The sequence below is a fragment of the Argiope bruennichi genome, chromosome X2, assembly GCF_947563725.1.
Source record: "Argiope bruennichi chromosome X2, qqArgBrue1.1, whole genome shotgun sequence".
Taxonomy (NCBI): Eukaryota; Metazoa; Arthropoda; class Arachnida; order Araneae; family Araneidae; genus Argiope; species Argiope bruennichi.
The window spans coordinates 85,078,148-85,200,043 of NC_079163.1; the positions used below are offsets into that span (position 1 = coordinate 85,078,148).

Below are 121,896 nucleotides of genomic sequence, written 5' to 3' on the forward strand. Positions count from 1 at the left end.
TAACAATCCAGGATGAGACAACGGATCATCTTGTATTGCACACGAGGGAGAAAATTTTGAGGGTTATTTCCGTTCATGCTGTGGCAACGTCACGGAGAGCAATTAATTGCTGTCCCCTCTAGCTTTGCGTACAAAAAAAAAAAAAAAAAAAAAAAAAAAAGGAAAAGAAAATAAAAGAAAAAGCTGCTTGCGTTGGCGTATCAAAAAACAAATTTCTTTCACTGTTTCTAAGCGTAAAGATATTGTTGCATATCCTGAAGTGACCAACAGAAATTCAACGAAATCTTTGTGACAAAAATATATGTTTCAGCCAATCGTTACATGCATTGAAACAGGCTAGTTAAAAAAAAAAAAAATATATATATATATATATATATATGATACCTGGAATTTCATTTCAACGTAATGTTAAAATATCATTTATAATCCAAATATTGTTTGTTAAACATTCTGTACCTTATGTTCTGAGTGATCGTAGCTAAAGCGCCATTTGAGTCCCTTAATTCACACTGTTTTACAATGTATTCAATCTAAAAAGCAATGTATTCAGTCTAAAAATCGCATTTTTTTAATATTTTTAACTTATTAAATATGAATTGCGCTGTTTATTTTGGATCTTATTGTACAATCTTTAAAATCAAAATACTTAATAATGCTTTTTATTAAATTACTCATTAATTTATTAAAATTTTTAATTTTAATTATTATCATTCATATTATCGTTTTATTTATTTGAATGCTTACAGTATTATTTAATAATTATATATCATTTATGAAAACTGTTAAATATAATAATAAGCATTTATTTCATTACTGTTATCATTGTTTAAATATAATCGATTTCCCACCCAGTATTTATTCTTAAATACAATTTTCTTGGCTTGAATTTTTTGGGTAAATCGAATTTTTACTATGATTGCATTAGCTTCGAATTAACCAAGTACCATTATACTATAAAAGGAAGAGCAAACGGAATTCATTACATATAACGTAATTTAATTTGTTATATTTAATGAATATAACAAACAATATTAATACGCATGTTTAATTATGGGGTATAAATTTATTTTTGTGAGCAGTAAATAACTTATGAATTATAAATGCTGATATGAGCATTGAATCGATAGTATAAACGACGACACGAAAGAAAAAAAAATGTTTGTATTTATTCAAAATGATAATGATTTCGAAGGAACGTTGGTTGATACGATGAAAATTGCTGTAATTATAGGAATACCCTTCCAATTTGAAAGAAGACACCTCATCATAAAAAAAAGGAAGAAAAATTCATGTGGGAAAGAGAAGAAACTCCATTAGGAATTAAGCTATTGCAGAATGGATGTTATTTTCAAACAATTGTGTGCATTAAGCAGAAACTTTGGTGTTCTAAAAAATCGATGTCAGTTACAGAAAGAAAAAAAGAAGTAGTTTTCTGAAGAGCTGCTTAAAGAATTTACGCTATGATATTCTATCATACATATATGCAAACATAAACTAGAAAACGATAGTTTCAATATTATTATTCATCGCGTTGCACTTATTCTCCGCATTACCAATATTGGTAGGGAGTTATTCAAAATTGAAATTGATCAAAGGATATAATCGATTGCTTACACTCAAGTAAAATTGATTGGTCGGCTAATAATACAATTTGAACACGAAACTGAAGCTAATTTTGACGTCGATACATTAATCTATACATTCATTGAAGGAAAAGCAAAAAATTCAATAATTTGCCATCAAAAATTTGAGATTATATTTTGATTTATTTTCATTTGTCAATGCATTATTATGTATATTAATAATTTATTGTTATTTAAAATGTAAATTATCGATATTTTCTATTGTACAATAGGAATTATGTTTTGTTAACTGAAGAAATAAATTCTTATAGTATACTATGCAAGCAAATATGTTAGGATGTACTGATGAGAGGGACGAATTTTCCTTTTGCATCGATCATGTAAATTACAGATATTGAAAAGGGGCATTTACAATAGTAGGTAGGGGAAAACTTTCGTCATCTCAGAAATTAGCAATGCTGCAAAAATATTTATCAAGAGATTGCATTAAAAAAGTACTATTTAATCCTTTAGCCTACATTTTTTAAATTGCAAAGCCAGACATGAAATTTGATTTTTACTCAGCTTTGCTATATCTATTGCATTCCTTAAATGTTTTTCAGTATTTTGTGCTTCCCCCCCATAAAGATGACGCATATCATTCATACCATCAAGAATTCATGCATAATTTTCGCCATAAGGTAAACATTGGAAACAATATTATGCATTTTTCACGTTACAGCCGTATAAAAATAATGTTTAGAAAAATTGAATGTGGAATTTTCACTACTGCTTAGTTTTCCCGTTTTAAGACTTTTGAACAATGTTCAAATCCGGTATAGAGAGACTTGTATTTTTTATATTCAATTTTTTCGTTCAGTGAAAACTGCCAAATTATTATTATTATTTTTTTTTTTTTGAGATCTGCAACTTTTATTGTTTTTTTCATGTAATAATTAATAACAGCCATTCCCTTTTTATAAAAGTTTTCATCTGGATGACATTTTAGAAAATTATCTATATACCACTTTTTCGACAACCTTTTTTAAAAAATGAATATTCAATAATCCAAATATGTTTCCGTTGAGGCAAGATGAAACGAATGCGAAATTCATAAACAAGCAAAGAGAAAAAGCAAAAGGAAAAAAAAAACTGAACGAAGAAGAAGGATCAATTGCACGCACTTCATGGCGGGTATTGTAGAATTGCAGCTCTGATATTCCTTAATTCAAAGGGAGGAAACGTTGGTTTTAGTCAATCAACTACGTGTACAGTGGGTTTTCGTGGTCTGCGGACGATTAGCTCCAACCTGCGACAAATCCTGTCGATACTGCTACATTCAGTGGTGGCGGGGTGGTCGGCTGTACGCAAGAAGAAGCTCCAACCTGCGTTTCTCTAGCGTGATGACTTATGTACTGTCTTCTCTTCAAGCTTTTATATTTATTTATTTTTTCATTGATTATCGGATTCTCAGAGTGATAAAGTAAGCATAGAGCACCGATTTCTCACAGTGAAAAGTTAGTAAATTAGATTTTAAAAAATGCAACTTTAAAAAATGATTTCCCTAATGGATGAACCGCCACTGAGTAGGGAAAGGAACTTCGAAATCATTTTAATGAATTGTTATCAACATCTAAAAATAATAATAATCCGTTACGAGGATCGATTTCTCTTGGTACTCGTTAAACTCCTACCCATGCTGTTTAATTGTTTAACATTTAAAGTTTATAGACGGTTTAGCTGTAGCCAATCTTAACTACTGGTTAGTTCGTTCTAAAATAAAAATAATTGTTTTCTATGGAAAGCGCGGAGTTGAAATAAGAATTACCCATGAATGATATAATGTTTAGAAGACAAAATGAACTATTATATATTATTAAACGTATAACAAAATACTATTTCCGCAAGACTTACCTTTGAACTATATTGCGTTAATCGGAAGCGAAATTAGTCCTTAAATGTTAGATGCTTTCATGAAGGTGTGGCTCTATTTATGCACTTTCTCCATTTCTTTTCTAACGACCCTGGTTTCAACTGGAAAGTTGTCCTGACATTATTGCAGCGTGCACAGTTGTTTACATAATCCTAGTTAGCCGCAAATTCTTTTAAGTAAATTTCGGGTTGTTCAGGCTGAAATATGTTGGAGACCAACTCCCTTTCGACATGGCGCTTTCGAGGAATAAGTTCTCAGTCTATATCATGCTCATATTAGACATACGAAAGATCTTTGAATTGCATTGATAATAATCCTTTGTCTATTCCCCGTCTATTCACGAATTCGTCAAAAGAATGTGGCAGAATGCGTTTATGTCCATTATCTATCCAATAGTTCGTAAAACAAATACAGTCCAAACAGATAACATTTGTAAGTGCACTGGTGATCCAATCATCTCATATGGGTATTATGAACCTCAAATTTAACAGGTTTATGCGTTCACACTTACCATCAATGGAGCCATACTTTATCGCTAAAGCAACTGATATCTGAAATTCTTGAGTTATTTTTGTATAACTCTGTCGCCTTTGGAATCCTCCATACCATTGAACTAGGCAAGGCCCACTAACTGTTATAGCAAATTTGATGCATTGGGCAAATAAACTATACATAGATGTGTTAGCAAATTCATTGGACAATTGTGTAAGATCGCATTATTTAAACTACAAAAATAATGAGTAACTTTAATAATCTTACGAAAAGTACTATCTTCTTCTAAACTTTTTCTTCAATATTAATTTTTATACATTTTTTTTTCTTTTTTGCAATTTTAGGCATAAAAGACTGGATAAAGATTAATTTATTGGATAATTCGCTATGATATTTTATTGTTATTTATCTTCTTTACGTAATTATACTAGCATTAAGCAGATCTCCTAACCAGCTTGTAATGAATACTCGAACTATATATGCTAGATTCTAAACAACTCTAGCTTTCTCTCCCCCACAGCCAGTTTAAGTTTTTCTGCAAAAGAAATACATTTTAAAATGTCTTAAAGAATTTCTAAACCACAATTATTATCATTTATTCTTATTTTTAAGAGGGGAGTGAGTTAAGACTAATACTGTTTTAATTCCATAAGATAGAAATTCTCTTTAAAAAGATAGCAAAATAGACTAGTAATATATTTCATTTGTAATTTAAATAAAGCTAGTAATTTATGTTTCAACTTCCTGACTTTAGAAAATCTCAACAACTTGTCTGTTTTAATAAATAAATTTATGACATTACCATTCATTCACAATTACATAACAAAAGCATATTAAATAAAACATATTACATTAAATAAAATTACTTTCATGGGGGCTTGATCAGTGGTTACTGACTTTTTTTAAAACTGAACAGTAATTTCATTACTTCATCACATTTTGGACAATAAGCTAACTCCGGTGTCGTTTCACATCTCACAGCTCATGCTCTTAGCAGATGTCCTGTGCTTTGGTGCCTGTGAAATAGTCTCACAGATCTCCTTAAAAACAATAAACTCGTAGCTGTTTATTTCGCAAATGCTCAAAGACAAATTTGTTAAAATAGGGATTTAAAATTTTTTATTTAATTTTCAGCTACTAGAATAAAGTGTGTTTATTTATGCACTAATTTCCTTTCTTTTCATTTGTCATTTTAATTTCATAGTTATAACTAATGGTGTAATAACTTAAGCAGTACCGGACTGCTTTGACATGGGCAATATTTAATTTTGGGCGAATGAAGAATAGAATGGGTATGGCCTTTTGGAGGGGGGCGTAAACAGGGGATCAATTCATAATAAAATACTTTATATATTCAAAATATATATTTCTATAGAAATATTTAAATCGTGAAATAATTAAATGTCAACAATAAAATAATACATATTCTCCAATTAAAAATTTTGCTCAAACATTAGTATGATGATTAATGTAGTTAGAAATATGAATATAATGATAATATTAATGAATAATTTAAAAAATTATGTTAATTTCAAATTATACTAAAATTAAGTAATTTAGATTTAAAAGAACAACATGGATAAATGTAGAGTCACTTCGGCGAATTATTGGCTGGTATTATATTATCGGAAACATATGAGTGCATTTGCTTAAAGGGATAAAAGCATGAAACGGAGAGCGAATCGCAGATAAATAATAGGTAATAAATACGAGTACGATGCGAGTAAGTGAATATGATTTCGATGCATTCCCCTCCCCTACTTCTCTGCATAGTGCTGTTGGAGGAATTCTTACAGTAAAGAAGCGAAATACAATAAAATCTGCCCTTCTTTGATTCGCATGCGCTTTTTAATTTTTCAAAATAGAATTCACCTGATATCACACAGTTTCTATGTCACATTCGCCAACTTGTCAGAGACAGGATATAATATAGAGAATATCATGTTTTTTTGTTTTTTTTTAAGTGAAAACATAAATTTTTGTAACTTTAATGTTTTTAATTCCTTCTCTCTACTGCTTGTCAATATTGTACTGTTTTTATCAATTTGAAAAGTCAGTCATTAATTCGAAGATATAAATAAGATTAAGGTTTGACGGTTTTTCAAACCCGGTTTAAAAAAATCGTTTTTTTAAAAGTAAATTTGTCATATTTGAAAACAGGTTTTTAAATTAAGAAAACTGGTTTAAAGAATTCATATTATTATGTAAAAATAAATTTTAAACTTATATGATTTGCTATTCATTCTATGCAACAGGCAGCAAACACATTTTTTCAACGTTGCGAGTTGCATTGCCCAGTTCTTGTGCATTGTGCACCACGCAGCTGCGCTTGCGCACGTGGAAAAGATGTGCCTAACCGATTTATTTTATGTTAGTATATATACATATGTACAATCCGTCACGACAGGTTCGCTTAATATTGTAAAGTGAAAACTGGAAACAAAAATATAAAGTTGTTATATTTGATAAAAATAACGTAAGTATTAAGTATGCTTCTAATTTTTATGTTTGTATTTTCTATTTTACATTTTAAAACTTTAATTTTACTATATAAATTTTTTCTCTCAAGAATTAATGTAAAATAAAAAGTTCTGTCTAATGGGATTTTAAATAAAACACAGGGTATTAAAATAATCCATATTTTCTTTCGTAACGTTTCGACATAAATTATGTCTTTATCAAGCTTCGGAATTAGATTAAGAAGATGCGTGTTTTTTTTCAAAATTCGTAAAAAATATGTAGATTAGATTAATTTAAATTACATAAATATTAATAGTTAAAATAATAAAATTGTAAAATAAACTTCAAAAATATTTATTTAATAACTTTAATTTCATTTTTATATAAAAATTAATAAGTCGCAAGTTTGGGATAGTTTCAAAAAGTTAGGGATAGACAATTCAATCTACAATTATTGTAATAAAATGTTGAGTTACAAAGGATCATCTACGAGCAATCTAGACTCATGTTCATAAATTAAGGATAATGCAAGTTCGGAAAAGAAAGAGTCAGAAGCAAAACAATTGTGACTTATTTGTAAAACCTATTTATTAAACAAAAGGTAAAGAGCAAAAAAGATGCTATATGTTTGCTATCATTAATAAAAAATGCGATTTTTTGCTCCCTGGAACAAATTACAAAAAAAACCCTATTTACAAAAAACAATATTACATGGTTGGTATGGTGGCTAATACATAGTAAGTCTCCCAGACGATGCAATACAGTCCGTAAAACGCCTATGCATGCTGAGTATCAAATTATCGATCTGATCTTACATTATATCTGATCATATGATCATCATCATGTGATCTGATATTACACTACTCATCAAGCAATGCACTCCGAAGTTCCGGTAGACATGTAGCAGGTGGTTGACGAGCTGCAACTCGTCGGCCAAGCATGTTCCCCACATGCTCTACTGGATTCAAGTCCGGTGAGAATGCTGGCCAGTCCATGCGGGTGATATCCTCCGATCGAAGGCATTCGTTTACGATGTTTGCACGGTGAGGACGGACGTTGTCCTCCATAAACACGAATTCTGCTCCCATGGCGCCCCGAAACAAACGTACATGTTGTTCCAGAATGACGTCCCGACAGATTTGGCCTGCCAGGGTTCCATTTGAACATGCAGGTCAGTTCTGGAACCCAGAATAATTCCTCCCCAAATGAGCAATCCTGCACCACCGTAACGGTGTCGTTCAATGATGTTCTCTTGGTGGTAACGGGTACCTGGCGCTCTCCATATGAAAGTCTGGCGAGAATCAGACTGCAAGCTAAACCTGGACTCGTCGGAAAACATCACACAAGCCCACTGTTGCGGTGTCCATAATGCATGCTCTCTACTCCAGGCTAACTGCAGGCGACAGTGAGTTGCAGTAAATGGAACACATCTGACAGGCCTACGAGCATATAGACCAATCTGCCCTAAGCGTCTGTACACGGTCTGCCTTGAAACTGTCGTACCAGCGGCTGAAGAGAGCTCACGAGACAGGTCTGATGCTGTGCTCCGTCTGTTTCTTTTGGCAGTAACTGCCAAATACCCGTCCTCACTCGGCGTTGTAACTCGGGGGCGACCTGTGCTGTAACGTCTACTCACATTACCATCATCTTGGAATCGTTGCCAAAGCCTGGAGATGACACTCTGGGCGATTCCAAGTTCTTCGGATACTTCCAGCTGGGTACGCCCACATTCCAGACGGCCGATAATTCTACCACGTAAAAAATCATCCAAATGCGTCCTTTATGTCATAAATATGCGGTTATTGCACTGAAAGGCTTATAAAGCGTTTGTGAACGATTTTACTTCTTTGCCTGCATTCCTCATACATCACTCTCTTACACTCTCGTCATTGCGACATACTATCGGTGTCATCTGGTGGCTTCCTGCAATTTGCATATGATTTTTGAAGATGTGTGTAGTCATTTTACGGGTGATATATGTATTTTAGAGTTCGATTTCCACCGTGACTCTGAATTATCTTTAATTTATGGACATGAGTGTACATAATCATTTGAAAGTAGTTCATAAAATAATTATCGGAAAGAAATCAGAAACGATCGGAGAAGAAGAATCGCCTGGATATTGCTCTTCAAAAAAACAAACAAATATTTTGAATTTTATGAAAGTGAAAAGGTGCAGTTTAGAAGAAATCATATTAAAACTTGCAGCAATGGTTGGGTTTTCTATTAATAGCATTACAAATAGCTCATTCATACGAAGTCTCTTCAACAACAAGGATATTCATTACCAAGAAACAACTCTAGAGTAATGGATCTCATTCATGCGTTTTATGACTAATGCTAAACGTAAAACTACTATTGAATTAAATTCAATAAAAAAGAATAGGAAAAAATTCTCTATAACTTTTGATGAGTGGACTAGCAAAAGAAATCCTAGATATTTAAACCTTAATGTACACCACTTGGCAGAAGATTTCAGTTTGGGATTAGTGCCAATAGCTGGTTGCTATGATGCTCAGAGAACATTAGAATTGGTATCTGAAAGGCTACAAAATTTCAACTTGAATCCAGAAACTGACATAGTTGCAGCAACAAATGACAGTGCTACTGTTATAAAAAAATTGGCAAATTATCATCAATAATTAATCAACTATGGTATTCACACGCCATCCACTTAGCAGTTATTGAAGTGTTATATAAACATAGAGAAATGGCCGAAGCTGAAGCCGAAATAAATGTTTCAAGTGAGGAATCGGAAGATGAAGACGATTACGATTATGAAGGTTCTCTTTATTATGTTTGTAACAGAGAACATTCTATTCCTATTTTGTCTGACAATTACAAACAATCAATTTCACAAATTAGAACAATTTGTAAGTTCTTTAGAAAATCTCCAGTAAGAAACTATACAAATTTTTTTTTTTAAACTATACAAAAAAAAAAAAAAAAAAAGAATTAAATTTAATGCTTGACAGCAAAACAAGGTGGAATAGTATGGAGGACATGACTGGAAGATTTCTGGCAGTAAAAGAATGTGTTGTTTTAGCATTGAATGATATTGGTTCTTCTTATATTGGAAAGGAAGCTGAATATCCTAAACTTTTAGAACTTCATAAAGTCTTGGGACCGATTCGCCCAGCAGCTGAAGGCTTAGGGCGACGAGATGCCAATTTATTAAAAAGTGAAGATATATTTGAATTTCTCTTAAATGAACTAAAAAATTTAAATACTGAAATAAGTTTGAAATTATTATATGTTTTAGAAGAACGAATTCACGAAAGAAAACAAATATAATTAGCAACTATTTTTCTGCACTGGCAAAATCCACAAAACATTTCTAGTTCAGCGAAGAAATCTAGTGTATTTTCTTTAGCTTCAAAAACCGAAATTATCAAGTTATCTGGAAAGATATTGCCTAGAATATTTCCAAATTCTTATGTGAAAACCGATTCTGATGAAGAGCAAATTGAAGAAACTACTCATCAGAGTAATGCTTTTTCAAAAAAAGCCATGGAAAAATAAATTCATAAGTTTCTTGAAGACCCTGAAGAAAAGCTTACAAATCCAGAGACACTGAAAGCTGAATTTTCATTATTTGAGGCAACGAATTAAAGAACAATAAACTTAGATTTGTTATTTGATGCCATGTAAACTATAAAACCAAGCTCAGTAGCTAATGAACGAGTATTTTCAAATACCTGTAATATTGTGTCCAAAATAAGAACAAGACATAGCCACCGTTCAGTGGATATTTTATGTTTTTTTTAAATTCTATTTTCTCAGGAGGAATTAAAATTAGTGAAAATAATATAAATATTATTTGAAATTTTTGTTTGAGTTTTCGTTATTTTGTGTAAGTATATGTAGTCCTTATTTTTTTTATTTTTTTGTATTTTGACTTTGACATTGATTTCGTTTGTTGTTATTTTATATAGATTAAATAAAATATTTTCCCCTATTCTATTTTTTGACAAAAATTCAAAAACCGGCTAAAACAGGTTTTTTGGAAATATTGAATTCGGAAACCGGTATTTCAAAAAGTCGGTTTTTGCATAAACCCTAAATAAGATCATATTGTCTTAAGGTAATATCTTCAAATTTTTTATTATATATTTCTAAAACAAAAATAAAAAATTCCAAAAAGAAATAAGGAGTGTCGGAAAAGCAATTAAGTTAGACCATTACAGCATGGCAAAAAATAAAATTTACAATTTCTATCTAGCATAGTTAGAAAAGGATCCCAAATTATTTTTTGAGCTCATATATATGATTTTATTAGAATGGGATACCATCTTCTACCACCGAATTGACTTCAAAGAATACATATTTGCATATTTTAATTTTTTAAAAAAATATTTAAAACACCTTTAAAAAAACTACTTTCAAATATATGTCTGTAAAACAAATTGAATTTATATGAGACACATTTTGATATTATTATTATAAAACAAATTTATAAAATTGACATTTATAATATTAGTGGCATGAAAGTAATTGCTGTCAAATTTCGCATGGCATTTCATGAATTCTGTTTTATTATTATTATTATCAAGGCGTTTCTGTCAGATTTTGTACCACTGTAATGTAGCTGAAGCTTCTGTCACAGTCTTCACTAGTCTTTCAACTGCTTGCGTGGCACATGGTAAGTGTGATAGCAGTTCTCCTCCTATTTTTTGGTTGACAAATAGTTGAATTTCCTTGCCAGGTGTGAATTCCAATATTAGTGGATCATATATGTATATTTTCTTGCCAGTTAAGTCATTGTAAGATGATGCATCGAAATTTAAAGAAAGTAGTTGAAACAATTAGAATTTATTTTCCTGAATGCTGCGAGCTTTCAAAATGTGAGGGGTTGCTATTTCACGGATGTGTTGTTCAGCGTCTGTGACCACTGTTATCAATAAGTTTCAAGGAGCGAAAAATAACTGTTTCTTTGAATTAATGAATCTGCTTTGTCTTTCAGCTCTAGAAGAAAATATCTAATTGCAGCAATGAGTTTGAAAAGGAGAATTTTTACATTTTTACAAGAAGGGTGAATTTTGATATCAAACTAAACTTGGGACATAAAATTTCATCATATAAGTTACAAGAATAATTAATTTTTCAAAAGGAGATTCCAGTGAAACGTGGAATACGATCAGCAAAAATTGACTAATTGGCATGGTAAATTTTGACTGTTGATTTGTTTACTAAACCCTAAGGAACTATGCCTTTTGAAGCCGCTGAGTCTCTTCTGTACAGAGATATGTTTGATTTAAGCTAAGGCTTTGAAGAGAAAACTGGGATAACTCTGATGAAATATTTAGAAAAGGGAAAACGGACCTTTCTTTTTTGACACATTTCTGTACTTTTGCCGATATCCCCTAAAAATGTCTTAGGTCGAGATGTGATGCCATCAAACAAGTGTCGGAAGGTTAATTTGCTCATATGCAACAGACAAATAATCCACTGTAATTGCCTATTTAATTTATTTTCAGGTAAACACATCATATTTCCATACGTAACAATATTAATGCTTCACCAACACGGCCAACCACCAATAAGTACTCCGTATATATTTCTGATTCTAGAAAGAAATCTATGATTGCTTGTTCCATGCATTGAGATTTGCAAGAAGCGGATGCATTATAACCCAATTACTTCGATTCTGGCTTCATTATCAAGGTTATATGCACTTCCATAAAGTTCAGTCTATACTTTTTCTCGTCTTTCTTTCATTTTTTGATATAATTAAAGTTTTTTTTTTTCTTTCGGCCCGTCAAAGTACAACGCAATTATTAGTGGAACTTTCTCTTGTTCCAAGACTAATTTCACGCTGCCTTTCTATTATATTACAACGAAGCTGGTTTTATCATTAATTTCCGAAGTATAAGAATTGCAGAAACTATAGTTTTTACAGCCCTACGATACTTCATATCTATCATATGTTCTTGAAGGTAATCTGTTGTAATGTTTGCAGCGGTAGGCTTATCGACGAGAGTTGTTGACACTAATGGTTTAGACCTTTGCTGGTTGAATACATCGTTATTCTCCAAGTCCTCATCCGACTGACTAGATTCAAATAAAATTAACAACAACATTTCAAATTGTTTCTTTTTCATGAAGAAACTGTGATTTTTCCAGCCGCATTTTTCTTTTCAAAATGATCGTTATTTTATTTGTTGTAACAATATCCTAGAAACACGAAGATTCTTCTAGTGGTTCTTTGATCGATTAGGGAGCTTTTTTCTCTCGTAGGTACTTTTTGGTGTCTGAGATAATTGCGCTCATATATATTTTGACACTTGCAGGCTCTAATGTCATACAGTACTTTACTATTGCGGAACTCTTTTAACTTATTTCTTGATATTTTAGTATGAGATTTTAAAGTGTTTTACAATTAAGATGATACATCCTCAATATTGCTTTCAAGCATATGTGTTGAACAATAAGAATTGAAACTATCTATCTACAACTTTTCGTATGCCGATATCTTCTGATTCCTTAAACGTAACCTCTTCATTAATTCGGTTAACACGTTTGATGGCACGCCCCAACTCTTAAAATTTCATAGCATCCTCTTAGGTTGCCAACACACTTCACCAAATATTACTTAAATTACAAAAGAATGGGCATTTTCATGTTGAAGAAGTGCGGTAAATGGTTAAAATGGCCAAAACAATGTCGGCCGAAGTATTATAATTGGAAGTAGATTGAAAAGGAAGGCGATGTACACATACCGGCTAAAACGCGCATCTATCTCTTCTTCACTCTCGCTAGACAAGACATGCTCAATGGATATTGGCCGTTCTATTCTACGTTATCTACATTGATGTTGCATTCCTGTAATCATGAGGAATGTCCAGTTCCTGTGCGTTGATTAAGCAGAAAATTGCCTCGATTAAAAAAATTACCTTGGAATTCAATTCGGAGGCGGTAATAATTATAATATTCCATTATTATTATAATTAAGATCATTATTATAATAATTATGTTATTGAGACCATTTATGTTCTTTCCTGCCTGTGCTTTTTTTTAAAAAAATCTACCCTCTCTAACGGCCCTCCGCTACGCTACTGGCAGAAAATAATAAAACATTTAACTACTGGCAGAAATCACTAATTCTAATCAGTTTTTCAAACATATTATTAGCCAAATTTAGCTATTTTGAATCTCTTACTATCAACATTTCAGAAAATTCATACGCTTTGATATTTAATTTTCTATATATTTTTTGAAGACTGCAGAAAAAATTTTTTAATACTGATTTTTAATTTTTTATTGCATTTTCCAATTTTAATAAGACAAGTTTACTTATAGAGTTGAAGAATAATTTTTTCTAAAAGTCGTTTTATTTCAGTTTGTAATAGACTTTTAAGTACGTGAAAATAGTGATATTTATATAATTGCTACAGTTAAAAAGTAATTTGATATTCTTTTTTTTATCTAACAAGTAAACGATGTATTCAAATTTACTAATATAATTTCAAAAATGTTTCACATATGGCAGATAATATAAATATATCATATAACTCTTAACTTATAAGCTTCAAAAAATCAGCATATGAGTTCTAGACTTCAAGACTTAAATTTTCGAAGACTGTGTTTACAACAAAAAGACTTTCAAAGGTTTAAATCTCAAGCTCTTATCTATTAATGAGAAAGAAATATAATTTCCTTGACAATCTCATATCTTGATATATAATACTTGTAAATCAAGATATAAATAATTCCGTTGTGATAACCTTAAATTAACTTCTTCTTTTTTTCTCTATTTATTGTGGATGCTTACATTGCTTGTTAATTACGTATGGGACAGTGATCGGAATTTAGCTCGAATTTCATTTTATTATTATTATTGTTTTATTACTCTACCAGCTCCGAAATTTTCGTATTTGGAAGGATATAAAGCATTTATCATTCAGATACAAAAAAATTTAGTTAGTCTTTTTTTTTTTCTCATTAAACAAAACTGCAAATGGCGTTTTTGAATTTGGGATATACCTCTCATTAAAATATTTGAAAATATTTTGTAAGAGAATTTATAGATTAGCTTTCATTGAATAACTGGATAGTCCAAAATTCTTTACATTCCATGAAACTTTCTTTTTCTAAAAGTAATACTTCTTTTATATTCGTCACCTGTCACAGATAGATTTCAAAATAACATCATCTGAAGGGCTAAGTGAAAAGCCGTTGTTTACATCAAAATGTTCTGTAAATACTAAACTTTCAAATGTTAGTAAATAAACGCCGAAATTCTCAGTACTTAAACCTACCTAAAAAATAAATTAAACTACTTAGTAACTGCCTTTGAAACATAGAGAAATAAAAAAGAATAGTGACTTGGTCAAATTATATAATGAATCATAAATTAATTTTTTTACAATGTTTAAAAATCAAACTATTTGCTTTCTGAATTAATATTTTTGAAAGTCTATTAGCATAAATGTATATATGTGCATCACTTTAATTATTTAAAATTTTGCTTGCTTTTCATTACACGATAATTTTCAAGATTTTTGAAGTGGAACCCCTGGAATTGAAATTAAAAAAAATTCGAATTAAACTTCAAAACAGTAGACAATAGTTAAATTATTTTAAAAATTAAAAAGTACTGCTCTAAACAGAATCGTTCTTTGCAAGAAAAATGCTTACTGAAAGTATCCGCAACCGACAGACAATGGACACTTTCTTTCCAAAGAGAAATATCTGAATTCATCCTTACAAAACTCTACAAAAAGTTTGACTTCGAAGTTTCAGACCATAAAGTATATGATATAAGTTGAAGGAAGAAATTTCAACGGTGAGATTTATGTGAGAAGGACACAATATGGAATATCCAAAAAAAACAAGTTAAGATTACTGTTAAGAAAAAAAAAAAAAAAAAAAACTCGAGTGCAAACTGTTTGAATGCGTTTGTATTAAATTTAATTTAAATATTTAATACAGATTCTAATGTAATCACTTCAAAGTATTTATTTTTCATTAATTAAAGATATTGATGAATGAAATAATACACGTCGAATGTTATGTGAAAACCCTATGTAGCTGAATATAACTGGAGAAATATTCACGGGATGAAAGTTGATCGACTTCTTTTATCAAATGAATATTATGAAATTATTTCATTAAAAATCAATCATAATCAAAGCTTTCAGCAAAAATTTCTTATCTATTTTTAGATTTTAATACAGATACATTTCTACTATACAGCATTAGCAGAATACGAATAGGAAATCACTTAAATATAAAATGATATCACATTGTCTATCAGTCTTCATTGTCAATGCTGAATCGACTTGGAAGATAAGGAAGGCAAGCTTAGAAGTCTCCACGTTTCAAGGGCATCTCAGAATATTTAAGAAGTAATGCAGAAAAAAAAAAATTAGATAAATTTGCAGGGAAGGGATACAAGCCTAGGTCTATCTAGGTGCAGTTTTATTCTACTTATAATGTAAATAGATTTGGATAAAAGAGTGTCTGAAATCCCTGCATTGTGTTTCTAGAAACGACATAACTTTTCCACATGCTTCATGCTCATTCCAACAAGAGATAAAGTAAGTTATCTTATTGGAATAAACAATAGTACGACAAGTTATACAGCTGTATCTCTTCCAACTCCTTTGCTTGTCTTTAAACCATTTTTCGTCAAGAGTCATTCACATTTGATGACTGGACTTTGTCAATCACTTAGCAAGATAAACTTGAAGCAAAATGGAGCGTTTTACAGCGATAAGGCTGTCACAGAATATGGCGAAATCAGAAGAAGCTAACAATAACCAATATAAATCAAGCATTTTATCCAAGCTCTTATCATTCTGTATCAACAGAACGGCTTTGGATATCTCATTACAAATAAAGTGTTTACCAAACTTTCTAAGATAAGCAGGCCTGAAGAGCACACCCTAATGACACATTATGCGCTTCTTTTCTTATCGGCATCTTCTACAAGAGTGGTGAGCAAACATTCACCAGAAATATTTTTATCAAGCTTAGAGTAAAGCAAGAATTTGATAACTGCCTGTATTCTATTTAAAGTGCATACATATTTGTAAATAACTAAATATCAACCACCTTCACGTTCTTGACCTCCTCAGCTGACTAAAAGTTTGCCCATCAGACTAGAGGTAAAATAGGAATGATGTAAAATATATAAGATAATTTAAGATAATAATTCTTAATTTGAACTATGAAAGAATAAATTGACTAAATTAATTAAATATGAATATTATTAAATAATAGTAGCTAATAATATAGAGTAAGTATATCAATCACTGACTGTGGCAACAACTTAATTATAAATTAAAAAATAATAGAGTTTATTTTAAATAAAAAATTGCTTTTTATAAAATAAGGAATTTTATTTTTTAATTCAAAAAACATTTCTCAGTTTAATAGCAATGCCATGGTTATCAATGAAGATCCAGTGATGTAATAATATCAAGATTAATTATCTGCCCTTAATAAACTAATATTGAAAAGCTTGATTTTGAAAATTTCTCTTTTTGTGGTAGAGATTTCGTTTTAGCCTAGTTGTGGAATATAAACAAATGCCTCCGTTGAATAGCCAATCATTTTATAAATTATTCTGGTTTTAGTGTTACGCTCATGATATTAGCCTCTGGTAGATTACTGCCCTGATTTCAAAAGGAACTGACAAATATTCAATGATACATATGTAAAGGACAAACACTTTTTGGTTGAAATCACACATTATGGTTGAAATTATGAAGTTTGTCAGTAATAGCCTAGTGTAGATTCTAAGAGACACTGATATAATAAATCAATCATGTAGTCAAATAGTTCAATTTCTATGAATATTTTGTGCCAAGAAATTAGTTATGCCATGATGAATAAAATTATCTGAAGTAATATTACAGTTCTCCGCTACCTAAATATTAATTATGCAGAATATAAAAATTGTAGATATTATAAGGAAAGGGATCATGAGTTCTGAATTTCAGCAGCAAAGGAAATTGGGAGTATAGGTAAAATTCAAATTATATATATATATATATATATATAATAAAAAATTGAAAACAATGAAATAGTTAACTATTTAAAAAATTAAACATTTAAAAAATGAAACAGAATAAATAATATATTTTGCTACCACTTTTATAATTTTTTTTTTTTTGTCAAGCTGATTCTATCACCAAGGTCGTTTAAAAGTAACTATAATCTTGCATAGAAAAATTGGGATGAAGAAATCTTCAAAATCTAACTTTTAAGAAAATAAAATCTAATTATTTTTTAACGTTGGCTGTTTACTAATAAGTAAAAACGGGAATAGCAGGCAAAATATTCAGTCCTGAAGAAAGATTAAAAAATCGGGATTGACGCTGATAATCTGGGGCGTCTGATCACTTCTCAAGTATAGCAACGATTGGGAATTTAAATTAATTCTTTATTTTTACTAATTTTCTAAAAATTGAATCTAATTTATATTCTTAACAAGTTATTTACTTATAATTCAATTTCGGAGCAATTTGAAGCAATTAATTAAAATTTAGAACAAATAACCACAATTCGGCCCCTTTCATGACGCCTGCCTACTTTACTGTAATTTATATGGATGGATACATGTATCTAATTAAAAAAACATTCATTAAATAAGTGAATAGCATTATATATATGATCCCCTTTCCTCCCATCATTAAATTACAAATTGGAAAGAACTTTGTTAAAAGATGAGTGAAAAGTTGTTTTCAACACAAAGTTATATTATTTCGTTAATTTTAGATCAATGTTCATCTCAAGCAATATATCGAAACTCTTTATCTGTGTAATCGTATAGATTTCCTATCTATCTTTTCAGTGATTGCTTTTCCCACACTTTTTGTAGTACAAAGTCTTGTGGAAGTAAAAATGAAAGGAAGTGCGTTGACTTTTCTAGACTCTTTCATTGATAAGTCGAAAAAGTGAAAATTCAGCGTGATATAAATAAAACAGGAAGTGTTTAAGCTTTTCCTGTACAAAAACTATAGTCTAGATTACAACAAAATTTTATACACATACTTTCTAGAGTATACGGTTTCAATTCAGAAGGGGAAAACAAAGGAGTTGGGGGATGGAATGGTGCAGATTTGGATGATGGGGTTTAGATGGTGCTGATGTGCAAATGAGAAATTATTAAACTGCAAGTGCACTTCTGTTATCATGTGCATTTGTTATTACTTATTCGACATATACAGTCGCAGTTTGTTTCTGCATTCCGTTTGATTTGCGGCCCGCTCAAGTTTCGTTGCAAAGTTCCAAAATCTGAATAATTGGACGAAGATTTGTAATGCAAAGAGGACTTCAGTGCAAACCCTTAATCTGTAAAAAGCTTTTCGTGCAGTAGATATATGGTTAAATTTCTAGTAAAAAAGTTTAGCGATACGCTCGATCATCGTAATATAAAGAAAAAATTGTTTTCCGCACTCAGTATATAGGCAGAAGAATTTTAAATGTTTTAAATTCTATGCAAATTACTAGCTGGGCAGCACCATTTTATTTCTATCGACTAAATCTGAATTCCCCTCCCCATTCTGAAATCGAATCGCATACTTATGACAGTATATGCTCAAAATTTGATTAAGAATTTACGTAAGCGGTATTCTAAATTCATCTCGTTTAGTGTGGACCATTTTGTAGATTAAAAGAATAATAAAATAAAAACACTTGCTAATGAAAATCATTAATTGACAGCCCACATTAAAGAGAAACAATAAACAGGAATGTTTAAATAATCTGATACTTTACCAACTTAATTTATTTGTCTGTGCATTGTAATTTAATTTCAAGTCATTTTAATTATGCAAAGACTTGATATTCCTTTGAAAATAACAGGCAAGTGTTGAAGGCATAACATTTGTGTTAAGCAAAGTTTATGCGAATAACTTTGTAAATTATTTCTGCTACAAATGGCAGACAAATATTTAATGACAGAGAGTGTTTACAAATACATTTAAGTAATGCTTTTTCATAAGTTTTATTTCTCACTATAAAAAAGTTGGAGATTTTAAAATTACATTCGAAATTTCATTTTATTTCAGCGTTTTAGAAATTTGAACAAATACATTCTTGATTCCTTTCAGTAACTTATTTCAAAATTGCAGACTTTTTTTTGCCTGCAAAATATCTTATAATATTTCTTATTGTGTTGAACAGCATTAATGCAGCGGAACCGAAATGCCGTTCCGGCGTAACTTTTTTAAAAATAGAAATAAATAATAAAAATGTATAAGACACTTCTTTAAACGTGATTGACATTTCAGATTAATAAAAGAAATAAGCCAATGGTAAACTGTGGCGGAAAGAAGTTGAGAACTTTTAAATATAATCTATAATATAATTCTGAAAACTCATGATATTTCCATGTTAAGCCTGTCTCTAACAAATTGATGAATATGACGTAAAAATTACATAATAGAGAAGGAGTCTAAATTAGAAGATGGACGTTAACCAAAGTCGGCCAAATCTGGCTGCAATTCTTTCCTTCATAACACCTCATCCGCCAGCAACGCTTTATTATGCAGTAAGAAGGAAAAAATATGCCGAATTTAGTATAATAGTATTTTTTGCCGTCATATTATTTTGCCACGGCCACTCAATAAATATTTTATTCATTTCAATAAATGCGCTTATCAGTTTTAGGCAAGAAGTTGGGCGCCAATTCATCAGAGCCCCGATATACTCGCGCAAGTCTTGATTTTACTTTGAAATTAATTAATTTTAATATAATCTGAAATTAACATACATTTTTAAAGATTATTCTTTATTATTTCCATTGCACTCACATCTTGAACTTCAGTACTCATTATACTAATATGTGATCAAAATTAAAATATGAAATAATAACTGCAAAATATGTTTTGTTTCAATGCTGACATTTTATTCTTTTCAAGATTTCAATAACTAGATAACATAAATATACATTTTATAATGTTAATAAAATATTTATTGCGAAATAATCCTCTACTTAATCTCCCTATCACCAACTCCATTCTGTTTTTACCCACTACTCCCGAATAATACCACCCAGGTCAGAGCATTCGGCGTTGTTTAAGTTACAATAACATTATTGCTGAGCGCCTACATATGCGATGCTGCAAAAATAAAGCAAGGTAACTAGTATACAAGACATACGGACACTCCCTCTGTATTTTTTGAAACATGCATAATGTGAATTTTCAAGTTACATAACGGCCACACTGGATGTCTTCACTCCAAAACAGCAGTCTCGCTACGACAGTTAAAAAGAGGTTTTAAAAAACAGGGTTACTACTCAAATCTAGGGGGGAAAAAATCCCTGTGTTTTCCCTGTACTTATATGCAATATAAGAGGAAATGTGCCAAGAGCACTCATGTGCTAGTTATAATGGAATAACAATATTCCATAGTTTTAATGAGTGGGAAAAGCGAGGTTCTTAAATAAATGTGGATTTAAAAAAGATGCAGTTTTTTAAAAAAGTAAAATATTTGGATATCCATTCAAATATTTTTATAGTATTCTTACACAAACATAAAATACTCTGCTAAAAGACCTCCCCCCCCTCCCCAAGTTTTAGTAGCTCCAATAGAAATCAAGTAACTTGTAATCATTATTCCAATATCGATATTTTTTTCTCAGTCTTAGCTTTTTAGAATCATCACGCTCTGTCAAAAATAAAGTTTGCCTAATGTTTTTGCTTCTTCGATTATGCTTCTTTTAACAATGTTTTTTTTTTATTAACTGTTTAACAAAAATGAAAACATTTTCATATAAGAAAAGCACCATTGGTCCAGATGTCTGAAATTTTTAAAGAAATGGCTTATGAATATCAGCAATATTAGAGAAGCTAATTTTAATCAGAATCAATTTTCCTGACAAGCATTTATAATATTCTCACTCGTGACAGATCCAGGAAAAGTGTTTCTTTTTAATTGAAATCTATGTATTTCTTTATGTTGTCAAAAACATTTAGAGTACTATCGCAAACACTAATATTTTCAATCTAGTGGAAAGAACAAAACTTCAACGAAAATTCAGAAGAACCAATAACTTCCAGGAAATCGGCATGTCCGGCTGGACTGTCGTTAAATATTCTATACATTGCTGTTAGAATAACATCTATTTCCCATTCAATAGATCTATGTTCAAACTGAAACGCTCAATGAATTATGTGTAGTCCATAAGCACTTAGATCTAAAATTTTATAGTCATTTGTGCACGGAAATTCTTTTTTGACATCTTTTAAAAATTTTAAATTTACATTTGGTCCATCCATACTAATTTGTAAAAGTAACTGTATGCCCAACCTCATATAACTTCTTTAAAATTCTCAAACAATTCTACAGCACCTAGTGGTGGAAGCACTGGTATGCCTCCAAAATATTGAATTCCAATACATTGTAGAAACTCTATTGGTTAATTAATACCAATATCTTACAATAAGATCCATTGGTATTTTTGTGAGATGCGGTTCAAAACTTCGTCCAAGCATATTACAAATTCTGAATTGTTTAAAGATTTCTTAAGAGATTGTTCAAAAAACGGAGCTGATCCGTAACAAACAATGTACGACATTTTCATACAACCTTAAGTACATTTTTTGGCTATTTCACTATCGGTGAACATATGTCAAAATATTTTCGATATACCATTGAATGTATTAAAGGACGAATGTGACGCAACAAGTTTTAATGCTCATAAAAGTTCAGCTTTAAATGATTTTTTTTTAATTAGAAAGTTCGAAATCAGGTTATTTTCGGACATCAAATTTGACGTTTCGGACTCGGTATATCATATTCTCCTATATTCCATTTCGATACAAAGTCCAACATCAATTACGAGCTTTCTGAACTTGCAAGAAATTTTTTATGTTTTCCTTATTTGACATGACTAATATGTGCTTGTTTACCCATATTACTTAAGATTATTACCTTAGAAAGCGAACAGTACACAGCAAACAAATTTTCGGAACTTCTCTCACCCATTCAGTAAAGTCAGGATTCAATTTTTATTCGTCCAATCTGTATTAAATACGAAATTTGAGCAGCTCATTGTTTTAAAAAAATTATCTATATTCTGAAAACTCAAACTTTCTTAAATAATAAACAAACCATTCAACAAATTCACGTGTGAGGGATTAAACACCACCACGATGCTTCCACAGATTGAATGTTGTTATTCCCGCCAGAGAAATTTATTTGAGTCTCTCACGCAGTTATAGCAATCTCGCGCATCCTCATTAGCTGCAATCCCGGAATCTCATGAAAAGAGAACAACTGTTTCTGAAATCGAAGTTAGACTCATCTATACAGAAGAAAAGAGAAACGAATAGAAAAAAAGAGTGAGTTTCCGCGATGACAGAGTTATTTTATTTTTGGTGCTACGATTGCCACGATCTTTTACTCTTGCAATGTTCAGAGATTGGCATTTTTTAGATATAAGAAAAGAAACTTAAAATTCCCTGTATTTCCCCGTTTTTTTGGAAATTTTCAAATTTTCCTGCATTTTTTAGATGAATTTTAAATTTCCTGTATTTTTCCGGTTTACCCGGTGTCGTTGCAACCCTAATATTTTGAAACATATTGCTGTCTACAACTTGGAGTCACTACTCGATTCAAGCTATTCTGATAATTATTACAATGAAAATAACTAGGATGCTTTAAAGAATTAGCGTAGTAAATTGAATCTTTATTTAATTTTGTTCTAAAATTTTGCACAATATAATAATGTTTTTAATCGGTTTTCCACATGCCCATTTTGGGCAAGTTAATGGCAGCTAAGTACTAACGGTTGGGAACTAGGAACTGTACGCTCTACGATAAAACTCCACACAGTATATTAAAAGAGAGGATACCCTCAGACAGTTTTGCTAAAAGATTTGTAAAAAGTTTCAAACCCAAAATTCCATAACAGAAAGGGTATACTGTCACTTTTTAAGGGATATGAAAGCCATATATCACTTGACGTTATTAATAAGGCAATCGAAAATCAGTACACTTACTTAAGCTCGCTACTGATGCATCGGAAGTCCAACAGCAATTTACTTGATCAACTGTCTTTAATTTTATCACCCTTCTTTCTTTTAAAGTTATTTCTTGGTACCATTTGCTTCTTTAAAAACCAAATTATATTAAGAAACAAGACTATAAATACATTTGGGCAAAAATTTCTTTGAACGTGCTGAGGCCGTAAGTTCCTAAAGGTAATGCAAGCTTCGAGACCTACACCTTTCCTTACATCCAAAAATAGATATTTTATATTAATTTATAATATAAAATAGCAATTTTTAAGTAATAAAAAATATTATGACAAACTGAAATAAAATATTTCATTCAAGTCATTTAATTGGCTTCAATATATCGTGCATAAAAATAATCTAAATTTGAAATTTATTTTAAATAAAACTGTAAAAAAATTACAAAAACTATTTAGCATAAAATAAATATTCTAATATAAAGTTTACTTAACTTACGAATCAATCCGCCAACACCAAAAAATATTAAACTATACTGATCTAGGAAGGGAGCTGAGGTCACGAAAAATAAAAGGATCCGAAGAATAATGCCTCCAAATTTAAACGATACTTGAGATTTTAATCTGAATATGCTTGAGTGCATGACTTTTGTAAAATAAGTGAATGCCAAAAACTTAAATTACTTGAAAAATAACATGAAAAAATAATCACGGTCCCAAGACAAGTGACTGCTTTGCCTACTGGAAATCCGATCCACTCTCCACCTCTCTTAAAAGTCATGATATGATTTATCAATTGGATTTAAATGCAAACTGAATAAAACTGTTTGCACCTGCAGTCTTGAACAAAGTTTTTTTTTCTTCTCCCAAGTAATGTAAAGTGGAACTACATTAAAAAGATTATCGCCTGAGATTCTGTATCACTCATTTGAAAACAATGCAGTTCCTATGGATACTTATATTGATGATCGTTTAGCATGAGTGAGAGAAGACAATAGATGACGTTACCATTGTCTTCAGAAAGAAGAGACTGTGATGGAAACACACAATCGTAGCTTTCCCAAGTAAAAGAGATATGTATCAGCCACCCACAACAATTAATAGATGCTACCACAGTGTTAGTTTCAGTAGTATTTTTAACTTCATGAGCAAGTCGGAGTTTTGTCTTTGATTGTCTCCTTGAGGGGGCGTTCGATCATCGTTTATCATCACTTCTCTCTGGGACTGCATGGTTAACTAATGCTCTTCACTCACACACAGTGCAGAATTTTCAGATTAGAGATTAAGACAATTGCTGCATTTACTATTGTGCGGGAGGAAACGTTTCGTTTAACCTTCGCAATTCTCAGTGCACTTGCATTCATTGAGATGTTCAATAGCATAAGAAGGCGAAATTACCTTCCTTTCCTTTCAGAAATTAGTAATCAGTAAACCAATCTTATGATTGATAAAATAGATTCTCATCTCGCTTCGAGTAAGTCTTGTTATATCAGATAACACGATAATAATTTCGATTATCTTTACACCCAAGTAATGTAAAATAGTTACAAAGTATTTCGTAAATAATTTTTTATAAAAATGTTTAAAAGTTACGTGAATTCAAAATTGTCAGTTTGATATATAAAAATAATGATAGTTTTGTTAATTTTTTTTTAAAGAAAATGAAGAATTGTATTATCAAAAAACTATTCAAATAACAATGAATTTACAAAACCAAGTTTCTCAATTTCTCAGGCAGGACTATGAAATTTTAATTACTATTATATCATTCTCACGCAGTTTAAAAATTAGACGCAATTCATTGACGACCTTAAAGTTTTTGATAAGAAATTAATAAAATGTACTAAAATATTTTACATACACAGTAAAACAAAACAAAAAATTATTTTCTAGAGGTTTTAGTTCTAAACAATATTTTCCATATTTAATATCACTGAAATCACATTGATTATTATAAATCTAGAATTTCACAATTTTTCAATAACAATTTTCAAAAATCAGTGTAATATTAATGTATCAGGATCTCAATACCAAATATGGCGATCATAAATAATTTATTTAAAAAAACTATCACTATATGCTTATACAGCAGAGAAAAAATTCAGGATGTTATTCTAAGAATATGATGAGCATGGGGTTATTTTAAAAAGGTTGATAACACCATAAAATTTCACTCTGAGAAAATGTTAAAAATGTGTTAAAACTTTTTATACAGCAATCTAAAATATCAATAAAAAAAAGCGTATACTGAATGGACAAATAAAGATACCTAAAACAAACTACTGTTCCATAATATTGATGTCAATTTTTTTTAAACAAAAAGTTACAGTAAAATTAATTTAATTAAAAAATAATTTTCAAAAACATTCCTTTATTAAGTGCATTATATATCAGTTTCGACTTTAATTATTTTCTACATTTTAACCTTAATATGTACAAGGTGGTTAATATTAAACTGACGTACTCAGGGACTCGTAAACGCGATCTTTGAAAAAAACACACAGCCAGAAGTCGCAAGAGCTCAAATCTGTGACCGTTCTCGCCAAGCAAGTGCGAGATGACACTGTCACCAGGAAAAGGACACTTGAATTACGTTCTTTGCCCATCTTGTTGTATGAGCAGTTGCAATGTCTTGCATTAACACTGTGGTGGCCAAATAGCCTTAACTCCAAGGCAACATAATACCCCAGAACTCTGCTGTATCTCTCACTACTGGCGAAGGAAGCCGCGGAATCAAACATGGAACAATGTCCCACTAAGTTACCAAAATCCCATCTAAAATCGTTCTTTAAGCAGAAAATGATGAACGAGTGGCAAAAGGATTGGGAAGAAGGAGATACCGGGAGATCTACATTCAATATTCTCTCCAAAGTCTCTCTTCAACCAAGTAACTGGAAATGGGAAGATATTCTTTTCTTTACATTCCATGGGTCATTCCCCTCATATCTTCGGCGTTTTAATCTGATCCTTAATGCATTCCGCCCTTGCCACGCCGCTCCACTACGCAACAAAATGTAGGCTGACTTCTTCCTTCCATATGACCAAGCACACATCTGAACTAGAACGAATTTGGTTCCGTAGTGTTGCCTCTTCAAAAGGATCCAGGACCAAGTTTCAGATAATGATTCGTCATCTCGAAGAAAATCAAGATCTGTTTAGATTTCAAGAAAGCTATTCCCAAGAATAGCACTATACATTAATTTTCTGTTATTTTTGTGTTTGTATATAGCATTTATTTGTATGTGTATATTTTTTGTGCTGTTCTTTTATTTTATTTTTATTTCTATCCTCATTTAAAAAATTTTGTTAATATTTATTTTTATTATTATTTTTCTGAATTTTGTAATCACAAACAAACTGTAAGTCTGTTTATGTAAATTAGCATAAGTTTTCAGTTTATCTCTGATGATTTGCTTTATAAGCCAAAGCTACTTCTCATTTTTATTTCAAGCAACTCATTGCTTTCGGCTTTCTTTTATCCAATATTAAAATCCTCTAATCAAATTTCAATCAATAAATGTCAGACATCGAACAATAGTCACAGGGATGGATAGAACAGAGCGTCTTTCCATGTCTCTCCCACTTCATGTTCATTACACTGTTTAAATAACCAGAGGGTTATAGTTGCAGGGGCATGAAGCAGTGTTGTGTGTATCTCTCACTGGTGACCGTACTCGTAGCAAACTCGCTCACTGTGACTTCTTCGAAGTAGATGCGACTGTTGTTCTATATCAGGAGGATTGGTGGAACCTCATATGAGGCAGTTGTGTGTGTTCCCAGCATCATCTATGTGAAAATGAGCCTCGTCTATCCATACGTTATGTGATGGCCAATATTCGCCCACTCGCATCCTCGCTAGCAAAACGCAAGGCAAAATCATGAAGCACGCAGTAATCTTGCGGTTTTAATTATTGCACGAAATGCATCTTGTAAGGGTACAACTTCAGAATTTTGAATAAAATAACGCTTACGATTTCCTACGGAATGTTCAGTGCTCATGCTATTGAGCAGCCACTTACAGTAGCATTTGAAGAACTTGAAAATGCTACTTAGCAAAAGCAACTTCTTTCACAATTGCTGGCTCCATTGCACTTCATCCTCTTCCCGGTGCAATATTCACAGAACCGGTTTCCTCGAACTAATCTGTGTAATTTCTGTAGGCGCTTCAAGGACACTCGTTTTCCCTACTCTTCACTCTTTCTCCTTCTCCGTTGTCATGGTTTCGACAAAACTTGTTTTTTTCCCACGCCAGTATGTTTCATTACGCAGTTTATAAAGCAGAAAGCTATCGGAATACCTTAACTGCTGTGTAAAAAAAAAAAAAAGAAAAGAAAAAAGAGTGACGCTGTTGTTTGCCTCGCCAGACAACTGGTAACGAGGTAGAAAATGTGACCTTGAACCGCCTACAGAAAATCCACAGACTGTAACACAACATGCCTTTAATTACATTACATTTATGGGCATGGATCCTTTCCTTAAGTTTTTCACTGCCTTTAAGCACGGAGTGCTGCTGAAGCATTGCGATAAAAGTTTTACGATCAATGAACGGCTCGTTCTTGATCAGCGATAAAGGATTTTTCTTTGAACCATGAATTTTATAGTGAAATTAAATGAGCTATTCATTAGCGTATAGTTTTAAGCAATACAGCGCCCTCAACTGGCAAAGTTTCAAACTGTTTTGTTCCAAAGGAAATCTTGACCCTATGGTCTATTTGAAATTCGAAATTCGTTCGAATCAGTTCAATAGAAATGTAGCTATGAATTTCTGAGTATCGCCAGTTTAATTTTAACCACCCTATAGTTTTTCAAACTTAATGTCAAAGTAGTGTCACTGGAACGGAATCAAAATTTAATTCATGCTTAACTAACAATGAAGTTCTAACACACAATTATGCAACTGAGTCAAATTTCTTTAAAATTATGAAACAAGTTAAATAAAAGTGTTTAAAATTTACAATTTTGATAGATTTTCACATTTTCAGTGTTCATTGTACTTTAACAAAATTTAAAACATACCAATCATATCACTACTTATTTAACTGAATTACATTTTTCTTCGTTCACTTTTCATACAAAATCAAATCCAATGATAAAATTCACTACATTGATAAAAACTAAACATTTTTTTAATGGAAAAAGCACAGGAAAAAAAGGTTTCGATGTAAATAAAAATGTGCTAATTTGTGTTATGTAAATGTATTAATAAATGTATTAAAAGCTAGGGTAACTAGTAACGAATTTTGCAGATTTGCCCTTTTCTTGGATTTGAAGTGATCGTTTAGGATGGAAAAAAGACCTATAATTTAGTTCTAGGTTCTTAGTTAGTTAGACCTATAATTTAGCTCATTAAACATAGCCGCCCTTCTTTGAAATTAATTAATCCGTCTGGGCTACAACGACGTTCATAATTACCCCGATAAGTTACAAAATGCCCCAGAGAACACAGGAACGCGTGTTTTGGCTTCTGATCACAATAACGAATGGATTGCAAGAGAATATACATGAAATGAGAAATTGTTTTATTATTTCAAAACTTATTTTACTGCCCGTTTTCAAGTATCCCAAAATACTGTTTTTCTTTTATCAATGAAAATATATTCTATTTTATGAAATATTGTATATAAACTATCATAACTATTTAATGCCTTCTCAGCTTGAAGTAATTTATAGTTATTCTATCTCGAATTTTGTTAGGGGAAAGACAGGAAATGACCATTATAAAATTAGAAATGTCTGAATTTTATGAGACACGCGAAACGCACTTTAAAATGACTAAGGATTACTAATACATTTTAATAATAACAAGTGCAGCTCTCATTTAATGTAGAACGTTCAATCTCTTATTCATATTTCTCTGACATTTAAGATAATTAAAAAAGTCTACTTAAACGATCTGGTGGAATAGTTTTTATGACTTGGAAATCACATTATCATAAAACAATAAGAAAAGTTTTTATTTAGTCAAATTGGGCTCTTCAAATTTGTCACGTTCAGCTGACCACCATCAGTCTCTCAAATTTAATGAATAACGGCTCTTCATTTTGATACCTTCTATATATTCGATAAAATTATACATACAGTGCCCGAAAAAATTATAAGGACACACGAAAAATCGCCAAATCTAGAAGCCTTGTTTACAGAATCGTATGCAAATTTTTGCAGCAAAAATAGAAGTAAAACTAAAATATTTTATGTGTAAAGTACTTAAAATTTTCAATTTTAAATCTGCTAAATTTTAAATTTTGATTTTTAAACCTAAATGAAAACGGAAAAAAGTATAAGGACATTGCTTTTTCTCCAGTAATTATTTAAAAATTTGCATATTTGAAAGCATAAAATGACAATTCCGAGTTAAAAGATTCATTTGCGAAAAGAATTTCCCACTCGGCGACTTTTAGTGTGAATTTTTAAACGATGCCCAAAGGAACTCAACTTTCTGACTCTGAAAAAGGAAAAATTGTTGCTTTTCGAGAATGTGGATTAAGTGGATGGGAAATTTCAAAAAGAATCAAGAGATCTAAAACGGTGGTTTATAATTTTCTAAAAAATCCTGGGATGTATGGTATGAAAAAGCAAACTGGGAGACCAGAAATTCTCACTCGTCGACAAAAAAGAATGATTGTAAGGAGAGCTTGCGAGAAAAGAGAAACCGCAAATGAAGTTAGACAAAATTTGAGTTTACCATGCTCAACAAGGACTGTTCAAAATGTTTTGAGTAAACACCCTCAAGTTTCTTATGGGAAATTAGTGTCACGCCTCCCTCTTACAAATCATCATAAGAAAAGAAGAGTTTACTTTGCCAAAAAATACATTTCTCTTGGTCAAAAGTGGGCTGATGTAATTTTTTCGGACGAAAAAAAGTTCAATCTTGATGGACCTGATTGTTTTCGTTATTTTTGGTATGATCTGCGAAAGACCAAGGAAGTGTTTTCCAGGCGTCAATATGGTGGTGGTTCGGTTATGGTATGGGGCGCTTTTGCGGCAAATGGAACCACTCCAATTGTATTTATCAACCGTAAAATGAATTCGGACAGGTATGTTGATATGTTAGAAGAAAGTTTGTTACCTGAAGCGCCACTAATTACTTCAGGGGACTATATTTTTCAGCAGGATAATGCTTCGATACACGTTTCTACGAGTGCAAAACTCTGGTTTGAATATAATTCTGTAAATTTACTTGATTGGCCGGCGAGAAGTCCCGATCTTAATCCAATCGAAAACTTATGGGGACTTCTAGCCCGAGAAGTTTATAAAAACGGCACACAGTATCAATGAACACAAGATCTTGTTGTCGCTATCAAAGACGCTTGGGAAAAAATATCTGTGGACATTTTAAAAGATCTTTCAGGATCTATGACCTCTCGGCTTATTCAAGTAATTGAAAAAAAAGGTAGTTTTCTTGATTATTGAAACGTTTTCTAAGTATTTTACAACATGTCCTTATAATTTTTTCCGTATTTCCTTTAATGTTAAATTTTGTAAAATCAATATTTTGAAGCTAAATTACGTTTTTTATGTGGTATAAGTGTTATCCCATAATTATGCAGCAGAAGTAAGAAATATAAAAGGTTCATTTAGGTGAAATGGAAATAATGCATATTTTCATGCAATTACATGTTGTCCTTATACTTTTTTCGCGCACTGTATTGCTGCATTGAAAAGAAGCAGTCGACTCTCCATGGCCATAGCACTGGTCTCTTAATCAAGAGACCGAAAGTTCGAATCCCGCTAGAGACAATGCGATTCACAGTCTGTGTAAATATTTAATTCCTTGATTTTATGTTTTCCTTTATTTCATGTTCCAGATGATTCTGGACATTTCTTTAGTTTACCAGACAAGTGTTCTGGACTTTTCTTACTGTCTCCAGAATGGAACTTTCCCTGTTAGAATAAAAGCAGAAGATCTGTGAGTCACTGTGTTCTCAGTTTAGAGTTGAGTTAATAAATTGGTTTAGCTCTACTTCTTGTGTGTGTCATTGAGTTCCACACTAAAGAATCTACGTGACATTCTTTGGTGGAGGCGCCAGGTATGATTCCAGTCAGCGTGGAAACGGATTTACGAAGAAGCTATCGCCTTAAATGCCTTGAACCAGAATTTGGACTTTATAATCCACCACCCAGAAAGGCAAGGAAAATGCTTGTGGAACAGGAAACTTAAGCGGTAATCCTGATACCAGCACAGCCCCAATACATTAATCCATCTGTATTTAAAGGAGACGTGGGACAGGACCCAAACAAATGGCTTAAAGAATATGACAGAGTGTCAAAAATCAACAGATGGGATGACATGACTTGTCTCGCAAATGTGTTCTTCTTCCTGGACGGCACAGCGAAACAATTGTTCGAAAATAATGAAGATAAATTGACTTCTTGGGATGTTTTCAAATCAATGTTAAAAGAGGTACTTGGAGAAACACAGCACTATGTAAAGAAGGCAGAATATGAGCTAAAGAATAGAACTAAAAAATCTGTCGAAAGCACGCAGTGGTCCATCCATAGCGTGTTGGGGTTATGCCATCAAGTCAAATCAGATATGTCAGAAGAAGAGAAAGTGTCTCATCTGATGAAAGGAGTCGCCGAAGATGTTTACCAGGCACTACAGACGAAAGAAATAACCACTACAGAGGACTTTATTAAATGTTGTAGAAAGATCGAAGAGATGCAGCAAAAGAGGATCCGGGGTAGGAAATTTGAAAGGCTCCCAAATGTCGTAGCAATGGCTGCAATTGACCAATAACTGGATCTGGTATCCCTAGTACGTCAAATAGTGCCTCATATCTCCTGTAGTCGATCCCGAACTCCAAGACAAAGGCATTGAAGCCATTGTTCGAAAGGAAGCGGAAAATGCTTTGGCTCCTTTCTCAGAGACAACACCAGAGTGGACAAAGGTCAAACCAAGACGCCAACCTTCCTATGCTGATGTTGCCAGACGAACTACGCCCGTAGCACAGCAACCACAGAGGAAGACAGATGTCTCGCGCACCCCTGATAGAAGACCCGTCTGTTTTCATTGTAGCCGCCCTGGCCATGTAGTTCGATACTGTCGAGATCGCAAAGCTATTCTTGAGGCAAATCGAGCTAATAGGAGAGATTTCGGCCGTCCGTCGTCGAATGAGGGAAGCTATGCCGACGAATACAGCCGACCAGCAGCCCGAAGTTAGTCGCCCAGCCCATTACGAGGATGATCGCCGACACGCCACTATAGATCCCTGTCAGTCAATCTCCTAGCAGGAGAAATGAGGAAAACTAAGCGGTACGACCTTCCTAAGGGGGTGAGGCCGTTAGTGACAAAAATCCTCCGATAGCCGCAAAGATGTCCGGAAACAACATTTAAGTAATCGTCGACAATGAGCCAGTGCCTGCCCTTGTGAACTCTGGAGCTACATTTTCTGTTATCTCGGAGAAGTATCGTCGCCTACTGAAGAAAGTTATGTTTCCAACAACTAACAATGTTCTTTTAAAAGTCGCCGATGGAAATTACTTGAGATCAGTGGGAAAATGTACGCTTCGTCTCGAAATCAATGGCCGACCTCAAGCTTTTGAATTTATTGCTTTGCCGCAATGCAGTCACGATATCATCCTTGGTTGGGACTTTTTGGGAGCTTCTCAAGCTCGCAAGAACCGTCGAGCTATCGACGTAATAGTAGAGGGAAATAGGATGCTCCTCTTATACAAGGAAGTTGCCATTCCGTCTACTATAGTTACACTCCTTAATGATAAAGCCGAACTATTGTTGCCAACGGCCAAGGAGAACCTCAGATCATCCCTAAAGGCATGTGAATCGGGTATGCCGAACTCTTACGCGAAGACTGCGTAAATGTCATAAACGAAGGATCGTTTTATTCCACGACCACTTCAAAGACAAAAATGGGTGTCATCGACTGTACCACGATGATAGCTCCGGATTTGAGGATCGACCAAAAAGAAAGAATGTTGTATCTACTCCAGAGGTTTTCAGAAATTTTCGATCAAGAAAGGAAGTCAACTCAATGTTAAACACCGAATAAACACAGGCGACCACTTATCTATCAGTCAGAGAGCTTACAGAGTGTCCCCATCTGAACGCCGCATTATCAGTGAGGAGGTAACCAAAATGTTAGAAAAAGACATCATTCAACCATCAAAAAGTCCATGGTCATCTCCAGTCGTCTTGGTCAGGAAAACAGATGGAAGCTGGCGTTTTTGTGTTGATTATCGCCGACTCAACAAAATTGCCAAGAAAGACTTGTATCCATTGCCGCGTATTGACAACACCTTGGATTGCCTGAAGGGGGCAAAATATTTTTCGTCTATGGATCTCTACTCCGGTTACTGGCAAATAGAAATTGATGAAGCCGATCGTGAGAAAACAGCTTTTATAACACATGAGGGATTATACGAATTTAAAGTGATGCCATTTGGCTAATGCAACTCTCCTGCAACTTTTGAAAGGATGATGGATAATCTTCTGCGACATTTAAAATAGACAATGTGCCTTTGCTATTTAGATGACATTGTGGTGTTATCAGAAACATTCGATGAACATCTTCAGAGGTTGAATACCGTCCTTCAGTGTATGCATACTGTAGGCCTTATCCTTAATCCAAAAAATGTCGCTTTAGAGCACAAGAGATAAAGATCTTGGGACACCTAGAATCCAGTGATGGCGTACGACCGAACCCAGAAAAGGTAAAGGCCGTGAGTGACTTTACCGTGCCTAGGAATATCCATGACATCAGAAGCTTTCTGTGACTTTGCTCTTACTATCGCCGATTTATAAAGAACTTTTGCTATAAAGCCGAACCTCTACAGTTGTTACTGAAGGGGGACACAAAATTCTGTTGGGGACCTGAACAAGTGGAAGCTTTTAATAACTTAAAGAAAGATCTTACCTCCGATCCTGTATTGGGCCTTTATGACGAAAATGCACCAACGGAACTTCACATTGACGCGAGATGATACGGAATCGGCGCAGTATTAGTCCAAATCCAAGATGGGGAGGAAAAAGTAATAGTTTATGCCTCGCGTATTCTGACGAGGGCTGAGATAAACTATTCCACAACTGAAAGAGAATGCCTTACGGCCATATAGGCTATAACTAAGCTCCGGCCATAACTCCTTTGAAAGGCTTTCAATTCAAGATCGTCACTGACCATCATTCCCTGTGTTGGCTGACAGGACTGAAGGATCCCTCTGGAAGACTCGCTAGATGGGCGCTGCGACTCCTAGAATACGACGTATCAGTGGTGTACAAAAGTGGAAGGAAACACAAAGATGCTGATAGTCTGTCCAGAAACCCATTAAAAGTCGATGCTTTATGGTCTGGGGATTCCATAGCTGCCACTTTATTCACTAATCTTTCAGAAGAACAGATGAAAGAACCGGAATTGGCAAAAATAATAAGAGACCAACAAAGTACCGAAGCAAGCAGGCTGGGAAACTTTGAATTAGTCGAGGGAGTCCTCTGCAAGAAGAATTTTGATCCGTCCGGAAGGAAATTTCTACCAGTGATCCCGAAGCATTTACGGCTCAGTATTCTAGAATCTCTCCATGACGACCCTACCGCTGGACATCTAGGATTCACCAGGACTTATGACAGAATAAGAAAGCGATTTTATTGGCCAGGCTTGCACAGAAATGTTCGAAGATATGTGATGCACTGCCGAGAATGTCAAAGGAGAAAATCTATTCCTCAGAAGCCACCAGGTCGTTTCGTGCCTATTACACCAGCTGCCGCTCCTTTCCATCGCATCGGAATCGACCTGCTAGGACGATTTCCAAAATATGACGACGGCAACAAATGGATTGTAGTATGCACCGATTATTTGACACGGTACGCAGTCACCAGAGCTTTACCGACGGCGGAAGCTACACAAATAGCCAAATTCCTACTAGAGGACATAATCCTGAAGCATGGAGCTCCACGAGTTATCATTACAGACCGTGGTCAAGTATTCCAGTCCAAGCTGGTGTCCGATATTAATCGATTGTGCACTATCACTCATCGAATGACTACAGCCTATCATCCGCAAACAAATGGCCTCACAGAGCAATTCAACGAAACGCTAGCAGATATGCTTTCTATGTATGTTGATGTCGAACAGAAGAACTGCGAACAGATATTGCCATTCGTTACATTCGCCTACAACACCGCCAATCACGACACGACAGGTTTTACGCCCTTCTACCTACTACATGGGCGAGAAGCTGAAACGCCGTTGGATACGATGTCTTCCCTTTGCCCCAAAGAGTTCAGCCAAGAAGACGATTACGTTAGTCACCTGATCAATAAAGCAGAAGAATCGTGGCAATTAGCTCGTGCACGAACTCTCCAGGCTCAGCAGAAAGATCGCCGGCGTTATGACTCCAAACATCGGATGGTGGCATATGAACCAGGGGATTTGGTGTGGATTTTTATACCAGTTTGTAAAATAGTACTTTCCGAGAAGCTCGTCAAGAGGTACTTCGGCCCTTATTAAGATTTGAGGCGGTTGTCCGACGTCACCTACGAAGTAGCCGATTTCGATCCTAATTCTAGAAGGCGGAAATCGAAGAACGTTGTCCACGTTTTACTGATGAAGCTATACCCTGACCCAGAAGAACAAGACCAACATTCTTATGAAAGCATGGAGGTTCCGGAAAGAGACATTTCTCAAAGGATTACTCCCCGTGAAGCGCAACAACTTATACTGGCCCTGTGACACGATCCAAAACTAGAGCCACAAAATTAAATGTCATAACATCGAGACGCTGTTCTTCTAAGGAAGGAGCAATGCCGCATTGAAAAGAGGCAGTCGACTCTCCATGGCCGAATGGTCATAGCACTGATCCCATAATCAAGAGATTGTAAGTTCGAATCCCGCTAGAGACAATACTATTCACAGTCTGTGTAAATATTTAATTCCTTGATTTTATGTTTTCCTTTATTTCATGTTCCAGAAAATTCTGGACATTTCTTTAGTTTACCAGACAAGTGTTCTGGACTTTTCTTACTGTCTCCAGAAAAGTATTCTGAAACTTTCCCTGCTAGTATAAAACCAGATCTGTCAGTCACTGTGTTCTCAGTTCAGAGTTGAGTTAATAAATTGGTTAAGCTCTACTTCTTGTGTGTGTCATTGAGTTCCACACTAAAGAACCTACGTGACAATATTAGTTTGAAATTCAACAATGGAGAATTCGAGATAAGATTCTTCCTCCATCTCAATTACCTGCCTTTCTTATAGACTAACCAAAAATCATTAGCATAAAATTCCTCCCTCAGAAATACATTTTTTTTTTCGTTCTCCGACGTCTGCTTTCTACCGTATTAGACGTCAAACATCATCAAATTATTATTAATAACCAACGTGTATCCGTGAAGGTAATATTGAATAAATCACACAATAGATAATTTGATATAAATTAATGAACATTATTGGCGAAACAAGTCGTTACCGCGTTTTTAGATTTAATATTACCTCTTATCATGTAATATATTATTAAAAATGCATGAAAAATACAGGTTTTTTTTACTATTTACTATTATTATTGTTCTTAACTACCTCTCGATGAAAATTGTTAGAGTTAACTGAGAACAGTATCATGTTCTTCAGAAAAAAGTCCAAAAGTGAAAATTGAATCTTTTTTCTAAACACAATATCCAATAGATTTAATAAATGTATAAGTTACCTTACAAATAATTCATGTAATTAATGAATAATGGCACTTATGAAACTTTTGGTTTTACTTTTTCTGAACATTGTTGCAAAAAACAAATTATATTAAAAAATTATACATTTTCTGCTTTATTAAATAAAATATAATATTTCTTTTTAAAAACAAATTATATATTTTCTGCTTTACTCAGTGTTACAAAAGGCACTGAAACAAGCAAAAAAGGATTGTTTATCATCCTTTAGAGATAGAAGGAATGTGCATCCCAGCTCACTAAGGCTTCACTGGTGTGTATTGTAATCACTATTCACAATTACTCCTAGTTTCCCATTTCTCTTCCTGACTCTATAATTAATCCTTACTGGAACTTTACTTTCTACCAAAGGCAAGATTTTTCAAATATTCGATACAATTTATCTCATTTCAGACACCTATAACATTTCATTTTGAAAATGTAATCAATTTCTACAATTTAATAATAATAAAACAGTGTGTACATATAAATTTTTTCTAAGCAATTTCTTTATTTTGTTCCCACAAAAATAATATACTATTTGTCAAATTTTCCTTACAGAATACATGCTCTTGAGTAGAGTAATTTGGAGTCCATCAAAACTGAACAATTATCCTGCGTAATAAAATAAATGATCAGCACAAAAAAAAGTTGCCTGTTATCTGATTAACCCCAAATAGTAGTGATCAGACTGAATGGATATTTTTATGTAAGTTGAATATGTCGATTCGCGACTAGATATTTTTGATGATAGCATTAACTGTGTGTTCCATTAAGCGGCGTCCACTGTATTTAAATGATACAAAAATAAGCATTTTAATTTATGATTTGAAAAAAAAAAAAAAAAAGGATTAATCAACTAAACAAATTTTATATATTAAGGAAATATAACAGAAATCAATATAACAGTATGCCCCTCAAAGGCAACTTAAGAGTGGAAGAGCCAATAATTTAAGCTTATAATACAATATGAGCGTTCTCAAAGGTAAGTTGAATACTATTTTTCAGATTATATCTAAATGCAAAGTTTAATAAAACAAATGAATGTTAGTACAAACGTCAAGAATTTCCATAGAACATTCTAAAACCAACTACATTTAAATAATTTTGTAAGAGGTTACCCGCCCCCCTACGTTTTCAGAAATCACAAAAATTAAACAACAAAGCTATTAAGTTTAGTTGGTATTATTATCTTTAAATATATAGGGTACATGGTGGCCATGAAATAACCTGAGGTGTGTTAAGTTAGTAAAATAATTTGTTCAGTCAAATGTAACCAAATCTAATTCACACATTATTTTAACCATAAAAATTTTGATTTATAGAAAAATAAAAAGGTACTTTCCCCACTGATTGTAACATGTAGTATATATAGGTAGTCAAATCAGTTAGCACAATTTTTTTTAAAAAATTACGTAGTTTGCAGCAAATTTTATTTTGCCATTAGAATACTGAATTTGAAAAGCAGAAATCTTTATAAATATATAAAAGGAATTAAATACTTCTAGTTGTAATTAAATTACTTTATTCTAAAATTTTCTTTTATTTCCTGATCCAAATTTCACTTTTTTATTTAATTACTACCAGCATGAGCTCAAAAAAAGTACTGACTGTTTCGATCGCCACAAGAGAAGGGATAAAAATTCCTACCATTCTTTCAAAGATATATACAATTATAAGATGATTTAAGATTAAAAAAATGAGAAATTAATGACGAGAATCATACATAGAAATCATCAATACATAGGAATTTAATGATTTGAATAGATTTCAAAGTTGGTCACATTTCGCAGAACAACATTTTTTTTTTACAACAGGGTTTCTCACGCTATTTTAAGGTTACTCCACATTTACTGTAGTTTTTAAGTAATTTTATAGTTTCATAGATAATCTTATAATCGATGTAAAAAATGCAAAACAAAGTAATCTATTTATAAAATCATCTATAATTAATAAAATAAATAACAAAAATTTTTATAACCAACATTTATAATGTATATACTATGTATAATAAGGTATCTACCACAAACTAAGCCTGAGAGCTTTATGCTCTAACACCAATCACACTATAAATAATATTAATGTGTTTAAAATAATCACAATACATAATGGAAATCGTAATACAGTAAATTCTATTCTTGAATTTGGCACTCTATAGTGTGATTAAAGTACTACATCTGATACTCTACTATGATATTATCATCATGCAGTTACTTTATCAATAATAATATATGTAAGCAATATAATTCTTCCTCAGATTATCGCTTTGTGAATATTTTTTAAACTCATATACAGGTTTAAATTTTTTTTTTTTTTTTTTTAACTGAGGGTGCTGAGAGACTTCTGTAGTTCGAACTATAAGCCGCAAAGCCACCAAATTTTCTACGGGGACTAATGACGACATGGGAAAAAGAAATACATGAAAGAAAAAAATAGCTAGAAAAGTTGCCGATAGGGAGAATGTGGCGCTTTTGATCTAAAATTTAGGTTTAACTGCACGATAAAATTTTAGATAGCTACAAAAAACAGATAAATGAATAACAAAGAATTAATTTTTCCACAAATGTGCTTTATTCGAAAAAATAACTTCTGTAAATGGTTACAAATCAAAAAGGAGATTCTTTCAACTTACTTTTTATTCTTTTGTTTGTATTCAGTAGAATAGCTTTCCCCGGGAAGACATCGGCTATTTTCAATATGACCTCCATTTTCTTGGACTAAGCATTGCATTCTGTGTACCATACTCTTTACAGCTGAATACAACATTTCAGGACGCATGTTCATAACAGTCCGTATTATGTTTACCTTTAAATCTGATAAGTTCGAGATTCCACCACGTCAAACCTTCGATTTCAAATAACCCCACAGAAAATAGTCATATGGAGTTAGATCCGGGGAGCGAGGTGGCCACGCAACACTAAAACAGCGACTAATTACTCTTTCCTCTGTTGCTGTACGGATGTATCAATATGTGGTGGTGCACCATCCTGCATAAAGGCAATTTTATCTAAGCACTGCCTTTGCTGAAGTTGTGAGATAACAAAACTACTCAGCATATCATGATATCTTTGAGCGTTTACGGAACAGGTCTGCGGTCTTGCTTGGGTAATAGCCTCAAAAAAGTATGATTCGATGATAAAATCTGCTGTAAAACCGCACCAAACAGTTACTTTTTGAGAATGGTGTGGGATTTCTTGAAATGCATGGGGTCGTTCAGATGTCCAAATTCTAAAATTCTGATTGTTAACAGTCCCATTTAAATAAAAATGGGCCTCATCACTCCAGAGAATTGTCCAAGGCCAAGCCTCGTCGGCCTCCATCCTGACAAGAAATGTCAAAGCAAAGGTTAATCGAAGATCATAATCTGCAGGTTTTAATTCATGCAAAAGGCTAATTTTATATGGATAAAATTGAAGAATTTTTCTTAAAACTTTCCATACTGTTGAAGCACTAACATCCAGTTGTCGGGCAACTCCAAGTGTTCTGATATTACCAGCAGTGCTCGTCTGATTTCTTTCAACGATTGCAGTCGCAACATCTATGATCGTATCCTCCGATACCGGTTTCCGTCCTCTACCAGGTCGAGTTGCGAGTGAACCTGTTTTTTTTTCAAACTTTTTAATCATTGCTTTCACTGCATTAATCGATAGAGGTCCTATACGTAAATTGTTTCGACTTCTAAATTCGCGGAGCTGCCGCTGCATTGGATTGATTAAGATAAAAGAGCTTCACAAGTAATACATGCTGTGCTAAAGTGAGACGCATTTTACAAATTAGCAGATACTTGAAATGATTTTCAATGCTTCTTTTTTATAACTCAAAATACTGGCGCTGGTGTCGACTTCGTAATCAAGATTTTGCAATTTTTTCTCGTGTTTTATGCAAAATTTTAGCTGTCTTAAAGTGTAAAGCATCGGCAACTTTTGGAACTAAATTTTTTTTGCGGATTCCTTTTCCCATGTTGTCAATAGTCCCCGTACAAAATTTGATGGTTTTGCGACTGATAGTTCAAGCTACAGAGGTCTCTGAGTACCATCCGTTAAGAAAAAACACCCTGAATATGCTTATATAACATTATAAAATCGGTGGCTATTTCGTCACAAGCTCTAATCACATTTTCATTAATAACATATTAAATAACTATAATAACGAAATAAATTTTTGATCCAAAATTAAAATCAAAGTATGGTAAATTTTAAGGCGCTCTTGGTACAATGACGGACTAGGGCTTTAATCCAGTTAATCCATTGGATAAAACGGTCAGGTAATTTTAGAGTGTGGTATGTTTTTAAAAAAAATAGAATTCGTTTCTAAAATAACTGAAGAAATATATTGATAATAAACAAGAACAAACTTCAGTACGTATCATGCCATAATTTTTACAGCCAATACTAATGCATCTGGGTATTTTGAAATCTGTAAAAAAAGTGGCGCATATTTGAGAAACACGGATATATCCTTAACTGGTATATCTGCGATCTGAAAAGATTTTCGGAAATGGTTGAAAATGAACAAGAAAAAGTGTAATTGTTTCACAAATCACAACAATTTTATCGTAAGAAAATTGAAAGTGACAGGAACTTAACTTAAATAAACTCAAAGTAACATAACGTAAGAAGTATTACCTCCATTTTAAATGCCAAATGCAGAATATCCCTGCCGTTATAAATTTTAATTAATATTTTAAAACATTTGTAATTATTCCTTTAGTGTTACCAAATATCTTAATCATCATTAAAGAAATAGAAAGCAGTAAGAAAAATTCATGCAAAATGAAATCATCGAAAAAAAAAGTCTGTAAAAAACTTAAATATTCATTAAATTTCTAAAATGCTTCTGGAATGTTTGATCTATAAACATAGAAAATAACATTTTCTGTTAGAAATCATTGTTTTCAGATGAGAAGTTTATGAATTAAACATTGTAAAAGATATTTCTTCATTGTCTGCATATAATTCATTTTTTCTAAGCGGATAGAACACAGGCTTGGAACAAAAAAGACTGGAAAAAAATAATGAATTTTACAAAGTGTAAACACTGTGAAGTGAAATAAGTATGATTAATTGCACGAAAAAATGAATAAATTTATACAGAAAGTATTTGAGATATTAAAAATATTTCAGAATTACTATATATATATATATATATATATATATATATATATATATATATATATATATATATATATATATATATATATATATATATATATATAACTAATCTCGAAAATGATAAAATTCGATCCTGAAAACGCTAAAATCTGCGAAAATGTGTCATGTCCGTTTAAAACCTTCAGCAAACGTTTTTAAGGGATTTAGAAATGATACAATTTTAATTTATCGAACTGAAATGTATATACAAAGATTCATGGTTTTCTTTTTAAATTTCTATTTTATTCTTAAAACTACAGAAGTGAATTTAATACAATGGTATATAAGTACACATGCTTAATTACAGAGAAACAGTAAAAGTACCAGGTGACACATTTTAATCCTGAATGTGACATAATGCATGATATATATGATGATACACATTCTTATTTTTTCGTTACTTTCGTTATAAAAGTGAAATACACACTTTATACAAAAAATTATAAACAAACGAAAATACAAAATGATATAAATACCACAACATAGAAAAGGTTAAAATTTCACAGAAATATCTGTCGATGGTTCTTTAGCAAAACAGTGCCTTTCTGAAAGAAAAGTAAAAAAGTATTAGTATCATACATTTTAAAATGCTTTATAGAATTAGAAACACTTAATCATTAGTTAAAGAAAGAGGAGTCATGTGCTATAATAAGTAAGTAACTGTGGTTAAATTTAATTTAAAACAATATGAAAAAAACTCCAAATAATTCTGTAATTAATTTAAAAATCACTGATTTTAAACCATATTTCAACAGTTAAACAAAATCTTGATAATATTAATTATTTAAAAGTATTAAAAAAAGCTTTAATATAATGGATAAAATATAGCTCTTAAAAATAATAACAAAAATTATAATTGTATACGTGGAATATTAGGGAAATCCGATTTACAGTTTTCTGTTGAGTGCTTTTATAGGCTTAAAAACTAATTATAAAGATAATTATGTGAAACTTGATTAGGTTTTTTTTTTTTTTTTTTTTTTTTTTAAATGAGAAAAGCATACTTAATCTGTAAAAGAAAGTTGTTTGACATCTGTAATCACTAAGGATTCTTCACCAAGAGTAGCTTCAATTTTTTCTATGTTTAAGCAACTTTCTTTACTACAACCACATTGATCATTACACTTAACATGATGCTTCCGACAGACACAGCGCATTGATTTGCAATCAGTTCGGCAACGACAGATGCTACTTTTCTGCATATAAAAATAAAAACAAAGTTAGCAACACAAGTATAAAAAATAAATTCAATATAAAAGATTAATAAATGCACTATGGAAATTTTAAATGAGTCCTAGATACTACTTGCAGGAGGCAGATCATTACTAAATGATTTTTCTACTTTAAAGAAAAACAAGTTTTGAGCGCATTCGGAGGGGGAGGAATATACATTTTGGAAACTGTTAGATTCTTTTTACTATATAATAGTATTTCTTATCGATATTTAAACAATGTCTCTGATGATAAAAAAAAAAAAAAAAAAAAAAACCAGCAACGAATTCTTCTCTGTGCTAAAATTTAGTGACATGAGGTTTGTAAATGTTGAACACAAAATCATGAAAGATATGCAGCATTTAACAAAAACTAAGTACGAGTAAATGAATCTAAATGTTATTTGAAAGTGGAAGTTCTCTTTCTCTCTTTAAATACTTTCGTCTTTGGAAACTGGGGTTCAAACATTCAACGGAGAAAAAAAAGTTATGCAGATCTTGAAATTTTTTTAAATTGCTTAAATTTCTAAAAAAATAAAAAGCAACCATATTATATTTTAAAATTTCATTTAAAAAAACCAATGAGCTTGTAAATGATTATAGCAATCTTTTAAACAAAATGAATGAGAGAAAAATGGATTGATATTTATAAGAAATTTCATTTATGATAGATAGCTGGTCAACTTGAAGCATATTACATTACCATGCAAACAAAGTTTAGTTGGTCATCTAAAAGTACTATTTCTTTAACTTTAATTCAGTCTTTTGAAAATAAATTAACAAACAAAAGGCATTTCCGATTTTGAGAGCGAGTGTAGACAGAGAAAAAACAATTCCAAATTTTTCAGCAAACTGTAAAAAACTTATATGTTGGTTTAATGATTTCATTTAATAAAACAAAATTTGATACATACATATCTATAGACAAGAGATTTATATTTTTAAATATTCATACAAAGAATGACATTTAACTTAATATACTACACTACCATGAAGAGATTGGAGATAATACTCGTTTTATATATTCTAAATTCTTCACACACGATGAATCCATCAAAAACAGTTGAAAATTCAAAACTATAATCCTTCAGTTAAGAAGTCAAGTTACGAAACTTCCAAACATTCCCAAAGAAATTTATTTTAATTTTCTATACTATTTAAAATAATTGTTGTACTTTTCACATTTTTCTGATATCTTGTAAGAAATAATTTTCAGCAATTATTAAATTTCCCTTGCATTACTGGAATCAATCCTCATATCGAGATGTAAGATATCTTATTAAAACCAGATACAGCATTTTCTATCATTTAAGAAGAAATATTGAAGGTAACAATTCTGAATTGTTGAAAAGCAAGAAGTATACATATAGGAATTCGTACCTTTTTAGGAGAAGAAGTATCTGAAGTATCACCAGATTGGGATGGCTGAAATATAAAAATATAAAACTATGTAGTCAAAAACATATAAATATACATATCATGTTTATAAAAATCTTACTCATATAAAAACCTTACAGTTTGCACCCTACAATGAATGTAAAGGAAAAAAGATATGTGCTTGAGAGTAAGGAAAATGCCAAAACTCAAACCCTCAAGTTTACAGTAACAGATAAAACTTCAACACATTCAAATACCAAAATTCATTTTCATGCCCTGCTAAGCGATGAGCACAACAAAAACTATGAATATAATGGTACAGAGCCACAGAATACTAAAAACTCTGGTGGTATAAAACAAAGAAAATTGTGGGCAATCCAATAAGATTACATACTGCATATACAAGTGCAGTAAAACCATATATATTATAAACAATTTTTTTCTTTCAGAATTATTCGAATTAACTTTATTTGTCAACAAGAAACACGATTCATTGAAAATCCAAAGGCAAGTAGTTATCACCAACAAATCAGATAAAGAATTCATTTATAAATTTAGGATTTAACACTACCCACTTGGAAATCTGAATTTAATAGAAATAATTTTGAAACAAGAGTACAAAAAGCAGAATCTTAAGGACTGAAATTTTCGATAAATCCAGAATGCATAAAATGCCTCATGCACTACTGTAATAGGTTTGATAGATTGAGATAGATGACATGTATAGCATATTTCTTCTAATTTGCAAATCAAGTTACGTCATACAGAACCGACACCTGTCTGACATCATGACATTTTCACCATGCAGGTTATAATGCTTTACCATTTCACTATATTGTTTCACTTTAAGTTGTGTAAGTCTTTTAAATCAAAGTGAGAGTAACTCACGAATGGAACATATTTCTTGCAGTCCTGATTTCTAGGATTAGCAGCACAGTAATATACCTTGGTAAACACTTTATGGTAGTGTGTCATTGATACTTCTTTTCTGTGGGATGGTGTGGCTATTAGATGTATTTTACAGGTGAGAATTAAGCATATTATTTCCTAATCTGTTTTTAATGATAGCTTACATAATTCTTTGCCTGTGGTCTAACATAGATGTTTCTCATGTTATTGCTACCATTTCAATGCCATTCATAGCTTTTTCGCTGTGCCAGTATCAAACAGCATTGCATAAAATCCATGCTGCAGATTAATCATTGAAATTGTAATAACTAAGATACAAATAATTCACAAAATTGTTTAAAACTGATTAAAACGCAAAATTAGGGCAAATAAATGTTTGGATTGCCAGTTATACATTTCCTGCATAAAAGTCATATACTGAAGTGCCAGAAAAACTGGTACACCAATCTAATATCGTGTAGTGCTCCCATGAGACCGCAGAAGTGCCACAACCCGGAGAGGCATGGATTCAACTAATTTTTGAAGATATTCTGTACAGTTCATGCCATTTTTCCTGCAGGGCAGTCCACAAAGCCATGGAAGTACGAGATGGTGAAGATCTCTTAAGGACAGCACATTGCAAAACATCACAGATATGCTCGATAATGCTTATGTCAGGGGAATTAGGTGGCAGAGAGAGGGAACGAAATTCAGAAGAGTGCTCCTCAAGCCACTCGGTAGCTACTGTAGGCCTGTAGGGTGAAGCATTATCCTGTTGGAATTGTCCATGTAAGTCGGAATGCACACAGGGTATATTGGATACAGGTGGTCAGAAAGGATATTAACATACCACTAACCTGTCGTGGTCGAATTTAGACATATCAACGGTTCCATTTCATTCCAACTGCACACGCCCCATACCACCACAGAGCCTCCACCAGCTTGAATAATTCCTTGTAGGCATGAGAGATCCATGGATTCTTGGGATTTTCTCCACACTCGTACACGGCCATCCACCCGATACAGTTGGAAATGCGACTCGTCATGCCAACAACGTTTTTCCAATCATTAATAGTGTAATGACGGTATTGGCGAGTCCAGACACGGCTCATAGCTTTGTGCCGCTAAGTCAACAACGGTCTGGTCTGCGGCCGCGAAAGCCCATATCAATTAGGGTATGTTGCACAATGAATACGCTCATACTTGTTGATAAGCCTGCATTCAAATCCACAGCAATTTGAGGAAGTGTTGAATGTCTATATCGTGTAACTATTCTTTTCAGCGGTCGATGATCCCGTTCTGTCAAGAGTCCCCCCCCCCCCTGCCGCACCGCTGTCGGCGATTTGAAGTTTCACCGAAAACCTGATATTTGCGGTACACCCTTGAAATGGTCATGTGCGCAAATCCAAATTTCATCACTACTTCGGATATGCTGCGCCCTATCTCTCGTGCGCCGACGATTAGTCTCCGTTGAAAATCATTTAAATCTTGATAATCAGCGATTGTAACAACAAGAATCAATGTAATATCCTCCTCAGACACCTGTTGTCTTATATACGCATTATCGGCAGTATCGCGTTACGCTGATTGATTGAACAACTCCATTATTTGCATACTACCTGCTACAGCAGTTTTTCCGGCTCTTTAGTGTAATTTAACATTGCCCATTAAATATATTTTCTTAATATAGTAGATTATTACAATTCGAATTATTTTATTTTTGTTCCAATGAAAAGATATAAACTGGACAAGCAGTTCTACCAGATAATAATCATTGTCTCAAATTGTAAATTCTTGTGTTGTCTTACAAAAATTAACTATCATGCTATAATCGAAACAATATAATTTAAGTAAAATGTTTACAAAAGAACCAAATCAAAATTAAAAATAAAAATTTAAAAAAAATAGTCAGATTAATTCCTCTATAACAATCAGCTATCTAATTCTTACAAAATTTTAACAACTGGAATTAAAACACAGTTTCTTTAGTATTTCACCAGTTATTTAATTTTCAAATTATTTAGTATCCTAATATCATTCAATTATTACTTATTAAACAATTCGAAGATGTACATATAATTCACTTAGTACATATTTAAAGAATAAAATAAACAACACTTTAATTATTATTATAATCTTTTTTTGCTTACTGGATCGAAATGAAACGTTTTGCAAGCATTACCATAAAAGACTATATACCTGTTTACAAACCATGTACCAGCTTCAATACTTCATTTGGCTTAAATACAAGCACTGGAATTTACTACTGGGATTTAGAAATGAAACAGGTTATTTTTTAAAGAAAGATTAATTGTTTTCCACACTATATTGTACATTTATACAAATTGAAAAATACTACTGAATGTCCAAATACCTCTTCAGGATGACGCCTCTTTCTTGCCTCTTTTCTAGCTCTTAATTCTTTCTGTCTCTTATATGCAGGTGTTAATCGCCAGTCAGGGTCGTTTTCATCATTTCCAAAAGATTCATCAGCTGAGTCACTCAAGAATTCTTCTAACATACTCGGGGGCTTATCCTACAACAATTCAATAGTTATTCATTATTTTACAGTAAAGAATTCCTTTTAAACTATCTTCAAAGAAATTAAATTTTTTCATCACAGTAATATTTTCATCAAACTATTGATATAATATTTAAATTCTTACCATTGTTTCTCATCCTTTCTTAATTTTTAGATTCATGCATTTTTTAAATACTACAAAATGTTAATGATAAACTCTTTGTGTCACACAAGATTTTCCAACACCATCGCCATTTGAAATATAGCTCAAAAGAAAAAACACTGATTTAGATCTGATCTGTTTAACCCTTTGTTCCTCAGTTCCCTCATTTTTTACCTGAAAAAACGTTTGCGGCACTATTTTTCAATGACTCTCTCTCTCTCTTTTGTAATATACATACCTCAGGAAAATAAAATTTACAAATAAGAGCCTTACTGATATATACACTGACGGAAAAAAAAATCCCAACACCAAGAAAAAATTATTGTAGAGTAATGAAATTTGGACAATGCATTTGTCTAGTTAACATATTTAATTGATTAAATTTTCAAAATCATAGGGCAATTTAAGCTCAAGAAAATGCATTTCAAATGTGAAATGCTGTTACATTAATAGCCGGTGGAACCTCCAGAATTTTGAATGCCAGCCTGTAAACGTGCATGCATTGTGTCATACAGGTGCGAATGTCACTTTGTGGTATGGAGTTCCATGCTTGTGGTACTTGCTCTGTCAATACTGGGACGGTCAGCGCTGTCTGTGGATGATTCTGTAGTTGTCGTCTAATGATATCCCATACGTTCTCAATTGGAGACAGATCTGATGATCTCACAGGCCAAGGTAACATGTCGACACTCTGTAGAGCATGCTGCGTTAAAGTAGCGGTTTGAGGGCGAGCGTTATCCTGTTGGAAAACTCCCCCTTGGATGCTGTTCATGAATGGCAGCACTACAGGTTGAATTACCAGACTGATGTACAGATTTCCAGTCAATGTGTTTGGAATAACCACGAGAATGTTCCTGCTGTCATAGGAAATTGCTCCCCAGATCATGACTCCAGGTGTAGATCCAGTGTGTCTAGGTCGCAGACAGTTTGGTTGCAGGCGTCCCCCTGGCCTCCTTCTGACCAACACACGGTCATCACTGGCACTAAGGCAGAACCTGCTTTCATCAGAAGACCCAACAGATCTCCACTCCGTCCTCCAATGAGCTCTGGCTTGACACCAGACAGTTTGGTTGCAGGCGTTCCCCTGGCCTCCTTCTGACCAACACACGGCCATAACTGGCACTAAGTCAAAACCTGCTTTCATCAAAAAACCCAACAGATCTCCACACCGTCCTCCAATGAGCTCTAGCTTGACACCACTGGCGTCGCAAACGTCAATGACTTAAAGTCAGTGGAATGCACGCTACAGGGCGCCTGGTTCAGAACTGTCCTTGAAGTAACCGATTTCTAACAGTTCGTTGTGTTACTGTACCAACTGTAGCTCGAATGTCTGCCGCAGAGGCATTATGATGCGTCACAGCCGTACGCCGAATACGGAGGTCTTCCCTCTCAGTAATACCACGTGGCCGCCCAGAAACCAGATTTCTTCAGGCAGTACCATCCCTTGACCACTGCTCCCAACAATCATGCACAGTGGATACATTCTGGCCAAATCTTCCTGTAACATCTCGGAAAGAAAATCCACCTTCTCGTAATCCTATCACACGACCTCGTTCAAACTCGTTTAGCTGTTGATAACGGCTTCTTCGTCTTCTTAAAGGCATTTTTGGCTAACATCTACTCAATACGTCAAATTTCAAAGATAAAATAACGCTCACGAACTTTACAGCACGCATTTAAAGCAAACCTGATTTGATGGTTGGGCTGACGGGGCGCCTAGCCCAGGCAGGGGCTTATCCCCGGTAAGGAGAGACTTCACAGAGCTTTGCTGTCTATACTTTGCCGTGGCCGTCTTTGACGAGATTTGGAGATGGCGAGTGTCAGGACTCATTGTGAATGTCTGATATTAGGGTGAGGGTGGGGGGGGGGGTACGCTGCCGTTAGGCTTAGTAAGTTTTAACTGCTTGTGAGCTAGAATTGGCTAATGAGATACTGTTTAATTTGGGTTTGAAAAAATAAAAGTTAGGAAGAAAAACTAAAGGACTGAGATAAAGTAGTATATTACGGGGTCTTCTCGAGTTTGTAGATGGTTTATATTTAGGGATTTTAGCTATTGCTTCATTTTCATTCTTATCCATCTTTTTAAAGAAGTTAGTGACTAGATTTTTAATGAATTTTTTAAGAGGGGGATAATCTAGGCATAAGTACATATTTGTATTGGGCATGTAGTATTTCATATTGCAGAAATTTCTAATTAAGTTATTTTGCTGGCGTTCAATAAGTCTAAGATTAGTCTTGGCAGCATATTCCCACACGGGGCAGGCATAAGTTAATACTAGACGCAAGTAGGCAGAGTAAATAAGCATTTTATTTTGTCTACTCATTTTGGAGTTTCGAGAAATTAAGGGATAAAATTTACGAGTAAGGCTTCGAAACTTTTTAGCTGTGTAAATAAAGTGGGGTTTCCAAGTTAATTTACTGTCTAGAATAACGCCTAAATATTTGCATTCCTTAGACCACGGGATAATTTGATTTTTAATTTTAACTGGGGAGAAATTCTTTTTACAGTTATTTTTATTAAAAACTATAGCTTCAGTTTTACTAGCATTTATTTCAATTTTCCATTCGACGAACCAGTCCTCAAGAGATTTAATATGTCGGTTTAAAGCTATGGTAATGAAATTTTGATTTTTGTTTCTAGCTAGTATTGCAGTGTCATCAGCGTACATGCACAACATAGTGTTAAATTGCTTGGGGATATCATTAATAAACAAGGAAAATAAAATTGGCCCTAGTTTAGATCCTTGAGGTACACCTGCAAGAATAGGTTTTACTTCAGAAAATTCATTGTTTATTTTGATTTTGAATGATCTGTAACTAAGGTAAGAAATTATAATTTTGATAAGGCGTGGGGGTATGTTGTAATTAATTAGCTTGAAAATAAGACCATCTTGCCACACTCTGTCAAAAGCTTTCTGAATGTCAAGGAAAACCGCTGCAATTTTTTGTTTATTTTCAAAACCTTCCTCAATGAATTCTACTGCTCTAATTAATTGGTGGGTTGTAGATAGGTTACGACGAAATCCAAATTGTTCATGTGTTAGTATATTATGTTCTTCTAGGTAATTATTTAATCTATTGAGAATTATCTGTTTAGCAATTTTGCTGACAGTGGAGAGTAGGGATATGGGTCTATAACTGCAGGGATTAGTTGGGTCTTTTCCTGGTTTTAATATGGGGATAACTGCAGCTGTTTTCCATAACATGGGAAAATGTCCTAATTTGAGAATGCTATGAATTATATTAATTAAAAATTTTAGGCAATTGTCCGGAAGTGTTTTTAACATTTTGTTGTTAATACTGTCAAGGCCAGGGGCTTTTTTGATATTAAGTTTTTTAATATGATCCTTTAATTCATCAGTTGAGGGAGGGGAAATATCGATAAATTTTTGTGGCAGTGAGTCGAGAAAGCTTTTGACTGTATTATTTACATTATGTTCTGTGGTGAAATTGCTCAATTCATTAAGTTGAAATTGTTTCTCAAGGCTAGCCGCCAGTCAGTTTGCTTTTTCTTTATCACTTATTGCAATACTAGCAGGGCCTTTAAGGGCCGGATTTTTTTGTTTTTTACTTTTAAAAGTTTTGACAAGTTTCCAGATTGATCCGTCTTCTGTGTTAACACTAATTAATTTGTGTATAAATTCATTGTTTTGGATTTTATTGTTAGGTTTTTCAATTTCCTTATTAATTTGGTTCATTAGTCTCTTGAAGACTGGGTCTCTAGTTTTTTGAAAATTTTTCCTGGCAAAGTTCTTGTCCCAGATTAGGTCTCTAATTTTAGGGTCAATAAAATTTTGACTATTTATAATGGGAGTGGAGGTTAGATTTTTTGCATTAATAATTTGCGATTCGAAGATGTTTACAAAATGGTCAAGTTTATCTGAGTTTGTAAATTCATCAATGTTCGGGGTTTCTGATTGACTGAGGAGCAAACCTGATTTGCAAGTTCTGAGTGCACTTATGCACGAAGCGCGAAATTTGAATCGATATCATTTTTCAAATGTATAAACCCGTCTACCAAATTTTGTTTTTCTAAAACAAGTCTTTCTTGGTGTTGGGATTTTTTCTTCCATCAGTGTATATATATATATATATATATTAAGATAACACAATTTTGGAAATTTTAACCGAAAGAGTTATTTTTGTTTCTATTGTCAAATTCTTAAGAATTTAGGGAGTCATTGCTGCTAATTTGCAATTCGGCTAAGCAACCTAATCCGTGATTTCAATTCATAGTTTAAGAAAATATGGTGCAAGAGGAATATAGCTGTCTCCTGGCAATTGTTTATGACACAAATCACTAAAAATCAATGACAAAAAACGCCGCAAAAATCCTCTTGAACAATTTTTATTCACTGCAGGGGAGGGGGGGGAGCAACAAGTACAATTATAACTCAAGACAAGGTATATTTCAGCACTTGCAACTTTTCTGGTCTACTTTAATGCAAAAAAGAAGACCAATTTTTTTAATGCGTGTTTAAATGTTACCGCTAAAATGCAGAAATCAACTAATCTGCAGATTAGCTAGATAATCTGCACATTTAACTAGGGTAATCCGTTGAACTGCCAAAAATTGTTTCATTTCTCCTATTACCTAGATAATCTGCACATTTAACTAGGGTAATCCGTTGAAGTGCCAAAAATTGTTTCATTTCTCCTATTACCTAGATAATCTGCACATTAACTATCAGACACTCGTTAATCTGCACCTTACCTACTAAGCACTCGTTATGTTTTTATAAAGTGTATTTAATTGCTTGATCATCCTGTTTCTTCCACCTGGTCAATCGACAAATGAGTGGAATACAATATGCCAAACCATTCTTCGGCATGGACAAACCTTTTCACATTTTCTCGTGCATCTGATAATAGGTCAATGAGGTTTTCACAGTCTTGGAACAAACACATCATACCTTTGATTATTTGATAATCGCGTGATTCCTTTCTTCTTGGAAACTTTCATATTCGCTTTCAAGCTTCAATTACGGAAATCATACTTTCCTTTTGTCATTAAAATACCTTCTTTTTTTTTAAATCTTTGTTAAAGAGGTTTGCGAGGAAGCTTTTCTTTATTTTACTCTCCAATACGGTGCCTGCTTGTATACTTGGAGCTAAATTCTCTGGTTTAAAAAAAATCACAATGGTAATTCACGTGATAACAGGCAGAAACGAATTTGAAAACAGAATTAGCTATGTGCTATGCACTGGCAATTGACGCAAATTATGAGAAATAAAAGCAATCGGAGGTAGGGAAAGGAAATAAGAGAAACAAACTTTTGAACTTTAACGATACGAGAGCCGCTAATGTGCACATTACTTAGTCAAAACGCGGAACACTCTCTATTCCGCACTTTAACAGAGTAAATCTACAGATTAGCTAGGTTATTATCTGCAGATTAGCAGCACATTAACGGCTTTAGATAACAGGTAATATATATATAAATGTAAAGCACTTTTTTTTTACATTTGTGATTGAAGTTTCTTAACAGTTTGAGGCTAACAAACACAGATAATCGAGAGTTTAGTGTAGTTGTAAGATACGGAAATTATCTTACTTAATAAGAATTTACTCCACTGATAGAATTCAAGAATAAAAAATAAAATAAAAAAATATTTAAAATTTGTAAGTGCAAGATATACATAATAAAAAACAGAATAACTCGAATTTGCTTGAAAGTCAAATTATTCATTCGAAAAATTTAAAAATGTAAGGCAAAACTTACTTCAGGAGATGTAGATGCTGATGAATGAATAACAGACTGAGTTATATTTCCTAACCATGTAGCTTTCTTCCCCTTTTTTGCTTGAAATAATTGCTATGATAAAAGAAAAAAACACACACACAAGGTTTATAGATAGCATTTATTCTTATATTTTTTTTACACATAAATTTTACTACAAATTTTAAGACAAAGCTATTGAATAATGATTTATTTAAATAATATTTTGCATTACACAAACTTAAATTTGAAAGTAAATAGAATACCTTTTCATTTTTCACAATACATTTTTAGCTGTCATAAAATATTTTACTCAAGAAAGATGAGAAATTTATTCATATTAGAAGATTTTTTTTTTAATTGGAAGAGATTTAAGGAATTTGTAGGAATACTGACTAGGGAAAATAAGCACTGTAAACCTATATGGAAAAAAATTTACTTACTACACTAAAATTATCAGTTTATCAGCATTAAAAATACTTGCAATGATGAGCAGCATAATTGATGATTTTAATGGCTATAGTTAGAGCTGTAAAACTGTTATGCAATAGTATAGAATGTTATGGTGTAAATATAAAAGTTAAGTATACATACTTGTTGAAGCATTGCAACTTCTTTACACTTATGATCGTAATCTTGATGGATATACTGAAGCCTCTGTATTTCCCTTTCCTTCAATAGAAGAAAAATATATATATATGCAATGATATTTTAAACTCTAATTTCAATTTAATTAATTTCCAAGGTTTTATCTTAATTTAGCCCATAGTAACTTCATTCTAAAATATCTTATTTCCTGATCTAATTCCAATTTCTGTACTTAATTAATTCAAGAGAAGCTTTGTAAAATTGATGAATCGGTTAAAAACATAACTTTCCCACACTCCGCGAGAAGGGCTAGAAAAATGTCCAATAAGCACATTCTTTTTTAAAAGATTCCCCTGCCTCTTCGACGCGTGTAGCGAAAATCCCTATCGAAATCTCATTGTATAGAAGCACTATTGAGAAATATTTTCCCTATCAAGATCTCAGTTTATATAAGACCAGGGATAAAATGTTCAAGAGCTTTTACCTCATTCCTTTCTGTGTCGTTCTGTGTACTCATCGCTTGTACATAATGCATGCTTCTCTAAAATGAAATGAACGACGTCACGAAATCGAAAGTCTTTTCACTGTCTTCAAAACTGCATTCTGCTTAACATAAAAAAATGCTTACATATATATACTGAACATGTCTTTGAATTTAAATAAAAAATATTTGGTTGAAGATGGCTGTAGCAAGTTATTAAAATTAAATAATATAAGAATTTTTCAAATATTTTTGTCTCGTTTTTGGATAAAGAAGTTGGCTCGATCACTACTTTTCTTTCATAGAAAAAAACTTAATAACAGGTGGTACATTTCAAAGGAGGCATTGATCCGTCTTCATATACAGCACAAATCTCACAAGTGACTTAGGATGTCTTAACAGTTTCAAATAAATGCAAAAAAGAAAACGACAAAAAGAAAATGCTTAGTTTTGTTCACTTAACATTTTATTTTATTGACCTCAAAATATATGTAATTAAAAGTTTACATTTGAAAAGCATTAAATTCTCTTTTAGATAATATAAAACATATTATTTTTGCATGCATTTGTAATTAATAAAACTTCCAAGAACTATTATTCAATCCAATACTTTGGAATCTAATTGTGTCTCCAGATATTTTCACAGCTTCAAAATTCGTTCATGAAATTTACATATTAAGAATCAACGAAATAATTTTTATAACTCGTTTAATTAGGATGAAACGACCTTATTTTAAATTACTTTGTCTTAAGGTCAAAAACGTCATCTTACAAAAAAGTTTCAAAGCAAACAATGACATTCAACATTGGAAAACTAAGATATTGGCTGCAAGGCTTAATGATACAAGGGCCGAATAATGAAGTTAACATATTTTTAAACACTGCAGTTTTTCTGTACTACCTACAATAACTTTTAGACAGACTTGTTTCAGATTCGATCTGAAAAAGTAAACATGCTCAGAGTGAATGCGTAGACAAATTTTATCTTAAAAAATAAGCACCTTTAAAGAAAAAATAAAAACCAGCCACAAAGTAATTTTTTTTTTTTTTTTTGAATTATGGAAACACGAGTTCGATGAAATGAATTAAGTTCGGTATTAACTCATTAAGTGTTAAATTTTATACAAATATAAATGTAGAATACTACCAGGAATAATCAAATATATTTCACCAACATTGAAACTAAATTATTAATTTTTTAAAAACTAAGTTTCGTTTGACAAATAGTATTAAAAGATTTTCAACGCATACCTTAAATTATTTACTTACACTATAGTTAGTAAAATTTAAAAAAATTATATATATTATACTTCTACTTTATTAACATTCCAATTTCTTGACAAAGATAATTAAATGAAAATTAAGAATTTAAGCAAACAAATGTCGACAGCGTTGTCATTCAAACCTGGAAAAAAAATCCCTGTATTCAAGATACGAGGAAATGCAAAAATAGCCCTCATGAGCTAGTTCTAATGGAATATGATTTTAAGGAGTGAAAAAAAGCAAGGAAAGGAAGCAACAATTTAACATTATTCGAAATAATAGCATATTAAAAGAATTTTAACATTTGCATAAGAGTTTTAATATTAGCAAAGACAAAGTTAATATATTAAGGGAGGTAGACATATGAATGACTCTCCGAGCCGCCCGAAGGCACACGGATAAAGAAAACTGAATGACCGCCACAACAGCAACACTGGCGGGAACTGTGGTTGAGTCCTAAAGGCCATCACCAGCCACGGTACAACCCTTTCCGAAGGAAGTACGTCCCGTCATCGATGGGAGGAGACAGATCCCCCACCTTTTTGAGTGCCCTATAGGGTGGAGAGATCTAACCACCATACCGGAAGCATCTCATTTTCTTTTCGGGTTCCCACTCCCGGGTGTCATAGGGGATATAATACCTCTCATGCTCTTTAATTGTAACTCGCATAAAATTAAGGTCTCGGGTGAAATAAAACAAAAAATTCGTTATCATGATACAAATCATTTAATGAATACTTAAACAACCACAACAACAACAAGAAAAAACATTACTTTTTTTATTTATTCAATTTTGCCGACTCATGTATTAGGGCAATTTCTGTAGATTTTTCAGGTATCAGTTTCATGGAACTTATCAGGTATCAGTTTCATGGAATCCTTAACAAATAAAGTACATTTTTGTACGACCTAAAGAACTTTTTTTGGCTATTTCACTATCGGTGAACATATGTGAAAATATTTCCAATATATCAATGGATGCATTAAAGGACGAATGTGACGTAACAAATTTTCATGCCCATAAAAATTCAGTTTTAAAGAAAACTAAACATCAACTTGTTCTTGAACTAAAAAGTTTGAAATTAGTTTATTTTTGGACATGACGTATCACCTTCTCCTTCATTCCTTTTAGATACAAAGTCTAATATAAATGTTAAGTGTCTGTTTTCCCATATTACTTCGGCTTATTATTTTTTTACAAAGCGAGCAGTACGCAACAAATGGATTTTGCGGGACTTCTCGAAACTATTCAGCAAAATCAGGATTTGTTTTTTATCCGTCCAATTCGTATTAAATACGAATTTTGAGCAGCCCATTGTTTTTAAAAATTCTCTAATCTACTCTGAATAAGTTCACAGTTTCTCAAATGATAAACAAACCATTCAATAAACTCACGTATGAATGACTAAACCAACGCGCTGCTTCCGCAGATTGAATGTTGCTATTCCCGTAGAGAAATGTATTCTAATCTTTCACACAGTTATAAAAGCCGCGCTCATGCTCATTAGCTGCAATTCGGGAATCTCACGGGAAAAGAACAACTGCACAAATCGAAATTGGACTGATCTATATAAAAAGGGAGTGGAAAAGGTGCGAGTTTCCGTATTAAACAATCGCAAATGGTATTTTTCGTTTTTGGAAGCGATGACTTACGATCTTTTATTCTTGCAATCTTTAAAGATCGGCACTTTTTAGATGGGGAAAAAATAATAACAAACTAACTTAAAATTCCGTGTATTTTTCCATTTTTTATGAAAATTTTCTACTTTCCCTGCATTTCGCCCCTTTTTTAATTTCCCGAGTTTTCCCAGTGGCGTGGCAACCCTATTCGAATATAAAAATGATACTAATTTTATTAAATATGTAAATTAAAGGTTGTGTCCTTTTAGAGATTTTCCTAAATTCTTTAAATTTTCTAACATTTATCCCAACTCTTTGATTTTGTTAGTAATGAAAGGTTTCTGGTTTGGAAGAACAAGTGCATTAGTTTAATATTCACTATCATAAATTTCCTTTCCTAAAAAAATCTTTTTCCCTAAAGAGATCAAGAAATCAGATTCCAACTTTATGACATTGACAATTATTTCTTTTGCCATATATTTCCACAAATATAGGCGATATTTTGAATGGGCTGAGGTTTAAAAAATTCTCAATTTTTTTTCAGTAATATTTACGGAGTAATTCAATTCTACCAGACTGTTTTATGTGGTCATAGACTATTAAATATCATGAAACATGATATTTTTCATTCAAATTTCCACTTTAATATTTTTACTAATGCTGAATCCTCTTCCAGCAGATGCTTATTCAAGAGAAAGAAAGAAAATGATCTTCAAAACTCTCCAGTGTATTTTTTTTAATTTTTTATTTATAGGGTTTCAAATAAAGGATAAAAAAAAACTACATTCGCCTTTTCCCGATATTAAAATTATCGAAATTGAGTAAAACTGATTTAACTAAGAAATCTATAAATTCCATGACAATAGCATCTTTCTATCTTTCCAGAAGAAAGTACAACACAAAATATGTTTTTTCCCCCCACACTTACTTGTTTTCTGCCAAAACAACTTGTTACTGAAGGAAAATTTATTGGAGATTTATTCACTATGCATTCGAACGTAGTTTTTTTTTTTTTAAAGTAATTGACAATCACGCTTGAAAAATATATTTTTTATCAGATATTTCTTTTGTGAAATGCGCGACGTGCAATAATTTGTTCTCTCCTACACTTGCACTTTCTTATCAATTGTGCACTATTAAAAAAAATTTTAACTGGCATTAGCAATTTACTGAAAAAATAATTTCAAGTGAGAAATTTTCTTTCAAAGCTTAAAAGGGAGAATACAGTCATAGTTTTACAAATTTCAGAATATCAGATGCATAAAAGACCAAAAGTAGATCTGCTATATTGGAAAAAACGGTTTAACACACTCTGCAATACAGGTGAAACCAATTCTTCATTGCATACTTCCTAATAAATGTATTATCACTCTTCCCTTGGCATAAAAAAGTAGGGAACTTGTGCGAGATCGTGAAAGCCACCAACATAGAAATTTTTATTTTCAGGATCTCAATATAGTGAAAAACATGAGTATGCTTGGAAACCGTTTCGACGAGCAGTTGAATACAAAATTTGTGATAGAGCTACAATTTTAAAAAGAAGAAAAGTTACAAAACTTAATTTGTTTATTTTTTTTCTTTTGTAACAACATTTACTTGCCCGCGAACATTAAGACTGACAGATGGTCAATTCGTTAACGGACTTCGTCAAAATTTTGAAATGAATCGATGGATGCTAAAAATATAAGCCAATTTGACTGATGCAGCCGTTTGCGTTTTGAAGTTATTATGTTCACTTGTACACATAATTCCGAAACATGTTATTCGGAAATTTGAAGCATGGAGATTGTACATGGAGAAACATGGGAGATCTTAAGTTCGAAATTTTTGGCGGTTACAATTCTTTCTCTTTAAATAGTCGTGTACAAAAAGAATTTTATTGGTTGTTGAATTGTTGGTATTTTTTGGCAAAAGTAACAAATAACTTGCAGTAACTTTTTTAGCATCTAAAGCATTTTGCTTAGTTTTTATTTTATGAAGCCTTGACTCATTTAGTGTATTCACTTTTGAAAGTTCATAATGAATGAAATACACATTTTCCGGTATATAGTTAATAAGTTCTATACTTTCGAGCAAAAATTAATTGCAGTAAAAATATTTTGATAATTCACTAATGGCGAATCACTAACCCGTGTTGAAATATACAGTACACTCCCTAATGTGACGGAAGGGTAGGCCGGATAACAAAAAAGCCGGTTAGGCCGGAGTGCTATGAATTCATTTCGTTGCCCACCAATACCAGAAGACAAAGATTTTACACCAAAATTCACTTTTATAATATGCATTTTCTCACTTCTTATTGAGTACATTAGCCCTCCATTTATCTCAAGCCACATAGAATGTGAACACGGCCACTTTCGGTTAATCATAGAAGCCACTGCCGGTAACGTTTCGAGTTAAAATAGAAGGTTCTGTACTCATAGTTTATATACGTTTATACAGAGGGTCTCAAAAACCTTGCCCGCGGCTTTTATTCCTTAAATATTGATCATAGATAGGGCACATTTTACTCATTGTGGAATTTTTTTGTACGGGGTCCATATAAAAATTTAAATTTTGTATTTTTTAAAGTTTAATTCCCTGAAAATTTTAATCGATTTCATAACATTTTGCACCTTTTTTTTACGCAACTTTGTAATTTACAATATAAGTCTGGGATCAACATTTAAGTAATAAAAGCCGCGGTCAAGGTTTTTGAGGCACCCTGTATACTGCACTGCACGTTTCAAGAATTTTTAGGATTAAAAAAAAGTCAGTTAAAGGGTATAAACTGTTCGCATTTTAACATAAATTCTGTAATGCCAAACTTAAATGCAGGACACATAAACAAAACATTAACGTAAATCGTAGGCCTAGTTCTTACGAAAATTGACTCAAACTGATTTTATTTTTCATTGGTAAAGGATACACAGATATGAAAAAATAACCCTAAGATAAGAGTCAAAACTTACAATTTTTAGTTTTTGGGAAACTAGGCCGGATAGTACGAAAACCGGATAGTCGCAAACCGGATACTTGGGATATACTGTAATTAACAAATGCTCTACAAACTAGTAATTGGATGCAGAAAACATTGACTCGCTGTTAAAAACCAACCTTAGTGGTTTTATTTGAATACATAAAATTATCCATAAAAAGTAAGGATTTCCCTCCTGTCTAAACAAGCAAAAGGAGGTAAAAGAAGAGTCAAGTAAATATATTTTCCCCCTATTCTATCAGTATTCTCCTAAATTGAGAGCCCTTTTCCACTGGCTTCCAGATTCATTAAAATCTGTTAAACATTGAACGATCCGACAAAGAAAATATAGCATATAATCGGACATATCCCTCGTGGTGAAATGGGATTTTTTTTTTCCCTCCATTAGAAGCAAAATATAAGCACCTGGATTTAAAAAACACTTTCAAGCTCTTATAAAAGGACCATAAAAAACAAGCAGTTTTTAAGGACTATTCACCTTGATGCTGATATATAACTGTTATAACTTTTTTTCCAAATACATTTGAATTAAATTAGAAAGCTTGGATATCACATCTAATTAAAACAAAAATCTTCAGTAAAACCGACAAGAAATTGTATAAAATGAAATCAGAAAATTAATTCATAATAATCATATTCATGCAGTTTCCAACTGCAAGCTGATTATGAGCAACAGATATATGCCACTAGCTTAAAATATAATTGTTCCGCAAATTCGCAATTATAAATGTAAAACTGAAGAGACTAAGAAATATTTTGAATTATTGTTTAGAGTTTATATGGATTTTTGAAAGACATTACAACAATCTTTTAGTATATTTTTGGTTCCTTAAAAAAACACTTCAAGTCTTTCTAATACATTCTGAATCTAGATAATCAAAAGAGCATTATTAATAATATACCACCAGATTTAAAAAAGTGGACTGATTGGAATCGATAAAAACTGATAAATTAAAGGTATAGTACAGTAAAGTCTTGATGATAATGAAATCACTAAATTTCTGGACACTAAATGATTATGTAGATTAATATATTGCTTTGAAGCAGTTGAGGAGTAGTGAAGAATATATTTAATAATTCTGCATGAAGATCAGATGATGTGAATTGTACATGCATTTCTGCTAGTTTTCATGCCAGATTTAATATTCACAAGGCTTTTATAAACCGCATACATTTGGTAGAAAATGACCTCAAATATGTGATCCTCCCACATCAAAGTTCTTAGTTTTTAGATAGGCATTTTTCTGGATGTTATGCACATTTTGAACGGGATATTTTTCCCAAATATGTAGACAACAATAAAACATACAATACAATACTTTAACAACATACATACAACAATTAATTACATTTTTTTTCCATATAAAGCAACACTTTTATTGATATGCTGCTTAAAGATGCATTTTATCTCAAAGTAATTTATTATTTGTATTATTAATCCAATAGTTATGAAAAGTTTAATCCTATTCAGTTTTTCTTCCTTCAATAAACAAAATTATTCTTCATGCTGTGTGGTTTTAAAAACCATATAACAGCTGAACAAAACCAAATTTTTTTTCGTTATTTTATTCTTAAAAATAATCAAATCAATTTTTCTTTTGGTGATACTTACCTCGCCAACTTAACATGGTTATTTACTATCAAACTACACTTCATAGCCCAGCATATTGAGTTCTCACTACATGCAAGCATAGAAATATATACAGGAATATATTTTTTAACAGTTAGGGAAAAACATCAATTACCTGAGCTTCAACCCGTTCCATTAAAGCTGGATCAGCTTCAGAGCCTACAGCAGATTTTATAGCTACTTGAAATTCTGCGAGCAAGTGCATTATCTAAGAAAAGGTTTGAAAATTAATTAAAATACATAAAAAAATGGCTATTTAAAAATAAAACAATGACTGTATTCTATAGACTTGCACATTATTATCAGTCATGGCAGCTGTAATGTTTTATTTGTAAAAATGGATTTGTCACTGCAAGTTAAAACATGCATATGTAATTTTGATTAAACCTACAATTTTGTGTAAAAACTTAAATCATCATAAAAAATAATTTTATTTTAATATCGTTTTCAAAAAATATTTAAAAACATTTTTTATGGATAATTAATCTTTAAAATTTTTTTGAATAGTTCGAGAAATATGTATACAATATTTGTCTTCATTTTACAAGATTTTCAAACTTATGGAAAAATTCTGCATTTATTAAATAATAAATAGAATGGCAGTATGCGAATAGTAGCTATGTGATTAAATCACATACCAGTAAAGGATCCAACAGAATATTTTTTCATACATGATACCTTAACAAATATGAAGCTATTCATAATTATGCCCTATTTATTAAAATTTTGTTATTTTTAAAAAGTAATATATAAAATACATAAAAGAATATATCTGTAAAGGATTTACTGAAATTTAGCTCCCTCCTTTTAGACTACCCCTACTTTCTTCAATGTTTAAATCTTGCAGTCAATTAATGTTTGTTGTCATTTGATTTCTGGAGAATATGCTGGCTGGAGAAAACAATATCGGTAAATTACTTTTGACAAAAAAAAAAAAAAAAAAAAAGAAAGTGATATATATATATATATACATATACAAATTATAATTTAATTTGATTTAAAGCCATACAAAAAGTTATGAACTCTTTTCTCCTGGAAATAAAAAATTATGTTAATTAAGCCCTGGTGTTTTAAAAACACTGAAAAAATATATATTAGATAATAAATTAACTAACCTTAATATCATATTCATACTTTAGTGCTGCTTTTTCCTGTTCCTGTTCAAGCTTGTTTGAGTCAATTTTTTTATTTAACTTTTCAATATCATGTTCCAAGGAACTGATTTTTTCTGCATGAAGGGCCTCATTGGACTGTTCTTTCTTTAATTGTTCTTGATAGTTTACTTGCAGAATTTCCGTTTCCACTGCTTCAGATACACACTATAAATAAAAATACATCATAATAATTGAACATGAATATAAACTAACATAAAAGAAATAACATCAAGATTTTTGAAGATAGGAAAATAAATGACATAATGCAATTTCTAAATACAACACAGATTTTATAAAATGTTTTTATATATTTCATGGAAAAGTAAATTCTTTCTCTCTTACCCACATTTTTCTGAGCCAGAACTTTTAAAAAGTCTTTCTCAAAGGGAAAGTACAATTTTAAATTCTTTAATTATTACAGAGTTGCCACTCAAACCTCAAAAAAAATAAAAATATTATCTGTGTTTTTCTTCTATGTATATGCAATAGAAGATTCCATCTTATTTATAATGGGATAGCAATACTCCATAGTGCCGATAAGTTTAAAAAACAAGGTTTTTCAAAAAATATCGATTTAAACAAGATGCAGTTTTTTAAAAAGTAAAATTTTTGGATAGGCATTCAATTATTTTTATAGCATTCTTCACAAAACTAAAACATTCAACTAAAATGCCTCTTTTTTTCAGTTTCAGTACCTCCACTAGCAATCAAGTAACGTGCAGTCATTATTTCAACATCAGTATATTCCCCAACCCCTCAGTCTTTTAAAATCATCATGCTCCATCAAAAATAAATTTCTAATGTTTCCTTCTTTGATTATGTTTTTTTTTTTTGACAATGTTTCTCATTAATTGTTTAAGTCATATCACTGACTCTTCGACCCGCCCGAAGGAACACTGATTAAATAACTGAATGACCGGACCGTTGAAACAGCAACAATGGCGGGAACTGTGGTTGAGTCTTAAGGGCCATCACCGGCCACGGTACAACCCTTCCCCCTAAGTACGCTCCATCATCGATGGAAGGATCCTGACTCCCACCTTTTTGTGTACCCTCCAGGGTGGCGAGAACCAACCACAATGTCGGAGGATTCTCCGGTGCGCTCCCAGGGGGTCATTAATAGTTTGACAAAAATGAAAAGATTCTCATTTAAGAAAGGAACTATTGGTTCAGATATCTGAATTTTTTAAAGAAAAAGCTGATAAACATTAGCAATACAAGACAAGCTAACTTTAGTCACAATCAATTTATTCTAACAAGCATTTATAATTTATCATTCGTGGCAGATCCAGGAAAAGTTTTTTTTTTTTTTTTTTTTTTTTAATTGAAATCTATGTATTTCTTTATGTTGTCGAAAACTTTTAGAATACTTTCGCAAACACTGATATTTTCTACCCAAAGGAAAGAACAAAACGTCAATGACAATTCAGTAGACCCAGCAACTTCCAGGAAATCGGCGGGTCTAGCTGGACTATCTTTATATATTCTATACATATATTCTATATATTTATATATTAGATTAACATACGCTTTTCATTCAGTAGATTTATATTCATACTGAAACGCTTAAGAGATTCTGTGTAGTCCACAAGAACTAAAATTTTACAGTCATTTTCGCACGCAAGTTCTTCTTGGATAAGTTAAAAAATTTCTAATTTACATTTGATCTATCCACGTTAATTTCAAAAGTGTAAATCCAAACTTGGTATAACTTCTTTAAAATTCTCAAACAATTCTATAGCACCTATAGGTGGACGCACTGGTATGCGTCAAAAGTATGGAATTTCGATATCACGTGAAGACTATTGATTGATTCATACCAATATCTTACAATAAGATCCATTGCTACTTTTGTGAGATGCGATTCAAAATTTCGTCAAAGCCTATTGCAATTTCTTTATTGTTTAAATATTTCTAAAATGATTGTTGAAAAAACGGAGCTAATCCATAACAAACACTGTACGAAATTTTCATACAATCTATAGTACATTTTTTTGGCTATTTCACTATCAGTGAACATATGTGGAAATATTTCCGATATACCATTGAAAGTATTAAAGGACGAATGTGACGCAACAAGTTTTAATGCTCATAAAAGTTCAGCGTAAAATGATTTTTTTTAAAATTATAAAGTTAGGAGTCTGGTTATTTTCAGACATCAAATTTGACGTTTTCGGACTCGGCATATCATATTCTCCTATATTCCATTTCGATACAAAGTCCAACATCAGTTACGAGCTTTCTAAACTTGCAAGAAATTTTTTATGTTTTCCTTATTTGACATGACTAATATGTGCTTGTTTACCCATATTACTTAAGATTATTATCTTACAAAGCGAACAGTACACAGCAAACAGATTTTTGGAACTTGTCAAACCCTTTCAGCAAAATTATGATTGATTTTTTTTTTTATTCGTCCAACTTGTATTAAATACGGATTTTTAGTAGATCATTGTTTTTAAAAAAAATTCTCTAATCTAATCTGAACTAGCTCATATTTTCTCAAATGATAAACAAACCATTCCATAAACTCACGTATGAGTGACTAAATACCATCGCGATGTTTCCGCAAATCGAATGTTGCTATTCCCGCCAGAGAAATTTATTCTATTCTCTTATGCAGTTATGGCTGTCTTGCATATCCTCATTAGCTGCAATCCAGGAATCTCATGGGAAAACGACTGTCTCTGAAATCAAAATTAAACCTCATTTATATAGAAAAAAGGGGGACTGAGTAGAAAGGAGATGAATTTCCGCCATCGAACGTTGTTTCTTTTCTGGTACAGTGACTACGATCTTTTATTCTCGCAATGTTCAGTACCGGCATTTTTTAGACGGAAAATAAAGGGAACTTGAAATTCCCTGTATTTTCGCCGATTGTATGGAAATTTTTGAATATACCTGCATTTTTCCTGTTTTTTAGATAATTTTTTAAATGCCCTGTATTTTTTTGGTTCTTCCGGTGCCGTGGCAACCCTGTACTATCATTATTAATCTGAATATTATCCTGGCAATATTCACAGAAATTTGTCTTTGAATTCAATTTGAAAAGTACATTACTTATTAGACAGAAATAAAACCTCATATTCCATTTCTTCCTAAAAAAGAAGGATTCATTTTATTGAATTCTTCGATAAATGCAAAATATTAAATACATATTTAAATAGTATTAATAAATGAAAATAGATTTCTTTTCCTAAGCGAACAATTTTATTTTATAGTAAATAATGGAAACGGGTTTAGAAAGCGAAGCAGGAGAAATTTCTAGACATATTTTGCTTACTTTTATAGAAATGAGACAAGCCAACATCTTATACCTGTTTATGGTGCAGAGTCTGGTGCAATGTTCAAGGAAAAGGCACAATTAATTATTTTTAAATACAATTAGCAGATTATCGAAATAAAAGACAGAAATTCAACATACTTTTTAGTGTATTTTCTTAAAGCCAGCGCCAAACCATGCATCGAAAATCTTCTAACGGTGCACGCTTAGTAATTTGTAGCATCATGTAGTGGAAATGAATTCGATTTCTGAGTTTCCAATGAGTAGAATAATTGCAATAGAAAACATTCCGTTGTTCAAAAGAAGACTTGAACACTCGAAGCAAGTAATTAGTTTATATTCGCACTCGAGTAATTTCGACGTCATTAAAAAGTCATTTTTTAAATTTTACCTTTTTTTTTTACATTCTTTTACTACACTTATAGTCTTAATTACTTTATTTCGTTAAGGAGGTCTTTTATCAATTGAATATTATTTGCGAGGTCATCATCAGCTGATAAGAAAAATAAGCAGCAAAGTTCGGATTTCAGTTTCTAATATTCCTATTTTAATACTAATCAATATTGGTAAATTAATATTTGCAGTTTTAATTCACTATTTCCATTAAAATTCATCACTAATCATTTTGTTCTATCCATATATATCGTTTAAAAAGGAGTAATAAAATGATTTTTGAAATTATCAAGCTATAAAAAAATATCCAATTCTTTAGATTTTATAATACCTACATCCCTACAACAGAAATATCTTAAAGGAAGTGTGGAAGAATATTTCACAGGAAATATTCAGTGGGGGTACTAAAAAAGAAGAAAGAAAAATTCACGGCCACTTCAGAAGTTTATGACACTGCTGTGGCATCAACAACAGCAGTTTTTCCCACCATCAAAAGTATTACATAAATAGCCAAATGTTCAATCAAATATTTGCCACGAAGAGTAAACAAAACGTTCGTCTCTGCATCTAAGAAATCACTTGAATTAAATGTTTGTCACAGGGTTTGAAGTTTTGCGCGGGTTGGACTCAAAAGGAAGTCCGTTCTTGATGAACAACAATAATTTATTTTGTCTGCTTTAGTCTTTATAAATGTTTAGTCTTAAACTATCAAATGAATAACAAGATCATGCATGTGGATAAATTAATAATTTTAATGACTACTAAATAGCAGAAAAATGACAAAACTGCATTTACTGGCATTGAATGGCTTTCAAAAAATTATTTCTGTTGCCTTTTCTGAGTTAATATAAATCTATTTTACAAATATGCATGTGCATGATTGCTTAAAAAGAATTTTTTTAATGCAACTGCAAAATCAAATTGATTTATGCAAAAATAATAATGCAAATAATTTATGCAAAAAGGCTTTTGTAATAAAACATATAACAAAATAGTAGATATACCCTGTAGCAACAAGAACAATGTCCAGAAGAAAAGAATCTTGAAGCTTAAATGCTCCATTAATCCATCAAACATCAGCAACAATTTAGGTGGAGTATTGTGTTAGATAATTGTTAAAATCAATGCTTACTTAAAAATTTTTGTATTACGGAAAAATTTCGTTCAAATAAGTCGTGCATGCAAATATAATAATTATTTTTCTTTTTCTGATAAGCTTTCTATCAATCAAATTATTTATAAGGCACACTGAATTGAATCTGAAAATATAATATGCATTTTCAGTATATAAAATAATAGAACAGTTTATAAAAAAATATAAGTCATACTATTACTCAAATATATTAGAGAATGGATACTCATAAATAACAAGAAAATGGTTTTGCATTAATTTTCTTTCACTCCTTTTCGGTCAATATTTGTAGCTTTAAATATGGATATACAAATTTTGAGCTTACTTTTTTAAATAAAGTTTCTATAGCAGCTTTGGCTTGGCCCATAGAATTTAATGACCCCAAAATAGGGCAAGTCTTGCCATCTGAAAATAATTAAAACATAATAAACGAATGTAAATGTAAGATTAAATGTAAATATTTATAAAATACTATGACTAAGGCATGGTAAATATTGCATACTTTCAGCTTTAACAGATTCCTTGATTTCGGCAATTCGTTTATCTATTATTTCAACTAAAGCTTTCTGTGAATTGATATCTGGCCCATTAGTGCTAGTAGCCTACAAGCATGAAACAAAAATTAATACAACTTATAATTTAAAACTAGTAATAAATACATATATAATATTTTTAAAAACTTTGAATATATATATATATATATATATTTAGAAAAATTATTTTATACGAAACAAATACAATTGTTTTCGATAAGTAGTAATCTTTAAAAGCTTCCTGCAACATTTCAAATGCTTTTCCAGCAAAACTTTCATTGAAAAAACAAAATTAAATGCATGTTCATTACTTCATAATATTCGTCATTTCGGAAAATCAACAGAAGGAAATTTTTTTATCCGAGTTAAAAAAAGCCAAATTATTTCCAAATGATGAAATTAAATAAATTTCTGACTTGCTAAATGTTGAGAAAAGTTTGTGGACGATGTATAATATATGTGTACTTTAAATGAAGCATTCTAGATTTTTTTTTATAGTAGTACAAGGTAATATGTGTTATAAATACTCAGAGTTTACTCTTTTATTTTCGCAATCATTGGCCGTAGACATATACTTCCAATCATAAAAACTTTTCAAATGAGGTGAACATTCATTTTATAGTATTTTTGAAAGAAAAATATATATAAAAAATACAAAATCCAACCAACCAACTTTTTATACTATCCTTCGTTGCCTACAATTACATTTAGTAAAAGTTTACACGCGTCCTAATGAATATAATACAAAAAGTGCGATTTCTATGGGCCAAAAAATTGACAGAGACATTTTATCTTAAAATTTGAGTTGTTTTGGTTTATAAGAATTTCGATGTTAGTTTGACATATTCTACCTATATAACTCAATCTAAATGGAATCGACACAATGAAAATGAAAAATGTTCAGGAAAGATAGGATAAATGGCATCGGAATACAAACAATCATTGAGGTTATAATGTGGAACTGCAGGATTATGTAAATAGTACTGCTGGCACAGTTAAACCAAGTCAGTTCCAATTTTGAACTGAAATATCCTTGTCAATTTTTATTTAACAAAAGTCAAACTTTTGTGTTATATATTTTGTAATTTTTACTACTAAAAATACCACAAAATAAATGTTTACCTCATTTGAAAAGTATCTGTAGATGGAAATATATGTTTATGACTGATGATTGTGGAAACAAAAGCTGGATAAAGATAGCATTTTCATTCTAACTATTTATTTCACAGGTACACAATTTTCAATCTTAAATTATCTACTAGTAGCTAAATTTAATATATATATATATTTATCTGCAAAACCAAATTTCTTCAGGGTGATAAATTACCAAAATTTTATGACCTATGAAAGAGATGCATAGCGTATTCCATTTGGACAATCTTCAATATTTGGTATATGGTTAAGATTCTTAAGACTTGAACAATGCAACCTTGGCATATTTTTCAAGAAAAAATGGCTTTTTATTGGTAAAATTTGTAACTAATAATTTTTCAGACACCATCGTTTTGTAAATCTCATTTCATAGATGTCATGATAACACAATAATTATATATTTGATATAAATAATAACTGAATGAAGAAATGAACATCAACAAATAATGATCTCTAAATAAAAAAATTATATGAATATATATATAGGCATGTATCAATCGTTTTGTAAATCTCATTTCACAGATATCATGATAACACAATAATTATCCCTTTGCGGTCGTTTTAAATTTGGACGTAGGTGTCGTACTGGTCGGAATTAATTTCCGCTGAACGAGCAATGTTACATAGTATGCAAGATTGTGAAGGAAAAACACAATTTATTCATTCTTTTGTTGTAAATCAATCATTCTTTTGTTCAATATTGTAAATATATGTTTTAATGCAATGTTTTATTGCAAAAATTATAGTTTATAATTCCCCATCGTGTGTTATCTTTCAAAACAGTCTCCAATGTGAAGTCCTAGTTTTCGATGACAAGTGTCGCAAAAATAATTCGTTTGGCGACTTCCGCCTTGATTTTTCTGTTGGAACAGACAGCACAATCTGTACTCGTGACGTCTTGACAGTGCCGCAATATATGCAATCTGCCATTAAATCTTACTTCTCTATCTAAGGACAATGGTCTTTCTGATTCGACGATGCTCCACGTTATCACTTGCAAAATCAGAGTCCGTGTTCAAATTGTCAAAATAGGATTTGTCATCGATAGTTTCAGTTTCACACTACACTTCTTTCAGTATTTTTTTTGTTGCCATTTTGGAATATTATTTTTGAAATATCTTAAAAGGCGAGAATGCCAAATTACACTAAAAAGAATTTGTAGCATACTACTTCGAATTTCAGGAAGCATCTCCAAAGACTGTTGATTTCTTTACGTTCGAGATGCAACTGACTCGCTACGGCGTCTTGCATGACGAGTCAGAGGCGGCTCTATTAACATTAGGATTCGTTATCACGAAGTGGTAGATGCACTGCATTGGTTCGTGAATAAGTTCCTTAGCCCTTTCTGTTCTTTCATAGAAAGTGTAAATTGATATATCCTAAAGAAGATTAAGATACGACGAATACAATATAAGTTTAGCATGTTTCTTTGCTGTGGTGGCTGAGAGCAGACATACGACCGCAAAGGGTTAAATATTTGACATAAATAATAATTCCATGAAGAAATGAACATCAACAAATAATGCTCTCTTAATAATAAAAGATCACATGAATGTATATAGGAACAACAGCAAGTCAAAGACTTTCGAATCTGCCAGATTAAAAAATTATTCATTGAGAAGAGCCAAAATGCATTTCACAACTTTTTGCCGACAAATATTTTTAAACTTTTCAGTGACATCTGCACATGCTTGTACCCTTTTTGAGAAATTCTTAAATGATTTCCTTAAGAACTAAAATACATACAAACACATACGTATATATTTTAAATTAGTGTATGCTACTTTATTTTAAAATAATTTTATCTTATTTCTTGATCTAAATCCCTGTTTTTTATTTAATTATTACCAACAGGCGTTCTAAAATCACTTCTTTCTGTTTCCACGAGCGAAGGGATAAAAAATCCCTGACGCCTATACAGGCGTGTCAAAGATACCCAAGATTCCCTTCTATAAATCGACATGTATCAAAGAAATCCCTATCACAATTCCGTCATAAAACCACCAAAAGGAAAAATTCTGCCATTTTCGCACTTGTCTTTTAGAGCGAACGTACGCATCGCTCATTTGTTCCTGTATAAAAATTATGCCTCCTGGGGTAAAAGAAATTGAAAGTCATTCAAAAAGTATCTTGCTTTCAAATACGAATCTGCCAAAATTATATTATAGATATGCCTCAGATTCCCCCTGAGCATTAAAAAAAAAATGTAATTTTTGAAAGGTACTGGGATTTAATTATCTATTTCCTCCCATCCTTTATTTTATAAGAATATTATAGCTACTTTATTTTGTAAGAAAAATATAGCGATTCAATGCCGTTAAAATAATTTTTTCTAAAATTCTCATATATTCAATCAATACCTTTTAAGATTAAAATATGTGAGCAGTAATTTCAAATCAAGTTTTTACAATTACAATAAGTAATTAAATAATGCATATGAATAGAAAAAAAAATATGAGAAAATGCAATTTTAATTCAATGTCAATTATTCAACACTTTAGATTTATAAGCAAATTAACTGTTTATATAATTCACAAATTAGCCTTTAATGTCTTAGGTAATATTATCCAACTCTGCTGATACACTCGAATAGTCGTTATAGTCAATATTTAGTATGTAAGGAAAAAAGTCTATGCTAAAACAATTTGACAAGAATCCTTAAAAAAAAAAAATAATCATCTTATATTGCAACAAGCTTTTTTAATGGCTAATTTCAATAAATTGAATTGAACTTATATTGCATGACATAAAAATAAAATTCAGTACTAATTTGGAATACCAAAAAACACTAATATTCTTTTTATAATTATAAAAAAAGAATTTCAATGAAAAATGTTCATAAACAAGTATAAAGAGAGCAATCTCAGGTTATTTCCATTTATATCAAAGGTTCTTCATAACCTTCTAATGAAGTCAATAGATCCAATGTTAGGCACACCTTTCACATTTTATTATAGTAATTTCAAAAGCTGCACCTGAATTAAGAATAAGAAGATGCTAGAAAAGATGTCAGTGAAATACAAATGAATAATAACTGAGATTTGTTTACAGCGAGATTCAACATCAGATTAATATTTTTAATCTGCCTTTTTTAAGATAAGAAAGATTCTGTTGAAATGCACTACAGTGAAGTGCATAAATTAATACACATAGTACACAATTCAACACACAGAATAAAATTTTCAAAGTAAACATAAAATAAAATACAAATTTTCACAAACCTCTTAAAAAAAGCAAGTTTTATTTTATTTCCAGAGTTGTATATGAAGCGGGGTATAAATAAGAACAAATATTAATCAATACTGATAAATATTAATCAATATTTCTAAAATAAAACACATATATAATAAAAGTTGTATTGATATTTACAGAAAAAATAATAAACAATCGCTATTCAATTTTTAACTTTTACTGTTATAAAAAATGAAATATGATGCTAACATATTTTAATGCATTTATTACTACTAACTAATGGGTAAATTCTATAACTTTACTACATACCTCTGCATCAGACTCTGAAAGTTCCTCCATACTTTTAATCTGCTGCTTCAGAGATTCCGATTCTTTTTCTAAAGTTTCACACTGACGTTTAGCCAATTCTTCATTAATTTTATTTTTTAATTCTTCAATAATCCATTCCTAAAACAAGCATGACACTGTATTGCATATAAAAGCAAATTACTTTTGTTCACACTTTTCAATAGAAATAATGTTTTTAATATCTTTTAGCACACATAAAATAAAAAATAATACCAGTAGTTGCAAGTAAATAGAATTCAGAAGAAGCTCTTAAAGACACAAAATTAAGAGAGCACAGAAGGGCTTGAACAACATTTAATCATATTTGTTAATTTTGTTATGCAACAGTAGAATAAAAACATGAATATTGTGCTTCTATTTCACAGTATTACCCTAACTAATCTATTTTTTAAAGAGTTTGAATATCAAACACTATGAAAAATCTACAATCAATTATTTCTAAAATTAAATGGCTTTTCTTGTTGCTAAAATTAAATATAGAATTTCCATCTAGACTAAATGTTTGTAGAATTTGTATTTGTCATGATGCATATAAAACTTATTAACGAAACGGAACGAAAATTTAGAATTAAGGGAAGGGAAAAAAATTATACTGTCTATGAACTGATTAAAACATTTGTAATAAAATAATTAACGATAATGCAGATATATCTATAAGAATGGACTCTTGCAAAGCTTTACAGACCCCTTACGTTCCAATGCACTCGCATAATAACAGAAGATATCATTTCTATACTAAAGAATGAAAACAAAATATAAAAGATTAAGCAGCAGGTGTTTTGACAAATAATGTTTATATGTATATTATTTTGGTACAGTGATGGCAGATCATAGCAGGCATGCATACTGCTAAGACTAAAAAGAAAATTGCCAACTTTTTGGCTTTTCAAAAAGGCAAACAGATGCAAATAAATTACTCTCCATGTTTCAAACACTTATGACATATTGAGATTGCCGTTTAATAATTACTCAATTTATAACTTTTCCTTTTATCATTGTCCTCTAAAAATTGAAACAAACAATTCTGATAAAATATTTCTAAAAATCTATCTACAGTTGTCATTACATAAATGATGTTTTAAATGTATGCTTTCTACATACATATATGCATTAAGTGATGCATTTGTGAAAGAGCTACTCACTTCAAAATAAAGGCGATTTCTCCTACTCTTGTATACTAACAAACTGCTAACAGCATGTACTATATGTCAGCATATAACTAAAATACTAAGAATAACTGAAACACTTTTAAGAGTATGGATTTGATTGGAGGAATATAAATATAGCGCAACTAACAAAACTAAATTTTACAAAAAAAAAAAAAAAAAAAATCTTAGAAGGATATTGATTTTTTTCTTTACATATATTCTGTCAAAAAATGTATACATATTTGTTTAATAAATATAAAATATTTACTTAATGAAACTCACATATTTTGTAACCTTCAAAGTAAACTATGTGTATTATAATACACAGAAGCTCCGATTAATCTAATAACTGCAATGTGTTTTATATGCATATTCTGCTATAACTTTCAGATTCATCAAAAAATTTTATTTAATGGTTTCAATTGATTTAAAACATCTTCCACGACATATTAATTTGAATTTGAATGGGGAGGGGGTCACTTGGCATATAAGTAAGGAATATGATGCTTAATAAATTACATCTATTGAATCTTTTCATAAAAATTGGTGCTGATCTTTCTGTCTTTACCACAAAAAATTCATTTATATTTGGAAAATATTTTAAAACTTCTGGAATTTTTTAAATATAGAATTTATGAATTCATAAAAAGGTTTAAATCCTTTAAAATACAATTTTTCAAACGGTTAATAAAATGCTCTTTAAAATTGCCATTGCAGTTGGTATTGATTATTAAAAAGTGGGATGTTTCAAATATCAACAATGAAAATTTAAATAAACGTACCTCTATATTTTCTTGGGGAATAGATGTTCTTGATTTAATGACTCCATTTTTGGCATTTTTTTTCATCTCCCTGTTTTTAGCAGAAGTAACTCGATCAATTTTCTGTTTTAAAACATTCACTTCTCTTTCAAACTTATTTTTCATTTTCACAAGCTCATGTTCTTTACGTCTTCCTTCTCGCACTAATTTTGCAACTTCCCTTTCTTTTTCTCGCTGTTTTTGTAAATATTTATTGCAGTCTTGTTTCATCTGTTTCACCAACTGTACCTTGGCTCTTTTCAAGTCCTATAGTATGTAATTTATTAGAAGAAATGAATAAATATTCTACAATACTGACAAAAGATACTTCCATATAGGTGCTTTGTGTAGAAAAGTATGAACAAATAACAGTAAACTCAAAGTAAAATATACACAAAAAATTAAAAGGAATATAACGATTAAATATTTTTAACCCATTCAAGACAGATTGCACACTATGTGTGCAATTTATCTTGAATGGGTTCAAGGAGAATTAATTGTATTTTTATTTCTGCATTAATATTTGAGTAAAAGGAAAAAAACAGAAATAATACCTTAAAACCATGCATATGATCTTTTAAAATAACTAAAAGTAATTTTAAAATTCAAAAAGATAAATGGTGACAAAATATATAAAATTGAATTTAGAGATCATAAACCATAAATAACTCTCTTTAAAAATGGACAAATATGGCTATTTATTTATGTATCGTGCATGAGTTCATCAATATACAACTTATTTATGTAAATGATAACATAATTGAAAAGTATGGAAACTGCAAATTACAGTAGGTTATGCACCTATCATGAAAGAAAAGACTGCATGCCAGGTGATTCCTGATCATCATAAAATACACACAAAATTTAATAAGATAGAGTGCACATAAATCAACAAATATTCAGTACGGAAAAGACGAAGAATAATATATTCACATTATAAATACACAACACTAAAGCCAACTTTTAGTAGAACGCATCTTATATCTACACAGAAATAAATATGAAAAATGGTTGTTCAAATTAGTTCTGCCTTTGAAGTTCCACTAAAAGACAGAATTCGGCATTAGAACTATCAAGTACATTTGCTATTTTGTCCTAAGATTATGAAATATCGTTTTATTTTCTATGCCCCGACGTCGGCAAGACAGCTGTCATCTTCAAAATCTCAGATATGTATCTGCTCATGTGCTCATTCTTTGAATACAAATATCCAAAGACGAAAGTGTAACATCACTAAGTTGCTAAACAGAATAACTAGATTACACTAACAAAGACTCCTTTTTCAGACACATCCTCAAGTTTTAGAAATGGAAAATTTCAATTAAAATAAAAACCATTGTAACTATACCAACTCTCTTTAAGATCTCTATTTAAATCTTACAAGGCGTAGAGCTTTCTTTCTATAGTTTATGATGAATCAAAAGTCCTTTCTGGAGACTCCAAAGTTTACAATTAAATGAATCACTTCTTTATTAAAAATCTACATATCTTATTTTTCAATCAATGACTCAAAGATTATTATTCAGTTTGAGAACAGCTAATTAGTATACATTAAAATTGCCATTATTTTGTGATTTACTTGTTTCTTCAGTAAGCATATGATGTTGCAAAAAGTTATGTGGTTCAGAGCTTCCAGTTTTGTTAATTGCAATTCCCAAGTAAATTATCAATTAAAATAAAAAAATGTATAGCAATTTCTTTACAACACTAACATCAAATTTAAAAAAGACCGAGAAAGTTAATTCACAGTAAATTGCTTTATCAGCTTGTCAATCAACGCAATGCATTATTCAAAATTGTTGATTCAGACTTCCGAGTGCAAAAAAGTTACATCTATTAATATTAAGAAAATCTTCTCTGAAGATTGTGATATTCATTTATGATCTGCAATAAGTTTCATAATAGCAATTTAAAATAGAATTATGCTTTGCTGAAAAACATAAGTTTCATTGAATCTCAAGCCTTTTATTCACTGTGTTGAATACTTCTTTTTAAACACTTATAAGTAATGGGCTTAAATCATCAATTCCTCTAAATGTGTAACAATCTGCAAGATTTATTCTTTATTCTGTTTATATAATTCAAACCTCATTCAAATAATAATAATTTACTATGCAGTGGTTATTATAGAGTGTTTTCCTATTCATTTCTAGGTCTATTGTAGAATTTAGTATTTTCATCATAAAAAATGGTAAAGTTTTAAAATTGCATTAAATTAGATTGACACATTTAAATACAATTTTGTATGACTGCCACAGACTCATATAAATTGTAAAACATACCAGCTGCTAGCTAAATGTGGCTAATTATTTATTAATGAACACAAAAAAAGGGGGGGTAAATAAAAAAAGAAAACAGAAGTTTTGCTACTATTTCAATAGGAAAATGAAAATCATGAGAAGTATTTGAAAACAAAATAAAACATATTACATTTATTTCTTTTAAGAGCTGATTGATTTTAGCCTGATTCTCTTCTTTAGCTTGAAGCACAACTTTCTTTCTCCGTAACTCCATCTGTAAAGTAGAAATCTGTTTCTCATAATTTTCAATTTTTTGCTGGCTTTCAGTCCGAACTCTAAAAGAGAGAGAGAGAGAAAATCGCATTATTGAAAATTAATATTGACAGTTTTTTTAAAACTTCTATGGTTGAGTACAGGAAAAAGTATATATGAATAAAGACAAAAGTTCATGCAAGTTATAGTTTTACTTTCAAGGCTAATTTCGTCTTTTAAAAAATTAATATGTATAAATAATTTATGCCAAGATTATTATAATGCCACATTTAGGCATTTATCAATTCACACGAATAGATGTTAGTGACTTTATTTTTTCGTCAGATTTGGTTTTTAAAACCAATTAATTTTGAAAATGTCAAAGAATTTAAATTTAATAAATTGTTATTAAAAGCATTAAAAAATTTACATAAAAAAATTGCTTAATTTATAAATACTGCACATCAGATCTTAAGCAAATTGTCTAAGATTTTTCCAATACTTCTCGAGATTCCCAAGTACAATGCATACTTGAAATACTCCTATAATGTTACTTTTTGAAGTAAAATAGTTTTAAGAATAACAAATTTAAACTTACACATATTATTTGTTTAATAGATAATATAAATGATTTGAAAAGTATAGCAAAGTATATTTTATTCACGACCTTTATGAAATGATACAGACATCTAGCTTATTAATTACATGGCTTTTTACGAAATAAACTGGGCCTTCCAATTTAAAAATCTTATGTTTACATCATATTTAATAGGGTTATAAAATGTTTGCAATAATACCGCTACATTAATTTATTCTAATGAAAAAGAGTAACTTAACATATTTATAGCTATTAAGTTATTTCTGAAAATGCTATATTTTCTAAATATCAATATTTATGGAATTCTTATGGCTTTATGGCAATTATGGCTTTATTACAAAATAAAATGTTCATGAAACAACATTTTTCACATTTGACTCATAAATCAATTATATAAAAAACAGGGTGTGAAGTGAGAAACTGCTGCAAAAATTAAGTAATTTAAGTACTTCTTAAGCACTTAAGCCAAAAAAAATGACTTTTTTTTGTGTTATAATAATGCATAGTTTTTATTTAAAAGATTTAATTAATTTTAAATGCTTTTTGTTTAAATTTTAATATTTATTTCTGTATTTACACAATGTCTTCTATTATAAAATTATGCCTTTCTGGATTTGACAAAAACATAGAAATGATCATAAAAATGAAAAACATATCAATACCAAAAGATTAGGTTAATTTTTATAAGATTAATAATAAAGATCTGTGATATTTCTTAAATTTAATAAGTTACCAATTCATTTAAATAGATACATCATATCTGATAATGTTGATAGTGATGTAGAAGCACAACATGACCAAAAATTTTGTATTTGATTTTTATATTAGCAACAACAACTAAGATTCAAAATGGCTGAGATGGAAAGAGTAAATTTCTTCCTGCACTAACTCATTCTATTTAGCAATTTTATTTGTAATCTTATAAAGCTAAAAATTAAAGTATTCCTATAGCTATCATCATATGACTGGCAAAACTGTCATGAAATTGATGATAGAACAATGCTATGCCCCAAATGAGTTTTTTTTAGATAATTTTTAATAGAAAATAATAGCAGCGTTCACAACTGATCAGACTAAAAAGAAATCATCTTATCGCTTCAAACTTCTTTAGTAAAGTCCTTTTTTGAACGTTTAACGTTCTAAAAATTCTATAAAACCCCGCTTTTTAATCAAAAAAACAAAAAATTTTACTTTAAAAAAATTAATTTTAGGAAAAAATGAAAATGCTTTAGCAAGTCCTAGTTTTCATAAATATTAAAAGCAATTCATAAAGTGAAAAAAATCAGTTCCATAATTCGAAGCAAAATGAAAATAAATTAGTGGAGATGTCTCTCCACAACTTTCTCGCATACTGCCAGAAAATGCCTAGCATGGTATTGGCGTACAATAGTTACGAAATATTAACCTTAGGCGTGAATAAAACATTTTTACTATCGTGTGATCCTTAGCAAGTGTTGAAAGTAACCCAAAAGTGAATTTTGGTTTTAGACGCATTCTTTCCAATATATTAAAACAAAATTTTGACTCAAAAACTACACCTGGAGTCAAAAAATTACCTATCACATTTGATAAATTTAAATCACCGCATTTTTGAGTCATGACGTTTAAATGTTTCATGAAGTAATGACAGACAGATGGTCAATTCTTTGTTGAATTTCGTTTAAAATTTGGTAGATGTCTATATTACAAATGTTAAATCTGTGAAAACGTTGAATATATGCTTATCATGCATAACTTAAATAAATTCTTCAACATCTAAAACATTAAAAATTGAAGTTTGAACGTTTTTCGATTCGCAATAAGCATGGCACAGTACATAATTCATACTGCCCACTTCGGATAAATGGCAATGCTCATTTTTAAAGAAAAAGGTAGCAAAAAGAAAAGAAAAAAAAAAAAGAAGAAGAAGCAGAAAGAAAGGAATTGTTAAGCGTTATCTAAATATGTGCTATAATTCCTGGATCTCTTCTTCGAATTTTTCCCTTTTGTTCCTTTTCTCTTTTTGTACGTTCGGTAAACAAGCTTTCACAAGCATGAATTTCGAATTATAATATTCAACTTATGGGGAAACAAAACAAAACGAAAAGCTTTCTTCACTCTTCAAGAGAAAACTAAGCACTTTTTAAGGACAATTTAATGTGCTTAAAAGTGGTTTTTAAATTTAAGCCCTTTTCATGACGCTATGAACCCTGAAAAGAAAAACAGCTACAATATCAAAGCAAACAGTTTTATCCATTGAAAACAAAGGAAATGCCAAAATTTTTAAAGTAAAAACAGCAAAATTTTAATAAATTTACAGTATAAGTCAAAGACTGTAATACAAGATATTATACTTTTTATTAAAAATAAATCATTAAATGCTTTCAAAAAGATTTAGTTTTGGAACAAAAATATATATCAGTTTTTCTTCAAATCTCATGTTTTAATCAATAAAAAAGAAAAAAAAAAAAAAAAAGTTGACATTCAACCACAAAAAAGCCTCAGAATTCCGGAATATGTTACAATGATTAATCAGTAAAAATCTTAAACGTTAGTATTTTAAGTATAAAATTCTTTTATGTACTTGATAGTTACAAAAATTTCCTTAAGTAGCAAAAATATTTTTTACATATTAAGTTACAAATACAGTAGACTCCCGATTATCCGCGGGCGGGCTATCCGCGCCTGCCACACAGTTTTTTTTTTTTTTTTTTTTTTTTGTTGTTGTTGTTGTTTTGACTGATTTTTTCAAAAAGGTGTAGTTTTACAGTTATGCTTTTGTAATTACATAATACATTACAGTATTAAAACAGTACATATGTATTAATTTTTCTGTGCATCCTTGACGCCTCTCGTAAGTACAAAGCACTTTTCTGTTTTCATTAACAAAATGCATTTTAGGTTAGTTTTGAGTGATATACTAAAATATTAAGCGTTAGTTAAACATTTCCTGCTGTTTATTTTACGTTTTATTGTACATAAAACGATTTATCAAAGTTGGAATGACTGTTTTCTCTTTTGCTATACCCGTTTTTAGCTTTTTCAGATTATCCGCGATTTTTGTTATCCGCGGCGGCCGCGCCACCCAATTCCGCGGATAATCGGGAGTGTACTGTACACCGAAAACAAAATTTCAGAGTGATAAACCTAAAAATAAGATTTCAAAGTAAATATAATTTCATATTTTTCAAAAATTATTTTGTTTCATATATTTTTATGTTTGAAAAGCTTAAAAATATTTCAACTATAAATTACAATGCAAAATTAATAGATATAAAATTTAAAAACATACCTTTCTTCCGCGACTTTCATATGTTCTTGCAGCTTATTTTTCTCTTGAACTAACTCTTGGATTTGGTTGATCAAAGTATTTATGTAATCCTAAATTTAAAAAAAACAAAAACAAAATACTTGCATCTCTATAATAATATACTAATAATAGATGAATTAAATCAAACATACTTATTAAATTTATTCCTAATACAGAAGAGTCTAGTTACATTCCATTACCAACATTCCATTCTAACCAAAAGTTCTGAATTTTAAAAACCATTAAAAAAATTCCTCTCGGCACGCTGGAAATCAAAGTTAGATTCCTTTTCATCTAAGTTACGATTTCCAAATTCCTTTCAATTCTTAGACAAAACCTCAAGGGAAATTGTCTTCTGAAAACATTCTCACACACCCTCCGATTAACTTCTTCACCTCTCCCCACATACAATTGTGGAACTTGGATAAGGCCACGAATGCCTTTAATGGTATTTACTGCCATGTAAAGCAGTTATTAATTGCAGATTTAGTGATAGTTACAAAAGTACAAATCTTTGATATGCATTTAACATTATTATTGAATCTATTACTAGAATACAAATTTTGAACACCTTTTTGCAGATCGAAGCACACCACAATTTGACACGGAACTATAATTGCAGTTATAACGAATAACAATGATTTAAGTCAATGTATTTATGAATTATCGTGTTTATGTGCAAGAGAAAATACAGGTCGACAGATATTCAACCACTTGACAGATTTGGTTCAAATTTTAATATGAATCTCAATTTCAAATGCAAACCCGTGTACCAAATTTTATTTATATTACTCTTTGCGTTTTGTAATTATTAAGTCTATTTTTATTCAAACAACTGGAAAGGCAGACTTTCTCTGAACAGAATTTGCTCAATATTTCATAGAAAAATACAAATTTGTTGAAAAGAGCATTATGAAATATCATTTGTCTACCTTAAAACTTTTTTTAATTATCTTTGTCACAGACAACAATGAAGCCAAAAAATATGTTTTTCAGACTCAGGGATGTCCGAAACGAAAAGTTTCATCAAAATCTCTAGTTGATGATGATTACAATTTGAATTTTTTGATAATTACAATATCTTCTCTATACTTCGTTTACGATGAAGTAAAAATAAAATATACTTATAGAAGCAACCAAAGGTAATGCTTACAAGTACAAATGTTATAAAAATAATATACAAATCTAGGCTTGTTATAAAGTTATTTTTGAAAAGCTTTGAAGTTTTTAACAAGTGCCAAACGTTTGTATTAGTCAGCAGGAACTGAAAGTTGATCTCTGCATTTTAAACTTATTCGAAGAAATTAAATATTGTTCTTTCAATTAAATGCAAACAATAACGTTTTATGGCAGAAAGTGCGAATTTATCGTTTGATCTTTCATTTATATTGGAGGGAACAAAATCTGCATTTCTTAATTAATATTGGAATTCAGATCTTATTGTTGCGCAATTAAATATTTCAATTAGAACTATTGATTAGTGAAAAAGGAAATTTATCATCAGGTTTTTAAAAAATATACTCCTTGACCACTATTATATTTATTATTAACTGGATGCCATTCACGAACTTTAAGCGTAACCCCATGTCATTGGCGAACATATTCAATACACTTACGTCACATCTTTGCCGATTTTTTTTTTTTTTTGGCAATTTATTGCTATTAGTCGGTTAATAAAAGTACCCATACTGTTCAGCAACGGATTGTAAAACCCTCCGCGCTTTTGCGCGTGCGTTAGGGTGGGTTTAATCCGTCAAAATAGGGGTGAAAGAAAAGATGAAAGGAGGAGATGTTTACATTTACTAGTATCTAATAGGGGAAATCCAAGGTCAAAGGGAATACCGGAAATGCACTCATCGTTCAGCGTCTCACCCCTTAATGAGATGGAGTCGTCGAAATGTGGTCGTCTCAGAATCCGTTGATGAAAAGTACTTAGGTTAAAGCCATAATGATCGTCTTTTATTTTTACAGTGTTTTTTAATACAATATACTCTCAGTAATGCGGCAGACGTTAAAGCAAAGGACCGTCAAATTAACAGAAGATAACAAGATTAATTAATATATATAAGAACTAAAAAACACAGCTTTTGGAAATTTTTCTTTATTTTAAATTAATTAGATTTATTCAAGCTTTTAATCTTTGCTCCATGTGCATTTAAACAATTTCTAATAAAGGAAATGAAATAAAAGTTTTATTTCATTTTTATACAAAACTGGCAAAATAAATTGTTGATGTGAGAAACAATCAAAATTACGGGTTGAAAATCATTTTTTAGCCCCTAACTTCCAAGATGTTGCAATTATCAAAAAAGTTTAAATACAAAAGTTGTTCGTCTTAATGAGGCGCTAATTAGATTTATTTCTTTATTTTCAGTATTAAGGAAGTTATAGTGAAATGAAAATATCACCCCTTCACCATTTCCAACCCCTTTGAGTTTGATGGCCCATTTACGAACTCATTCGAGGTTTTTACATTTCTTACAACATATTCAAAATTCGTTAAAATCCAAGCAAAATTACTAAAGTTATCATGTTTTCTAAAGTTTTGGACAAAGTGCTGTTTTGGATTCTAGGAACCATGATCTGTGAAGTAGAAATTTTCCCGGAGTCTTGTCATGAGAAGCACTGCAATAGGTAGTCCTCCCCTGTAGGAATCTACCTAAAAAGTACACAGCAGTTTTCACTTATGTTATATGAATTGATTGTTTTCTTCATTTGTAAAAAGACAAAGATCGAAAAGACGTGTTCCCAGTCAGTTGTAGAGTTAGTGATACTGGAGATTCTAATTTGATTGGACCAGTAGTTATCTTTTTGAATATTGGTTGTTGCATCTGAATTCAGTCAAATTTCTGTTTCTGTTTTTCTAGACACTCATTTTATTATGGAAGTTACAGGGCAAAAGAATTGTTTTTCAAACAGATGAACCAAAGATTAGTGATGTAAAAACTATTCGAAAGTATAAATTGAATGCTGTAGAAGCAAACTAGATATACATGAGAAAAATAAGAGAGCGCTTGGGTATAAGCTATTTTTTATTATTGTTAGATATGTTTTTTTTTTTCCACTTGTAAGGAAGCATAACAATAGACACAGTAAAGAGATATATGAGACAGAAAAAAAATATTAATCAGTAATAGAGTAACCTGCTATCACAAACTTAAAACCAATTCTGTTTAAAAATTCATTTTTATTTTTATTTCTTTTTATTCAGATGGGAGTAGTTACATAGTTCATTAATTATATGACTTCTTGAAATGCTGTATATTAAGTTAAATACATGGTGCATATTGTTTCACATAAAAAATGTACCCAATTTTCTATTTTTGATATTTGGCATTTTCACTTATCTGACATTCATTTATGTTGGATAATTCAGACTATTGTAATTTCATAAATGCAAAATAAAAAGACGCAAATATACAAAAATAAATGTTGCATTTATTTATAAATAAACTATAAATTTATAAATAACTATTTCAGAAATAATTTTCAGTGAGAGTAAAACATGAAAAATCAAGTGCTAATTCTACACAACTACCTGAAATTTTTTTTATACCTTTACTCTCTTTTGAATTAGAGACTTGTGCACTGGTAATCCATTTTTAAATGAGTAAATGCTTCAGTGGGAATAATTTACAACTTATAGTGAATTACTAATAAATGACCAAATTTCTCCTACTATGTCAAACTTTTTACCAGAAGAATGCTAAGCTCTGCCAATCAGAAATATACTTAATGAATTGAAAATCAAGTAATAATTTTTTTCAACCTCTTTAATAAATGACTTTGGTAGATGTAACACAAGCAAAAATTCTATTGCTTGTAGAGGGGATGGAGTGGGAGGAGGAAAACATAATTATAAATATTTTGAATAAAAATTTAATCATTTTATTCAGTTTTCAATTAGTAAACATTTAACTATTTCATTCTATGTAAATGAATTGAAGTAAAATAGAATGTTTTATGTGTTCAGAACAAAATGAAAATCTTCTTCAGTGAAACAAAAATATTCAAATAAATAATCAATCCAATCATTCAACAAGAAATAAACATCTCTTACAATAGTGGCAATCAGTAAAAATCTTTCTAAACTGAAGGAATAATTCATATTTATAGATAACGGATTCAACCAGCCATGATTGAGAACAATTTATATAAGAAAAATTAAAAACCGCAATTCCCAAAAGCTTAAAAAAAAGCTACTAAAGAAAGAACTTAAAACTATTTTCTGGCATAAAAAACTTACACTTCTAGTTTTCTCAGATCTATAATGGTTTTTAAAATCATATGACAATATTTCAAATATCCTTTTCTTGCATACTTTGAAAATAAATTCCATTTTATTGATTAATGAACTTTTGAATGCAAACATTTTTAGCAAAATGGCTGCGAGAATGACAATTTACCATAATTAAGAGAATCTGAGTGAATAAGATTTTATAGCATGTTTTAGGAACAGAATGTATCAAATGTAAAAAGGGTCAGATAAAATATTCATTTTAGCTAATGAACAGCATATTGCATATATTAGATATTTGGGCTACTATTTAACAATCTGAAGTATTACTAAAGAGTATGTCATTTGAATCCAATGAAGCAACTGTAAAAGACCACTTGTGTTTAAGTCTCTGGGAATTTAATTTCCCAAACTGTTGAATCTCTCTCCTTCCCTGTGAAAAAAATATCCCAAAATATGCTTCCAAAGATACTACTACCCCAGAATGCAGTTATAAATCATGGAACAGATTTCTGAACATTTGAAACAGGAACCATTCAGAAATCAAAAGAAATTTTTATCAACTTGTCAAATTTTTTATTAGTATTAGTTGAGAGTTTTGTGGCATTTATAAGATGCAATTCATAGAATACTCCACAAATTGTGGCACAATAACTAAAGGACAAACATGTACTATTTCACAATTATTGCATAAATAAATTTTCTGGCAATTGCTGAAGTATGTCTTCATCAGCTCCATTTTCATCTGATATAGTATTGTGTGCATTTTCTTCAAGGCTAAAACTTTCACTTCAAACTACTGAAGCAACAAAATGTTGGAATTCATTGAGTTTACGGATACATATTGATCAACTTCCAAATCTTATTGACTGAATTTTATAATTATTGCTGATTTCATTAAAATAAAATTAGTAGAATTTCCATTTTAAAATTAGATGTTATAAAGTAACAAAACATAGTTCTTTAATAGTTTAAATAAATGCACATTGAAGCTATATAACACAAACATTGAAAATCAGATTTTTTAAAAATATAGTTCTTGCTAAAAACTCTAATAATACATAGAGATTAACAACAACAACAACAACAACAAAAATTACTTACTTCATTTACAGTGGTTTCATAATTTTGGAAGAAAGCGGCCATGTTTTTAACTTGGTCATATTTCATATTCAAAGTTCGATTAATACTTTCCAAATTTTCACTGCGAGCTTTTTGTTTATCATTCATTTCTTCAAGAGTTTTTAATTCAAGCTCAGATGCTGGATTCAGATTTTCTGATTCCTCACTTTCTTCTAAGCTACTACTCTGTGCTTCTGCAGATTGCACACTTTCATCATATTCGAAATTTGTTACATTTGCTGAAATCTAACAAGAAATACATATAGATATAGCCAAAATATCCCATTTTTGAAAATAATGTCAATTAAATTTTGTAATTTATTTCTTTTCCTACCATCAATTGAAAGCAATGAGACTGAATTTCTTCTAATTTTACAAGATGGTCTTTTAAAGTTGGATCTGCTGCTGCAGTCATCTCAGTAACAAGCAATCTGTAAAAGGGATCCACATTCAGACAGAAAATATATACAACAGATATTTTGCAATAATGAAATAAAACTAATCAAAATATACAATTGTGAAAAGATATACGTATTTTATACATAAGTAATATTAAACGTTTTAAACAGAAAAAGAAATATAAAAATATCCATAGCGACACTACAGAAACCGAAAGAGTAAACAGAAAAGAATGCTTAGAAAATACAAAATTAAAGTTTACTTGCAAGAGTAGGAAAATTGTAGCAAAAATCAGAATTACAGATTTAATCATTAATAACTTACTTTATCTTTTCATACAAAGATTGTATATTGTCAAGAATGACACCACCTTTATCTTCAAGCTAATAAAGAATAAAAGTTAATTATCAAGAATATAATTGTCTAACTGAAATAATAACACAGATACAGATATTTTACTTTACCTTAGTAATTCTATCAACCAGATTAGAGATTCTGGAAAAAGCATCATGTAATTCTACTTGCAGCTCTTCTGCTTTTGATGCTTTTCCATCACCAGGTAAACTAGGCATGTAGGTGGCAGAACCATTTCTACTTTGAAATTCATATAAAGCAGTCTGTAAGGCTTCAACCTTTAAATGAAATGTAATAAAATGTAAATCTGTTATTTAGTAAAATATCAGAATTCTAGAAAAGTAGATTACACTAGAGTACATTACAAAGTATAGAATATAAATGACTGTATTTAAAAAATAAAGTAAAATTAAAGATAATAGGGCTTCAACAAATAGCAATGGTGTTGATTTTTTTTAATCATAAATATCAAATATTCTAAATTCTTTTAAAATAATACAATTATGTAAGTATATAATAACAGCAAAAAAAAAAAAAAAAAGTCATAAAACACCATTTATATATTTCATTTGCTTTAATTAGAAGTAGAAAAACCAATACAACATATGAGATTAAATATATATATATATATTAAAACTTCCTTAAAAAGTTAATGGGACTATTGAATTATCAAGCATTTACTTGATAAACCTTTCATATGAATAAAGTTCAGCAAAAGATTTTCACAGCATCGGAGTAATTTTCTTAAAATTTGAAGAGTTTGCAAAGTTTTGTGACCAGCTGATAGTTTTTCCTCTGGCTCATCTTCATTGTCACTATCCCCATGCTCTCTTCTATCACCCCTTCAATTTATCCATGCATGAAAAATTGTATTTGGTATTAATACAACTTTATAATAAAGCTTCTTATTTTAGCATTTTCTTTAGATTCCATTTTACACATTCAATAATTCAAACTGTTACAACTAAATTTTAATATTTCATTACTCAACTTTCTTCCCTGCAAACAAGAAGCAGAAAACTTTTCTCATCTTAAATTATCTAATGAAGAACAGGGATGTTATTGTTTTGGTTAAGGGTAAACAAATTTCTTTTTGTAAGAGGCAACAAAAAATTAAAGGATAATCCATATACCACCATATATATAAGCATACTAAAAAAAAAAAAAAAAAAAAAAACAGATGTATAAGTTTACCTGTTTTTTTAATTTTTCAATCTGCACAGCAGGTGGATCAACATTAACAACAGGACGATTTTTAATACGACGAGTATTGCTTGCATATCTCAAAGTACTTAATGTCTCCTCAGTACTTGTGGCTGATGGATTAACACATGCAATCATTACAGTGTGACTGTTTCCTCCAAGAGAATCTATAAAATGAATATAATGTGAAGCTGTAGATCAGTATAATGAATAATAATTATAAAATTAATTTTTTCCCCCTTACCTTGCAGCAACCTTGTTAGTTTTGAGTCACGGTATGGTATATGTTGTTTCTCTTCAATCAAGTGAGTGATAACTTTTCCAAGAGATAATAAGCCCAAGTTTATATTGATTCCTACCATAATAAAAGGAACAACATTTGATAAAAATTCTCTGAGATAACTAAAAACAGATCAAGAAACGAAATTCACATAGAAGTAAATTTATTTCGAAGTGCAAATATAAATACAGACTTTGGATTTTATATGGAAGTACATAAAAATCTAAGTCAAGAAACCTCAAAGACATTATAAAAAGAAATAAGATACAGCAGCTTCTTCAAAGATTTGTCAGCAGATAAGCATTTTTGAAAATAGCTGACAGAATGCAAACCTTGTATTGTCACTGAAAGAAAGTCTTGATCACTTATACTGCACATAAGCATGTATTATAAGCATAACAATTTCGCCAATATTACATTATAAGGTCATAATTTGGAAGTATAATGTTATCTATTGCATTAGAAATTGGTTATACTGGTATTGTTGTGTTCTTGTAATCCTGCATGTGTGCACTTTATCTAGTATTTTGCTCTTTTTGTTATTGTCCTATCATAGTGAACCCATTAGTTCATGATATTTTTTTTAAATATGTAAATAAAAAGTTGCTTCTTTTTAGAGATCTTTCCAAACACTTTCAATTTCTTCAATTTTCTCACTAATAGCTTTTCTGAATAAATATTTATTAATAATGAAATGTTTCTGGCATTTTCCCCTAAAGATATTAAAAAAATCAGATTCCAACTTCATGCCATTGACAACTATATCTTTTGCCATATGTTCCCACAAAAATAGGCGATATTTTGGATGAGCTCAGGTTTCTAAAGTTCTCAATTTTTTTTAGTAATATTTACTGACTAGATTCTGCTAGACTGCTTTATGTGGCCACAGACTACATGTTACGAAACATGATATATTTCTTTCAAATTTCCCCCTTCAATATTTTTATTAATGATGAATCCTCTTTCAAAAGATGCTTGTTCATGAGAAAAAAATAAAAACAACTATCAAAACTATCCACAGTTTTTAAAAATTTATGGTCTTTAAATAAAGGATTAAAAAAAAAGCAATCCCACCTCATTTTCCTGATATAAAAATTATCAAAATCGAGTAATGATGATTTGACCAAGAAATCTATAAACTCCATGAGAATAGCATCTTTTTATCTTTTCTGAAGAAAATACAACATAAAACATGTTTTTTTTTTTGTTTTTTTTTTTCACACTTACTTGCTTTCTGCCAAAACAATTTCTTACTGTAGGAAAATTTATTGGAGATTTATTCAAAATATATTCGAACGTTATTATTTTTTTTTAAAGCAATCTACAATCACGCTTGAAAAGCATATATTTTTATCAGATATTTCTTTTGTGAAATGTGCGACTTACAATAATTTGTTCTCTCTTACACCTGCACTTCCTTATCGATTGTGTACTATTAAAAAAATTACACTGACATAGGCAATTTACTGAAAAAATAATTTCAAGTAAGAATATTCTTTCAAAACTTAAAAGTTTTAAAACAGGGTTGCCACTTAAATATGGGGGGAAAAATACCTGTTTTCCCTGTATGTATATTCAGATAAGTGGAAATGTAAAAATAGCACTCATAGAGTAATCATAATGCAATACAATTTTAAGGAGAGGAAAGGAAGCAACGGTTTAAATTTGAAATAGGAGCATATTAAAAAAATTGATATTTCCATACAAAAAAACACAATTTCTCTTTATTTATTTTCTAAAATTTAGCAAGACGAAATTCATATATTAAGGGGGAGATATATTACCTCAGATGCTCTTTAATCGTAATCACATACAAAACATTTTTGCTACCATGATACAAATTATTTAATGATTACTTAACAAAATTAAAACATTACAAAGCAAAATTACTTTTTTATTTATTCATTTTTGCCAAATCATGTATTTGGGCATCAATTTCTGAAGATTTTTCAGCTATCAGTTTCATGGAGCTAATCTTCAACAAATAAGGTACGTACATTTTTAGCTATTTCACTTTCAGTGAACATATGTGAAAATATTTTCGATATATCATTGAATGCATTAAAAACGATGCAACAAGTTTTAATGTTCATAAAAATTCAGCTTTAAATTATTGTTCTTGTACTAAAGAGTTCGAAATCGGTTTATCTACGGGCGTTAAATTTGATGTTTTCGGACCTGACATATCACCTTCTCCTTCATTCCCTCAGATACAAAATCTAATATTAATTATGACTTTTTTGAATTAACACACAATTTTGTCCCCCCCCCTTTTTGGCATGACTAATTAGCATCAGTTTTCCCTTATTACTTAGACTTATTATTTTGTTACAAAGTGAGCAGAAAGCAACAAATGGATTTTGCAGGACTTCTTGAACACTTTCAGCAAAATCAAGATTGATTTTTTTTAACGGTCCAATTCGTATTAAATATGGATTTTGAGCAGCCTATTGTTTAAAAAAATTTTCCAATCTACACTGCATAAGTTCACAATTTCTCAAATGATAAGCAAACCATTCCATAAACTCACGTGTGAGTGATTAAATACTACCGCGATGCGTCTGCAGATTAAATGTTGCTGTTTCTGCCAGAGAAATGTATTCTAATCTTTCACACATTTATATAAGTCTCGCGCATGCTCATTAGCTGCAATTCGGAAATATTATGGAAAAAGAACAACTGTCTCAAAATCGAAACTGAACTGATTTATACAGAAAATGAGGTAAAGAGTAGAAAAGATGCGAGTTTCTGCATTACACAATCGCGAATGGTATTGTTCCGTTTATGAAGCGATGCCACGATCTTTCATTCTTGCAATCTTTAGAAAGCGGTATCGGTATGTTTACGAGGTTTTCCCGGTAGTGCGGTAATTCTGTACAAATTTCTTGATTATCAGATGCATATAAGGCGAAAAGTAGATCATTCTGCTACATTGGAAAAAATGGCTTAACGCTTTGCAACACAGGTGAAACAAATTCTTCATTGCATACTCCCTAATAAATGTATTTTCACCCCCCTTCTTTGCATAAAAAGTAGGGAACTTGTGCAAGATCGTGAAAGCCACGAGCATACATATTTTTATTTTCAAAATCCTAGTATAGTGAAAAACACGAGTATGCTTGAAAACCTTTTTACGAGCAGTTGAATACAAAATTTGTGACAGAGCTACAATTTTAAAAAGAAGATAAGTCACTAAATTAAATTTATCTAAATTGCATTTTCCCCTCCTTTTGTTACAGTATTTACGTGCCTGCGAACATAAAGTCCGACAGATGGTCAATTCGTTAACGGACTTATGACCGACGTAGCCGTTTGCGTTTTAAAGTTATCATATTCAATTGTACTCAGACAAACAAAAACTTCATGGAAATAGTTTTTATTCGAAATTTGATAAAAATCTGGAAATTTGTTGCCAAGAAAATCCAGCTCAAGTCTTTTTTGCTATCTTGTTCACATATAGACATAATTCCGAAACATGTTATTCGAAGGTTTAAATCATGGAGATTGTGCAAAATTTTAAATTCTAAATTTATGGCGGTTGCAATTCTTTCTTTTTAAATAGTTCGTATACGAAAAAGTACAAAAGGAATTTTATTGGCATTAATTTATTTTTGGTATCTTTTGCAAAAGTAACAAATAACTTTCAACTTTTTTAGCATCAAAAGCATTTAGCTTTATTTTTATTTTAAGAACGCCTTCAATCATTCAGTGTATTCATTTTTGGAAGTTTATAATGAATGGAAAACACATTTTCTGGTATACAGTTACAAAGTTAAAAAATATTTTGCAAAGATTCATTGAAGTAAAATATTTAAATAATTCATTAATGGCGAGTCGCTAAATGACGCTGAAATATAACTAACGAATGCTCTACAAACAAGTAATTGCATGAAGAAAAACACCAACTGATATATATATATATATATATATATATATATATATATATATATATATATATATATATATATATATATATATATATATATATATATATATAAACCATTTTTTTTTGAATATATAAAAGTATATATAAAAAGAAAGGATTTTCCCTCTGCAAAACACGGAAAAGAAAATGAAAGAAGAGTCACCAAAATGAAAAGGATATATTTCTCCTATCTAGTTTTTCTTAAACCTTTTAGAATCTTTTTCACTGGCCTCTGGTTATATTAAAATCTGTTAAACACTAAATGACCCGACACTGCAAAGAAAATGGGGTGAAATGGGATTTCTTTCATCATCAGAAGGAAAATATAAACACTTGGATGGGGGGAAAAACCCACTTTTAAGCATTTATATACGGAACATCAAAAATAAGCAGTTTTTTAGCACTTTTAATGATGCTATACACCCTGTTAATAGCTATGTTCAAGAACTCTTGTTCAATCAAAGCAAACTTTTGACAATTTTTAACAATTTTATATTTCCTCCAATATGCATAAGTTTATCAGTAACCTTCGCAAGTTAAAAATATCAATATTAACACCAAGTAAATGGATTTTGAAGCATGCAAGTAGCTAATAAAATCTAATATTACAAACATAACTATACTTGTAATTGCATATTTTAAAAATTCATTCTAATGCATTTCAGCAACCTCATGTTTTTCTTCAGAAATTTAAAAAAGTATTAAATACAATTCTTTTCAAATGTGGCATAATATATACACAATATGAATTTGTTTTTAGAAAAACATATTAATGGTAATAAAGATATTTTTTCAGATGCAAATGTAAACATGTAAATATATAATACATGTCAATCACCAGATTGCTTCATTAAAAAAAAGCAGCAACAATGATTTTTTCTTGCATTACCTTCCTTGACTTGTAGACCAGCAGTTTTACTGGAACTCATACGTTCAGATCCAGCCAGATCAACCAGTTGGAATTTAGAACGTTTAAAGTTGAAGGTTCTTTTATCTGTTTGCTCAATATATACTGAAAAAATAGCATGTGAACGAGATGACTTTAAATTTTTGGCTGTTGCACTGGTATGCCTCAAATTAGAGCCCTTTTCCAATGTAACAAATGCTTCTTCGACAGATTCAACAGGTACTTCAGTCAAATTAACTACCTGAAAGGAGAAAATACAATTATGCTTTCAAATATATAAAATGATATAAAAGATTTCAAATGAAAGAACACAAATCATCACTATTTTCCTTTAAAATATAAACACTGATAACACTAAGAAGGAACAATAAAGTAGTCTTGGTACTAAAGTGACAACCATTCATATACAGATTTTATGAAAAAAATATGCGATTCACTTTCTTCGAGACTAGTTCTCTAAAAAGTTCAAATAATTTATAACTATCTTATTCTCTATAAGAAGCCTCTTCATTAATTAGTAATTAATTTTGTTTCAGTTCTCAGTTTGGAGCTATCTCTTAATGTTTAATCAATAAAAATTTTAAGTTTTAATTACCATAAAGGTGTCAATTTAAAAAACTTCCTTATTATGCTGAAACTAAATATATATTTTGTATTAGCTTCTTAATTAACAAAAACAAATTATTAGCATCTTCATGAGAAGTGGAAAGTGCAATCTCATCTTTCTCCATAAAAAAATTGATAAAAAAAAATTTAAAAAAACGCATTTGGAATTTAAATTTTTGAGACAGATTTTGTAAAACCAAAAAAAAATTCCATGTTACAGACATTATTACAACCCCCCCCCCCCAAGAAAAAATTAACCAATAATTGCAGAAAATTAAATCAAATAAATAATTTAATTATAACAGTAACAAATATGGTGACAGCAGCTTGTATATTGTTTATCATTATGAGTGTCTTACTGTACAATAAATTTTAATTCAACATGTTTATTTCATAACATTTTTTGAACAATTTATCTAAATTGGTTTTTCTTTCAATGACTTATATTCTATGCAATTTCCAAAGTAGAATACATGGATTCTTTTATTTTACTTCTGAAAGTCTTATTTTTCATTATGCATTATAATTTTTTGTTTATAATTTAATATTGAGAAAGTCTCAGCATAAAGAGAGTAAAAACATTAATATGAAATCCCCCCCTTTATTAAATATCCATTTCCTCCCCATCATTAAAAGGTCCAAAAATACAAAGCAGGTAACTTACTCGTATACCTTCAGCATCCTCTCGTAAGCTGCATGCAGTTTTTGTCTTCTGAAGTAGATCAAATATTTCTTCTCTGTATAGCTAGAAATGAATTAATAAATATAAAAAGGTACAAAGAATGAATTCATTCTTTAAAAAGCTATCAAAATTTCACTTAAATTCAAACATTCTTATTTAAAAAAAAAAAAGAATATCCAAATTAAATATTTTATGCTTCTGGATCAAACAGTCAAAGAAGTAAGAAAAAAATTAATGTCATATCTTACAAATAATAACTGAAGGAAATATTAAAAGCAAATTTGGCTTAAGTATAATTATTCATTAAAATTCATCATTTGGAAAAAATTATGAATTGTACAGGATAAAAAAAAACTAATTTATAAAATATTTCTTATACTCAAATAAAAGTTAATTTTTTGCTCTCAACAAAATATGAATGTATTTAATCCCTTTTCTGCACTTTAAAAAAAATTATTATAACTTTCACAAACATAGCTATTCTTAAAGAACTTCATAAGCCTTTTCAAAATACCAAATCAATTATTACTTTTTAATTTCATTCACAATTACAGGTATTTTCTATTTTGAAAACATAAAAAGACCAGTGATTAATATGGCATCCTCTTTAGAGTTAGACATTTGCTGATAATGCAAGAAACATTTCAAAATAGTAATGGACTAGAATTATTGAAATCTTTCTTTAAGAAATTTATTTCCATGCCTATTTCATCCAAGATATGTGAAAACTCAATAAAAGATATCAAATCCTAAAAAATAAACTATTGTAATTTTTTTAGTGCTATCTACACTATTAATGCAGGTGATGAAGCATGGGTTTCAACTGCCCAGAGGATACAGATCAAAATCGCCACCCTTAAATATAAAAGGCCCCCAAATTTATAGAAATTCTTATGATTATTCTGGAAAGAATAATTTTATAATTGTGCATTGCAGAGAGTACAAATAACAAACTCATGTATGCATATTTTGTAATATAATAAACATATTTGTTAAAAAAGTTCTTACATGTACATTACTTATTGAAATATACGCAACCTTTATGATATGAGTCAATGAATTAAATTATTATTACATAAATTTAAGAATACATAAATAACAGAACAAAATGTAAAACACAAATCAACTTCTAATTAGAACTAATAGAATATGATTATGATATATATATTGAAAAATTAATGGAATTAAAAATAAAAATTCTGTCTTTAACTAAAACTTTATTCTAAGAGCAAAGTTTTTAATTGCATTATTTATGTCTGTAGCATCATAGAAAATAACATGATAGGCAAATTAAAGTATTTTTTAATTATCTTAAATAAGTTCTGAACAACTGCAATTTTGAAAAGCTTCCCTCACAGCTGGCACTGCTCAAGGCAATTGTGAGAAATATTCAGAGTAATATTATAATAATGGGCAGAGAATTTTCCAGCTTGGATTTCTGAAGAAATTAAATCCAAGTGAGTCCACACTAATTAATTTATTTTTGTTGCCTGTGACAGCTATGAAAGCCTATACCCTCCAACAATTACGGAATTTCCATAGTTGCTGCAGAAATTAGGCGAAAACAGGATTGAAAAACTACAGATAACTATATAAAAGGCTGAAAATGCCTCTTTTCTAAAACTTTGCTCACTAATTCTGGCAGTAAAAGAATTTTTTCAGCATGGTTAGGAAATTTATATATATATATATATAAAAGGGAATCTTATTTTAGAATGAATACAAAAACACTAAAGTCCCTCCTCATTACAAAAATGTATATGGGTGATTATTATGATGTTAAACTGAGCAATGATAACTTTAAAAAAGTACTTGCTATTTAACGAAAAAAAAAATGTAAATGTCTAACAAGTAATTTGTTTGATCAACAAAATCATGTTATGCTTTTTTTTTATTTCATTTATATATTTAGTCAATAATAAAAGTCTTAAATAATTTTAAATAATGTTATTATTTGTTTTAATTAATTAAAATTCTTTGGAAATATCTATTCTTCAATAATTTGTTGATATTACATTAAATGTAATATATATCTGAAAGAAATGCTATTGATGATTAGGTAACCAATTTTTGAGGGTATGAAAGCCCCTAGTCGAATTCGTTCGAGCTTGAAGTCATGTTTGCCGATTTTAGAAGATATGTGGATTACTTTCAGTGTCATCTGAATCTAGTAGTAAGTATAGTTGGAATTAGACATTCATATTTTCCCCTCCAAATCACATAACTGCTAAAACTTCTTGCAAATTTCTACAATTATTCTATTCAATGAAGAAGACACCTTCCATTTCAACTCATTTTCATGGGAAAATTTGGCATCTCTACTCCTCTTGTCAAAAATATGCCTTCGTGTTTTGCACCTCTGAGATTCTTCTATCACAGATTAAGTAATAAAAAGTTCCACACTCATTTTAATTGGTCCAAATTGTAGATGTGGCAAAAATATGAAAGGAAATAGTTCAAAATTTTAGTTCAGATTACAGGATATTATTTATGGTAAAACTTTGTTGCTTCTACACTGTTGTGGATTTTAATTTTAAAAAAAACAGTAAGAAAATGAATTTGTGGTAAATATATAACATATATATTGGGAAATAAATATACTTTTAGCATTTTACCAAGCAACCTCCCAATCCTCCTTTCATTGAGAAAAGCACTTATATTCAGTTTTTACACTTGAAGATGTTTCGATATAAACAGTATAAAAACTAGCACCTTCCTTTTTTAAGTACATTACCATGATTTATCAAAAAAGGAAATTATTTGCAAATATAGCAAGTAAAATTTGAGATTAATACAAAAACTTTAAAAATCAATTTAAACAGAAGACTAGCTTACATATTTTAGAAGCAACAATAACAACAAAAAAATCAACATGAAGAGAGAATTTTCAGGAATAGAGAGTATAAATGTTATAATCAAGAAAAAAGAAAGTTGTTTAAGGCAAATAATCTTAGAGAGTATTATTAATATATTGATAATGGCAATTCCAGAATATTTTATTTCAGTTTCAAACAGTTATTTATTCATATTTTTAAGTATAGAAAACTTGACATATTTTTTATAAGAAAAAAAAAAAAAACTTAGCTTTAAAAAATAATAATTTGTGCTAAGCAAAAACAATGAGAAGTAAAATAAGTGATTAAACAATAAAATAAATAAATTTATACAAAAAGTGTGTAATATTAAAAATATTGCAGAATTATTAAATAAAAGAAAATCAATTAACCTCAAGAATGATAAAATTCAATTCCAAAAAGGCTGAAATCTGCAGAGATATGTCATGTCTGTAGATATAATATACTAGATATAAAAATGTGAATAACTTAGAACACGTAGATGTTCAAAATCTACTTTCATTTCCCCCTTATTATAAAGTAATATTTTAAAATGCAAATTGCAAATATACAAACATCCTAAATTAGAATCAGCAAGAAAAAATCAAACAATGTTTTTATTTAACTGAACAATGATCTGAATTTTTAAATAATTGCAAACAATTTTAAAATTTTGATATTTTTTACAGTTAAATATAGTACTTTTATATGAGCGTTAGGACTTGTTTACCATAAATGAAATCTTTACTTACCTCAAGGAAGGAAACTTTTACTGAAAAGTCTATTGAATCTTTCTGAGATTCTATTACTCGAAATATTTCTGAAATACCTCGAGGAATAATACCTATATCTGGATTTGAAGTTGTTTTAGGATTATAATCTGTACCCATAGTATAAGTTTTTCCTGATCCAGTAGGTCCATAAGCTAAAATTGTCACATTGTAACCTTAAATAAAAAAAGAATAATAATTGTAAAATAAGGAATAAATATTGAAAAATAATACAATGTAGATTAAATACTTCACAGATATTTTAAAAATTGTGCATTTAAACAAAACATTGTTAATAAGATATTTTATGAAAATGTTAAACTACTATTTTAAGGAAATACAGTTATAGAAATTGACAATAATTACACTTATAAAATGCGATTTTTTTTTTCTTCCATTAGCCAAAGAGAAGAGCAGAATGGAAATTATAACTTAATAGCAAGATAAATAGAAAGATATTGTTGTATCACACTGAATAATCTGACACTGAGACCCACTTAACAGAATAATGTTTATTCATCACATGTGCATGGAAAAACTGTCTCCTAATTTCATACAATAACACCAATATATGGCCCTTTTAAAAAAAAAAAAAAAAAAAAAAAAAAACCAAGGAAAATTTGAAACAGTTAATAGAACAATAATGGTAATTGAACAAGTTATATTATATATATTATTATGGTATCAAGTTACATAACAATTAAGTGGTCAAACTACTTGACCTTTGATACGGACATTTGACAATTATTTCAGATGTAGACTCTAGAAGAATAACTCCAATAAAATTCTTAAAATCTGTCAGATTCTTCACAGGCACCAAATCAGAATTAAAGTCTAAAATGAATACGATTTTTCTAGAGCATATATCTCCACTTTGTGCTTGAGTGTGTTACGTTTGAACTCTCTTTTGTCATAAAAGTTTGCTGGTTCTCACTGAAGAATTTTAATTTGCACAAACACAGGACTTCCAAGTTGTAATTCAGACAAAGTCACTTGATATGATTTAAACGTGGCAAGCTTATATCTCTGCTTTTTTCTGAAAGTAGCAATAATTCTCATTTTCTACTACTTTCTCAATTGATCAACTTGGTAAAACAAATGAAAGTTTGCAATTCATTAAGAAATCAACAGGAGAGTAATTAGATCCTAGACACATTTTTCAAGTCTGCCAAAATTTTTCAGAAAATTTGCTTAATAGACTGTGTGGACCTTTCTATTTGACCACTGCATTTAGAATACTTAGCACTAACCTTTATATGCTTAAATTTCTAAAGTTTTTCAAAATATTCAAAGACTTGGGAACTGAATGATGGTCTTCCATCACTTATTAACTCAGGTAAAATATATTGACTTGCAAAAATGTAGGATTTAACTGCAGGTACCACTAAGCAAGCTAACTAATCGCACTTCAATGAATTCTGACTACTACTTATGCATAATTATTTCCATTAAAGTAGAAGAAATCTACAGCCACTTTGATCCAAGGGGAAGTAGGAAACTCATATGGCATATCAGGCTCAGGTGCATTACCAATTTGTAATTTAATACTACTGAATATTTCTCTCTTATCTCCCTGATATCTTTAGATATCCCATCCCAGAGCACAATGTTTAAGCCTTATTTAAAAAGTTTTAACTTTATCAAAATGCCCTTCATGTTATCTATTCAAAATTTCTTTCTGTATATATATTTTTTTTAGTATAACAATTAAATCTAGCTTTAACAACAAAACTTCAACAAAAAGCAGATCATCTTAATATTGCAAATGATTTTTAGTTACAAAACTCGCACACCTACTACTATCTTACACATACACATACACCCAATCAAATTCCAATAATCAAATTGTGATCTTAATTCTTGCAATAAATGGTCATTTTTATCAGCATCACTTATCTCTTGCAACTTAATATCAGATATCAATAGTATAACTAAAATAGCCAAAACTAGTTTTTCTCTGGGCTTGAGAAGTAATTTTTAACCAAAGGTGCTATTGAAAGTAGCAGACAGATACTTTCTCAAGAGCACTTTTCACCAAACTAGGTGTGTGTGTGTGTATATAATTACATAATCATTACACGTTAACTACAAATAAAATCTTTGTATCATCAACTTTATGGCTGATAATTTTTTTTTTAGACATAGCAAACAAAGTCTTGTTATCAGAATAAATCTTAAATTTGGTACCATAGATATACTAATGAAATTTTTTGTATCCATATACTACCATTAGAAGCTCTTTCTTAAAATGGGCATAATTACGCTGAATTCGAATTAAAGTTGATGGAACGGAAGCAACTGGCTTATCCTTTTGCTTCAAAACTGCCCCTAACCAAAATGAACCAATGCCCCTAGCCAAATGAGATAAAAGAATACACAAATACAAATTCTCTTCATTTTACGATATTTGCTCAAATGCCTGCAATGGTATTTAAAACACTAAAATATTTAGTTCCTGTCTATTTACAAGTTATATCTTCAAATGTAAATAAATTATGCTGAGGATGCTTAATTGCTCTATTGGGCTTTTGGGATGCAAACAAATTCTTAAAGTTCAATTTTTTTTCTTAACTCTTACTAATGAACTAACACAATCTGTTGATTCAACCACTTCCATGATTACTCTAGCTTTAAACATTCTATCAAGTTCAGCTTTTCAGGACTCCAAAAGAAAAAATATAAAATTTTTAGTTACAGAAACAGAATTTTTAGACAAAGCAATAGAGTATTTACCAGGTAATTTACACAATCCTTAAAATACTTGATTATATTTATATATCAGGTTAAAATTATTTTTAAAAATAACTTACACTATTACATTGTCACATTTTTTTAATGAATCTTACTTATCTGCAGATGCATTTAATCCTAAAATTGGTTGATATGGATATTTGGTTAACTAGAAAATGTAAATAAGTGCCTGGAGAGTTTAAATCCTTTTCTTTTTAATAGGTAACCTACAGCTTTCTAACAAGTCGATGAATTGATTAGCATATGTAGTCAACTTAACTGAAGTTTGTTATACAATAAATTCAGAGCCAAAAATGTCAGCCAATAATTCTTTAATTACATTTGCCTGAGCTACTGTATCGATTTCAAAACCAACTGGCTTATAATTAATAAATGAAAGAAACTGCCAAGATAGTAAGTAAGTACTATAATAAAGTCATCCACAGTTTGTCCTTCATGCTGCATAAGTAGAAATAAACAGGTAGCATTACATTGAGGAATGAAGCAAGCTTCAAGCTTGATAAGAATTTGATCCATCATAGAATCTGGTATCCACAGCAAATGTATTATATTCTCCAATTATGTGAAGTAAAACTGCAGCCTTCCAAACCTCAGGTTTCGTATTTAGAAATACTGCTATCATATAAAGTTGGAATCGTTTTCAAACCCTCCAGGAATCTAATTTCAAAGATGGAGGAGGTGCTAAACTTTCTTTGGCAACAGTCAATACCAAAGTTTCAGTTTTCTTCTGACCTTGTATCATGCTGAATAATCTGACACTGAGACCCACATAATAAAACAATGTTAAGTGATTATTGTACAGGGTATCCCACAAGATATGCAATGTCTAAATTTTACAGATTCGGATTGAACACGTTAAGATAAATATTTTGATGTATAACATGTGGGGTCCCCGAATATAGCGTCATAATCTAATTAAGGTGAGAAGCTTGCATTATGAAAACTTCAAGAAATGAAAACAAAACCAAGTGAAAATCAATGTTTATCGATAACTTTCAATACAATAGATTTTCGACAAATCATTGACAATCGGTCATTCGGACAAATAAAATGGCGAAGTTTGGAATCGAAGTTCTCAATTGTTTTCTGCAAAATATCTTCCAATTTCCTTGACCTTGGTTTCAGTTGCTGCTCTCAAGTCGTCCAATGTTGTGGGCTGTGTGAGATACACTGTCTTTTAAACATCCCCATAAAAGAAATCGCACAGGTTAAGATCAGGGTAGGAAGGTGGCCATACTCTACCATTATTTGTTTCCTAATGGAATCGAGCTCGATCAGTCTATAGTGAAAATGTTAAGCTAAGAGATCGAAATTTAGAGAGTGCAATGAGGTCTAGCATCATCTTGTATAAACCAATAATCGCTTATCTTGTCTATGCTAAGCAGGAATGGGATGACACTGTCATTCAAAAAGTCAAAATAAGCTTCACCGGTGACTTATTTTATAAAAAAAAAAAATTGGCCCAATGATGCCCTCGACAGATAACGCACACCAGACTGTGAGCCTAAGTGGGTGCATTGGCCGAACTATTGTATAATGAGGATTTTCAATGGCCCAGAACCTCCAGTTCTGTTTGTTAACATATCCTTGGAGGTAGAAGAGCGCCTCGTCACTGAACCATATCCAATTAAAATAAATTTCACCACATTCAACTTTATTAATCATCGTGTTTGCAAAATCAAACCTCCTTAAACCATCCAAATCGGTCAATGGTTGATTGATTTGAATTTTTTTCCTCTTTTTTTTTAGTTTAGTTTAATTATATTAACGTCCCGTTTAAAGCAACACTAGGGCTATTTTGGGACGGACCTCGTAATTTTGAACCTCAGTCAGATGACGAGGACGACACCGGAGCTGCCCCCCCCCCTCTCTCCATACCAGCGGGAGGACAGGAACAGAGCCGCACCCCTCCTCATTAACCGATGCACCGTGCTTTTGGACTTGTCGAATTGTTCATGCCACCTGCCGTACCGAAGTTAATGGACTTGCTTTTCACTTTCTGAAAATTAGATTCTGTTCTTGCACAAATCTCTTTTTTTCCTTCACATTTTCACTAATACAGCGGCGGTTTCCTTCACTCTTGTGTATGTTCTTTTGATCGTCGTGCCGTTTATGTTGTGGTGATTGCTGAATTTTTTCATCACACTGTGATACGAGTGCAATTCATGATAAGTCAGCACCATGAAAACACGTTCAATCGAATATTTGCTCATTTACGAATACTTGCTATTATGAATACGCACATTACACAGAAATTTTTTAGCGCATAACGCGGGACTCATTCTCATTTTCTAGCCTTATATGCCGCTGCAGGAATTTGCATATTCACTTGCAGACGGGCCTTTCCTCTCATTGGTTGCCACGAGTTTGCATAGTCACCTAGGGAAGCTTCCATGTTGGGCAATCGTCGTATGCATCGTAATTTGGAATAGAAACTGTCGGATTCATAATTAACGTTTTTCATGAAATTAAACTATGACGCTATATTCGGTGACCCCACATGTTGTATATTAAAATACTCGTCTTAACGTGTTCTATCGGAATCGGTAAAAAATAGACTCCGCATACCTTGCGGGACACCCTGTGCATGATAATAAATAAAAAGTACCCTTAATATAAAAATGTATCATTTTTAAATATGTGATAGTAGAAACTCATTTTCAATTACAATAAAATTATTTAAAATATTCTCTATTTAATATTAAAAAAATAAATATCTAGTGTAGTGCATTCACTTTCATCAAAAGTACTTAAATAAATACTAGATTATTGATGCAAGCCTTGATAGAAAAATTCCTATAGCCTTCCATCCCAAATAAGAAGAGGGATTATGAATAATCGCTTTCAAATAAGCAAATGCTTCTCTTTATACTGGATAGCATGTGTATATTTGTAAAAACAAATTAATTTACAGACACTTGCGCAAACCTAATCTGACTTTGGAGAGAAAAATTCTAATATACGGGGCCAATCCTTTCAAAGAAACGTGTATTGATAACACCATCGGACAGAAAACATTTAGGTCCAAAAGTCCAGTACATGTGTGCATCATTTGTCGTTCAGATAAAGCTCCATCATAATGACAGGATGCAACGTTTGATCCTGGCAGGAATCTTGATGGATGAAATTAAAGAATTTAAAATTATATTTATTTTTAATTAAAATAAAAGATATTAAAACAGCTTCAACTAAAAGACATAAGCAAGCTCGCTAAAGAATGAATGAACACTAACTAATCACAGAAATACAAGATACAAGGTTTAAATTCATTCACAACTTACCAAAAGCGTAGTGTATAAATCATGACATAGGATTATGGACTGCACAAAAGGAGAATAAATTGTTTGCAATCTTAATTTCAACAAGCAGCCACCTCATGCAAATTATTTCCTCACAAAAGTACAATTTCATTACAACTTATGAAAAGATCAGAATGCAATAACTTATAAAAGGTCAAAATTTACAAGTTCACATTAAAACTAACCCCTTAAAAAAAATTAGTTACTGCATCTTTAGTTGAAGGTTTAATAAATATATGTCTTGTTATTTTTATTATTGACATATTTAATTTCTAGAGAACCCTTTTAAACTAAGTTTCCTAAAAGGTGAAACCCGACCACAATATACTTTGTTTTGTGATTTTCTACAGATAATGTGAAACATTTCTAGCAGCTTGGTTCATCACAATTAATCAAAGGTTGTTCTGAAAATTCAACATTAAAATATTTATACTCATTTATTATATTTTGAATCCAAATAGTTTCCTTTGAAGCTTCAGCTAAAGATATATTATTTGCCTTAATAACCAACAGATTAAAGAATTGAAATTCAAAAGTATGCCAAGAAATTGGGACTTTATCAATTATTATTAGCATGCCCCCCCCCATAGAGACTTTACCCTTTCTATTAACCACAAATTCAGAATCTGAAAAACAAATCAATTTTTAATTTCTTGTATCACTTACATATCTTAATAACTTTAATAAAATATTTCAAAAATTTAATTCCAGGTGATTTTTGAAATTGTTATAAAATATTCGGTGTAGTTTTAATCGGGTCTAATTCTGGCCGCAATAAAGGATAAATATCCTTAAGACTTCTAAATGGGTATTTAATTAGTTTCATATCCTTACAATTTGATGGGTTATTTAATTTTGACAAAATAATAAATGCCCTTTGCAATAGGAAGTGATGAGTCAGAATACTTACAATTTGTAAAATATTTCTTAAATTTATCTATATATTGTTTCTGATAAATGAAATAATGACTATAAATATTCTAAAATTCAAAGTAGGGATTGCAATACCGGTATTTTGAGGCATTTGTACAATTTTGTAGTACCGGTATTCACAAGTTTAAATACCGTTTTTTCGGTATTTGCTAGAAATTTTTAAAATTGTCTCCACTATATGTTCAGGAATGGCCAACATAGCAAAATAGTTTATGTGTTTGTTTTTATGTCTCCCTAATGGGCGAAATTAATTCGCTTAAATCTAAATTAGCGAAAAATGGATTATCCTGAAAGAAGATATTGTATCCTTAACGTCTGATGGAGCAACAGTTATGAAAAAAGTTGGAAAGTTGATTAGTGCAAATCAGCAATTGTGCTATGCTCATGGAATTCAATTAGGAGTAATAGATGTATTATACCAAAAAAATAAAGAACAGAAGAATCCAAATATTGCGGATATAGAAACTTCGGATTCCAACTTTGAAGAGAGTAAGAGTGTGAGTGATACTGACAATGAAGAAAATGACAATGTAATTGTTGGAGAAGGTATTGCTAATGAGGATGAAATATTAACCCATCAAGAATTGCTTCCTATAATTTCTAAAGTTCGAAAAATTGTTAAGATATTTAAACGTTCCCATATAAAAAAAATGACATATTACTAAAATATATATTAACTGAAAATAAAACAAAATATATGTTAATATTAGATTCTAAAACACGTTGAAACAGTTTACTCCTAATGGTGGAACGATTTTTGAAACTGAAAAATCGAATCCAAGGTATTTACATAATTATAATGATTTTAAAAATAAAAATGAAAAAGAAAAGAAATGAACCAATTCCAATCTGATTAAGTTTATAGTAAATTTCCTTAAATTTTTTTACCCACAAACCTATCCACATTCAGAAGAATTCAGTTCAGTTATCGAAGATTGTGATGATACTAATGTCGATAGTGAAAAGGAATTGTCTCTTGAACAAAAATTAGAATTAGCGATAAATAAAAAAATTTCAACGAACCAAAATACAATACAGAGATCAACTATATCCAAAACCATCCGACGAAAAATCGATTAATTTGAAGATGAGAGATTTAGAGGTAAATACTTGGAAAAAGTATATCGCGCATTGCCAACAGTACCACCAACTAGCGTAGATGCCGAAAGAGCGTTTTCGACAGCTGGTAATTTTTGCACAAAATTACTTTTCAGGCTTAATGACAGTACAAATGATGCATTATGTTTTTTAAGATCACTTTTCAAAAATTTGTAATAGCCCCACAGATTGAATAGAGTATTTACACTTTTTTGTGATTTAAATAAGATGTTCCTTTACTTTTTTGTGATTCTTTATAAACTATTATAATTTATAGGTTACAAATTATTTTTTTGTGATATGTACACTCTCTAAAAAAACTGGCAAATAAAACAAAGAAACACCTGTGTTTTCTTTCTTTTTCTAAAATTTCTAATACCGGTATTAAAATTTAAAAAATACCGAATACCGGTATTGAAATTTTGGTCCGATATTGCAATCCCTAATTCAAAGTCTAATAATTTCTAAATTTCACTTGAAATTTTAATATCAAACTTATTTTGCTATAAAGAAACAACATCAACATCTTATGTTTCATTAAACATAACAATATCATCATATATTAATAAAAGTACATTTTTCTCATAAATAAAAATATAAGAATTCAATTTGACAAAATTTTAATTTTCATATACATTGTTAAATTCGTAAAACAACTCATGATCACTTTGATACAGTCCATATCTGGCCTTTCTTAAGTAACTAGTATGCTCATTCTTAGCATGATCTTAAAAACTTATAGTTGCATCATATAAATGCACTCCTTAAGTTTAGGAAGTAAATGTGAACATCTTCTGCCCAGTTGATAATTAGACCATTTTAACATACTAATAAATATTATAGAAAAGATTCTAACAAGTGCGAAATTTACAATTGGACTAAAAGTTTCTGCATACACTTCTTTATGTTTGTGGTGTTCCTGTGCAACTAATCTAGCTTCACAGATTTCCTCATTCTTTTTAAGAGGGTAAACCTATCAGTGAACATACTATTTTACAGTTTTGAAAAGCAGGAACCAATTTCATTTTTTTTTTTTTTAAATCTTTCATTACCTTAATTTCTTCTGCCATTTAACAGATTGAAAAAAAATCAGGGTTTCATGAAAATGCTGGGAAACCAAAATTTCAGTAATAGAGGCCTCAGGGTGATTTGCAAGATTTTCAACTCTAGTATTAAAATCAAATTCTAGTCATACTCAAAGCCAACATCCCTACAATATTTCTCTACATTATTAAAAGATCACAATCAAATATTAACTCCCTTAATACTATAAGAAATGTCACATCTAATATAATTTTTACACAAATCAGCTTCTCTAGTAAAAGGATTTGAACTATAATTTTAAATTATAGTTTGTGTATTTTCTGTAGGGGGTTCAAGGTCACATTTTGTACCTCGTTACTGGTTGTCTGCTACCCAACGTTGAGGCAGACAACAGTGTCACTCTTTTTTCTTTTACACAGCTGTTAAGGTATTCCGATAGCTTTCTGCTTTACATTTTGATCAGATTCGTTATAGTTTGTTCGGGATTGTGGGATTCATTTACGCTCACATTGTAGGTTTACTGGGATTTAATTACCTTTGGCAGGAAAATTTGGTGTGCATCTAGAGGGGCTATAGAGAATGCACATTTCTCACACTGATAACAGAAGGATTAATGATTAAGGGTCCTTTTCCTTTAAACATTCGCCTTTTTTCTCACGGTAAAACTGGTAAGTTCTCACTAAGAATTTGTCTCTTCTAAATTATTAGATAGAGATAATTGATATTACAATATTTAATAGATAATTTTATTTTACAAAAAAGATAAAGAAGATAGAGGTCTAAAGAGGACATTTTCACTTAACGAAATTTGAAAACTATATCTTAGCTAGAATAGGATATCTGATACATAGGGAATTGAATTTTTAGGATATGACAAGACAAGTTTTGGCTTCTAATTCAGGTTTTAGTGATACAACTATACAAATAGAATCATTAGCGTGTTCCAAACAATTATCATTCTAGATTTTATTTCCTTCGCAATTATATGTATTGCGTTAAAAGAAAATTAGTTTGTTGTATTTTAATCACCTAAATAAGTTTTAATGAAAACTGATTAATGAAATATCTCGTATTCAATGATTGAATAAAATTGTTTGCTTATACTGCCAGTTTAACATACTGGCGTGGGGGAAAAAACAAGCTTTGTCGAAATCATGGCAACAGAGAAGGAGAAAGAGTGAGGAGTACAGAAAACGAGTGTCCGAAACGCCTACAGAAATTACACAGATTATAGATGACTTGTAACTGGAGTGGTTGCACCTAAACTGCCATAACTGGAAGTTTCATCAGTTTTGACTCAACATCTTGGGTCCTAATCTCATTTAAATGAGTTAAAAAGTTTATTAAATTTGAATTTAGCTCACTCTGTAATTTCACTTTTTGAACAAGGATTGCTCGAAATACCATTTGAAGGTCCTTTAATTTTACTGAAATGCATATTGTAAGATCATACTAAATACACATTCTAAAGATCATATTTAGATTTAAAAAATACGAGTCATTGCATCTTTTTAGCAAAAGAATATTTTCTTCCTGTTTAGTGTAAAGAACAACAAAATTCCATCAAAACATTTATAAATGTAATTTCCTTTTTCAAGTAAAAAAGCAAATAACAAATTTCATCTCAATTTAGGAATGTACATTATTTTTTAATGTTACATAATATGCATTATTTAAACATGCATAGTGAAAAATTGCTGCAAAAATTAAACAATTTTAAACATCTTAATTCTAAAATATGAAGTACCTTTGTGCATAAGTAAACCTGTGCATTTCCTAAGCATAGAATATGTTTTCTGTTTTATAATAATGTATAGGTTTTCTAAAAATTAATATTAAAAATGTATTTTTAAAATTTTAATATTTATTTCTGTACTTTCTCAACATCTATTATAAAACAAATTATGTATTTTTAGGTTTAACAAAAGTATAGAAATGATCATAAAAGTGAAAAAACTATCATTACCAAAAAATTATGTCGCCTTTTATACGATTAACAATAAAAATCGGGGGTCTTTTTAAAATATTTTTGAAAAATCACAGACTACAAGTCAATTTGGATGGATACAATATTTCTAAAACTGTCAACATTAATGTAGAAACACAGCATGACCAAAGTTTTTATATTGGACTTTTATATATGCAGCAACAAATATGATTCGGCATGACCAGGATGGAAAATGCAAATTTCCCCTTGCACCAACTTACCATATTTAGCAATTTAGAACATTTTATTTGCAACCTTACAAAGCTAAGAGCTAAAGCATTCCAAGATGGCTACCATCATAGGACTGTTTAGTAATTGTCAGACTATAAAAAAATTGCTACTTATTTCTGAAGTTTGGTAATGGGTGTTTCCCAAATGTTTCACATTTCAAAATTTTAATAAAAATCTGCCTTTTAACTTTTATGTAAAAATAAATAAACATATTTTTACTTTAGATTTTAAAAAAACTACAAAAAAAAAACATTATTACATATTTGGCAAAGAAATGAAAATGATTTAAATAATTCATAGTTTTTATAAATAACGGAATAAAATTCACAAAGTTAAAAAGACACCAGCACTGTAGTAAGAAATGAAATAAAGTTTTAAAATTCCAGTTGATAAATTTTTAAAAAATATTTTTTTAAAAGCAAGTATGAAATAATATATCGTACTATCTCAAAATTTAATAACACTCATCAACTGAAGAATCTTATTTAATAAACTAAAACAAAGAAGTTTTTTAAATCAGAACATTAACAACAATAAGCTCGTGATTCAATGAGATAATAATATAGTTTTAAACTTCATTACAATAAAATTGTTACAAATTGTGTCTAAAACTAATTTCTTTTAATTAATGAATTTAAAGAAAAAAATATATTAATTCAAACAAAATTGGTATAGCTGAAAAGTTACTTTTTTTAACCTTTAAAACAGTATAAAAATAACTTTTGAGCAATAATATACTTTAATATTACGGCGGAATAATGTTAAAATTCTGTTTTTATTTTTCAACTAAGTTTCTAATAAAAATTTTGAAAAATATGCTCTTAGTGGGCCTGTAACACCCAAGAAACAGCTTCCTGCTAAATTTCATGTTCCTAACTTCAACGGTTTAAGCTACACGCTGCTCTGCCCATCAGGAGGAACCTTTATTGAGGTCCATTAACCATTATCTTAATATATGTTGGCACCTCTTGATTTATTTTACTCTGGATTCTTTTTCTGAATGTAGGTTTTCTTTCTTGACACATCCGGTGAACAAACCTTTGAGGCTATGCTTTCGATTTATCATATTCAACAACTGACGAAATAAACAAAAAGTTTTCATTGCTCTTCTTAAGAAAATTAAGCATTCTTTAAGGTCCTTTTTTCAAAATTAAGCATTTTTAAAGTACTTAAATATGGTTTTAAAATTTAAGCACTTTGAATGAATGCTATGTACCTTGCTTTATATAACTCCTTCTAAACCACTTCTAACCACTTATAAGCTTCTAAACCACTTATAGCTAAAAATACAGGTTTATCTTCTACATCCTTCAGTTCGGTAAAGAACTTTTTGTTATAACAAAAATGCTGTGTTGCTGCTATATCAACAATCCAGTCAAACTCATCAGTTATTTCATTTATACAAGTTTTATTTTTATCAAAACAGAAATGTATTTAATTATCTTCAAAGTTAGACATTTTGAAGTTCTTAGAATTAGATTTTAAAAATTACAATTTCTTTTTAACTGACTCATTTTTAATAGACATAACAAGATCCAATTTTCTTTTTAATTTCAAATTTAAGCTTATTTCCAATATTTTCTCCTTTAAATTATCAAAAACAATATTTGGCTTAAATTTATGGCTAGCAATAAAAGTACTAATAGCATTATTATTTATTGCAATTTCATTTAAATCATTTTTCAACTGTTTGAATTTTCTCTGCAATTACTCAATTTAAAATTTGCATTGGACAATTGAAAGAAGATTTGTATAATAACTTGAGAGTCGATTGAGTATCTTAGAGGCTTGAAATGCTCTACACATGACATTTATAGGGTATCCAGCATCTTCTAATCACTTGACCATCCTCTTGATTCTTCAATGAAAATTACAGTGCTGTTCATTTTAGGATTAAACTTTATTCAGAAAGATTTGTCCAGTAGTTGCTTCTCAGAAGCTCTTGATGTTAATTTGAATTGATACTTCAGCAAAGTCTAGGTCTTAGATGAACTTTTCACACTGGATATTAGTCTTATGCTACTTGTCAATGCTGCACTTAATAATGGCTTGTACGGTTCTTTTTGTTGTTCAAACTTAAATTTCTCTTGTTTCACTGAGGATTCTTCTAATTGTACCTCAGTTCCATCCACTGCTAATCAACACTCATAATCGATCAGAAGCAGCAGCAAATTTTCTTTCCATCCATTCCATTTGATTCTGTTTAGCAATGCAGCATGCAATTTAGCAGGTTTTTAGAAAATTAATTCACTCAAGTAGCTTCTATTTCTTAAATCTTGAATAGTCAAAAAACTGATTCACAAAATATGGAAAATTCAAGGCAATAAGTAAAGCTAATCATCATCATTATCTTTAAATTCAAATCCAGAACTTTCTGGTCACATAACAATTGACAGAAACATTTTTTTAGCAAAGTTCAGTGGATACGAACTTAGGAAATGAAATCAAACAATTTTAAAAAAAAATATCTTTATTCAGTGAAAAAGAAAAAAAAAGGAACAAATTTAAGGGCTATTACCTTGGCTACAATTAAAGATGTAAGCAAGTCAGGACAAAAAAAAAGGGGGGGGACTAATCACAGAAATACAAGACAAACATCTTAAATACACAATTCTAAAATTTCCAGTCAAAAGCTTAGTGCATAAAGCATGCATGGATTGCACACAAGGAGAAGAAACAATTTGCATTACAGTAAAATTATTAATTTCCTTAATCTAACACACACACACACACACACATATATATGTTGTTCATCGTGAAAAGCTTAATCATACGTAACTGGAGAACCTGATCAAATTTTAGAAAGAACTAACACTGCATTTTTAGGGATTAATTGCTAGTTGAAATAAACATGATTAACCACTGATTTGGGATTAATGCACAAGTACTCAACAATAATACATGAAAAAAGTCAATTATATGCAATAAAAATATATTGTCATGTTTTAGACAATACTAATATTTACAAGTGAAATCACATCAAATATAACATGTTTAAAAGCCTTACCTTCAAATATAGGACGAATTTTTTCTGCAACTACAGCATTATAAACTGTTTCATTTGTTACTCCAGGACGAAAAACATAATCAAATGTATAGGTCTTCTTTTGCAAATGCACAGTTGAATTACCCTCAAAACTCAAAGTATCAGAAGACTGAGCTTCATTCTTGAGTAATGGACGAGATCTAACAGCAACACAAATTGCACTATCTGCCATAGCAAAGCAGAATTCACTGAAAAAGATATTTATATATAATACAAAATCATAATGTATAAAAACTGGGCTGTATAGGAGAATCGGGGTCATGGCGACAAATGGTGTCAAGTTGTAACTTTTTTTAAGACAATACATCACTAAATGTCTTAATTTTTTATTATATTAGTTAATATGGCAAGCATTTTTTCAGCCTTGGTGAGAAAGCCAGTACTGATTCCCCTGTTTTACCAAAAACTGTACTTACTAGAATGACTAAACTTCTAACTAGTTCAAGATGATTATCACTTACACAAAAATCAATTTTAAATACGAGGCCTGAGTGAAGATTAGTGTACACCAGCTGTTTGTCGCCAATATTGCAACCCATCGGATTCCTCTTCTAGCAACCGTACTGCTGTTCTGTTTACTACTTTTTGCAATGGTTGAGTTGTACTTAAACTACAATTAAATTATGAAAAATGTTAAATTAAAAATATTAAAAAAATATCGATTAAAGATTTTACTTTTGTTCTTTATTATAAAGAAATTTAAGCTTATAATTAAAAGTTATTTTCTTCTTTCTTTTTTTAATGTGAATACGAACAGAAAATATTTATTCTTTTGCAATTTTTAATTGTCAGTATTCGCTTTAAAAAAATCGTCTGCATTCTCACTTTCAAAGACAGCTGCAAATGGAATTCTTCGCAGTTCTCGTAATTCTTTTGGTGTTATAACGGTTGGTTCCCTTCATAATTTGTTATGTCGAGATTATTTCGAACCTGTAGAATGGATGAAGAGCGAGTTAAATATGCATACATATATATTTTACGAGTTAATGAAATTAGGAAAGGATGCTTGTTTGAAATTTTGTATTGAGAATGGTTTGATATCGAACCGGCAGAATGGATGGAAGGTGAGTGGAATATATTCTTTTACAAGTTGATGAAGGTGGGGAAAGTATGTTTGTTTGAAATTTTGTATGGAGAATGTTCCGATTGCTTATTTCTCCGTTTTTTCTTTTCTCTTGGTTATGTACTGTTTCTGTTTTCCACACAGTCTTTATGTTAAATGTGCTAGCGAAGCTACTAGGTTCCCGCTCCCGCTGCTAGCGAAGCCGTAGGATGTTTTTTTTTAAGTTAAAAAATTCTGCCCGGTGCCTTCTACAGATGCCTTCGGCATCTGTAGAAGGCACCGGGCAGAATTTCCTCTGAAATCCGTTCGTACAACATCCTTCATTCTTTCTATTCAATTGATTATGTACAGTTCATGTTATCCACACAGTCCTTATGTTCAATGTGCTAGCGAAGCTACTAGGTTCCCGCTCCCGCTGCTAGTGAAGCCGTAGGATGTTTTTTTTAAGTTAAAAAATTCTGCCCGGTGCCTTCTACAGATGCCGAAGGCATCTGTAGAAGGCACCGGGCAGTATGGGGGAAAAAAAAATACTTAAAAAGTCCTAATTAGATGCCGGGAAATGGTAACCGTAACTGTTCTGTGGAAGTATTTGTTTATTTTGTCCGCCATCTTTATTGGCGACTTGGCGTTGTTGGCGCAGCTGGGTGCACACTAAAAGTAACTTTTACCAAATACGATTATATCAGTAAATAGGAGGAGAAATGGTTTTGAACAATTTAATAAAACCAACAAAAATTAAAAAATTGTTAAAAACGTAAAAATTAATTGCTATTAAAATAAGTGTTTTGGACTGCAAAATGATAAAATCCACCAATTCTCAGTAATGAAAGGTTCACCAATGTTCCACGGTGATCTTAATTAACAAAATTATATGTATCACGATATTATTTGATATCTCTCAAAAAACAATCTGAATATAGAATTTTTATAGTAGGCTACAAATCGCAATCTTTATAATGAATAAATAAATATGAGATCTGAAATACCATACCATTTGACTGAAATTTAAGCAGATAACAGAAATAATGAAAATGTTTGTAAAAACTTCATAATACCTAAATATTAATAAAAAATGTAAATTAAGAAAGAATATGATATACTGATGAGACTACAAGATGCCAAACATTCCACCGACAATAACTGTTCGTAATTAAAGAACTAAAAACAATAGATGATATAACTATTCTTAAATAATATGAAATAGAAAAATCTAATATACTTACAAAAATTTTACTTAAAATTTCAGGAATTTCACTTTTTGTAATAAAACACACAACTTCCGATTTTGGTAATTCAAACTACCACCGCCAAACTGTTTTCTGATTTGTTTTTCGATGTTCTGATGCCAACAGCAAAAATTAAGTGCTTTAATTAAAATCCGTTGATAAATATTGCATGCAAAAAGAAGATAGAAAGAAAGAAAGAAAGAATCTAGATCGTTGTTGTAGAAGTACTTATTTAAATATCATTAAAATATAGATATTTATTATATTAAGCTTTTTTATCCGTAACTTTGCACTGAAAAAACACTTCATAAAAAAGCTCCAGTGCGATTGATATAAAACGATTTAAATTTTTCATTCTTATCTGAAAGCAATACCTTTGTCACTTAAAAGTAGTAAACGATGTAGCAAATATTAATGTAGGAAATGGCGAAATTCAATTTTAAAAGAATCGCATTTCAGAGCAATGCATTAATATATTACGTCATACATCCTTAAAAATTAGATTTAAAACAGGCCAGAGATTAGGGATGATAAATATTTTACGAGCGGTTATTACGAAACCAATATCATAAAGTCACAAATACCAGTGATCAATACTTTTCAACAAGGGGTAGGATTCAAATCCTTAATGCGATCTTAATGGTGATATTTCGATTACAGGTAGAGATGCATAAGCCATGACTTTTTGAACAATAAATAATTTTGCTATTGTTATTTTTAAATATTTGTTCCAAATATCTGTTGTTTCAATCATATTATTAATTAAAAATTATTACTTAGTATTAAATATAAAATTTATTAGTTGTATTTAATACTTAATTTACAAATTTAAGTAACGTGTGATTGAATTAATTTATCTATTTTAGCTTACATCTTAAATTTGATTTTTTTCAAAACTATTTATTTAATTTCTTTATTGGAGTAAACCACTTTTTGAAAAATTTGAATTAAATATATATGTCATTTCTTACTTTAGTTATATGTCTTACCAATAGATGGCGCCAGCAGTAAACAGAATATATGTAAAGTCATGTCACAAGCAATTAAAAATGATTTGTATGGAATAGTGCATCATCAAATGCGAATATCGGAAAGTCAAGATCACTCTCATGAAGTGGAGCGGTGACTTCACTGGAAAGTGTGAAGTCACCGCTCCGATAAATTTCAGTGATATGCCATTCAATGATACGATAATTCCAAGAATAACCGGTCCGACAGATTTCTTCTTTTCTGTTATGTTCGAGAACTTCCATTGGACAAATCGTATCGATTGTTACTTCCAGTGAAGTCACCGCTCCGATAAATTTCAGTGATATGCAATTCAATGATACGATAATTCCAAGAATAACTGGTCCGTTCACTTTTCAATCCGTTCACAGATTTCTCCTTTTCTGTTTAGTTCGAGAGCTTCCATTGGACAGATCGTATCGATTGTTACTTTCTATCGTGATCCAAAACCTGAAATCGAAATTTCACTAGTAAAATCGTGTCAAGGATTTGAACCACACCCGTCTTTGACGCAGTATGGCCAAAGATGGCTCTTGCACCATAAAACCAAACCAAACCAAACCCCTCTTTGAAAAGTATTGATCACTGGTTTTTGTGACTTTATGATATTGGTTACGTAATAACCGCTTGTAAAATATTCGTCATCCTTAAATACAGGTTTTTAGAAAAATTGAAATTGTATTAATTGCTATTGTTATTTTTAAATATTTGTTCCAAATATCTGTTGTTTCAATCATATTATTAATTAAAAATTATTACTTAGTATTAAATATAAAATTTATTAGTTGTATTTAATACTTAATTTACAAATTTAAGTAACGTGTGATTGAATTAATTTATCTATTTTAGCTTACATCTTAAATTTGATTTTTTTCAAAACTATTTATTTAATTTCTTTATTGGAGTAAACCACTTTTTGAAAAATTTGAATTAAATATATATGTCATTTCTTACTTTAGTTATATGTCTTACCAATAGATGGCGCCAGCAGTAAACAGAATATATGTAAAGTCATGTCACAAGCAATTAAAAATGATTTGTATGGAATAGTGCATCATATTTCTATCGTGATCCAAAACCTGAAATCGAAATTTCACTAGTAAAATCGTGTCAAGGATTTGAACCACACCCGTCTTTGACGCAGTATGGCCAAAGATGGCTCTTGCACCATAAAACCAAACCAAACCAAACCCCTCTTTGAAAAGTATTGATCACTGGTTTTTGTGACTTTATGATATTGGTTACGTAATAACCGCTTGTAAAATATTCGTCATCCTTAAATACAGGTTTTTAGAAAAATTGAAATTGTAGTTTCAAAACGCAGCAAATCTGTGTGGGAATTGGCAATCGTTTTTCAGTTGTTTCATATAACACTGCATAAAACTTACGTAAAAAACAAATGTTTATAATTCTTGCCTTGATAAGGGTCTAGTTGTTACAAATTAGTGTCCGATCCCTTGAATTTTTTAAAAAAATGTTTAAAATTATAAAAACATTTTTATTGTATTGAATTGTAAAATTATTTCTCGAAATTAGGGAGAAAGATTTAATTCTTGAAACAAAAAAAAATTATATATTTGTATATTTTTTATATGCGGTGAATTTATTTCTTGTTCCGCTATTAAAATATTTGTGTGTGTATGTGTGTGTGTGAGAGAGAGAGAGAGTGCGTGCGTGTGCTATTTTAAGAATAAGTAGAATTGATTTGATTTCATAATATCCAAAAAATAGTATTGTTTGAATATTTTCTAACAATTAATGAATTAAAATATTACTTATTTACTCTGCATTTTTATTAATTTTTATTATACCACATTTCTTCATAGTATTTACTAAAAGTTTGCGAATACTATGTTTCCTTTTCCATAAAAATAAGATTTTTACCGTATTAAAATTATCTAATTTTTTCATTAATAGTCTTAATCTACTACAGTATTATGTAAGTTTACCGTAGAAGGACTTAGGGATTGAACTTTTTTCACCATTTTTCTATGGTTTAAATTTACTGCTGCATTGCCATTGAATGAATGTATATATTCTTTTGTGTACATGAAAATAAAGTAGAGACTAATTTGATTTTACAATAAAATAATAACTAAGTAAGAATCTTATACTGCATGTACAACTGCATTAAAATTCAAATTATAACAAATGGTATTATACAATAAGCAACAAATTTAATAATATTATTTATATCACTACTTGGAATGAAGTTTTCAAGCAAATAAAAAATCCCTAGCGTCCATCCAAATGTCATTTAAACACATTTTTTTAAGAATGCGTTATTAACTTTCTTTCTTCCATAAATTCGTATAATCTCCAGCAATCTTGCATTTTAACTTTAAATTTTTTTACATTAAGGTGTATGTACACACTTGAAACTTCAAAAATCATTCAAAATATGGAAAAAAAATTTTATTGCTTAATAATGTTCTCTGATCCTTTAGATTTCAAACTTTACCAAGATGTTGCCAATATTTGAAATATTTCTTGAGTTATAATTATTTTTCTTGAGGTGCTTTCATTAAAAACTCTAGTTACGAATTTTTTAAAACACATTTTCTGAAGAATGATATTTTTCCACTATGTTGCTTCATTCAAACAATCATAACTCAACAAAAAATTAACCAAATAAAATTATTTATGTATCAAAATAATCTGTATGAAATAGCGGATGTTTTGTGCTTCAATCAAAGTTGTATTTATAAAAATAAATTTTTAATAGCTATTTAAAAGTTAAGATTACAGAAAAAATCTCGCTTTTTCTATTCATAGTTAATGAAAAAATTGTTTAAAAAAAACTATATATTTTTATAACTTGATTGAGGCAGATAACATGAAGACTAATATTAGGCATAATTTCCAACTAGAATTGTGTATCTGTTTAAATTAGAATTTAAGATATCATGTGTCAAAAAATATGCTAATTAGCTGATTAAATATTATTTAATTAATTAATAATTAGTGTAATATGGTTTTTTCTCACTGAAATGAGTTTAAACATATATAAATGACCTACTGTGAAAAAACTGGATTGTTTCTGTTGGTTTCTCTTCTCAACATAGGATACTGAAATCAAATTTCAGTAATGATGAATATGCAGACTTTAAATTTCAATTTTCAGATGCAAGTTTGATTATTGTTTTGTGGCCTAAAAAGACCAACAGTAGTATCAATTTCATCAGACTATTTATTAAATGCCTATTAGCTACTATATGAGTTTTTAGTAGTTTTCCAAATAAAATCAGGTTTTTACAAAACACATATGGCAATCTATTTCTAAAACAGACTCATTGTAACAAATTTAACTTATTAAGCATATTAAACCCAATAATTATCAGAATAACTAACTTTATAACATGTAATTACCTGAATATATACATTTAATTCAATTCAAATAATCAGCTAGAAACTGTTAAAGTATAATGAATAATCAATCAAAAATGTTTCTAAAAAATGAGAATCTTTTGAGTTAAAAGTCATTAATTGTTAATTTGAGGACATATACACATTGGTTCTGACAAATCTGATTAAAAGTAAAATAATTAACTATTTGGGTTACTTATGCATTTTTAAAATTAATAATATATTCACCTGAAAAATAAATGCTAGATTTGTGAATTTTAGGCATCAACAATTAATTATAGGAACAGTGCACGATCCACAGTTAAACAGCATAATTTAAGAAAATTTAGATTTATATCACCTTATGAAACATAATTCTTTGAATATATATATAAAATTGTAATACTAAATCATTATATACATATATGAATACATACAATATATAATTTTGTATTAAGACTGATGATTTGAGCTGAGCAAAAACAAAAATCTTTGCTTTCTTAACCCTTATGTTCATTTTGTATAGTATACCATACATACAACTTTATAAAAATATACAACCTTTTTTGCTTTTTATATATACATAGCTATATATATATATATAATGCCATTAATTATATTAATCATTAATATTACTTATGCCATTAATTATAAAACTATCTTTTTTCAATGTCACTTTACCTACATCATTTTCTTTGAGTCATATGCATATAAAGTATATATAGTGGCACAAAGAACTCTTCTTTTCAATGCTTTTTTTTAAACCATTAAATGTGATAATTTATTTTCTGATTTCAAATCAAAGATCACTGCTATATAACAATACAGAAAAGCTTCAATATCTATCTATTTGTGAGTAAAATTGAGAATGAATTCATACTATACTTTTTTTTTTAAATCTTTAAAAAGAAGTAAAGCTGGAAAAGACAACCTGAAATGTATAACAGATGCATATATTATATTTCATAATGAGATTTTACTTCATATTGTGATATTTTACACTAAAGTCCAAAACAAATCTCTGTATTTAAAAACTCCGAGCCAAATAATCATTTCATTATAACATTGAACAATACGTTTATCATGGTCTGAAATGTCAAAGAATAAGAATGAAATTAAATTTCTTTTCAAAGTAATTTAGATTATATGAAACAAATTCTATCTTAATATTTTATTCTAATATCATATTTTTGGACAAGTTATTTAAAAATTTCAGCAAAAAAATTGATATAAATACATATTACACCAATCAAATAAATATATTAATAAAATTGCAATATAAATTCATAATGAAATTTTCAGAGTCTTGTTGCATACCAAAATGTTTTTTGACAACTGTTTAAAGATTTACATAGTAAAAAAAATGCAGTATCTAGAATGTAAAATCAATAATATAGCATTCATGTGATTTAAGTCGACAA

The 121,896-nt window shown here is 30.5% G+C and overlaps 1 protein-coding gene across 1 annotated transcript; it reads right to left on the reverse strand.

The window, feature by feature from the left end:
* Positions 1-42,460: 42,460 nt before the first annotated feature.
* Positions 42,461-116,216, reverse strand: LOC129961060 (chromosome-associated kinesin KIF4-like). The gene is made up of 25 exons (XM_056074869.1): positions 116,120-116,216; positions 113,795-114,021; positions 99,427-99,620; positions 95,823-95,903; positions 94,535-94,793; positions 89,685-89,795; positions 89,432-89,607; positions 88,348-88,515; positions 88,208-88,266; positions 87,819-87,915; positions 87,467-87,730; positions 82,108-82,196; positions 78,177-78,321; positions 75,729-76,013; positions 73,760-73,897; positions 69,076-69,175; positions 68,899-68,978; positions 63,727-63,930; positions 62,727-62,819; positions 54,647-54,724; positions 54,056-54,148; positions 48,023-48,184; positions 44,764-44,808; positions 43,177-43,368; positions 42,461-42,717 (listed from the first exon to the last, which is right to left on the reverse strand). The coding sequence occupies exons 2-24, from the start codon at positions 114,003-114,005 to the stop codon at positions 43,177-43,179; spliced, it is 3,324 nt and encodes a 1,107-aa protein (XP_055930844.1). The 5' UTR covers positions 114,006-114,021; positions 116,120-116,216; the 3' UTR covers positions 42,461-42,717.
* Between the last annotated feature and the right edge of the window lie 5,680 nt (positions 116,217-121,896).

What these genes read in the sequence shown, in the direction of transcription:
- LOC129961060 (XM_056074869.1), bottom strand. Translation starts at nt 114,005, where the DNA reads ATGGCAGATAGTGCAATTTGTGTTGCTGTTAGATCTCGTCCATTACTC. An exon ending in AGCTCTTAAAAGAAATAAAT is followed by an intron (nt 76,014 to 78,176) that starts GTAATATGTTTT and finishes TACATACTATAG; the next exon opens with GACTTGAAAAGAGCCAAGGT. An exon ending in TTTCAGAGTCTGATGCAGAG is followed by an intron (nt 69,176 to 73,759) that starts GTATGTAGTAAA and finishes TCATGCTTGTAG; the next exon opens with GCTACTAGCACTAATGGGCC.